The sequence below is a fragment of the Alexandromys fortis genome, unplaced genomic scaffold, assembly GCF_014885135.2.
Source record: "Alexandromys fortis isolate MF-2015 unplaced genomic scaffold, M_Fortis_MF-2015_v1.1 scaffold_1, whole genome shotgun sequence".
NCBI classification, from domain to species: Eukaryota; Metazoa; Chordata; class Mammalia; order Rodentia; family Cricetidae; genus Alexandromys; species Alexandromys fortis.
Window position 1 is genome coordinate 2589999 of NW_026067927.1, and position 144179 is coordinate 2734177.

Here is a 144179-nt window from a genome sequence, read left to right on the forward strand (position 1 = left end):
CTGGGGCGTGGCTATCTCTATATAATCCGCCCCTGAACACAATAAAGGGGGCATTCTTGGGGAATTCGAGGATGACCCGTGTCGTTGTCTCTCTGTCTGTGTGTGTTTGTGTATTTTAACCTCCAGCTCCCTTGCCTGAAGCTCGCGAACTGGGTGCCAGTGCACAGAGCGCAGACACAGGGGTGCGGTGCGCAGCAGTGGGCAGCATCATCCGATAGGCTGGAAGCCCAGAAGGAATAAAGGAGAAAGAGCAGAGAATCCCCTGGAACAGGCATCTTCTCCTTCAGTGTCCAGCTCCACCATGCCCTTCCCATCATGATGAAATGACACTGAGCCAAAATGAGTCCTTCACCTTCTCTTGTCTGTGTGTCACAATGACATGAATTCTGACTAAAATGGATACTGGGCTGTGGGGTTGTTGCCATGACTATTCTTAAGCATGGGGTCCAGAAATCTCTGGAACCAGTTTGCAGAAAAAGTTTGGAAAAGATGTAGCTATAGGCTCTGGTGTTCATAGGTTTGTGGGTTAAAGTCAGGGTCTTCTATTCGATTCCAGATCTGTGAAGAATTTTTCAAAAAGTGTAAAGTATTACCTCGTATCTTTGATGCTATTTTTGTTCTGTATTTTGCCTGCTGTTTCTACCTCCCTCCAGGGTGAGTTGCTTTCTCTTCCCAGCCAGTTTCTAGTATTTGACAATTCATGTCTACTGACTCAGGAGTAGCACCCAGAAGTGATTTCTCTCATTTGGGTCTAGTCTCAATTTTAGGAGGACTCTGTGTTCCTCAGTCTTGGAAATGGAGCCTTCTCAATGATTCTGTGCTTCTCAACTGTGTTGGTTGTATTTGGGGTTTTTTAGTTTTTGTTTTTTGAGGTTTATTTTTGGCAGCGTGACACAAACTACTCGTATCTGGGAAGATGGAATCTTAACCAAGAAAATGCCTTCATAAGATTGGCCTGCAAACAGGTCTGCTTAACATTTCTTAATTAGTAATTGATAGGGCAGAGCTCATTCCATGTGGGTGGTGCCACCCCTAGGAAGGTGGTCCTGGGTTTTATAAGAAAACAGACTGAGCAAACCACAAGGAGCAAGCCAGTGGCAGCGCTCCTCCACGGCCTCTGCACCAGCTCCTGCCTCCCCGTCTCTCCCTGCCTTGAGTTCCTGCCCTGACTTCCCTCAGTGATGAACTGTAATGTAGAACTGTAAGACAAAATAAACCCTTTTTTTCCCCCAAGTTCTTTTGATCCTGGTGTTTAATCACAGCAGTAGAAGCCCTAAGACATCAACACTTAAAGATCTATGGTGATCTCCAACCATGACAGCTTCCCCTCCCCTGCTAAGAATGTGAATTGTCACCATTTTCCTTTTTGTGTTCTTAATAAGTCTTCACCAAAACCAAAGGGGAGATCACCTTGCTATTTTCCCTCCAATTGCCATGGGATTTGTTCCTATGTGATCTGCTGTGTTTGTGTGTCTGCTTGTTGTATATGTATGAGAGTTTATGCCTACATTTATGCCTGTGTGCCAGGTACATGCCTGGTTTTCACAGGAGTCATAAAAAGGCATCAGAACCCTTGAAACTGGAATTATAGATGGTTGTGAGCCACTATGTGGGTTCTGGGAATTGAGCCCAGGTCCTCTGGAGGAGCAACAAGTGCTGCTAATTGCCAGATCATCTCTCCAGTCACTGTGAAGTGTTTTGAACCTGAACCCAAGGGACAATCTTTATTCGATCATTCTACTGTCCCCAGTTAATCATGGACACCTGCCAGCCCCTCATGGAGAAGAGTCTCTGATGGATGGAATCTCCCCCTTGGGTCTTTGGTTCCCAGGAATTCTATACCCTTGGTGTAGCCCGTGTGCAGCTTTGAGCACTTTCGTAAACTCTAGCATCTAGTCATTCTCCAAACGTTCAGGAGAGTGTTTCCATCCGGAGAGGGAGGGTGAGCTAGTTAATACTCACACTTCCCTCCTCCCAAGTCCCTGCCTGCCTCTATATTTCAGGAAAACTCTTTCTTCACACCCCCCATGGTGTTGTCTTCCTGTGTTGGTTTTTATCATTTTCCCTTTTCAGTTCCTTCATCCTCCTCTGCCAGAGAAGGGGACCTTCATTTGGAGCCAAAGACATGACACAGACAGTGGTTTGTTCTCTAAAAGAGCTAGAGTTTTCTGCAAATTGGGGCCATGAGATAAGCATCCCATCTTTCTTGCCTTCCCATGTCCCATCACACACAGTTCTGAAGTCCCCACAATAAGAAGCCTTTTCATCTATAAACACCACATGGTCTAACTCTGCCTTTGCTGCATTGCCCTCCCCACAAGGCTAGCTGGGCTTCCCACTTTTGAAAGTTCAATTTTTTTCCTGGAGGAGCTTCTCCACCGCCTCCTTGGTCCAGACTTTAGTCCAAAATGCCACTTCCTTATCCTTCAGGCCTTGGGCTGCCTGAGTGGTTGCACCAATCTTCAAGTATCCTTCGTTCTGATCGTATTCTGGCCATGCAGACAATGTCTTCTCATTGGGGTTCCTGGAATCAAAATCAAAGTTTCTCAAATCTGCTATGTGGTTCCCGTGTTTCTCTCTAAATTGGATGGATCTTCGGTGTATGGATATATATTGCTGCCATGGGACTTACCGTTCTGAGGATGAGGAGCGCTCCATCTACTTGGACAGCCTGACCACTGTTAGAGAGCTCTCATTGTCAAAGTACTATGGTCATATGCTCAGGCCTTTGTCCACTCAAACTTTAAAATCCACCTCTTCCCCATTCGTCTCCCCATAACATCCTACTTCTCCCACTAACCCTGTCCACCAGTCTCACCCATTCCAAGCAAAATTGCCCCAAAACTTCATCACCATCTTGCTGACATTGATCTCTTCACTTGAGGCACCCCCTGTGAGGAAGAGGATAAAAGCCCTTAGTTGCTCCTACTGGTCCATAGGCCAACAGCATCTCTGCCATATAAGCCTTTACCGTGGTAGGTTCTGTACTCTTATTCCATATCAACTGGGTGAAAATCTGCATTTGAATAAAATCCTGACCAATTTCACACATTCAGCGATGTGCATGTGGTTCATTAGTAAGCTGGATGCTTTTGCTTTCTAGGATGCATCTTCAGATTTTCCCATAGAATGAGATGCCAGCAGGCTTTCTCTACCTTGTAGGACTGCTATTGACTGTTGGGTCTTTCTTTAAGACTCCTCTCTCTCTCTCTCTCTCTCTCTCTCTCTCTCACACACACACACACACACACACACACACACACACACACCTTTAATAGTCTGAAATATATGAGAAATGTAAAGATCCTCATGAGTAATTCAGCTTGGAGACACAGGTGTGCCATGGAGACACTGGTGTGCCATGAGAGAGGTCATGAGTCACATGCAACTGCTGAGGGTTAAGGTATGGGAGACATTTGTGAAAATATTCAAATAGTGCATAAGCTAAAAATAGGTGAGTTTTAAATAAATCGTGACATATGGAGAAACACTTTATACCTAACTCAAAGTTAATGCAAATTCCAGCCTTCCCCATACGCCTAGGAGTAGGAAACTACCGGCACTCTCTTTTTCAAGCGATGCCCTGCAGATGAAGTTACAGGTCAGGATTCTAAGAGACTGTATACTGGAGACTCTTACATGTCCATTGGGCAGGGAAAGACTAGGGACTGCTCAAGCTACCTCAGGTCCATTCTGTTGAATCATGAAACTAAGATCAAAGAGGAGAAACTCTCTCAAGGATACCCAAAAAAAAAAAAAAAAAAAAGACTGGCGCTCAGGCCTTCTAATTCCAGACTCCATAACTAAGAAGGAACCATTACCTTTTGTAAATGGGGCACCAAATACTGAGAAGAGTTCATCCCCATGGTCTCCCGTCACCATCTCGGGTTTCAGATCCGACGAGAAGCTTGGGTGATACTGAAATTCATACATGTAGACGGGGGCTCCAGCATCTGAAAAGACACCGGTCCACGTTCAATTCATGTGGAGGCATAAATCTGGATGGTCTCAAGGTTCCCAGCTCCAAAAGGAGCTCCTGACTGTTCCCTGGCACTCTCCAGCTTCCACCATCTATGCTGAACACATGTGTGGCCGTGTGGCACCATGAGCCTCCTGATCTTCCTGGGTCACTTCCTCATCTCCTGACTGCTACTTTCCAAAATCACCTTCTGAATTAACTGCGTGCATTTGGGTCTTTTCCTCAGCATGAGCAGATAACCCAGCAGGACAGTACACATCCCCGATCATGTAGAACCAAGACTCAGGGCCTAACTCTCAGCAGTGTCCACATCTCTCCGTGCTCAGAGATAAATGGGTCAGAAACTAATATTGATGCCAGCGACCCTCTGCAACATAACCCCTGGGTCTCACCTCTGTGATGACGAGCCACAATGACAGAGGGCACGGCAAATAACACATCTCCGATCAAGTCTACGAACCGGTCTCTATTTTGGACAAGGTCTTCGGCCCCTCCTAAGTATTCCTTAATGGCTGCAGGAATCACATCCTCGGGGACATTCTGAAATGGATCAAGGAAGTAACCCCTGTCCTAAATGGTAAGCAATGTGACTTTGGCCAGTTTATTGATCATGAACCTTTTTTTAACCCTTTAGTCTCTGCTAGGTTGATGAAGGGTTCAAGGCATGAAAATGAGGCAGAACTCCAAGCCTACATATGTTTGTGCCATTGGTGTTTCTGTCCTTTGAGATGAGCCCCCAGCCCTTCTGTGCTCTTTCATCAATTCTTACAATCCCCCATCAGCCTCTTACGAGAAAGGGACTCGATTTCCTCAGAAGAGATGTGGCTGTCTTCTGGTCCAGTTTGCCTGAAGAGAGTGGATACCCCATAATCTGTTGAAAAAAAAATATTGAGAACTTGAGAATCTTCAAGAATTAAGAGAAAGAACCCAATAAGAAAACCAATGAACTCAATTAAAAGCATGAAATTTCTTTGTTGGGTCTCAATGAACATAGATCTTCCAAGAGTTAAAAAAAAATCAGTGAGACAAAAGGACTTACATCTCGAAGCTCAAAACATACTAAAGCATGTGCACACAGACATGTGTGTGCCTGTGTGCATGTGTGTGTGGTGTGGTGTGTTGTATGTGTGTGTGTATGTGTGTGTGTGTGTGTGTGTGTTTGACATGTTAATCTATGGGGTATGCTGGTCCTCCAGTTGATGAGAAAAAATTTAAACAATGGTGATGTATACAGAAGCAGAGAGCTCAGGGACAGAGGCCATAGAACATACATCCCTCAGACTCAGGTGACAGAGGAAACCAATTATCAGTCATAATGCTTGTGTTCTTGATGACCTCTGAAATCCTCATGCAGTGCGAGTTGAAGAACTCTACGCACGCTCTGGTCATATCTGAACCTCTACACTCAGAGACAGGACTATCACATGGCCAAGTAGCACAGCAGCCAAAGGAACACCCTGGAATAAGCAGAATCTCCTACAACGCCTGCCTGAGAAAAGGTGATGCTTTCAGATGCAGTCATTCTAAAAAGCTTCAATTGTCGACCATTTTCCTGCTTGGGATATGACTCCTAGACTCAAAATATTTTCTCAAGAATGTGAAAGTAATCTCTAAACAATAAAAATAACTCAAAACATGTTTGAATAACATATTGGGGGAGACAAGTCTTGGCCAGACTGCCAGTCTCCATGGAGAGGTATTTGAATTCCATGAGCACTGCACTTCACAATCCTGAGTCCTATCATGAAGAAGGCTTGACAGTTGTCCTGCAGGTGACTGTTAGTTCACAAAGCCTGGGTATAGCCATTGGACTCAACTGCAGTGCCCTCTTTGTTCTCAGCTCATCCTGGAGTCATCTATATCTTTAGTGTCAGAGATGTTCGTTCCAGTCATGATTGATTGTTTAACTTACTGCAGTCATGTTACTGCATAAAGCCTATCCTATTGCTTTAGCTAGCATCTGGCTTAGCTGTCCACCGAGGGGCCTTAGATCACGTGTGGAGATCCACAGGACCTGGAACTCCACATGCAAACTGGAAACAGTTATGCCAGGCCCAGCTCTCTTGAACCTCTAGTTCCTTCCCATATCTGACATCCTTCTGAGAAAGGCACAATTAGTATCTCTATGGGTCAATTCAGGACTCTTTAATAGGAAGACAGAGTATTCATGAGATACATGACAAGGTCTTTGAGGACTGAACCCTCAGGAGACATTTGAACCATCTTGGAGAAGATTTTCGTGCCAATATCTACTCAGGACAATCAGTTCAGCTTCTCTGGACTCAGAGAAGAGGTAGTAAAGACTTGAATGACTTAGGGTGGAAGAGTGTGTCCGCGTGATGTCTTTACTTTCTTACCAGTGGAAGAAGCCAACCAAACTCTTGCTTGTTGATGCCCACCATGTAGGGGACAGTACTGAAGTTCTTCTCAGCCAGGATCTCTTCTGGAGTCTTTGGCAGGAACACTCCATCAACTGCAGTCGGCAGGAAGGGGCAGCTCTGGGGAAGAGAACAATGCAATATCTGTGATTGTTTCTTCACAGAGAATGCTTATGTCCCTACCTTTGTGAATGCAAGGCCAGTACCCAGACTCTGGCAGCTATGAGCCATAGTCACAGAGACTTGGAATCCTGACAAGGGGGCTGAGACACGAGGACAGAGCTCCAACTGGGAGCTAGCAGTAATGATGCAGAGGGGTGCGCATAGCATCCTCATTTAAATTAAAATATACTTGATATGAGAATAATTGACATTTATTTACACGTAAATACATATGTATACATATAGATATTACCCAAATATAGTGATATTGCTCTTCGTAGTAACTATGTCTTCAAAGTTGCAGTAAATATAAAATTAGCAAATACTGTGTCACTGTTCCAAGGAGGAATCTAGAGTTGGAATTCTCAAACCCTAGGAGCCTCTGGTTACAAAGTTTCCATTAGTTCTTATTTGTGAGGGAGTTCCTGTTTATAAGTGCATTATGCTGTTTAGGTTTATTAATGCATGCAGCATTTATAAATACAATGGCGAGGAAAAGTTTAACATTTTTCTGATCCGAGTAACTCAACTGTAAACTCCTTTTGGTTTCAGTCTCACAAGCATGCTTTCCATCATGTTTTTTAAAAGAATTCATCATCATGAGCTGGGCTTAGTGGCCCATGCCTGAAATTCTAACACTCAGGAGCCTGTGGCAGGAGGAGCGCTACGATTTTGAAGTGAGCCTGAGCTACATTCTGAATTCCAGATTAGCCCGGGCTAGAGACAGAGACATCATCTCCAAAAAGAGGTAAAGAAGGAAGGGAGGAGAAAGAAAGAAAAACCAAACCTTCAGAACAAAAGAAAAGGTTAACCAGCTCCCGTGTCTGCAGACAGCTGCCTTTCCATCCCACCCAGCTTTATCCCATACTGCCCACACAGCAGTTCTTCCCCCCCAGCAAGACAAACAGATACACTTCCTTCCTCTTCGGGATACGCTGTGCTGTTAACTAAGGCTCCCACCACCTGCCAGTTTCATTTCTCTCTTAAATCTGAACACATAGCATCTTTTTTCCCCCCTGGTCACACATTTCAAAACTGAAATGGAGATGCCATAGACAGTGGAAGGTTCGAACGGAGCCTCCTCCCAGCAGTGCCATTTTGGAAGAATGAATGTAAACAAGAATGGGGAATCTAGGGGGGATATATACTGTTGACAGGGAGCACTGCAGTAGGAGTCAGGCAGGACTGAACTCTTGTCCTCATGTTACCCTGAAAAATGATTTTCCCTCGTAGGGCATCAGAAGTATACACACAAGGAATTTACACAGGAAAATTCTCCATTCGTAGTTCAACATAAAATAATACTAAGAAGATTAAGAACTGATAATTTAGAGGGCAAAGGTCCTTACCTCTCTGAGGTCTCCAAGCAAATTGACCTTAAAGGGTTTCTGTGAAGACAGAGGTAGAGACTTTGGTGAGATGGTCGCCATGTGTAAGAGCTGATCCATTGGCCATCATCCCTAAGGTATCAGATTCTCCCTCCTGGCTCCTCCTTATGTGAGCCCAAGGTAACAGAAGACTGCACAGAATTCTCTGAATATTGGCATGGGCTAGGATGAGAGAAGATAGCATCAAACGGGCAGAGTCTCAGACTCAGAGCCAAGATTGCTGGAGCTCTGGGAAAGACACTAATACCTATGCCTAGGGTATTCTTTATCTTTTCTACCTACCCATTACCCCTGGTAACAACACCCCCAATTCTCCTTTGAGGGAAAAAGAAATAATAAAATGACTTTGGTAGCAGGGATATAATGGTGAGATAGAGCAGGAGGTAGAACGGGCCATCAAAGAGAACTGGTTTGTTCCTCTCCCACCCTTCCCCGCTCTCTTTTTCAACTCAGACATCTGTATGTGAGTTGAGTCACCATAGCCCTGAACTTAAGAGACTAGTCCAAAGACAGATACATACACTGTCAATCCAACAGAATTCAAATCAGATGTCTGAACTAGACAGTTTATAAGGAAATAGCACATAACTGTGAAGTACTCTGTCTTTAACGTGACAAGAAGATAAATGTGCTTCAGAAAGATGCCAGTAAAGAAACATGGAAAGCTGTGGTGTAGACTCTCAATAACACCTCCAGAGTGCCACATCCCAAGACATGAGTCACCTGAAGATTCTGTTGCTCTTTCCTTTCTGTGTCTGAAGCCTTTTGCCTCTTGTTCTCTTACAATTAGCAAACCCTAACCCTAACAATCTCAATGACCTGTCTAAACCATGCTTTTCTGTAGTGTGTTCATCAAGACTGCAGTGTTCACAATTCTATGGCTTAGCTTTCAGGTCTGGCCTCTATATGAGAATCAGTCCTAGGATCTAGCCACTGTAGTGGATAGGGTAACACCTATAATGCCTTGATCCTACACAAAGAACTAAAGGCAATAGGGAAAGTTGGGAGCTAAGGGAGGTGGTACCGTCCCCAGGAAGAGCACACCCATTGGTTGTCCAGTACCAAATGATCAGCCCTGAGAACATAAATACAAGTAACATTTTATGGCCTGAACAGGTTATATTTAGGAATATGTTTGAATAGACAAATACATATATTTATGCAATAACTACTAGTGAGAAAACAGGTCACAAATTTGAAGGAGAGTGGGGAAGGACATATGAGAGCATTTGGATGGATGAAAAGGAAAGAAGAGATTTTGTAGTTGTATAACCTTAGAAATAAAAAAATAGCTATACTGGATGGATGGATGGATGGATGGATGGATGGATGGATGGATGGATGGATATGGATGGATGGATGGATGACAGATAAAGAAATAGTGTGGGGAAAAGCCTAGCATGTTGGCACTCACCTTTAATCCCAGGCTCAAGAGGCAGAGGCAGGCAGATCTGTGCATTTGAGCCCAGCCTGGTCTGTAGAGGGAGTTCTGAGACAGCCAGGACTATACAGAGAACCCCTGTCTAGAAAAACAAAAGAGAGAGGGAGAAAGAAAGGAAAAGAAGGGAAGAGAGAAGGAAGGAGGGAGGGAGAGAAGGAAGGAAGAATAGGAAGTCTATTCCCAAAATTGGGAAATAATCTCATAAAATCTAAATTATTGGAATAATTATTATTGGAATAATAATAAAATAGTTTATTACTTATTAAACATTTTAAGAAGTGAAGATAAATTGTGCCACAATCCTTTTTAAAAATGTGCTTAATAACCCCATCTTAAAATTCATAATAGTAATTATTTGTGGAATGGGGAATTTTAATTTTTAAATAGATATGAAACATTAATAGGATGATTTGTTTCTTTAGGATAGAAATGGTTGAAGAGCTGAGGGCTTTGCCCTGGCTGTGCCAGTGCTATAGTACGGGTCACATCCCCAGCCCTCTCACACAATTTTCATTTGTAGTGTAATGTAATACCTGCTGCTTTGGGGCTTTCTTATAGTCATGACATTTCATAAGAACATAGGATGGTAAATTTCCAAGTTTGGATCAAAAGGCTTCTAATAGATGAGAACTTTCCCAGCCAGACCACTCACTCAAAGCAAGGTACAGCTGAATAGGTAAGTCCTGAGATAAGGACACAGGTGGGGCCACTCAGAAGAGAATACCTACCAATTTCAGGTTGATCTCCATGAGTTCGTCCTCTGTCTTCTGGCGAAGGCAGTTAACCATGGCTGCTGATGTGGTGGTTTTACACCCAGCAGCAATGGCGACTTGCTATACAAAATCAAAAGTAACAGCAGAGGTCAAGGTCAGTGGCCCTTCCCTCCATCCGTGTAGACGGAAGGGTTTGCTGCCGTCTTCGATTTCTGAAGAAGGCATAAAGTCCTTGAAAATTCTCTGGACCCACAGGCATGTGACTAGCAGAGGTTGACATCGGCTTCTAACTGAGATAATGGCGTTATATCCATATCTCTGTTACTTGAACTTTAAAAAATGGGCACATTGTCAAAGCAGAGGACTTAGCACGAGCTGTGTTCAATTCAGTGAAGAGCAAGGGATCTTAAATTTCACTGTATGCTTCACAACAGCCTCTTGCACTCTCTGGTCATTTCCTGTCCATTTTTCTACCAGTAAATAAGAGTGATTATTGCACCTGCCTCATAAGGAAAGCTAGTGCCAGGGATATAGTGAAGGAAGGTTTCATATCTCTATATGTCACAATTTATAGGAAGCCTAGACCGCACAAATTATATGAAGATATATCCAAACTTAGAGAACGTGGTTTGAGTGGAGCCCTGCAGGCTTTCTGGCTCAGCCGTTCTCATGTCTGGTATTCCTTGAGCATCTTTAATTTTGTCATACGATATATTCCAATTCCAGTTTCCCCTCCCCCAACTCCTCCCAGATCCTCCTACCTCCACACCTACCCAAATTCACACTCTTCCCATCTCTCTCTCATGATAATATATAATAATATATCTCATGATAATAATAGTAGCAATAATAATGAGGAGGAGGAGGGTTATAACAACAAATAGGAAAAAGGTCAAAGAAAAAGCAGTAGAAACTTATAGAAGCAGTGACACACGTGTTCACAAACAGAAACCTCATAGAATCACAAAACTGGAAATCAAATGCCCAGACTAAGTATTATCACACACACACACACACACACACACACACACACACACACACACCTCCAAAAATGTTACTGGGTTCATTTTGTGTTGGCCCTGTATGGGGCCTGCCCTTACTAGTAGATTGTATATTCAGTGAGATTCAGTCAGAGAACACTATTTTTTTCCTTTTGTGAACAGTACTTTTGAGGGCTCATGTCCACTTCCTCTCTCTGCACTGGGACCTTGTGTGGTTTAGACCCAAATCTCTAGGCAAGAAAGACTGCCAAGGACTCCAGAAGAGCAGGAGAAAGGGCATGGGAGCTGCCCAAGGTAGGTCTTACCTCAGCGACAGGTTTGACATCTTTCCTGACCATACCAGGGGTGAGGGCCACACCACTCTCAGAAATGGCCCTGTGGAAGAGGTTCTTGGCCAGAGGAGACAACACCTGACAGGAAGAAGCAGAGCTCGTATTCACAGGAGTGGTCAGTGACTCTCTTGCCTTTGAAGTCTCCCTCCCTCTATCTGCTTCTTGGCCCTGGCTGTTCAACCGGGGACTTTGGTACGCTATAGACACAACCGTGTATCCCAGAAAGCATCTCAGGCTGCCTGTATGGCCGAGTTCCTGAGAGAAACTGGTGTAGAACCAGAGTTTGGAAGGAAGCCGAACAGAAAGTTAAGTACTCAATCATAATGACAAAAACTATTGGAAAGAGAGTTAACAATCCCTGACATCAAATCCATTTAAGCACTTCTATTTCTTAGAATTAACCCTATAAAAAGCAATTTTGACCCCCCCCACGCCCAAAAAAAGAGCCTAGCTAAAGTTTTACCTCATATGCCTGAGGTTCTGGGTTTGAGCCAAAGTAGAGAAAGGAAACAAAAATAAAAATGTATATGATAAAGGAGCTACAAAAGAGAAATCTAAGACTCCCCATGATATTTATAATGGAAAATTTGTGTTTTTTTATTTTTTAAGAATTTTATACAATGAGTTTTTATCATATTCACCTCTCCTCTCCCAGTTCCCCACTGGCCCATCCCTCTTCCCTACCTGCCCAACTTGTGTCCTTGTCTTTTTAAACCCACAAAGTCCATATGGTCTTGAAGTTTTGGCCACTGGAGCTTATTCTACCTACCAGGAGATAACCCCTTAAAATAGTGGTTCTTGACCTTCCTAATGCTGCAACCCTTTAATACAGTTCCTCATGCTGTGGTGACCCCCCCCAACCATAAAATTATTTTTGTTGCTACTTCAGAACTGTAATTTTGTTACTGCTACGGAACCTAATATAAACATCTGTGTTTTCTGATGGCCGTAGGTGACACCTGTGAAAGGGTCATTCACTCTTCACCGGGGTCACAACCTATAGGCTGAGAACTGCTGCCTTAAGGAAAACTAGCACTTCTTGTCCCAGTAATTATCCATTGCAATAGCTCCTCAGATGGAGGTAGAACTCCATGCCACCCTTCCCTTTGCGTGCTGAGATTTGTCTGCCTTGAGCTCTCACAGGCCTTGTGCCTGTTGTCATGACTACTGTGAGTTAATATGTGCAGCTGCCCTGTCACGCCATCCGTGTGTTGTCGTCATCCACCACCTCTAGCTCATACAATCCTCCCGCCGCTTCTGCAATGATCCTTGAGTCTTAGGGAAAGAAGTATGATATAGATACCCATTTAGGGCTACTGCACATCCTGTAGTCTCTTATTCTCTGCACCCTAACCAGTTTCAAGTCTTTGCATTCATCACCATCTACTGAAGAAAAAAAAAAGATGCTTCTCTGGTGAGCGTTGAGAGAATGCACTAACCTGTAGGTATAAGGATAAATTCTTAGAGGTTGCTTTAGTACTATGCTCATTTAGCAAAATAATAGCAGTATGTTTGATGTGGGATGATGTGAATATGTTTTATTATCATTGGTTAATAAACAAGCTAATTTGCCCAATAGCTAGACAGAATAAAGCCAGGTGGAAAATCCAAGCGAGATATGGAGAGAAAGAAGGCGGAGTCAGGGAGACCCCAGCAACTGTCAGAGAAACAAGACGTGAGGTAATAAACCATGAAGCTTGAGGTAAAATATACAGTAATAGAAATAGGTTGGTTTAAGTTGTAAGGGCTAGTTAATAATAAGCCTGAGCTAATAGACCAAACAGTTTGCAATTATTATAAGCTTCTAAGTGGTTATTTGGGAACTGGTAAGTGAGAGAGAAACATCCAGTTACATATGTTCTCCCCTAAAGCCTGTGACTCATCTAGCTGCAGGCTCTTGCTAGAAAACTGTGCCAAGATAACTTGAAATTTCATTATTAGGAGATTGAATTGGTAAAAAATTCATCCTAACCATGGAATATCAATCAATTATAAAAGATAATTTACATAAGAGAATTAATGCTTTGGGAGAATTAATACGCTATATTACAATATTAAAAGGAAGTGCTTAAAAATTGTAGATAGATGAGGCCATAGGGATAACCCTGTGCTCCGCCCTGAGGCAGCCGAAGAGTTCCTTACCTCTCCCAACACCTTCTGTGTCCTCAGTATCCATAGCCTACTTCCACACCAACATGACACATCACTGTCCCCTGGACTGTGTTTGTGTCCCACATTCTCTGTTCTACTCTCCACTTGTCACTTGGCTCATTCTTCCCCTCAGCCACCTTTATCAACCTCTCGTTCCTCAAACCCAGGTGCTCTGCCTCTAAGGATAGAAAAATCCTCATATCACCTAGAGGAAACCCTTGTCTGTTATCAAGTCCCCTCAACACATAGACCTATCTTGTAGCCATTGAATGACATTCTGTCTAACTCATTTTTTTTTTTACTTCTCCCTATTTGTATTCTATCAACCCCTAGTTCCCTAAACTGGTAAAGTCCTAATGCTAAGTGATTAGCAAAGAAGAAGAGCCTCTACAATAAAAGATGGGTATGTCACTGATCCAGACAGAATTGGATGATACTGCATAAACCTCAGTTCTAAGCTTTCTGGGGTCAAGGAAAAGTTGACCCTTTGCTCAACACTATCTGATATTGTACAATTAGTAAATTGAACTCAAGGAGAGCAAAAATACCATGGCTGAATTGACTGGCCTCCAAGAGATCCTATTAATGGCCACATAAAGTCTAGGCATGAGGCCTGGTGCCGGGGACACTTACAAGAACAGAGACACTTTCACCTCCTGCTGACTCTCCAAAGATGGTCACAGAGTCTGGGTCTCCTCCAAAGTTGACAATGTTGTCCTGAACCCAGCGTAATGCAGCCAGCTGATCCAGGTGGCCCCAGTTCCCCCGGCTGTGTTCATCTCCGGTGCTGCAAGACAATAGGGTGCAAGTATGGGCAGAGATGTCCCAGCAGGTTCTAAAGAGCACAGATTGACCAGGAGCTCAGCGTGAGCTTTCAGGGATACGTCTTCTTCTGCATTCTTGACACAGGGACCTTCTTTGCCCCTAATCCTGATAGCACTGTTCTAAGTGGGGCTTTCCTCTCCCAGGAAGTGTTGCTGAGGTATCATTATGTACCCCAGAGTGGTTTAAGACTTAGAGCACACCTGAGAACTAAACAAAAACTTCCAAAAATCAGAACGAGATGAAAAGAGAGCATAATGCCATCTAGTGGGGACATTAAAATGAGCCAAGGAGCTAGCAGGAGGCCTGGAGGAAAGAATGAAAGATTTCACGACCATGGAGGGATCCTTTGAGACACCAGCATTTAATAGAGGACTGAACAGAATGAACACATCTATCTCAGAAGTTATCATAGGAAGGAAGTAGAGCCAAGTACAAAGGCCTCAGGGCCATGAGAACAAAGCTGTGTATGAAACTAGTGTGTAATGTGCGAAGAGTATGCATTATGAGCCTTGGCCAGGACTTGTATGTCCTTGTAGACCAAGTGGGGACCCTCTCCAGTGGTAAGACATAACTCACTCTGAGATACACATAATCAAATCCTGATATTAGCAATATTTTAATAATAAATGGTTAAGATATCATTCAGGACAAAGACATAGGGCTTTGATTAGTAGGAAGAAATAGATTCAAGGTAACTAGATTCTGAGCATATTTCAAAGGAAACCATGAAAATTTGATATGGAACTGAATGTAGAGAGGGCAAGAAAGAAGAATCCAGGTTTCTAGGAAGCCTTTCTCCTGATCAAAGGGGAAGGTGGAGCTGACAGCAGCTATTCAGGGAACCTTGGAGGAAAGAGATATATTTTTTAGGGAGATACATGGAGTCTACAGTTCCATGAACACTGTAAAGGCATTCTGTAGACATCCCAGGGAAACAAGACAAGGGAGCTAAAGGCAAGTGCCTGAGGTTCAAAGGAGAGCTGAGGACTACAGATGGGGAGCAGCAAATGGACAGCTGGAATCACTTGGGGCTTCACCGGGGAGGGAGATGGAGCATCAAACAAGATGGTGCATAACCAAAGCCAGGAGAAGGATTCTCTCAAAGAGGCAGTAGCAACTGATTGTTGTGGCTGATGTCGTGAGTCCCATGTGGTTAGGAGTACCATTGAAGGTCTTAATTTTCCTCTGTGGCAGCCTGGAGAGCATGGGCAGATGAAAACATGCCTGCAGGAGCACTCACTAAGTTCATTCAGAAGACGGTCCTTCCTTTCCTTTCCTGTGAGAAGATGTATAGCATTTGAAAACTATTCAACCACTGTGCTATGCAATGACCACAAGTACAGAGGAATGTAGTGCATTGCCAGCACAAGTCAAGAGAGGTAAGTGTTTCAGAAGGGACAACACTAAGAGTGGGCCATAGAGAACACATCAGGGCATCACAGGGTAGCGATCGAAGCAATGAGAAACAGTACAAACATTCAAAAGTAGATCCACAGGCATTACTTGGGAAGGAGGAAGTGGGTGAGGCTAATAATGAAGGGAGCAGACATTTTTTGAAAGAGTTGAGCAAATGGCTCTGATAGAGATTACATCACTATAGCTTGGTCCTAAAGTCTTTGAATCGGCAGCTGTTATGACTTAGATGTGGTTTGTGCTACCTAGGCTTATTGCTCCCCAATGCAGCAAGAATATACAGTAAAGGATCCTGTAATAGACAAGACCCAATGGAAGGTGTGATGGTGGAGGGTCATCTGTCTATATGTTACTTTCATTGGTTAATAAAGAGACTGCCTTGGCCTTCTAATAGGGCAGAAAATTAGGTGGGTGGAGTAGACAGAAAAGAATGCTGGGAAGAAGGCAATGAGGCAGACGCCATGAAGCTCTGGCCCAAGATGGACGTAGGTTAGAATCTTCCCAGTAAGCCACCACCTCGTAGTGCTACATACATTAATAGAAATGGGTTAATCCAAGATGTGAGAGTTAGCCAGTAAGAGGCTAGAGCTAATGGGCCAGGCAGTGTTTAAATGAATACAATCTGTGTATTGTTATTTCGGGTGTAAAGCTAGCTGGGCAGGAGCCAGGCGGGATGAAAAGCAGGCCTGCTTGCCTCATCGCTACAAAGATGATTAGGTCTTCAGGTGCTGCACTTGGAAGGTATCTGTGAGAAAGCTCTTATAGTAAGAACAAGGATCCTCTTTTTTTTTCTACATTACCATGAAATATATCTATGTGTCTAAGTCATACATCCCTGGAAATTTTGGATGTGCTATATACTATAGTTCATAATAGTTAGACTTTCGACTCCCACCATTGGCTTCAGGAATGGCACGTGTGTCAGGAACGGCACGTGTGTCAGGAACGACAAGCGTGCCAGAAAGCGGCATGTGTGTCAGAAGAGTCACGCATGCCAGAAAGGACACGCGTGGGGGCACGTGTGTTGGAAGCGACACATGTGCCAGGAACGGCGAGTGTGTTGGAAAGGACACACGTGCCAGGAACGGCATGTGTGCCAGAAAGCACACGCGTGTCAGAACTGACACGCGTGTCAGGACCGGCACACATGGCAGGAACGGCATATGTGCCGGAAAGCACACGTGTGTCAGAACCGACATGTGTCAGGGACGGCACGCGTGTCAGAAAGGTCACGTGTGCCAGGAGCGGCACGTGTGTCGGAAAGGACACGCATGCCAGAAAAGTACATTGTGTCGGGGCCGACACACATGTCAGGAATGGCATGTGTGTTGGAAAGCACATGCGTGTCGGCAGAAAGGACACACGTGTCGGAATCGGCGCGCGTGTCAGGGGCGGCACGTGTGTTGGAAAGGACATGTGTGCCAGAAAGCACATGTGTGTCAGAGCCGACACGTGTGTCAGAAAGGGCACGGCACATGTGTCAGCAAGGGCACGCGTGTCAAGAACGGCACACGTGTCAGGAAAGGACAGGACACGCGTGTCAGGTGTCCCTGTTGATGCATTGACAATGTGGCAGTGCTAATAAAGGGCCTCACCAGATGCCACCATGAGGTCACTTGATCTTGGACTTTGACTCTCAAAGAAAATAAGCTAAATTCATCTTTTTGTTATTGTGCACCATCAGTATGCAACTGACGATTATGGGAGTTAATGTGCAGTCTCTAGTGACCTACCTGAAGAATCCCCAGATGCCCAGGCGATACTGAATGGTCACCACCACCACGTTCTCATGGGCAGAGAGGGCCAGTCCATCATAGGTGGATGCCCCACCCACCACCAGAGAACCTCCATGGATCCACACCATCACCTGCAGGACACAGCAGCAAGGACCATAAGAAACAGCACTAGGAAGGCCATTAGAAACTGTCTATGTTGGTTTTCTTTTCCTCACCCTGCCTGAAGGAGATCAGTGCCCAAAGTCTGTCAGTGCCTAGCAAGGATTATACCTAGGCTGCTCTGAGGATCATATTCTCTCTCTAGTAACTAAGACCAGCCCCTGCCTTTCTGTTGGTGTCAGGGAACTTGAAAGAGCAAGGTGTGCACGGCAATCTCCACTACAGTCTGGTTTACATCTCTGAGACAGCGTGAGGGAAGGAATACTTGCAGTCCCAATAGTTACAGAATGCTATGGATCTCTGAACTAATCCTGGCCCATGGAGCCCCTAGACCCAGCTTCCTTCCTCCCCCTCCAGTTGTACAGAAAAACCAGATGCTGGAAATCACAAATCCAGATCAGTGGTCCCCATGCTCACCGGCAGCCTCATACTCTTTGTCAAGTTGGCAGGAGTGTAAATATTTAGGTAGAGACAGTCTTCAGAAAACTGGAGAGGAATGTTCTCCTTTCTGTTGGTGAAGAGATCGGAGAGCATTTTCCCTACCGTAGCATCTTGGGAGCACCTGAGAGGGAGAGAGAATATCTGAGGTCCACCAGACAGATACTAGGCATGTCACCTGGGGCTCAGCTTTGCCCTGAGGAGCTTGAACCTGGAAATGTGGTAGGTATCAAGGGTAAGAGGGTCTTTGAGGTTCCTGAGGAACCCTGGGATGCTGTAGAGTCTCCTGAATCTGCAGAGAATGCAGACCTGGTATCATTTCTGTTCCTGGAGTGTTCGGGCTGCCTTACTCCACGAAAGGAGCTGCTCACACACCAACTTGCCCTGGGAGATGGCACTCCCTGCTCTGTCCGATGGCCTTTCTTCTGCTGGGCTTTGTATGAACTATAGGGTGGCCTACTTCTCTACCACATAAATATGATACAGTTCATGAGAGTCTTCCATCAACCAGAAGAGCTAGCTCCAATGTCTCACAGCCCATAGCAGGTCAGGGGTCATTTCTCTGTGGGGCAAATAGATGCATTCTAGTCCTGCCTCAGTGACTAAGGTGCTAGGTGACATTGGGTGAATTTCTTTCCTGCTCTGGTCCCTAATCTTTCAGGTGCAGATAAGAATGCTATCTTGAGGGACCTTGCAGCCCTGGCCTGCTAAGTCTCTAATTATTCACCTGCCCCAATAACCATCGGTTACTTCCCTGATGAAAGGTCTTGGAGATTATTCCCAGATGGTAACTTTTAATGAGAACTGAGTTCTCCTAGTTGGTTTGAATTGGCATTCATTTAGAACCTCTTTATGCGATAACTCGTTTGAGCTCCAGATTAGCCACAAGTGTGTTCTTTCATGTCCTTGATTTATAAATGAGAAAGATGGGGCACAGGTTGATTAGAGAAACTGCCCAAGATATCATGAGCAGGAGGGAAGCATATTTACATCCCATGTAAAGGATAACCAACATCCCCGGAGCCCAGTAGTCAAGTGGTAAAATCTGAGATACTAGAGAGGAATTTCCAGTTTCCATCTTGGAGAGTGTGCCCTATGTCAACAATAGCAATGTGTTTTAATTTTCAAATATCAAAGAGGAAAAAGAGTTCAACACCACCAGTAATTTAGATAACTATAACACAAAGATTTGATACTATAAATTATTACTGTGGTTTTATATTGTTATTTTTCTTATTCAGTAACCACAAAACAAGCATTCTTTGATTAAGTCCAAACATTGGCAAGCATCTGCTAAATACTTTTTCATATATCAATGAAAGAAATGTGTATATTTAGAATATTTATGAAGGGAAATTGAGCCAAAAGCACATATTATTTGACTCAGTAATGTCATTGCTGGGGCTGAAATATTCATGAAAGTGTATAATTATGTTGCTAAAACATATCCACAATATTCTTATTCATTTCGTCAAGCATGTCAAAGACAACTCAATAACCTCCCCAAAGAAATTGAGTAAATAAACTATATTTCAATAGCAAAATTTAGACAGCTCCTTAACATCAGGCTGTGATAATTATGCTATGGAAGATGTTGATACTGATGATATTCTTATAAATGAATAAAGAATCCGCCACAGTGCCTCTATGTATAATCAGGAAGAAATTGTACCACAAAGACAAGGACAAGAAAGTATGACAGAAAAGCCCTCAGTTCTCTCTGGGTGACGAAACAAGTGCGGTTTCAGTTTTTCTGTCTCTGCTTCCTGTATTTCCCAACAATTTTTTGCAAACTGCTTGCTTTATACTTGTAATCAAGAAATGAAAAGACTAAGTGTTGTCTTAAAGGGAAAGACATTTTAGAAGACCAAAAGAAGTGGGGTTCTGGAACCCTCCGGAAGGACCTGAGAAGACGGACAGTGTCTGAACTGACTTTGGCAGGTGTCCAGACTTCTTGGGGAGTGGCGGTTGGACCACCTGGAGTACCCAGCTTTCTTCACCCACGGGCCACAGTGACACCGACCACCAGTCAGCCTGGGACTAGTTAGCAAGACTGGATTTGCAGTGAACCTCCATCACCTCTCACCCACATCCATTCTTACCCACCCCACCCCACCCCACCAACATTTAAGACAGAAGAGACAGAATCTTACTGTTCAACTTCTTTTTCTCATCAAAGCGCTTAGCATTTCTATCATATTCGCTAAATAATTTATTACTTTACTTGTTGTCTCCTATCAGCAAGAATCATGAAGATCACTGTTTTCTTTGCTCATGGATTCAAACTTCCAGGGCATGCCCGACTCACAAGAAGCACATGGTGGATACGGGCTCTAAGAAGCTGTGACAGTTTTACACTGGTTTAATTGCTACAGTGCTCTTAGGGACTCCAATTTTTTACAGAACTGCCTGACTTCTTTCTGTGTCCCTGAGAGAGATGTCCCTGTTGGATGAGACCCAGGCCCACTCCAGAGGCTTACATAGGAGGGTAGGAGGTAGCGTCCTTCACGAAGCTCCAGGGCTCTGCAGGCTGTGGTGGAGCAAACCTCAGGGAGCCAAGAGGAGGCTTGGCAAAGGGAACTCCCAGGAAGACGGCCACAGGCTGTTCGAATCCTTCTAAGCTGGCGTACTTCCCCAGGACTTTGCCATGAACAGTGTCCACCACGGGTGGTGAGGATGAGTGTCCTGCTGGACAAGAAAACATGAGGACACATCAGAGGGGAAAAGACCAGACCTGGATTCCAGGAGTTTTTCCATTATCTATGCATGTGACCTTGAGTAAGTCACCTCAACTCTTTTCACATAAAATAAAGAAGATAATTCTTAACAACTCATAAGAATGATGGAATAAATAAATCAGAACTGGAGGTATAAAACTATGCAAGCAAAGTGGTTGTAAACAGAGGACTTCTACTGAACAAGACCTTCAGTTTCTCTCTCAAAAGCCTCCAGGAGCATTCATCTATCGTGGTCCCAGGGCATGATGTGTGAGAGGATGGGCAGGAAGGATAGCCCCTTGTCTCTGGAGGAATGCCCAGTACGGAAAGAGCCACAGACACATTTGCCCTGGCTCTGGAGTGAAAGAGGTTTTATCCTGGGAAAGAACAGGAAGGGTTTTAGGAGTCAGAAGAAGTGAGACCTCCTAACTGGTGTGATCGTGGAGGAACTGGATTTACAGATGGGGAGAGAGGGTGTAAGGTAAGATAGGAAGAGAGTGTATAAAACAGAGAAAAGAGACCGTGTGATGACCCAGAGAGTCCAGAGCAGAGGGCCTGGCTGGGAATGGTGGCAGGTGACTATGAAGCCACCAAGTAGAGTTCCATGAGGAGAGGGAGATGGAGAAGATGGCCCGGGATGAGCAGGTAGAATCTAGCATTGGATTGAGATTATTTTGTGGTCAATAATCTGCGACAAGCATGCTGGAGGACAAAATATTTAGTTCTAGAACTTTCCGCTGTTAGCTCTGAGCTGGGCCATACAGAGAGTAAAGACTGGGTATCGGGCTTCTGTGTGCTCATGACAAGATTCTCTCGGAGAAAACAATGCTTCTCCGCTGCCCTGCTTCTGCCTGCGGGGAACACTGACTCAACCCCATCCTCTTTCAACACTCCATTATGGTCAGTCTCGACACATCCTTGTCTGGGCTTCAGTAATCTATGCACCAGGGTACCATCTGCAGGGAATGATATCCTGACTCCTGCCCTCCCAGTTGCTGTGGAGACAGGTAGATTGTTAGCATCTCTCCCAAAATGTGTGGGCAGAGAGGAAAACAATCCAGATTTGGCCTAAGAGAAGAATAGTCCAAGTATTAGACATGCTTTATGGGGGAGGTTTAAAGAATAATATCTGTGCTTCTAATTCTCCTGTTCATTCTGGACTTTTCTCGTGTAATTATTGATAATTAGTAATCACTTGTGGTGATGAATATAGTAATGATATACATTCCTGATGAAGAAAGTATTATGTAATATATGTGCAGCGCACCGAGCCCCCGTGTCTGCACTCTGTGCGCTAGAACCCAGTTCTCGAGCTTCGGGCAAGGGACTGGAGGTTGAGAATACAGACGCAGACAGACAGAGAGACAGTGACACAGGTCATCCTTGAATTCCCCAAGAATGCCTCCTTTATTGTGTTCAGGAGCAGATTATATAGAGATAGCCACGCTCCAGCCAAACCCACCAGAAACCACTCTCCTGCCATCAGGAACTCCTGAAGGTCTCGTGCTCAGAGCAGCTGTAGGCACTCAGATCAGGGGATTACAAGAAATTCAGGATCTGGGGTCTCACTGCTCCCAACATATATGGACTGGTAGCATATAATGAGTAAATTATTTAAGATAAATTGAAAAAAAATAGTATTCATGTCTCATAGTACCCAGGGTCAGTTACATGCTAAGGATATTCACGTTTTTATGGTGACTGCTAATTATTACAAATATCTCTCTTATGAACTTTCACGGAGACATGCCCTGTTAGTCCCCAATTTCTGGTATTCTGACTTATAATGCTTTCAGTCTAAGATGGAGAATATAGCCCCACCAATAGTCTAAGAACACAATCATTAATACCAGAAACTCTAAAGTGAAGCAGCAAACTCATATGTCTGCTCCATGGTTACCACCAACAGTCCTGTATGTCTATGGTCAGCAGCCTTGAGGGGGGAATAAATTCCCCGAGGAGGAGAAGAGAAAGGACCATGAGCAGTTGTGGCTTATATAATAGGGAGTGTACAGGTTCACATATCAGACACTTGCTGTGTGCCACGTGTGCATTCTAGTCCCTGGTACAGTTTCTCAAAGATGCCTTGTTGGGTGCTTGTCAATATGCCCACTTAAATGGTGAATGAGTGGGATTTGGAAGCAGCCTGAAGCGAGCTCCTAAAGACGAAAATATATTGGTATTGCCAGAGTAACATCCCGCTCCAAATTTGGGTCCTTCCCAGCTCTGCCTTGCACTCAGTTCCCAGCCTCTCCTGGTGCCATATGTCCAGAAAGAAGATTAAAATCCGGAAGAGGCTTGGGTTGCCAGGACTCTGATAGCTCACTAGCTCATCACCAGCTTCATGTGGGTCTCAAAGCCTGGACCATCCTCAAGCTGTCCTGGTCACCCAAAACTGAACACCAGAAAATGGAAACAGCCTATGTGCCCCCAAAGTCCTCTGAGATAACTCTATATAGCCTGTCCTATACACCAATTTTTTTTGCCTTTCTCCCTCCTTTCAGGGGAAACACAAAGGCCATTGCCCACCATCTCTCCACCCCACACCTCCTGAATGACCTGATGCCCATTGGCAACACTCATGTCCTGTGTGGGTATCCTTCTCTAGCATAATCTAAGTGTTCTAGGAAAAAAAGCACCACTTTCCTCCTCACTACAGCCTAATAAGATAAGCATTATATTTTAGAAACAGGGTCACCCAGACACAGAAAAATAAACACTGGCTAAAGGATGTGCAGCTTAAAGCCTGAGCTACATTTAGACCCACATTCCAGCTCCTGGTCCATACTTTAACATCCTGCTAAAAAGAAAAATTTAAAGATCTATCTTAGAGATTTCATGATCCAGCTAGAAATAGACTGAGAATCAAGGGGGAAATAATCTGATCTCTTTGAACATCCCTATGTGAAGCCTGCCATCAGCATAGTGGCCTCCTGAGCCTGCCGCCTGCCACAGGGTCTTAGGGACTATATGGTCGTCTGTATCATCTCTCATGGCCAAGGCTGGTGGTACGTGACTGCCCCAAATTCAAGCATGTGCTACAGAACCAACCCTGTCAACCCTTGCAGTTCTGCCCGCCTCTTCCCTGGAACAGGGTTTCTGTGTATCTGTATTTCAGGGGACTTACCATAAGTCATGCAAACAGGAAGTAAAATCAGGACCAGAACGTGGAAACTCATCATGGAATGACAACGGTTCTTCCAGCTCTGACTTCTCTGTGCTCCTCTTAAAGGATGTTCTGTCTCCTCCCCAAACCTCAAACTCCGCCCCGCAGAAGTAGACCAACTACATCATCTAATGTAGCAGAAACACCTCCCTCTTCCAAAGAGCTTCCCCGAAGTCCTTTAGTGCCACCAAGCCATGTCTACCCTCTTTCATCTGAGCAGTCTGTAACAAGTAGTAGACGGGCATAAATATATCCAACTTTGAATGTAAGAGTCAGAGAGCATCAAGCAAACTAGGTTCTAAGAAGAAGGAGCAACACTATAGAGTAACTTGAAGCCCCAACGTTGCTCAACTGGGGTATTAGGACACATCCCTTAGCTTCTGTGGTCTGGTATCTCCGAGGGTTCTAGGCGTTCAAGTTTGGACTTGGTCATACACTTTGGTCAGGCCTCTGCTGCTATGGTTTCATCATGATGTGTCTACCTAAGTCTTTCGTGTATTGAATCGTTGGCCCCAGCTCATGGTAGGAGTGAGGTAAGTGGGTCATGGGGCCACTGAGTTTTGTAACTTAGTGATCCTTTGATGAGTCCATAGCCAAATGACTGAGCTGTCAGAAGGAGGGACTTAGGGAGAGGAAGTGAGCTGCCAGGGCATGCTTTTCAGGCGGATATCTTTTCCTTGGACTCAACCCTCTCCTCCACTCCCTCCCTTTTCAGCTTTATATTTGGAGGTTTACACCATATAAGCATACCATCTATGCCCTTGGGTTTTCTTTACATTTCTTTAAATGCATTATTTATTTCTTATTTATGTATTTATTTTTAAGCATTCATTTCTATAAATGGAAGACCAGCATTACAAGCAATAAAATTAAAGGAACGTATGGAAAATATATTAATTTACTTAAAAACTAAATGATGATAAGATAAAAATAGTAAATGAGGAAACACAAACAATGAAATACTATATTTACAAAACAATTTATACCTGAAAGCAAGCTACTTAATGCAGAAAGCAAACCATTGACCGTTACTTAGTAACATACAGATCCTATCTGTCTTGACCACCGTCACCAGCTAGGTGACAGGCGGTAGATTGGTCAAGGATGACAGTCACTGCAGTCATCTCCTGGGGCTTCGGCGAACGTGTGCTGCCAGCGCCTTGGCCAGATGCTCTATTTTATGCACACTTCCCAGGTTCTAGATTCTGTGCTGTACACTCTGGAACTGGGATTGATGTGATAAACACCATGACTCAAAGCAGCTTGGGGAGGAAAGGGTTTATTTCCGCTCATAGCCCCCAGGGCACAGTCCTTCACTAAGGGAAGTCAAGCCAGGAACTCAAGGCACAAATCTAGAGGCAGGAACTAAAGCAGGGAACGTGGAGGAACACTGCTCAGAATGACCATCAAGAAGGGGGAGCCTAGGCTGTTTGGATGCTCACCTTACTAGACCTGGAAGGAGGTGGGAGGTCCTTGGACTGCCCACAGGGCAGGGAACCCAGTCTGCTCTTCAGGCCGATGAGAGAGGGGAATTGATTGGGGGAGGGGGAGGGATATGGGAGGCAGTGGCGGGGAAGAGACAGAAATCTTTAATAAATAAATAAATATAAAAATAAACAACCAACCCCCCCCCCAAAAAAAAGAAGGGAATGATGGTCACAGCTTATGCAAAGCAAGGCTCCTCTCTGGAACATCTTCCATACTGGACAAGCGTGTTCCACTCTCTGATTCATTCAGCAGTGGTGTTTACCAGATGTTGAGGGACAGAATGGGTGATTGTTGCTGTTTGCAGGTGGCCCAACTCTCCTGGCACTCTCTTCTAACTATGCCCTACCATTGCAGCGCCATCTTTGCTGAAATCCTCCCCAAAGCCAGGCAGATAACAACACTGTGCTTTTGAACCCATGACTGTGGATTCGATAAGCTGTTTATCTTTGCAAACCTCTCAACCTCAAGTATGTTTTTACAGCAGCAGAGGATGGACGAACATGACTCTCTGGGTTTTGGTTTGTTGTTTTTGTGTTTTGTTTCTTTGTTTGACGTATTTCCTGCAGATCAGGCCACGAACGCTGTCCCCACAGGTCCTCGTGAGTACTGTATCAACTTCACCATCAAAAGGACGTTCTCTCTTGGTCAGGCCCTACACCACCCTGCGTGCTTGCCACAGAGCTCCCACAATGCCTTTCCTGGCAGTTCCCCTTCCTGGACACCCTTTATACTCGAGTTCCAATCCATTCAAGCCAGCACTCAAATGGCAAAGTAGATTGGGTTTGGGGTTTTGTTGTCGTTGTTGTTTTATTTTGTTTTGGTCTGGTTTTTTTGTTTGTTTGTTTGTTTTTCCTGCCCTTTCCATCCCAGGGAACAAATGAGGCACACTTAAATCAACTTTAGCTGAGGACAAAGGTTATAAACAAACGGCCTCCCCCTCAACCATAGGAGAGATGTCTGGGGAAGGACTGGGTCAAGTGCTTTCCCCCGACCTCTGAGAAAGATCGAAAGTGACATGCATCTCAGGCCAGAGGCTGAGAGAGGAGAACTGGGCTTCTGAGTTGAGCAAATAATCCACACAGTCTGAAGGCCCTTCAGAGAACAGAAGGAAAGTCCAGTCTGGAAGGGAGGTTGCCCTCACCTGAGGCTCTGTCTTTTGGAGGTTCTGTCTTTAGGAAGATCTCAGGAAAGCGCAAACACAAGAACACTTCAGACCTTGTTCAACCTCTGTTCTGCCCGTGAGTCTAGCATTTCGGGTCATGGATTACACCACTTCCCATGCTAAACACTACAGAGAAAACGAAAGACGTTAGTGTTGTTCTTTCTAGTTCTCTGTTCAGGATGCTTGTGTTCCGTCCTAGAATTGCAACCACCGCCAGGAGCCGCCCGCGGGAGAAAGCGCCTTTCCCTTGTTGTTGTGCTGCCATCTCGTGGACACTGCGAAATTCACACGCAAAGACTGGCGTTCCGGTCCTAAATTTGATGCTGATTTGGTTTAGTGAAAGGGGTCCGAGATTGGGAGTGGAGGAGCTAAAAATACTTCCGAGTAAAAAGAAAACAAATTATTTGTTTCAAAATAAGAAAGTTAGTACATATTTGAGACTTGTATGATGGTAGAAAAGCATAGATGGTGGGTATATACTACGTTCTTGTATCGCTTATGAGGAGGAAGTGGTGTGGCTCTTGAGGACAGCGGACTTCCGTGGCTCCCAAAGAGTAAGCTGAAAACGTCTGGCTTACGCCCACCCATGTTCTTAAAATCCTGACTCCATAAACAACGTTTTAAAATAAAAACAGCCATTACCAAAATAGATCCTGAAGAGATGTTTCTAAAGCCAGGTGTGGAGGCCCGGACCTACAGCCCCAGCGCTTGCGTAGTAGAGGCAGGAAGGGTGGGAATCCAGCGTCACTCTCAGCTACGCGTTGAGTTCATGGCCAGACTAGGCTACATGAAACATGTCTCAAAACACCAAAAACTTTAAAACGGACCTACATTCATCCACGTGAGGACGTTAAGATAGACTTCTGGGGAGGTGATAGCAACTGAGAAAGTCTACATAGACTGAGGACGGACTCAGTGCTTCTTAATCACAGTGAGCATCGGATGTCTGTGAACTGAAAATACAGATGGCCAGGCCCGTGCAAACTTGTCCTTCATGTGACTGGAGACTGGCCAGCCACTGGATACCAGAATATTCACCCGAATGATCCCTCTACACTCCCAAGAGGGGAGCCACAGTCAATAGGAAACAAACAACCCCAACTTTCACTGATATATCAGCTTCCACTCCGCAATACATAAGATCGCATGTGAACAGGACGGGATAGGGCTCTGCATCCGGGTGACATGGAAATGTGACTAGAAAGACACCTGCCAGAATTCGACCCCTATTTGAGGATGTTGGCCCTGGGCCATGTAAATGAAGCATGCTTGCCATTTAATGTAATAGTGGTTTAATGCATGAGTTCTGCACGTGGTGTATTCGCATGTGTACGTGTGTGGAATGCAAAGGACAATGTCAGGTGTCATCCTCAGAAATGAAGCCCACCTCCTCTAAGACAGGGTCTCTCACTTCCCTGAAGCTCCTCAGGGAGGATGGATTGGTTGGCCAGTGAGCCAGGGATCCGCCAGGCTCCGCTTCCCCAGCACAGGGATAGGGTGCTCACCACCACACCCAGCACCTGTGTGTCGATCCTGCTGCTCACGCTTGGAAGCCAAGCATCCTATGGACTTAACCACCCCCCCCCCAACCCTGTCACATTCTTGCTTTGAATAAGCATTTTCAAACTGATAGCTCTTCCAAATATCAACACAGGAAAGAGCTCTCTACAGATGCAGTGGCTATGGAATTCTCCAACTTTGGGGCCTCTTTCTAGAACCAGAAAGTGGCCCAGGCATATCTTTTTCAAAATCACCTGAGCTAGAGCTAGCCTACAATGTTGGATGTTATGGTCAGAGAGTACACACCTCGGCGGAAAGGGCCTTACTGTGGAGAAACCTGGTAGTTTTCTGGAAGATGTCTCCAGACAGTCTCGGGGAAGGTGTATCTTTCAGCATGAACTAAAGAGGTCCATGGGTTCCCAAAAAATGAGGACAGAACCCCGTTGATTCCAGAGTTTGTTTTTATTTTCTAGGGAAGTTGGGAATATGGCTTTTAATATTAAGTTCCTCTGATAAAATTAGCCCACTACTAATTGCAAATCATTGTGTGTGTGTGTGTGTGTGTGTGTGTGTGTGTGCTGAAGAAAACACTTCTGGGCCATCAGAGTCAGACTGTCAGTGGGAGATGTCTGAGCCAAATAAGCTCGAATTCCTGGCATCTCAGAAACCCACTTCCTCTTTGCACCTCGTGTGTAATCCTGAAACAGTCACAACCGTAACTGTGGCACGTTACACAGGTACAGGATGGATATAAAAAGTAAGACTGTCATCTTCCTTTTCTGAATAGTGGGGAGTAGAACACACACCCACCTACCAGGTGGCTAAGCTGACTCCATCCTTTCTAGTGTAAATATAAGCTCTTCGGAGAAAGCCTACGGCTTCGCTCTAAATCAAGTTCCCTCTCTCTAAATCTTAAAACACCTTGCCACTCCCAAGTAGCACTCAACAAACTTACACCGTAAGATATTCAGAGGTGTGGCTCTTTCCCAATACCTTCTTGCGTGCCATTTGTTCACTACAGGATCCCTTGGAGACATGTCTGGTATATGTGATACACTTGGAGACATGTCTGGTATATGTGATACACTTGGAGACATGTCTGGTATATGTGATACACTTGGCATAGCTTGGTGAATCATGAAATCATCTTAACTCCATCTGCAAAGCCTCATTTCTCCTCATTCCTGCCTGACCTTTGCTCTCTGGTTTTAGACCTCTAATTCCCTGGACCTTGGATGACATCTTTCGACCATGACCCCCTCCCACACATCTCACTAAGACTTAGCTCAAAGCCAGACTTGCCCAGGACTTGGCGCACACTAAAAGCTCTGCTGCAGTGAGGTTAAGAGACTCCCATTTTGTTCAGCATCTGTATCTTGAGTGGTGTGAGAGGGCGGAGATTAATCTGCACAAATTAAATTCTGTTATATATTTTGCATATATTTTGCATTCTGATTTTATTTCATGTGAGTAACAGGATCATTATATGGCGAGGGATGGGCCAGGCCTCCTTCAGACTCATTGAGAAAATCTCATTACCTTCTAAGACAAATTGAATTTTTAGACATTGAAAAGAATTTCATGAGGTTCAGCCCTAAGCCCATAAAACAGCAGCTAAAGCAGATTAGTGAACAGAGATTCCCACAGAAAGCAGCTCAACTGGGAATGAGGATAATGGTTAAGGGGAAACTTAGAAGGAGGAAAAAAATTCAGAACCACACAGTGATGACTTCTAAAGAGCGACAGAGAAAAGGAAAGGCAGAGGTAGAGAAAAGAGGATTAAGGGGGAAGCGGGACTGGGCAGTGCTTCTGAAGCAGACATGATAAGGGGGAGGGTATCCGTCCAAAAATCCACTCTCTGATCTTTCAGTCTCTGTCCGACACTCATGTTCAAATCCAACTTCAGGTACTGCTCGTCCTGGTCGTAGATTGGCCACGGAGGCAGGCCGGCCCCGTTAGGATCCCTGAAATGAGAGCAGACTCCGATGAGGTGGTCAGCCTCAGACGCCTGACTGCAAGGAGGCCAGCTGGTTCACTTACCCGCTCCTGGCGAAGTTAGCCCAGTATTTCATCATCTTCCTGCTTAGCGACTTCTCTTCCTCAGTGGCTTCCTCTGCAGATGAACACAAATCCAGCTGCTCACCACCTTCACCTGGGCCTGAGGCTCCTTCCATTTGGTGAGGCTGTTCCTAACTTGGCCCCTCTCTGAATCCTTACAAATAAGTCCTAGCTCCCATATGCAGCTGAGGCATCACCCAAGAAATCCTGGCTTCCAAACAATGCAAGCTGAACATACCTTCCTCATTGGACCTCACTCTAGCTATTCCCATTTGAATGCAGGATTCTTGGGATATTCATTTCTCTCTCTCTCTCTCTCTCTCTCTCTCTCTCTCTCTCTCTCTCTCTCTCTCTCTCCCTCCCTCCCTCCCTCCCTCCCTCCCTGCCTCCCTCTCTTCTTCCCTCCCTCCCTCCTTCTCCCCTCCCTTCGCTCCCTCAAGCCTTCTTTCTCTGTGTGTGTCTATCAGACTATTACTCTCTTATTAACTGCAGTCAAACAATGCTATCAGATAAGATTGAATCCAAGATGCCCCTAACAAAAACCAATTCCAGAGATGCTACAGTCTTTCTATAAAACAATGTCATTTGCTTATAGCATCAGCAAACCCTCAAATCACTTTGACCTCACTTGCAAACCTAGCATAGGACAAAGGCCAAGGAAATCTCATCGCTTCTCTGCAGGTACTTAGTCGCCTACCCAAAAGCAAGCATCATTTCTGATGTCTTTGATACATCCAGGAGGACGGGCTCCACCTGTGCTGTGTGCAGGCCGGCCCTTCTCTACACATTTGCTCGTGGGTGGGTACATACTTGTATCTTGTTCTTTCTATAGAGGTTGTATCTGGGAATAGTATCTACTAGTTACTATAGTTCTACATGGTCATTTGTAAATCTGACAAGTGTTGTTCTATAAAATCATATGCATTCAAACATACATATATGCAATTGGATTTAAGGTTGCATTAAACCTAGTATGAGTATCCAATATTCTACTGAAATTGTTTCCCATCCCTGCTCTAATACACCACTTCGATGTACCGTTCTTCCCAACACAGATTGACTTAAGAAAGAATGACTCAGCGGTCAAGGGTAGTCTCCTGTTCTTCTGTAACTAAAATCGAGACGGTTGCCTACATCAAAGGCCACCTACGCATCCACTTTTCCATAAGCTGTTTAAGTTTCTATTAGCTTGCTCTTTTCTATAGACTTTCGAGACTCTAGCTTTCAAGGCATTCACCTCCCCAGCCCTAAGGCTGTTCCTTGGTTCCTAGCTGGAGAGGCCTTTCATTACCAGGCAGGTGTGTGAGCTTCCTGTATTAAGCACTCCTGGTTTGCTCTATGGCGATTAGTTTCAATCTTACAAAAAGCTTAGCAGTATCTACCTTGTTATCTCTAAGATAAGGATGGCTAGAGAAATAAAAGACTAAACCCCAGCCCACAAACTCAGTAACAGTTCTATTCTGTGTCACAGGCCAGGTTGAATTAGTGAAGAACCTCCATTACATGGTGATTTAACCTAAATGTTTTACTGGTATTTCCCATGTGTGATTTGCTTGTAAGTTTTCAGTGTGTGTGTGTGTGTGTGTGTGTGTGTGTGTGTGTGTGTGTGTGTGTGTAATGCGTGTGCTTGTAAACTCCTCAGGTGATTAAATTCCAGCCAGCAAGTCCTTACTGACTCGGCCGAGCAGTTTTATGTACGCAGTGGGAAATTGACTCCTCTCACCTGACCCCACATTCCATGTGCCTGCAGGAGGAGCCTGCAGCTAGTTACTTACCAAACATGGCTATGTCACCCTTCAGAAAAGGACCTCCAAAGACAAAGCGAACTTCGTCTGTGTGGTCGGCCTTCACAAAGGCTGGCCTTGTGTTTTCAAAGCACTGGGGTCGGTGCTGGAACTCATAAAAATAAACAGGTGCACCAGCATCTGAGAAAAAAATAGAAAACATCAGGCATGTACCCAAGTAAGTGTGGTCCCGCATAAACCAGCCTGCCTGCCCACCAGCCTTCCCTCCCTCCCTCCCTCCCTCCCTCCCTCCCTCCCTCTCTCCCTCCCTCCCTCCCTCCTTCCTTCGCTCCCTCCCTCTTTCCCTCCCTCCCTCTCCTCTTTCCTTTCTTATTTGAGTCTGAAACTCCCCTCCATAACAATCTTCTTATTCCTAGTGACAAAGATGTTACAACCCATACACACCCTGAGAAAAAAAGGATTCTACTCATTAAAAAAAAAAAAAAAAAACACTTTCATACTGAGCCCCAATACACCTTGTAACTTCCTCTTATTGACCCTGGTCAGGTGTCTGGAGGCACACAGAGAAATCCCCTCCTTCCAGAATAATCCACACACATGCAACCCTTCCTCTGTTCTACAAAGGTCCTCTCTCTGTAACAATGCACACACATACTTGGGCACACATACCTGAGCACACACACACACACAGGAACTCACGTGCACACACACAAACACACATACCCTTGGTCTCCATTTTCCTTCAGTTATTGGCTCATTTCTCAGCATCTCTTGTAGCAAGACACCACGAAACATCTGCCTTCTGCTTATTCCACTCCCTCTCTTTCTATTACCTTTCTACAGATAATAAAAAGTACCTATTTCAAATGTAGAATTTGAGGAGTTTTTGCAAATCTGTGTATAATCATGAACTCACCACACAGAACATGCCCATCAACACAATACATATACACACTTAAAAACAACAAAAATAAATCTTTCTTTGGAAATGGTTTCTAACATATGACAGAAAATACACAATTAACATTGGTAATGTAACTGAAGGGTTATGCATGAAAATTTAAAATCAGTTTCCAGTTATTGAATGTTATCAACAGAGCAAGACATCAACCCACAGAATGTCTTGCAAATCATCTCAGAAAAGAATTAATTTGTATCATATATGGAGAATCCCTGAAAGAAAATTAGTAATTCTCAGATCAAAGAAAAAAGAAGCAAAGGATTTGCACAAACATTTTGCTCAGAGATGTGACAATATTGGGGAAATATTTCACATTTTCTCTTACATGTGGTATTTATGCAAATTTGTATAGACATATATACACATACATATGGAGGGAGATCAAAAGAGAGAGAGGAAGAGGGGACAGAGGAGGCAGAAGGAAAGTTGTTTAAGGGCAGGAAGGGGACAAGCAACTGATGGGGTAGGGGTGGGAGACCAATATCTGGAAGGGAGAATCAATGACATATATGTATGAAATCTCATCATAAGATCCATTATTTTGTGTTAGATTTAAAAGTTCATTTTAAAATTTCAGCGAAGAGCCTGGAAACACCCTAACTTGTCTAATCAGTGGGGAAACACAAACCAACACTGTAACTGGATGACACTTCACCCCTATCTACACATATGTGACAGTTAACCCTTCCAGTGCTGGTGCATCGGGGGAACTGCTGTTCTTGTGCATTGGTGGAGGGACGGAAAAATAGCACAGCTGCTGCAGAAAGTAAAATGCAGTTCTTCAAAACATAGAATGATTGTGTGGTTAGGTAATCCAGCCTCTGATGGGCATAGAATGGTTATCTGTACATGTGTATCCAAACAGCATAATTCACCACAGGTAGAACCACTCAAATGATCACAACTAAATGTGGTATATACAGGCAAAGAATATTCCTCAGCGCAAGATAGGAATCCTGATATATACTAGGAAGTAGATAAACCTTCAGGCATTGTGCTAATAAGCTAGACAACAAAAAGGACAAATACTATATTATTTCACGTACAGGAGTTACATAAAAATGGTTAAAGCACTAAATGTTTTGTCATACAGACTTTGCCATAAAATTTTAAGTGTGAAAATTATGTCGTTTAATTTTTCCATGCTTGCGTTTCATATTTCCTCCTATTGATTTCTGATTGCACTCCTCTGGGGTCATACTCCACTCTCTCAGGTGTGCTGAGGTTCATTCTGCGGACAAATGTGGGGTTTATCCTGGAGGACATCACACGTACACAAGAAAAATGAGGACTCCGATGGCTGCTGGGTGCGATGCTCTCTGTGCACTGTTAGGGCTGTTTGATTTATGGTATTATTCTCATCTTCTATTTCCCTCTTCATATTTTGCACAATTGTCCCGTCATTGAAAATGTGGTGTTAAGGTCTCAAACTATTATAATAAAACTATCCCTTCGAGCTTTTTCTGTGACCTTTACTTCATGGATTTTGTGGCTCTATCATAAAGTGCACACAGGCCTTTAATTCTGGTGCTTTTCAGGTGCAGACGCCCTTGTATAACTCCTTCCCCGTGTCTTGTCGCACTTTCTGTCTCCAGATTTATTGTGTCTGGCTTATGCAGCAGGCCCAGGTCTCTTCTGGTGGCTGCTTGCACTGAATATCTTTGCCATTCTTTCTCTCTCAGCCGACGTGCACCCTTGGTTCTCAGGCGAATCTCTGCTTATAGCATGTGCCAGAGTTCTTCAATCCCTCTACAACAGCTGCCTACTGAGAGATGAGTCCATTTACATTTAATATAAGAGGGAAGGCTGACTTCCACTGTTTTGTTATTTTCTATGTCTCTTACAGCAGCTTTGCTTTTCAGTTGCTCCAGTACTGCCTTCTTTTGTACCAGAATTTTCTGGTGCATCATCCCGACCCGCCTCTTACTCCTTTTACCCATATTTTTAGTTATTTTCTAAATTAATGTTTAATATTTGTAACTTACATCTTAACTTATGATAAAGTTCAAATTAATTTTAATTTACTTTTGATAGCACAAAAACTGTTAAGACTAAAATTTATGTCTCTATACATTGTATGTTACTGGAAGATTTATAATTGTCTTATGAAATTGTCTTTAAAATCATTTAGGAAAGGGGGTGTTATAAACAAAAATGAATTAATAGAGTTCCATATTTCCTTACACGGTTAGTCTCACTGTGTTTTTTTACCTGTTTTGGAATATTTTCGCAGCCTTTCTTTCAGCTTATAATCTTTGAAAGACTCCTTTTCTTCCCTGACAAGGTTGTCAACTGTGAGCTCAAGGTCTGTGTACCAGGAAATATCATAATTTCTCCTTCTTTTCTGAGGGGCGGTTTTACCAGAGACTTAATTCTCGGTTAGCAGCCTTGGCTGCTCCATCTTACAGCACTATGTCTCTGTCATCCCCATGCTTTCTGATCAGCATCATTTCTTTAGCATGATAATCTCATTTCTAGATGACAAGTTCCACTCTCTCACAGTGTCCTTGAAGCTCTCTCATTTCTCTTCGGCTTTAGCTATGATGTTTCTCTTTGTGGTCTCTAAGTTTTTCTGGATGGGGGTTGTTGAAATTCTTAGATGCCGGACCTTCACCAACGTTGGGACATTTTGTATCTTACTTAGTCTTCCTGCCTCTGTGTTCTCCCCTGTCTTTTGTGCGATCCTATTATACATAAACTCAATTGATCAAATTGTCCCCCAGGATCTCTTTCTGCTCTGTCCATCTTCCTTCACTCTTTTCTCTTTGGGATTAAGTGTCTCAAGTGTTATAACTCAGTTCCTCGTTCTTTCTTTCATGCGTTCACATCTGTAATGGATCCCTTGAGTAACTTATTCATTTCAGTTAGTGTGCCTTTCCATGCTGTTCAGCTTCTTCTCATGTGTCTCTTCTTCTTTTTTATTATTTTTTTTTGTTTTTTTTCAAGACAGGGTTTCTCTGTACAACATCCCTGGTTGTCCTGGATCTAGCTCTTGTAGACCAGGCTGGCCTCGAACTCATGGAAATCTGCTTGCCTCTGCCTTCTGACTGTTGGTATTAAAGGCGTGTGTCACCACCGCCCAGTCTCATGGTTTTTTCTAATAAAGCATATCTCTTTATAGCCACTACTTAGTGATCATTTATTCTCATGGCTTCCTTTAAACATCTGAACATATTTAAAATAACAGATTTTCACTGAGGCGGTGGTGATATAGTGGTTGGTATTCCCACCATTTTGTTTATTTAAAATAGTTTTTAAATTTTAAGTTTTTAAAGTTTAAAGCTTTTGTTCAACAATTCCAATGTTTGGAGTTCCTCAAAAACAGTTTCTCTTAATTTCTTTTTCCTGTGTGTAAGAGAAGCATTCTTGATTTTTTATCTAATGTAATTTAAAAAACAAAACAAAACAGAAAAACAACAACAATAGTTCTTGTGTGGACGTGATGGATTCTGATCCTACCAACATCTGAGTTTTGTGTTTCACTGATTGTCCGGGTGCTGTTGAGAAACTTTTTTTACTGATGCTCTGTACTAACTTTATAAAGCTTATATTATTTGTTCTAAGTTGCCATTGAAGCCTGTTTTCTGGTACCTTAGTGATCAGTTTACGGTGTAATATGTTACTGAGGTTTCCATAAACCTCTGGAACCACCAATCACACAAACAAAGCAGAAAAACAAAAACAGAGGCACTCACAAGTGTTTTCAGTTAGACCCTGTGTGTATGGGTGAGCTCACATGTGGGAAGTGTGTGTGTGTGTGTGTGTGTGTGTGTGTGTGTGTGTGTGTGTGGTGTTCACACACCTGCATGCCATAGCACTTGTGTGCAAACCAGAGGATAACGTATTAGCTTTTTTCTTCTCTCCTTCCACTCTGTGGGCTCTGAGAATTGAACTCAGGTCCTCAGGCAGCAAGCGCCTTACCCACTGAGTTATCTCATGGAGCTCCAGCCCCACTTCTTAGCTGTAGAGAGTGTGTTCTTCACTATATTCTACTTCTCAACTTGTCTACCCCCAGCCAACACAGCTATTAGTGTGTGTGTGTGTGTGTGTGTGCGTGCGTGCGCGTGTGTCAGACAGTGTTTCTCTGTCTAGCCCTGGCTGTCCTGGAACTCTCTCTGTAGACCATGCTGGCCTCAAACTCAGAGATCTGCCTGCCTCTCCCTCTGGAGTGCTGGAATTAAAGGAGTGTATTTTCCTTTGTAAGTTTTTCTTTATTGTTGAGAATTGTATCGATGTATATAATGAAAAATGATTATATCTACCTTACCTTTTCCAACTTGATGTCTTTTAATTTTCTAACCTACTAAACCCAGTGAGTGCTGCCCGTATGTCCATGACTGAGATAACCCCCTAAAGCATGGGAAACAGGCCAGTGGTGACACCCACAAAAAGTGATTCCCTCTAACCCTGCCACCATCCACTGCCCGTAGCTCCACAGTGAGGGGTGGGGCCTGCTCAGTTACCATAGCTCAATGATAAGTTCTGAAACCGAGTGAATTCTTTCTCCTCTAATTTTGCTGCACTTTCTTAGGATTGATTTGGCCATAGCTGCATTTTCATGTAAATTGTAACTTCTACAAAACGGTTACAAAAGAATTGAAGCTGTTTTGAATTGAGTCTCCAGATCAATTCCCCCCCCCCATTTTCTTAGAACCATTTAAATTAGACTTCCACTCTTTTATCATTGCATTAAAGTGGTTGCCAAGGTCACCAGATTCAACAGTCCTCATCTTGCCTGTCATTAGCAGACCTAACGCAACAGCGATCTCCCATGGCAACCTACCCCACAGCCTCTGTCCTTCGGTGCCTCTGCACTTATCACCATTAAACACAGTCTGCGTTAATGTGTTTGCTCCTTTCTTCCAGTCCTCCTCACTAGAACAGTGGCAGGGCATTTATTCTGCTCACTGCCGAATTTCCAGGAAATAGAACAAAATCGGGCTTAACGGAGGTCACGGCTAAGTGTTTGTTACAAGAAAAGCAAAGGGAAGGAAAATGAGGGGGGGAGAAGGGAGAGGGGAATGGATAAAAGGAGAAGACTAGCTTTATATCCCCTCCCAAGAATGCTTTCTTCTCTCCCACTCCCCCCCCCCCACTCCTACAGCTAAGATGTTTAGAAAAACAACCAACTCCAGGGAGAAAGGCGGAGAAAAGGAAAGGAAATAAGTCGTCCGTGATCTGGAACTGCAAAGATGGATACAGCATTCTGCCATCACGGACTCACCAAAAAGATCCTCATGGTGAAGCAACCAGGGGGCGGAGGGGGCAGGGAGGTGGATCCACAGTGGGCAGCACAAACCCCCACAGCCTCCTACCTCACTGTCTGTAGCCCCGAGAGGAATTCTTCAGACTCACCTCGGTGGTATCGAGCTGTGACCAGCCCAGGAACCACAAAGAACACATCTCCAAGCAAGTCCAGTAAAGCATCTCGGATATCAGTTAGGGAGTGCTTGTCATGGAAGTACTCTTTAGCTACAACGTGCAAATACTGGGTAGGGATGTGCTGTAAGAAGAAAGCAAAGAAAGTGGGGGAGGGATGGGAGAAGAGAGGGAGGGAGGGATGGGATGGGAGAGGGAGGGAAAGGAAAAGAAAATATCACGGTCATGGGAAATGCAAGTCAATAACAATGGCCAACCTGTTAATAAGGATTAGCCTGGACAGGCAGACTTGTAAATGCTGTCTATGTTTGGCTCATTTCGTACACACAGAAATCCTAGGATGCATTAAAAATAGTGCACAGATTTGGAAACTAAGACACGCAGAGAGTGAATGGTTGCTCCAAACTGACAGACCTATGAATTTTTCACAAGTCTGTATCTAAACCCCATGCTCTGAGCACATACAGTACACACACTGATGGTGCTAAGTACAAGGGAAAATCTGGCGTCCTGGATTCCAAAGTTATTAAGAATTTCCAGATGGTGACAGCAGAACACGGAGCTAAAGAGAGGGACCTTCAGAGAGGGAAGTGCTGTATGACGCGCTGGCCACACTTCCACAAAGCTGTCCCTGTTTCTGGAACAAGCTCTGCCTCTAAGCCATTTGGCTTCTTGTAGCCTCAGTTTTCCCAGCTATAATTTTTAAAATGGGTCGTTCTAGGAGTACAGGAGACAACCAGGAGAGCGTGCTTCCCGGAGGAGAGCAGGCCTTGGCTCGGTTGCTTGGTGAAGCCCATTGCCGAGTGCCTCCATCTGATGGGCATTTGATGCATTCTTTGAGCCAACTCCAGCTGCCTCCGAGTCTCCTAACCTTGATTTTACCCTGAGTACCAATGACAGGCTGTGGAAAGTCAACTTCCTGAGGATGGAAGGGCCTGCACCATGGTGACTGTTGAAAAGGGTTCAATTTTCTAGGTGATACTGGGACATTTGTTGTTCTGTCGGCCTTTATTTTGGAGGCACATGCCTGTGGAATTTGGCAGCAAAGCCACGTCTGGGAGAGTCAGCTGAGACCCACTCTTCAGGAGCTCAGAAGGCTCAGGGCGCCTTAATCGGGCCCAGAGTAAGAGGACTACAGCTGTGCAGGCTTTGGTACGAGAGCCTGTCCACATGGATCACGAGATGACAGACCTTACAGGCCTAGAAGTGTCCAGAGGGGCGGAGAGGCTACCAGTCACGGGCAAGCCACCAGATGCCACAGTCACAAGGCAGACTCTGGGCTTCTGGATCAAGGCCAGAGAAATGGCTGCCACTTATGAAGCAGCTCCTGCATGCTACCAGGTCTTTGTTAGAGACCCTGCAGCTCAGCCCTCACTCTTGTGCCATCCCAGAAAACCTACTTACTCCCACCCCCTGAGATTTGGCTCAAGACACATTCAGCATTTGAAATGTCCTTCTTCTTCTCCAGTACCCCTTCCCCTATGACCCAGAGCAATGGAAATCTCCTCCAAGGAGCATCTACCAAACAGGCAGAGGGATCCCACTGCTTTGTTTATATCATGAATATCCTTCAGTCTTCAGGCTCAGTTCACTTCCTTGGCTAGTCAAGACTCACCAAACATTCTTCTTCAAGGCCCAGAGACTAAAGAGTCCCCTGACTGACCCAGTCAGGCCACTGTACTCTTTAGCTAGAAGAAACCTTCCAATGGAAGCCCAATCACTTCCCCTTCCCTGTTTCTCTGGGTTATCACCATCTCATGGGTCCCCGCCTTCGGGAGTCACCCCTCAGCTGATCTCTTCCCATTCCTCAGCTCCCTGTTGGTTCCTCTAGTTCTTCCTATGTTCCGCTCACTCCTGACTCCCTGAAATTCTTTCTTCCTGCAGGGAGCTACCTTGATCCTCCTGTGGACACCACTGGCCATGGGCTCTCATCTGCTCTGCTTTATGAGACACAGTATGTTCACCCCACACTGTATCTCATTGCCTGGGGAAGTTTTAGAGCATTTAGTTTCAGTAAACAGATGTTCTATGAGTCAATAAAAGCAATGAATGTGGCTTTGAGATTATGCTATATCCATGTTTATGGGAAGAAAGAAGATGGAAGGAACAGGAGGGAAAAAATAAATTTATCTTCATACCTCAGTGTCTACCTGATGCTACTATGCTTGTTTCTGAAATATGAAATGTTTCACAATTTAATAGATAAACACATGACTGTTAATGCTGGAACTTAACACAATGCCTGATGACCTCATAGTAAATATAGAATTCTAGCCCCCTGTATATTTCATAATTCATAACTTTTCAAATCATACTTAGATAATTCAGTATATGTGCTGGCTTGCAACATTCTTGAGGGGGGAAAGTACCCCCAAATCCACATTAATATGTGCCAGAAACAGATTAATAATGGTGTAAATAAAGAAAATGAATGCATAGAAGTTAAAAGGTCTAGTGGCCACAGATCGCATTTGGCTAATATGGGGGTTACAGAAAGCCTTCGGGTTTTTAGAGCTCTTTGACCTTAAGATTGTGAATAAGGGATTGTGAACCAATAAAAAGTCTACTGAATTAATTAGTTGATTAATTAATCAGAGCGGAATGTCTTTACTCTAACCTCTATCCATGTGTAGAGCAGGGATTTCTGCCAAGTGGATGACTCTCTGGAGAGCCACACCACCCACTGTCACTTACCAGGAAAACGTGTATCAAGTTTAGAGCAACAGACTTGTTGGAGCCGAGGAGGATCTCAGGGGTGTCCCTCTGTGGAAAGAAGAAGGGTATTCCCTGTAAACCATCTGGGCTCGTTGCTCGGAAAGCAGAGGCTAAATGAGTGAGTTACACACCGCTGTCTCCTTATTGGTGAGGAGACAGGAGCACCGCTCGCTCCCTCTCAGAGTTAGCTTCTTTAGAACTATATAGTAGAAGAGATGGCGCCTGCTTGTTAGTTCCCGTTTAGGTCTGTGCCTGGCATGGGAAAGGCACTCCAGGGACTGGTCACGATGATTATGGTCCCTGATTCCTTTATCTCTCGCCCCCCTTCCCCTGCCAGTTTAAAATAAAGAGGCTGGTCTAGGTAAATGAGTTTTGACATCATAATTTGATCTCTCCCCCAAACTTCTAAGTCAGATGAGAAGCTTCTTAAAGCCCAGAGTCCAGGAAGCTTCCCTCCATGTTCACCCGGGCTGTTGTTCAATCAGCCCTCCTCAGAGAAGGCTTAGCCTCGCCATCCTGACACCCCCTAGAGAAGACTTCTTCCCAGTGTGTTCTGCATGCTTTGAGCATGCTCCTAAAAGCATCTCTTAACTAAGCGCACTCTCTGGAGAGTGTGACCCAATGGGAAGCAGGAACCTCTGCGTGCCTCCTACTGAAGGTTTGGCATTTCTAAGTGTACAACTTCCCGGCATTCCCTAATTCCACTGTAGACACGAACTCTTCTCAGAAGTCAGAATGTCATGGCCAAGACTGAATATAAAACATTTGAAGGAGTGAAATTTCCAAAACCTATTTGAAGTAGTAAACTTTAAACAATCATTCATAGTTCTTTTGTTTGTTTTTAGTAAAGACAAATGGGTCCAACTCTCTCCTCTTCACACAGTTACTTCTTTTGCAATAAATCTGTCTACGGAACAAGACAGACATATAGTTGATCCTCCAGACCCTGGTTCTTCTGGCCTATAGTTTAGATGTGTTTGAGTACATCTAACCAAAGGTTCGTGGGCTGGAAGTGTTGTACCCATTGCAAATGCGTGATGGTAAATCTCTAAGAGGTGGGACCTCAGCGGAAGTGACTAGGTCAAAGGTGTGCCATCTTTTGAAGAGATTTCTGTAGTTCTCCTAGGACTTAGCTAGTTTTCCAGATAATGAGTTGATACCCAGGAGGGTCACCTCTTTATGTTGAGCCCCTTCTGCATGCAGCCCTTCCCCTTTCTGCTTCTCCACCACGCTGCGACAGCCTGTGACGTCATCTTCAAATGCTGTCACCACACTGTTTTTACTTTCTATTGGCCAGAATCATAAGCCAAATAAACCTGGTCTAAGTTAAAATTCCCAGCACCAAGGATTGCATTTTAATGACCTCAAACAGATTAAGACACCCTCTTCCAGTCAGCGGGAAGATTCTGTTGCCGAAGAGCAACAGGTTCCGACTTTTATCACACGGGGAGTCACCAGTGGAAGCAAGTGGTTGCCTTGCTGTTGAGGGAGAAGCAGGAGGAAATACAGAATTCTTACCATGGGCAATATGTAACCACATTCTTGGTTATTGACTCCAATGATAGAAGGAACGGCTTTAAATGCCTTTTGAGACAACAGTTCTAGCGGTTCATCGGGAAAGAAAGAACCATCGACCACGCGAGTGAATGACTTTGTTTTCTGCAACCAAGAGAGGAAAAAGCAATAGTTACCTCTGTTAATAAAAACTATTGTCCCCAGATGGTCCAAAGGCATCGGGAAAGAGGAAAAACAAAACACTAGAGGCTTTAATTTCTTTCTTAATTTCTTAACCCTGATTGCTCTTTGGGCTGACGAGGGAGGGGGGCTTGATTGGGGGGGGGGGAGGGAAAGGGGAGGCGGCGGTGGGGAAGAGACAGAAATCTTTAATTAATTAATTAATAAAGAAATAAATAAATTAAAAAAAAACACTAGAGGCCCAGTCAAATGCATTAGTTTCTGACCTGCCCTGTCATTTACTTAAAAAGGAAAAATATCTAAATTTTTCTGTGCCATAGTTTCTCACCTACTGAATAATAAAACAACAATAATAATATCAACTAAAGAAAAATTCTAGCCTAGCACAGTAGCTAAATATAGAACACTGAGAGCCGTCGCCTCCAGGTGGTACTGATGCCTGCTCAAGTTTAAGAACACCTGGCCAAATGGGGAGGGGAAGAGTAGCCAGGATGAAGGAAGGAGGTACGAACCTTTTCCTCTGCTTTTTTTTATCCTGGGGGGGGAGGTGGCATGCACATCCCATAGTGTCTGTGAGTGTCTGTGTGGAAGCCGGAGGACACCTGTGTTGTGTTTGTCAGTTTTCTCTCCTCTCACCTTTAGGTGGATTCTGGGCATTGAACTGGGGTCATTCAGCTTATGCAGTAAACGCTTTTTTTTTTTTTTTTTTTTTTTTTTTTTTTTTTTTTTGATGAGCTATCTCGACAGCCCTGATCATGTTTCCTCTTTTTAGGTTCCTGTGTAGGGAACTGGGTAGAAGGGACCATGAAGAGCTTACAATGGTGGGTGGCCATTATCCACTTTATAGACTCCAGAATGCAGATATTCTATACATGCCAAGTAGCTACAAACATTTGAGTCTGAGAAGTAACAATCTTAATCATTCAAGGGCTAGCAGAGAGTCTCAAACCGGAAGATCCATTAAAACCCATCCAGTCCAATTGGCCATCTAATCTTGAAGATTCTCTAGTGCCAGCCAGACTTTGATTGAATACCTACAGCAGTGGCATCTCTGCCAGTTCCTTCACAGGCAGCAGATAGCTCAGAATATTCTGCTACAGCGACAACAACAGAAAAAAAAATGATTCTCAATTGGAATTCCCAGCCCTTGATCTTGATTTTAGCTTCTGGGGTCATGGGGCACAAGCATGGTCCTCTTCCCAGATGCCTTCAACATCTAAGCAACAACCTGGGCTGAGCAATGTTCTCTCCCACCTTAAGTCACTAGTAGGAGTCCTAAACCCCACATCATTCAGAGGTTGCCCTGAACCGCCAACCCCTCTCTTGTCAAAGTTTCCAATCAAAGCAAATAAAACAGATACAGTGTTTGGCCACTACCATCTTCTGAGTTACCCACACAAATTTCCCATCTCTCCTCACCTTGCCAAGGCTCAGCAACTCCAAGGAAGACTTCTCCCTGAGGCACTTCAGCATAGCCTGTGAATCTAACACACTGCAACCACAGACATCCGCAACCACCTGCAGCTGTTCACAGAAAAGGGAAAAGACAGTAGTCGGTATCCCGCCCAGGGGAATGAAAGCCTGGAAAGTGGCCTCTGCCAGACCCAGAGTTCTTCCTTGCATGTGAAGTCCAGTATGCCACCTGCCTCTCTGTTGGCCCGTGCTGCTACACTGAGGTTAGATCACCATTGTCCTGACTCCAGTGACTGCCAGAGCTAAGGGGATCGAGTTGTCAGTCTGTGACCGTGGACTGGAGTCAGAGTTCCTTCCTCGTCTCAGACATGCCAGTCCTGTGGACGTAGCTACAAGGTCACGAGGTTCTGATATTGGAGTGAAGCTGGAACCTCAAGAGTGAGGGAGAGCTTTGCAAGCTCCAGACATCAGCTGAGGCCTTGGGACCAACGCTGACTTTATCTGTACTGGTCAAACTTCAGTCCTAGACGTGGCCAGGAATCTCTAGGGGTCTTTTCTCTACTTTAAAGATATTAACCTTGCTTTTGTTTTCATTCCACAATTATAATTTACTTTTTTCTTTAATTTCAGGCCCAAGGGCTGCCTTCTCCAGGACATCCCTTCCAACCACTGCAGTCCCACTTCTTCCCCTGATCTCACAGAACGCCAGTGTCTCACACCTTTGCTACCCAGACTGTTGCTAGGCAACTGTTTGCTTTACCATCAAGTTCTCCATATTTGTAAAACTACAATTGCCCTTAAGCCTCTGGGGGTCATTGGTGCTTTGAGGATTCAACATTAGCTGCATACATAGCCAACATATCGAGTCTACATGTGACAGTCGGTCACTTAAGAACACCTTCCACACCAGTCCTCAGACTCCAGCTAAAGTCCTTGTAACAAGAAGACCTTGTCTTCTCTAGTTGAGGGTATGCTTTGTCCTCTGATAAAGCTATGCATCCTAACAGCACTGGGAACCTAGGTGCACTCAATGAATACTTTGGGGGGGGGGTGAATAAATCAATGCACAAGCTGAAATTAGCTTTGTATTTAACACTACCAAATCAGAATTCACCTACACTGAAGCTAGTCCACAATTTTATGACCCTGTTTAGACTTTGGAGTGGATACTATTGTCTACATTGTGTTTAAGAACATAAATCATACAAGCCCAAGGACATGGTGCACGAGTGTAGTCCCACAAACTCTAGAGGCTGAGATAGGAGGGTCTCTTCGGGTCAGAAATTTGAGACCACCCTGAGCAAAATAGTGAGATATTCACCTCACAAAAAACAGAATGAAGAAGGTAGGGAGGAAAGGAGAAGGAAGAGAGGGAGGGAGGGAGGAAGGGATAAATAAAAGGGAGAACCACTAGAATGAATCATTCCCAGGGCAAGGGCCTGGGACATGCATCCTACCACATCCCCTAAACCCTGACAGTCACTCCATCTGCCCCAAAGAGCTGGGAATAGCCCCAGAGTCTTTCCCAGAATTCCCTCTAGGATAGCATCAAATATGGCAGGCACAGAAGACTAACTACACAGAATATTGAGAATAACTGGGACTGGTTTGTGCCCCCACAAAAATTATTTAAGAACTACAACACACATGTGCACACCCAGGCACACCAGTAATGCTGCATTGTGCACCTGGACTCCTGTCCTCTATGACAGTGATCCTCAACCTGTGACCCTTTAATACAGTTCCTCATATTGTGGTGACCCCCCAACCATAAAATTATTTTCATTGCTACTTCATAACTGTAATTTTGCTACTGTTATAAATCATAACGGGACTATCTATGTTACCTGGTGGTCTTAGGTAACTCCTGGGAAAGGGTCATTTGACCCCCAGGGGTCACAACCCACAGGTTGAGAACCGTTGCTCTATGACTGACATGCTTACGCACACCCTTGGGCACGACAGTACAGCTGTCCTGTGTAGTTAAACCCTTTCCTGTTGAACAAGCCTTCCATACAGGCCCAAGACTGCTCCTGGACTAGCATGAGGCTTTCTGGACATGGACAGTGAGGAAAGTCTAAGCGGAGGAGAGACTGGCAGCCCCTGAGCTTCCAGGGCCTAGGGGAAGATGTGAGAAGTGACCTACGTCATTTCTTCGCTCATCATCGAGGCCCTTCAGGTTCGGAATGATGGCCACTCCGCTCTCCATGATGGCCCTGTGGAATAAGCCCGTGCTCAAAGGAGACAGAATCTACAAAGAAAATGTAGGAGACCCAGCATCAGTCATCATACATGCCACCAACTCCTTCCTTAAAGACACCGTCCCAGGAGGCCCCCTTCAGAATTCTGCTTTGGCCTAGAAAGTCCTACTTGGGTGTTTGAGGACTAGATATAGAGGCTTAAATGAGTTATTTCGCCTCTGTAAGTCCCCATTTCTTTATTAATTATTTCTGCTTTTTAGACCAGCCCTAACTCCATAGCCCACCATAGCCCAGGCTTCCCCCATCCTCCTGCCTCAGCCTCCAGGTGCCAGGGTTACAGGTGTGCACCTCCGTGATTGGCTTCAGGAACATTGACTCAGCTATTCTGTCATGGTTTCTAGTGTCTTTACGCCCTTGCTATGGACAAGTGACTTCATATTTCCAAGCATCAATTTAGTTCTCTGAAACACTGTAGCAAAAATTGCATCAGGTCATAAATATTTTTGTTTATAGTAGAAGTAATGAACATGAGTGTTCACTCAGTATCTGGTCAGTTTCACTCATGAAGGGTGACCTTTGTGACAGATAGATAGATAGATAGATAGATAGATAGATAGATAGATAGATAGATAGATAATGGATTAACACAGTCCTTCTCAGAGATGACTACTGAGAACATAAAGTTACTTTGACTAGTGTCGGACACTGTAGAGCAGAAGCCCTCTTAACCCACGTCTATGTAACTGACCTCTGATTAACATGCTAATTTATGTCAGGGAATTCCCCACTTGGGGACAGTCATTCTCTAGTATATTCAAGCATTTCTATTCCTGCCAGTCTTGCGCCAAGAGTTGCGCTTGTTATTCCCAAAGTTGTATTGTCAACCGCACTTGTTGCTGTGGTAACACCATCAAGGGAATATAATGCAAATCAGTGGGCTTCGTATGTAAAAAACTGTCTCGGGAAAAACTGATAGAGATGGGTGGCTAAAAGATATTGCTGTCAAATTTGGTGTGCAGAAGAGTGAAATGTTTGAGAGAAGACCCTAAGAACCTGCTGTACTGTTGTGACCGCATAAGAGTGGTTTTCTACAAGCTACTTAGACTACATGAGACTTTGTACAGACGTTTAAATATGGGTGTCGCCTGTAATGAGTCTCAAAAACCTGTGCTCAAAGGCAATGAGTTCTGCAGCTGATCTATGCCAAAAGACCTGCGTCCAAACTCTGGGCAGCAGACCAGCTCTCAAAGGACAATGCCTGTATCCAGCTGCCAGTAGGCGCGCACACTGGATGTGTGTGCTTCTGTGCATCTTTCATTATTCATGCTTTAGCTGGGGCTCTCTAGCGAACAATGCTATGGTTTGTGTGACAGCCCCCGCAGAAGGTTCAAATGTTAGATGTTTGCTTTCCAGGGTGGCAGTATTAGGAAATAGTGTGACATCTCTAAGAGGGAGAGCCAAAGAGGGGATGCTAGCCTTGGAAAGGTCTAAGGTAATAAAATAAATAAATGGTAATAAAATAAATAGATGGCGGTAATAAAACGAGCCATCCCAACTTCATGCATCTCTCTGGTTGTTGGTTCAAGATGTGATGCCACCTACTACCGTGTGTGTGTGTGTGTGTGTGTGTGTGTGTGTGTGTGTGTGTGTGTTTGTGACTACTGCAAACAAGGGCTTATCAGTCCTGATGACTAGATTGTAGGGATTCAGCTTTACAAACAGAGGGATTTTTCCCCCTCAAATTATCACTGATTGTGTGACCTTAGGAATTCATCTAAACTCTCCTGGTGACTACTGTCTTGTTCACGAAATGAGACTGTGCCCCAGACTTACAATTTATCTAAGAAGCAATAGGTAGTTTTTAAGTGTGTACTCCACTCCAGTCGACTACTCCACACCCATGTGGATATGGGCAGCCAAATCGAACTCAGTGGGTTATTAAAAATAAAAAAGGATATGAAGTTAGTGGAGGTAGATCCTGGAGGAATTCAAGGGAAGAGAAAGGGGATATATATGATCAAAACACATTGTGTGCATGTAAGAAGTACTCAAAGAATTGATAAAACTTTCTTTTGTTAACCCCAAGGAAATAAAAATGTTACGTGTCTTCAGGACAACAGCAGCAATGTTCTTGTCTTGTGATGTCTTGTCTCTATGCGTATAACCTCCCTAGCCAAGGGTCTTCCAAGTCATAAAACAGAAAACTCACGAGACTAGAAATGCTTATGGCTCCTGCTGAGCCACCAAAGAGTGTCACGGAGTCAGGGTTTCCACCGAAGAACTTGATGTTCTCCTTGACCCATAGCAGGGCTGCCAGCTGGTCCTGGAAGGCCCAGTTCCCAGGGGCATGCTGGTCCCGTGTGCTAAGGGTAGAAGGCAAAGTGAGAGCGTTCTTAGGTGACTGCCACATGTCCTTCAGTCCCGCAGCTCTCCGTCTGGTGTGAGCTGGCAGGACACTGAGCACCAGAGCCCTACAAGAGCTGAGGACAACAGGCTTAGTCCAGAGAAGCACACAAGCAATATAGTATGTTCAGTGTTAGGGTGTTCTTGACTCCCCCCTTAACCCATGGATCCTGAAAAAAATCCTGCTGCTGAGAGTTACCTCTGCCACTTGGGCCAAGCCATCCTGGCATTCCAGTGAATGACAAAGTCCTTAATTGTCTAGTTACTAAACATAAAAGCAGTGCCCACATCAGCAGATGTGCCCAACATGTCCCCAAGAAGTATACAGGTACTACTTCTATCACCTCCATAGCCTTTGAGATGGATGGTTCCGGACATTGCCTTCTTTGCCTCTCTAGGTTCTCTCTGCCCTGTTAACTCTAGAAACTGTCTCTTGGGCTTCAGCATGTGCCATTGGCAAAAGGTACTGAGAGGTGAGAGGAGAGAAAGACTGGGCTATACACCCCACCACCCCGTGCTCGCTCCACACTAGACAGAGAGGATAGGGAAGTGGCAAACTACCACCATGGCCAAAGTTTGTGCCAGCTCTTTTCAGTTAAATCAGTGAGCATGCCACCACAATACATATCTTAAAGAGACTAGAAAATTCAGGCACAGAGATCTCCTTGCCAGAAAGATCTAGAAGGAACTAGAATTCAATGATTCTGGCCTCAGAACCCACACTCCATGCAACTGCCTCAAAAAGTTGCAGGTTTCCCACAATTACTGAGCAATTTATTGGAAACACATGAAAATAACAGAAAACAAAACAAACAAACAAAAAACACTAGAACCCACATTCTGAGTGAGGAATTTCAGGATCCTACCATCCTCTAGTCCCCAACCTGCTCCTCCCTCCACATCCCTTTGTCAGTGTGTAACCGTTCTGGCTAAGACTAACTTCTCGTTTCTAGTTCTCTCCAAGTCCTGCCTATTTAACCTTCATTCTATGGTAGGTCCATGATGGCCCCCATTCCTCCCTCAAGGTGCAGAAGCATCTCACCACAATCCTTAAGATCACAAAGTGCCGCACAGAATTCATTGCCTGGCCATCCATTACCTGGGTGATGCTGGGCCAGTCATTTAACCAACTAGACCTCAGATCCCTCATGTTGAAACAAAGGACAATAAAAATGCCTGTCCCATGGGACTGCTAGAAAAATAGATACCAGGCACAGTGTGTTGCATTTGCTACCTCTTGCTTCTATGACTCAACCCTGTATAGAGTCAATAAGATGGCAATGGCCTCCTTACTGGCCTCCCATTTGTTAATGGACAGACATCAAGCATGGTCTAACCTCCAGTCTCTTCCAAAGTACACTTCCTGGTACATATCTCTCAACAGGGTAAGAGTAGGACCCTCAGTCTTTAAAGGATAAAATTCCAAATTCCATGAACACCATGGCATTCATCCTGCTGCCCAACCAGGCCTTTCAGAGTCACACAATTCCAGGTCACACCACTGGGCAACATTTCTGTTTGTCTCCTTTGCCCAGCAGTATGTGAACAGAAGTGATGAGTGCCATCCTCAGGCTGACCCGTGTGGCCCTCTATACTTCCTTTGCTGCAGACCAAAGTCAGGTCTAGACAGTGGGCATCAGAGCCACAAGATGGAAGGGTCCCAGAGCACTGGTTAACTATGTGCAAGGATGCCTGTCCACTGGGGGTACAAACTTGGACAGTCCTTGGTGAGAAAGAGTCTTTTTAAACTGCTAGGGTTTGAGGGGCTTTGTGTTCATGTGTGAAATTGCCTAATTAGTTAGGACCTAATTTACTCAGTGGTACCAAAGGTTCGTCCCTCCTAAGGTAGATGGCCACTGGCCACAGCTACAGTACAGCTTCCCTTTGTGGTCTTGAGTATCATTCACAAGAAGAGACTCACGTGAAGAAGCCAAATATTCCTAGGCGGTACTGGATGGTCACAACCAGCACATCTTCGTAGGCAGCCAGGGCAGACCCATCAAAGATGGAGGCTGAGCCAGTCTCAAAGCCACCTCCTGGTATCCACACCATGACCTGAGGAGATAGAACCCTTCCAGTCAATCCCTTCCCATGCTTTTTGAATTATTTTTTATTGAGGAGACTATAAATGCCTCACCCTTCTTTGTAAGAAGACTTTAAGGACTTATTTTTTGAACAAGGCCCATGTAGACTCTGACCTCTTAGCAAGCAGATGAGTCCATTAGCTGAGTGAACACTGACAGGCTACTCAACCTCTCTGGGGATTGCTTTTGTTTTCGGTTTTGTTTCCCCTCACATAAGAACTGTGCTGCGGAGAGTATAAATATCTCACTTAGGAGGTTTTGTGGGGTCCAAATAAAAGTCTGCAGTTAGAACTTTTAGAAGAGTGTTTGCTCAGTCCAAGTGCTTGGAGGCTGGTAACTGATGCCCACTGAGCCTGTGGCCCACAGGGAGATGGAAACCACTGTAATGCTCACGCAAGAACAAAAGCTGGGATGTTAAAACTATCAACTTCTCAGGCTCTAGAGTAGTCTTTCCCAACCTATGGGTCTCAACCATCTTAGGGTCGAACGGCCCTCTCACAGGGATCACCTATGACCATTGGAAGACACAGATAATTACATTATGATTCACAACAGTGGCAAAATTACAGTTATGAAGTAACAACAAAATTAATTTTATGGTTGGAGTCACCACAACATGAGGAACTGTATTAAAGGGTTGCAGCATTGGGAAGACTGAGAACCATCGCTCTAGAGTCACCTAGGAGATTTGCTTTTAGGAGAGCATGAGAGGGATCGTCTAGGCTAGCCTCTGGGTGTACCTGTGGAAGACTAGCTACATTAGGATACTTGAAGTGGAATACAGGCCCATCCATATGTGGGCCTAGAGTCCTAGGCTGAGCTAAAAGAAACGAGCAAGGTGAGCATCAGCATTCCTGTCTCTGGTTCCTGGCTGTGGATTCACGTGAGCACTTGTTCCAGTCTGCTGAGGCTGTAACTTCTGCCATTATAGACTGAACCCCGGAACTGTGAGCTGAACCAGCCCTTTCTCCCTAAAGTTGCTTTTGTCTGGGCATTCTATCACCATGATAAGGCAAATTACTAAGACATCAACTGAAGATGTTTCTCTTTTTTTAATCCTCAGTGTAAAAATGGACAAAGTGGGGAGTACAAAAACTTTATCTTGTTTCGGAAAGATTAGGACCAATGAACTCAAAAATATCGTTCAAATGGTATTGTCACTGCTTTCGTAGATCTTAACCCCTTCTATTCTTCTAGCTCCATATTTTGGGATATTGCCCTTAGGTCACAAAAAGAGAAGAGAGGAAAAGCTCTGACTCTGTACAACATAGAGCAAGGACATGAGTAGTCCTTGTGTCTTAACTTCCTCATCTGCAAAATGAGTTCAACCATTCTTACGCACTGCGTTAAGGGATACAATGCCCGATGCCTGGCACAGAGTAAGTGTTTGAAAATTGTTGCTGCCAGAAACCACAGGAAGACTCTCCCATTATAGAGGCATGGGGAGAGAGGGTGCTGAGAGAGAGGGTGCTGAGAGAGAGGGTGCAGCTAAGATGCAGGTCACAGAAAGCCTTCCTTCATCTACAGGGTTCCTTATGTTCTTAAATGAAGTACTTGACATCAGTACTTGACTGTCTTAATTAGGAAAGAACAGTTTAATTATTCAATTACACTCTTTTAAAAGGGGCTTCTCAAACTTGAAAAAACATTCAGAATCCTTTTTAAGCCTATCTTTTCTAAGTTGCACAGACAATTTTAATACTTATCAGAGAGGGGAGAACAAAATGAAACAAAAATTGAAAGTTAAATCATGATCATTGAAATATCCAACAGAGACAATGACAGAGGACAGCTACTGTTTATGATTTAAAAAAAAAACAAGTTACTTATGCAATAAAATTTCCCTTATTCAATAAGAGCTAGGTCTCATTCTAGATGCCCCACCCCCAGCTGGTGCCCAGGCCTGCTGGTGGATGCCCAGTGCAACAGGCAGCCTTACCGGGAGACTGGAGTCATAGTTGGCATGGGCTGGCGCATGAATGTTGAGGTACAGACAGTCTTCTGAGACTTCAAACTTAGGGTAATGCACTTGGAGCACTTTCTGATATATGGGGAGCCACTCTGGGTTCTGAAAGCACCTGAGAGAGAGAGAGAGAGAGAGAGAGAGAGAGAGAGAGAGAGAGAATCTTCACAATCTATGTCAGCATGACTTCCTTGGGACAGAGGCAAGACGCAGTCATCTTTTCTGAGCCGAGAGGCATGTCAGGACTATTAGCATAAAATCTGATTGTGCCCCCAGGCCCCTCCTTTCAGAAATAGGCAGACTAGCTAAAAATTGATGATTTCCTTTTATCCAGTTCCTGGATAAGAAAGCTCATTTTCCAAAATAGTTGTATCATTAACTGCAAAGACACCCCTGCCTATACCCACCACTGAGTTCTCTCCCATCAGTCTCTCTTTTACATCCAGAAGGGCAAAGGCATCTTCCTGCAGCCTCCATACCAGGAATCCAGAGAGACCCAGGAAGGCTCTAGCACCCAGGCTTTGCTCCTTCTGCCTGGATAGCTTCTCCCAATATGTTCTGGCTCAAAGTCATCCATCCCTCTCTTTCAGATTCAGTCCAAATACCGCTCCTCCAGGAAGCCTTCCGAGATTTCTCTGCGTGACCATAGCTCTTCTTTAGAAACACCCACAGAGTGTGCATTGTGCCCTACAGCTTGCCCAGGTTTGTGCATCACATTCTGATCTCCTCCAACTCATCTGTGAGCAGCTGAAAAGCCTGTGAGTCTGGATCAATCACAGTCTCTAGCACAGAGTCCTACGCACGCCAACAATGAGAATTACTACATTTGATCTTAGCCAGAGGGCTAAAGGGCGACCAGAGACACTGAGTGTGTGGGTGTTTCTGCCGTACCTACGTGCTCGGTTATTGTTAGTTGTTTTCTTTAAAGATAAGTGGACACTAGTGAAGAGTGAGAAACCACCCCTGGAATATATTCCTTTTGGGGTGTTTATGCTCCTGGCTCCATTGTATGTTGTCCTTCATAAATTCGGGTCCCATTGCTTTCCACAAAGGCAACCCAACCTTTCCTAAAAGCTGGGCTGGGTGGTTCTCGGCTCTCTTAGTTGCTTTTTCTGCCCCCTGGTGGTTGCCTTGGCTCCCTACATTTTAATTATAAATTATTTTTCTCTGTCCTCCACCATGACTGGTCTACATGCTCCTTGAGTCCCCAACACACAATGATCCTATGTTTTCCTCAACTTTATAATGTGAAAAATCTATATGTAGTCCACAGACACCAGGCTTCCAATGAGGAGTTTTGACCTTTATCTTCATGTGGGCCAGGACCCAAGATGCTCAGTTTGTAGGTCAATGGCCATAATGTCACAGGGGCGCATACCCATGTATTACATGGTTGGGGATGGTATAGGGTAGGATAGGTAAGGTAGATGAAGTGAACATAGTTTCCATTTATAATGTCTTAGAATGTAATCTCTTTGTAAACTAAGAATCTCATTAGTCCACTGTGGCAATCCCCAAGTCCTAATGATATCCAACTCTGGAGTTGGTTCTGAATAGGCTGAATGAATAAATAAACAAACAAATAATCAACTAATAATTTTTTCATGTTATTTTCAGTCCACACGTGAACCACATGAAGTCATCTTGTGGGGTGTTGTGAATGTCCTGGTACCAAGGTCTTCCTTTAGGCCCATATGACTCCAACCTAAGAACTTCACAAAACCAGAATTGGACATCCCTGGGATCTTTGCTCCATACAGTGCTCTATCGCTCTTCCACAGCTAACGTGGGAACTGCTTAGCTAGCTAGCCTTGAAACTCTTCACTGGCTGGAAGCTACCTACCTCCCAGGCCCCTTGTGTTGCAGAGACATTAGTGATGACTAATCTTCGTTGTAGCTGGATTTGGGATCACCTAGAAGGTGCTCCTCTGGGAGGATCTACCCCAATATGACCTATGGGCTGAGGGCTCATGGTAAAGAAAAAAAGGAGAAAATAGCAGAAGCATAGCCTACTCTCTGCTTTCTTATCCGCCCAGGTGTGTGGAGTCCCAGCTGCAGCTTCCTGCCACTGCAGACGCTGCTATACTAGTGGCACCTGCTCAAACTATGGACCTCCCTTAAATCGTTTTCAGTCAGAATTTGGTCACAGAGACTAGAAAAGTAACTAATACAGCAGCCATGGTGTCATTGCACAAGCATTTATGGAGTTCCCACTGTGGTCTTGGCCTTGCATTAAGCCCAGCTGAGACTACGGGAATTAAACACACACACACACACACACACACACACACACACGAACACGCTGCGGTTCTGCTCTCTGAATCCCTCATCCATACTGACCACAAAGGCCGGCCCAGAGTGAAGGTCACACAGAAACACTAAGAAAGTCTTTCATTGAACGATTCGGGAAGCTCATCACAGCACTTCCTACACCTGCTCGGGGGTTCAGAATCCCACAAAGCTTTCAGAGCTTCCAGACTCTTGGGCCCAGCTTACAGGATTCTGATTCATGAAGCTTAGGAGAGGCCAAAAAACACATACAATTCTAACAAGCCTCCAGCAGTTCTCCTGAGCAGCCGGCATGGGAGCCCCGACCGAAGCACTCACCGAGGTCTGTGGTCCTCCCACTTCCGTGGCCATCTTTCCTCTCCTCTGCCCCTGAACTTCACGACCTATATTCCCTCTCAGCAATCTCTCCCAGTCCCCAAAACCACAGGCCACAGTGACTTACAGACTGGGATAGGCGGTGGCTTCTCTCAAGTCAACCCAGGGGATCGCAGGCTGTGGACTGGAAAATCGCAGGGCTCCAAGAGGGGGTGCAGCGAAAGGGATCCCCAGGAACACGTTCACAGGTTCGAGGCTTCCCAGCACAGTGACTTGCTTCCCCTTGACCCATCCTAGCTTGGTGTACCTTTGTGGCTCTTCAGCCCCAGACCCTGAGGAAACACACAAGGGAGAACTGAGAAGCAGGCTAGAAAGAAGGAGACAATCGGCTACCCCGGGGTTCCCTTCTGGGTGGGCATCCACTCAGAGGCCACGGTAGCTGGGACTTTCTCTTTGGCTAAAGGTCCTCTGCTTTTGAGATCACTTGAGAAGCCACCACCACGGGGTCCTGCCTCAGTTGCTTCTGAGCACCCACCACCACCTCAAAGACCTTGGGGAGAAGCTTTTCTTCTACACCAAAGTTGTCCCTTTCCTTGAAGCTCTGTAGATGCCCCGATCCTGCCAAAGTGATTGCTGGATCTACCACCCTCTAGTCATTCCCATGCTCACCAGAGACCACCACGTGTCAATCATCGCCTGCAGTTACTAGACGGCATTTTTTTTTTAACAAACTAAATAAATTACCTTTAACTTTTGGTTTAGAGGACTCCTGAGCAATAGTATCGATTGACTTGTTGTTTGGATAAGTTAGGTAGCTGCTTAGGTTACATATGAAAACGAAAATAGATTAGTGAGGGCGGCAAAAAGTTTTCATGTTGATGACCGCTGGAATCAGCTCTTGTACTTCCAATAGCTTGAAGATGGTGCTTTGGGTGACTAAGCAGGCAAGCATCTTGGATTTTGCACAGAAGATGAAGCCTTGAATTACTTACTTAGCAGGACCCAGGAGTCTCGGCACTATCTGCTCTGTCCCTTGTGCAAGTCCTGTCTCCACAGCCAACTCCACAGAGCACGGACTCCAGTCCACATGCCCCCTGCCCCCCCCCCTCCAGTGCCCAGGATGGTGCCTTTCCTTACTGGGTGTGAGGAACCGCAAGGACAGAGGCAATCCCTTCTGTCTGCCTCTGAGAAGGAGGCTCTGGCCCCAAACTTTCAATAGCACTGGACACTGAAGCCCACAATGGGTCCCCCAAAGACCTCTGGGAAATATGTCCATTTCCCCTAGTAGAGAGTGCTACTCCTTTCCCACATCCTGAGAACCCTTGTCTCCCGCTGGCCATCTCACCCCTGATGATGACTGCAAAGATCCCAATGACCCAGATTAGGGCCTGTCCAGGGTGCACCCAATCCCCACACATCTGGTTGGCCTGCCTGAACCGTCTGGATATCCACAGCGGCTGCTGGCCTCAGAGAACTTCAGTCAGGAATCACAAAGTGCCTCCTGTGAGCATACAGGTGCTGAACAGGTAAGACACTGGATGCAAAAGAAATCATGAACAGCATCAACGCAAGAGTTTCAGAGAATTGGCCAAGCGAGACATTCCTGTTCTGATTTATATACAGAGTGGGTAATGATTAACACCTGTGCTGAGAAAAAGCGTATTATTGACTTGGGACTCAAAGGATGACAGAAGTTGAAAAGACTCTCAGGAACCACTAAGCCAGGGTTCTCAAACACAGGTGCTGTGTGGGTCAGACATACTCCCTTTGCTGTAGCAGAACACCCAACTTACAGAAAGTAAAGGAAGGTTTGTTTGTGCTTATGACTTAAAAGGTTCATGGCAGCTGACCCGTGTGGTGGTGGGAGGTTTCATCATGATAAGCTGAAAGCAGAGAAAGGGACACAGGAAGGGACCACACACAAGATATCCTCAAGGGCCTTCCCTAAGTGAACCACTTCCTCCAGCTGTTCCATCTCCGAAAGTTCAGTTTCTCAACATAGCACCACCAGCTGGAAACGCCTGATCCTGAGGGAGATATTTGATATATTCAAACTATGACCAATGCCTCCAGAAACCAGCAAGGCAACAAATTAGCAGAGAATGGGGATTACTAGGAGAGAGGCAAGGACAGTGGCAAACCTAACAAAATGTATGTTTGCTCAAGTTATACTGTGGAATCCATGTTTGGTTCCAGATTCAGGAAAAAAAAAAAAAACTCTTATGTTTTAAGCTAACATTAAGAAGCACTTGGGACTGGAGTGCTGGCTTAGCAGTCGTGGTGGTTTGAAAGAAAATGGGCACTCTTAGGAGATATGGCATCACTGAAGTATGTGTGGCCTTGTTGGAGGAAATGTGTCACTGTGTGTTGACTCTGAGGTCTCCTATGTTCAAGCTACTCCCGGTAATACAGACCACTTCCTTTTGCCTATAAGATGTAGGACTCTCAGCTACTCCTCCAGCACCATGTCTGCCTACACACCACCATACTCCCAGCCACCATGCTCACCTCCATGACAGTAATGGACTAAACCTCTGAGCTGTAAGTGAGCCACCGTAATTAAATGCTTTCCTTTATAAGAGTTGCCGTGGTCATGTTGTCTCTTCACCGCAATAGAAACCTCAACTAAGACAGCAGTTTAGAGTACCTATTGCTCTTGCAGAGGACGAGTTCAGTTCTCAGCACCCTTATCAGGCCACTCACAACTACCTATTATTCCATTTCCAAGAAATTCCACACCCTCTGACCTTCGCAGGCACATGTACATACGTGGTATACATAAACTCATGCAGGCATGCACACATGCACATAAATAAAAGTACTAAATAATGATGTGTGTGTGTGTGTGTGTGTGTACCGTGTGTGCATGTGTGTAGGCTCCAGGGTGCCTTGCTCAGCCATCATCAGAGAAGCTTCCTCCTGCAGCAGCAGACATTATGCAGAGAGGGAGAGACCTTGGAACACTCATCCCCAAATGAGATGTCTCCAGGGCTCAGAGAACCCCAGAGTATAAGAACCAGAGGTGATGATAGAGGACACCAAGAAAACAGGGCCCTCTAAATCATTAAGACTGAAACACATATTAACTCACAGAGTCTGAGGTACCATGCCCAGGGCCTGCTTGGGTCTTCACTAAATGGTCTTAGAGCTAAAAAAAGTAGACACATGTTCCCGTTCCTAACCCAGAAGCTATGTCTAATTGATAATCACTTGCAAATGAAAATTTAATTTCCTCCAAGGGAGTCTCACTGGGTAATAAACTACTCTTAGGGGTAGGCTGTACGCCAGCAGTAGATGGCCGAGAGAAAACAAACTCAGTGACATCTTGTGCAGTTCCTTGTCTCATAATGTCATGTCAGGGCTCTTCTTCTTTTTAATTTTATCTTGTAATTTTTATTTTAATTTTGTTTTATTTATAATTTTTCTTCTTTCTTATTGCCCTACAGGTTCTTTGTATATATATTATGAGTCAAATGATTGGGTCTCTGTTTCTTGTGTCTTCTCTTGGCTTCTTTCCTTTCTGTTTGTTTGTTTTGTTCAATTCCAATGTGTTAGTTTTTGTTTTATTTTATTATATTATACTTTATTATTATCCCTTTAAAGCCTGTTTGGTTCCTAGTGAGAGACAGAAAGGGGGTGAATCCAGATGGGGAGGTGGGGAGGATCTGGGAGAAGTAGAGGGAGGGGAAAAACTGTAATCAAGATAAAAAAATCTATTTTCAATAAAAGTTATATTTTCAATAAGATAATATATTTTAATATTAAAAAATAAAATATCTTCTTGAATTTCCCTTGCAACCCAGAGACCAACGGTGGACACAACTGAGGGTTAAGAACCATAAACTGCAGCTAAGAAAGAAAAGAGATGTTTGTATTAAAGTCTACTATTCAAACTACCCATCTTTGAGGTGATCATAACCTCTGGGGATGTGTAGGTGGAAGAATGGGGATTTCTAAAGCACCCAGGCTTGCCTGAGATGGGGTTGGAGGACTCATTTGTTTACACATAACACTGAGCATGCAAACAATCTAATGAATGTTTACACACATGTTTGCTGCTGAGAGAATTCACAAAACGTTTTCAAGGGCTTTATTTTTGATTAATTTTTCTCATCTGAGTGGGGTTCACTGGACGCTTCAACAACACGCGTACACGGTACACTGACTGCAGTCAGACTACCCTTATGGCTTTGTAGACTTCAAAGCGTTTGCTCAGACCCTGGTTCTACAGTAGGCGGATGAGAGTGTTTATTCCATTAGACTCTAACTCTGAGTCCTACCCACATACTAGTCTTCAAAAGGCAATAAAGAATGTGACTCTTGCCCCTGCTAGATGTTCCTGCTCATGGCCTCACAACCCTTAGTGGAGACCTGGGTTCTACTTTGATTCCCCCTCGGAATGGAAGGCGTCTTGGAACAAATCCTTCCTCTCCTTTGGGCCTCAGTTTCCCAATGTTACAAATGATGACAGCTCTGCAGATGTTTAGTGATTATGTGTTCCAGGGTCACAAGCGTGAGCGTGGTTTCCAGACCTGCCTGTGAGGCCACAGGAACCTGACAAAGAGTAGAGAAATTTCTAAGAAGACATAAGCTGCCAACAGGCGGGTGACTGGTTCTAAAGGCACAAATGTTGCCACCTCAAAAGTCATGTGAGCCACGATGAAGGCCAATGAGGGTCTCTGGGGTTCATATGCACCTTGCCAGCTCCTTTAACCATCTTCTTTTCTGGTCCTTATGAATGGGCACCGTGAGGATTCTCCCTGGCTGGGTATCTGTTTCCACCCTTCTCCAATTAGAAATCAATCATTCACTCTTAAAATGTTTAAGGTTACTTCCCATATTCTGTTTTGCTATCACATGGGATACCATGACTACCTCAGGAGCCCCTCACTGTATGTCAGGAAACAAGGACTCTACATCAATTTATAGGAAACCCTGTAGGTACCAGGCCCCAGGACAAAAGGCTTCTTATGTGTTATAAAATTCCCTTCTTGTACATGATGAAATTGAGGCTCTGTATGGCAGCATGATTTATCCAGTATCACACTACTGGGAAGAAACACATTTAGGCCTTGAAATGAACCTCCTTGCCTCTTAGCAGCAAATCTTACAGTCCCGAGGTGCATGCCGTAAGCAATGAGGAACAGTAAAATGAGGAAGGACAGACTGGCTTCCCATTCCACTTGGCCACACTCAATTAACGTTTCAGTTGATACCACGTTCTCAGTTCTAGGTGTTCTCAGCAGCAGCAGCACAGGCCTGCGGCCCTGAGAGGCACTGGCCTTTGATCATGCCTGCCTGTTTTCCAGGTGGCTCCACTAACACCCTGAGGGAGAAAGCCCAGATGAGAACTGAGATCTCAATCTCTCAATCGGGCTCTGTGAGACTGGAATTATAGACAGTTAGAGCCCAGAGAGTAACCCTCAGTGAAAGGACCACAGTGACAAGGAGGGCTCTGGAGGCATTCCATCCACTCCTCCTCAGCAACAGGACCCCCGGGGAAGTTGCATTCTCTGTGCTGACAGCGCCATTGTCTATAATCTTCCTCCCCTGTTTGGTCCTTTTTCTTCCTGCTTCTTTCTCCTCCCTAAGATCATCTCCTACATAACGATTTTTTTTAACCTTGAAGACTTGTCTCAGGTTCTGCTGTCAGAAACCAAAATTAAGTTTGTTGACAGTAAACGGAGTGGGAAAGAAGATCCCAGCATAACTGTAGGACTCGGTTATTTGCTAGTCCAACGGCGTCATATTGCTAAGACGCTGAGGAAGGCTCCCAGGGGTAAGGGCAGTGTGTGAGAGTGCAGGTGTTCTAACCCCACTAGATACAGAAGCAGTATATTCTGAAGTGTGATTTCGGCTGATTGTTAACTGCCTTGGAAACGTGAAGAAAATAGTGGGCCCAGGTAACTTTGTTGTCATTTCAGGGTATGCTGTGTAAGTCAGGGGACCTGTGGGCAGCTTTTAAAGACCGCCTTTAATTCTAAAACCATGCTGGAAATTAGACAAAGGGTTTAATCACAAGAAGAGCCTTGGAAGATCTCCTGAGCCAAAGCCAGGACCTGAAGTACTCAGTGTGGGATGAGGCATGGGATGACACATTTGGAAACCCTGAACACCCAGGTTCTGCACTAGCCAGTTCTCCCCTTTTCACCAAAGGAGAGGAGACACTCCAGTTCTGGGAAGACCCAGACGGTGACTGATGCCTCACAAAATAAAACCTTCCCTGACGAAGACGGTCTACAGCAGTGTTTCTCGGTCTTCCCGATGCTCTGAGCCTTTAACACAGTTCCTCAGGTTATGATGACTCCCAACCATAAAATTACTTTCATTGCTACTTCATAACTGTTATAAATCATAATGTAAATACCTACTATGTAGATGGTCTTAGGTGACCCTGTGAAAGGATCATTCAATCCCCAAAAAGGGGCCATGACCCTCAGGTTGAGAACCACTGGCCTATATGATCTAGGGGTATAAGATCTTGGAAAGCTGTACTTTTAGGTTTCAGTGGAGCTTGCGCGCGCGTGCGCGCGCGCACACACACACACACACACACACACACGCATTCTGTAGAAGAAAATAGATTTCTCACCAAATGAATAGCATGGTGTGGTTCACATGCACTAACAAGAAGGAAGTGGAAACGGTTCTGGATGGTGGTCATGAGGAGAGGGGCGGAAGATGAGGAAGGGTAGGAGAGGATTGAGTAGTAAAAAGGCACATTCTCGTAATGTCTGGTTGATTGTACTGAAAGAGTACCTGGTCTGCTTAGAGAGCGACAGGGAAATCTCGACAAAGCTGCAAGCTAAGACTTCACCATGGACACGGGAGCAGTGGGGTAAGGCGACCAGCATCAACAGGCAGGAGACCTAGAGAAATTGTGTTCTCTGGAGCCACAGCACCTTCCTACAGTAGAGTGGTAATGGTAGCAACCACCCCCCCTCTGAAAGATGGTGAAGCTTCATACACTAGGTGGTGACACTTCACTGTCAGAAGCCAGGAGGAAGACCCACAGCATCCAAAGGACCACATAGGGGCTTCACCTGCAGAAATGATGGAGTTGCTTAATAAGCAAAAGGGATGCTGCTTCTTATCTGCAATAAGTGGAGACAGACACAAGAATGGAGTAGCAACAGTATGCAGGGTAACTATGCCCATGCAGAGTAAAGGGGTCTTCCTTAAGCTCTCACCAGGACTCTGCTGTTCTCAAGCATAGCCATTATCTGTTTCTTAGCAACTTTGTCTCCAACATCCTCTGCAACACAGAACCTGTCTGCCTACTCTGTTGTCTGTGCTGACTTCTTTTCCCAATACTACTTTATTAGTAGCCTCTTATATTTGTTACATATAAATCACCCCCCAAAAGTTAGCAACTGAGTTACCATTTTGTGCCAAGGTCTCTGTGCAAACAGTCAAACAAGATGGCAGCTTCCATTCTTTCAAGGCACAGGGTCCCCTCATACCATAAGCCTTCTGAGACCAACTGATATTCCTTGCATTGAGTTAACTAAGAAACATGTGTCAAAAGATGATTTTACACAAAGATTTTATTGGGAGAGATATCTAGGGCTTCAAAATTGGGAGGCAGCGGGACAAGTCCAGAGGAGCTGCCAAGCCGTGATAGGATCTGAAATAAGAGTTTACATGGACAAAGTAGGACAAACGGTACCCATGAGGACCAAAAAAGGTCTAAAGCATGTTAGGATTCCTAGGAACTGAAACCAATCACCACAGGCGTCATCTATCAGAGATCCTACACACCAGATATTTACATTACAGTTTATAACAGTAGCAAAATTACAGATATGAAGTAGCAACAAAAGTAATTTTATGATTAAGGATCATCACAACATGAGGAACTGTATTAGGGGGTTGCAGCATTAGGGAGGTTTAGAACCACTGCACTAGGGGAATGTTAAGCACACAAGGTTGTTCCTTCAAGGGAAGGAATGCGAAACTGTTTTTCCTCAGAATGCTGGAACAGATAGGCTCTTCAACCTGGTGACCTCTATTCTCTCTGTGTGGTCAGAGACTTTCTGGCCCAGGACCTTCTCCAGGCCCTTCTCATAAACTTCTTTTTCTCCATCAATCTAGAACTATCTTTGCGATGTTGCATCTTTCATTACAAGGAGCTCCCATCTAGTCACAGCTGATCTGTATTTAGCTTGCTTTGTTCCTCAAAGAGACTTAGGTATGCTTTGTTGTGCATGAGGGATTGTCAGGGGCCCGAGATGGCTTTTACAGGGAAGGAAAAGGGGGGGAAAGAGGACAATGTGAAGGAAGACGGCCGAGTCATACGTCCAGGCTCAATAGCCATCTCTGACACTCAGAGAACATCTTTTTTTTCCCATTCTAGTGAGAAACCATTGCAACAAATCTGACTTTAAATCTTAGGCCAGTCTCTATAATTTCTGTTGACAAACATTTTATTTCTCTTACAGTCAAACATTAGTCTATGTTTAATAATAATGGTAGTAAGTTTGTCAAGCCTTAGCCCACATTTTGATGCTATCTGAAGACTATCAGACGTCCAAGTCTGATAAATCTAAAGGAAAACTACTAGCAGATAAGTTTATAACATGTGTCTTTATTAGGTTCCTTTCCCAGGGATGGCTAAGCTCTCAGTTAATCATTAAAATGCAAAAAAAAAAAAAAATCGTATGCCAGAGAATAAGGAAAGATAGCAAAAGATAACAGTTTTAATTTATTGGTCATCTTCAGTCAGAAGTGTCACCAATAGCCAAGTTGGTGGCAGATGGATAATAATTCTTCAGCTCTGTAACCTCAAAAATGGTTACTTTTAAAGCCAACTAGAAGTAAATGAAGCTCAAGGACTTACTTAGATTTCCCTTGGTCATAATAACTTACAAGTTTGGTTTAATATTAGAAAAATCAGTCACATATTGGGCTGCCCTGGCCTATTATGAAAACCTTGAGCAATCATCAGCTTGGCTTTTCAAAACCTTTTTTGAAACATAGCTCTGCTCGTAAAGTCAGTGAAAACACAAAGGTTATTACGGCTTCTAGTGTAGGAAGGAGTAAGTACTGGACCTATTTTTAAAATTATGTATTTTTCTCCAAGTCATCCTTTGAGGACATGATGGATGGTCACAGGGACGTCTCATTAAACCAAGGTACACAGAGAGAACAAAGTGTCCCTGATGCGTGCACATGAATACAGATGAGCAGAGCTGCGTCTCTGGAAGAGATTGCCCATGGGGGGTCACATGCAGGTGGAAGGAAGGGCTACTCAGGCAGCAAGTCTCTCGTGGACAGAAACAGAGCGTCCAGGCTCTCAGAGCTAACTATGGGTTAGTCCAGCAGACTGAAGTCTGGAAAAGATTCCTGAAGGGCTTTTGCTCTCTGGTTGACACTTCTCGAGCATAGTTTTGCAGAGTGAGCATGGCACTGGGGAGCTGAGAGAATGCTGGGAAACACGAATGGCGGATGTGCACAGTGCCGCAGGAAGAGGCTGGATTCCACCTGCAGGACGAGTGAAAACAGATCAGTACTAGCTAAGCTGACCACAGCAACCGTATTTGCAGTATCTGGTATATGATAGAAAACCATGTAAATCGTGAGGAAATGAGAAAATGTGACCTGAAATCAGAAGACAATGAAGGTCAAATAAAAGCAGTCCTCAGAAATGATCAAAATATTGCTGGTGGGTAACAACTTTAAAATGACCATCACAAACCAGCAATTGGAAGATTTTGAAGACAAGTGGGCAAAATGAGTGGGAAAGCGGGAAGTTGAAAAGCTCCGCGCAAAACCAAAAGCCCTACAATACTGACAATGACGATTCCAAAGTGCTAGAATGCAGCACGTAAGGCAAATGCTCTTCTGGATGGGCTTAGCAGTGAACTCGTGTGAGCTGGCAGATGGGTGGCAAACATGAAAACAGCCAAGAAGGTCTCCTAACTGAAGCACGAGTTGTAGATGGGAGGAAAGGAAAATCAAAGCATTACCGGAACAAGGCCATGTGTGTGATAGTCCAACCCTGTGAGACTGGGGGCTGGAAGAAGAAGCTGGGGTGATGGGCACAATCTCCGCATTTGCAAGGCAGAGGCAGGGCTGTGAGCTCGGCATTAGCCTGAGCTACACACTAAATTCTTATCTCAAAAAAAAAAAAAATTAGGGTCTGGAAGTGAAGAGAAAGAGAAAAAACTGGAAATTATTTTTTTAAAAAATCTATTGACTGAAAAACTGATTTAAAAAGACATTAGTTAGTTCATGTGTCTAAGAATCTCTCAACAAATTCTAAAACAGAAATGAATTCAAAGAAAATTATTGCTACTTTTAGAAATTGATCAATTTCTGAAAATCAAAGTTGTTTTTTTTTTTTTTTTTAAAGAGTCTTAAGAGCAGACAGAAAATGAGACTCATCAGAGCCCAGGGAGAAGAGAACAAGAAGAATAGGAACTATTCTTAGAAGAGACAATGGAAGATGCTCAGAAGACAGAAAAAGATAAAAAGGAAGGAACTGCCTGTCCAACACCTACGTCATGAGGTTAACCTCCACGAATGAAGAAAAGGAAAGGCAGGTTCAGGGAGAGGAAGCTGGGAGAACGCAGCTCCAGTGATCCACACTAGGAGAAAGAATGGGGGAACATCATCAGCAAACCCTCAGTCCACAAGTCGGCGTTATCTGAATGCTGACGCGATACCCCGGAGTCTAGAAATGTAGGGGGTAATCACTCACAAATAATCAGAGAAAACCACTGGGTAAGGGAGGACGCCCAGGGCCCGTTCTGCCGCAAATCAATGGATGCCAACAGAACTGTCAGAATAAATTTTATCTGAGCTCTGGGAACCAGCCAAAGCAATACAAACAAAGCAAAACAAAACAGGTAAACATTTAACTCAGAAAGGATTAGCTGAGTCATGGCAGGAGAGATCTGTGACGTTTTTGGCACCTTCTCCCACCCCCCAGTCCTCTGGCAAGCTCAAAGGTGTCAATTCAAACTCCCAGTAGAGGGGCCTTGTGTAGATGGAACAGTTCAGACTTCATTATCAACAAACTGTGATCATACTCTATTTCCCTGGCTCAAAACAAATGAGGTTCCAGCCCTGAGATGGGGAAGTAGACCCAGGGTCCCAGGGTACCATTCCTAACCAAAGAAGCTTCCTACAACAGAATGCAGAAAACAGGTCTACCAGCTGGACTCCAAGCCCAGGAGCAGTTTGTCAACACAGAACAAATTCGATGGTGTTTTATTTTGTGGGTTTTTGTTTCATTTTGTTTTGTTTCATCATTTTTTTGTCTTATTGGATTTGTGTTTGTTTTGATTTTCATTTTGGTGTTTTGGGAGTTTGTGTGTGTGTGTGTGTGTGTGTGAGAGAGAGAGAGAGAGAGAGAGAGAGAGAGAGAGAGAGAGAGAGAGAGACAGGGGCACATAAAAATGGGTGCATAGGAAAGTGGGTAGGATCTTGGCAGGAGTTCAAGGAGGAGAACATGATCAAAACATTTTAATTTTAAAAATGGAAAGAATAATTGTGGTCATGTAGGCCAAGGGTTTCCAGTCCAGGAAAGCAACCATCATAGGAAAGCTTGGGAGAACAACCTGGAAGTGTGAAATTTGGAAATGGGAAAGCAAGCTTGATTTCTAAATCACACCCGTGGGTGTTCTTCCACAGCATTCCCAAAGAGGGTTAGCCAAGGACAGAAACCCCAGGTTGGTGACTCTGTCCATATGCTGGGGGCTAAACCAAAATAAGAGCGTCAGAACCTCCCAATACAAGCATTCTCGCTCTGCTTACTCGCCTAGGCCTCAGTCATGCTATCCATAGTGCGACAGACTGAAAATCTCGGAGACAACGAACCAAAATAATTTACCCTTCCTCTCAAGTTGTTTGTGCGGGGCATTCTGTAACAACAAGAAGCTGATTAATACATGATAAAGACTTGAGATGCTCGCACGCAGTCCTGTGGCTACGCGCATCTCAAAGGTAGGGAGCACACTCAACGAGTGTCTGTGAGGCACAAGTCTCTCCTTTCTGACTGACCGCCATGAACTGAAGGCGGAGTTAGCTATGAATTGTACAGCAGAATTCCGAAGGCACGTTAGCACACACAGAGAATATTTCCAGACTGGGAGATTTTGTTTACGGCTTTTGTTGTTCCAGACACTCAGTATTTGTGTGACATAGCTAGATGAGGTCTTAAACATGCACCTGAAGGTAATGACAGAGCTGAATGGATCTTCACAGCGGAAGCAGGTCCTGCTCTGTATTGGACAGCCATTTCACATGGATCTTCACAGCAGAAGCAGGTCCTGCTCTGGATTGAACAGCCGTTTCACAGACCTGCTGACTTCTTCTTTGTCTTAGATTAGGCTTAAGAACCATTTCAAAAAAATAGAATCTTGCTTAAAGTGTAGAATACATAGATTACTGGCATCTAACACATATTGATAGGCCTGAAAGCAGTAATTTTCTTTTTAAGAAAAACAATTTTCAAAATTATTGTAAGCCCACAGTGCAATCATTTTTAAAGTCTATTTTTCTCAGAAGGTATGTTTTACTGTAAACATTTGCCAGTGTAAACGTAGATTCTTCGCCAGTAGACTACGTGCTTTTATACATGAAGGAGACTTCCTACAGCCAACGAGCTGTTCTCGAAGCCCACTGACTCTCAGGCAGTTACAGAAGTGTTAACTTATGGGACAGAATTAAAGCCACTTGTAATGCCTGCTTTTAACACGTCCTGGAGCTAACATTTTAGCTTCTCTCAGTATCGTTAGAAGTCAGATGTTTTTCCATTTGTCACTTCATACCCGTTACCTGTCCCCGTGAGGACTGTCTGGCATCACCCTCCAGTGAAGTCTCTGCATAACCATTCACCACATGTGGCTGCTGTGACTCCTGAAGGCGCCTTCTGTCCTGTGGCACCTCGTTGTCCCACTGCTTAACAAATACGTTGTGAGGAATTAGAACTTGTATGCTGACAGTACCTCTGTGTAACAAGATGTCAAATTAAAAAGAGAGGAATGTTTAACTGATTTGTGCCTTCTTCCTCTCGGGATTGTTCAGTCCTTAAGCTAAAGCTTCCACGGTCCTTGCGCTTCAATTTTCACTTCAAACTCTACAGAATAAATTAAAGTGAAACAAAAACAGGAAATCTCTGCCCAATCACTCACTGACCACTAAGCTAACCAAACAGTGACATCAGTCGCCATACAGGGCGAAGCATATAAACTTTACAAAATTCGTTTATAAATCGTTAAACAAACAAGAGCTGCAAGTGCTCTTAACCGCTGAGCCATCTTTCCAGCCCATATAAGAACCACTTTAGCTGGGTGCAGCCGAGCATGTCTTTAGTCCAAGCAAAGGCAGGTGGGTCTCTGTGTGTCCGACGTCAATTTGGTCTACACGGGCACAACAAACTCAGTGAAGCAAGTGTTTTGGTTTGGATCTTAAATGTCCCCCAAAGGCCCATGTGCTCAAGTCGCGGTCAGCCTGCTGGTCCTATTGAGAGAGGCTAAGACCTCTGGGAGATGGGGTACAGTGAGAGAAACGAGGGGGTGCTTGAAGGGTTGTTGGAATCCTAGTCCTTTCTCCTTGCCAGCTGCAATGAGGCAAGCTGTACCCTCTGCTATGATGTCATGAGCTCCTACCATGATGGTCTGCCTTGCCACAGGTCCAAAGCAATGGCCGCAAGGGGCTGGAGTCTGAACCCTCTAAATCATCAGGAAATTGATCCTCTATTTACTTCCAGGGATGCTTTGTCACAGTGACAGAAAGTTGACTAAAATAGAGAGAATGAGATTTTCAGACCGTCTGCCTTATGATATTCAAAATCTCGACTTTTCAGCAAAAAATGTCAAGAACATGTGAAAGTAGTTCACACAAAAGTAGAATGAAAGAAATCAATTAAAAATAAAGCAGACTATTCCTAAAGTGTCTGCCACACAAACATGAAGAGCTGGGTTTGGGTCCCCAGCACCCCCACAAAAGCTGGTGAGCCCACTGCAGGCTTCAGAAACAGAGAACCCTGGAGCCTATGGCACCAGTCTAGTCAGCGGGTGAGCTGTGTGCTGAATCGCTCATCCAATGCCCATCTCTGCTGTTCAGGGAGTGTTTTCCTTTTCCTTTTCTTATAAGACATCCTCACAATAATATTGACTTTGTGTATTAGGCAACACATGTACACCATCATCCACATATATATACCCCCCCACACGTAGGCAACCACAAGAATACCCTCAAAAAGACCTAGAGAAGGGTATATGTAATGATGAAAGGCCAACCATCCCGCCAGAAGTTATAAGAATTAAAAATATGTATATAACTAACATCAGAGCTCCAAAATATACAAAGTAGAAATTCACAGGTTTTGAAAGGACGGTTCTACCATGATGAGTAAAGTTTTAAATATACTGCTTTCAAGAAGGGATAGATCATTTAAATATAAGCTGCTCACAGAAATCAAAGACTTTAAAAATAGTATAAACCAACTAGACCTAAGGACTGTGTGCAACATGTTCCAACAAACAACAGAAACAGGGCATGTTGACACATATCTGCAAACTCACTATATCAAGTGAAGACATTACTGCTCCAAAGGATGGTTGAAGTGGTTTTTATTGTAGTCTTGAGGGAGAGTACAGCCAGAGGCATCGGGAAGAGTCCAGAGCAGGGAAGTAGTAGACTAAACATGACTACAAGACTGAATCAGATCATGAGAGGAGTCGGGGAGAATGAAAGAGGAGGACCAAGAGAGAGGGACAAACACAAGGGGGCAAAGAGAGGGGACCAAGAGCCAAGAGAGAGCATGGCCAAAACAGCAACATTATAGAGAAATGAGAAGTTGGGGGAAGGGAAGCCCATGTGCTGAAGAGGTTTGGGGGGGGCGGGATACCAGGTGATAAGAGCTGAGAAGAGCCAGGATGTTCATGTTCACCCTGAAAGTTTCTTATCTTATGTGGGTAGTAAACTAAATAGTAGAACTCTCCAAAAATCCTAAGAAATAGTTAATTTCGATGAGGAAAGTAGGAATAAAAAAGACAAGACATAAGAAAAATACAGAACCAGTAACAAAAAAATGAAGGCTTGAGCCTCTCCGTATCTGTTCATATTGATAAACACATTTAGTGAAAATCACCTACACACAGCAATTGAAGACTGTGATCTTGCAGTACACTTGGGAGAGTAAATTTTAAGAGAAGAAATATTACCAAAATATAAATTTCTACCTTTGTGTCTGGGGACTTGGTTTCATGAGAGAATGACAGAAGGAGGGAGAAAGGGAGGGAAGGAGGGAGGAAGAGAGGGAAGAAGGGAGGGATAGAAGGAGACTTTCAAGTCCGTCAGATAAAATGGTATAGTATCTACACAGAATCTATGTACACTCTTCTATTTAAGTCATCTCTAAGTTATATATAATGCTCAACACCATAAAAATTTCTTATAAGTAATTGGGCTACTTTATTTTTAGGGGAAATGACAGGAAGAAGAAAGTCTATGCAATTAAAATAGGTATTATCTACCCTTACTTGTCGGAATCCATACAAGCACACTCGTGGATCTGAGTAGGACCGGACCCCATAGCAATCCTAACAGCACAGCCTCCGTATTGTGAAGCAAACACTTCTGATCTTGGGCAAAGACAGAACACAGGCACAAAGTTTAAACAAAACCATCCACATAATCAAATAAGCAAAGGAAGTCACTAAAGATAAAGATCTGAACAGAACTGAATAATTCAATCTAATTAAATACATGAAATAATATTAATGACTCTGGATCATACAGTTTTCAAGAGTACATAAAACACCATACAAGATCCTCTGCCCTAGAATGAGCTGGAGTTTTCTCAAACAATCTTGCTTATTATTTATCAAGTAGACATGAGAGGCTAAGTCCTGTTCAGTACTGTTCACCTTTACAAGATCCCTCATGGGTAACTCTCTTATTGTGATACTTTCCTCCTAAAAAGAAATAATCTAAAAGTCAGAAAAGGTATATAAAACTTATTCAAGGTCATACTCAGTGCTAATAACCAACCCTTGAGCTTGACTTTTCCATTTCCTGGAGTTAATTAAATTTCAATAACCTACCGAAGGATGACTTAATTGTCCTGTTTCTAACTAGTTCTGGTGACTACTTATTGGTATAGATGAAAAATAGTCAAGTCCTTGCCCATATATTCAGGTTGATGGACGTCAGGGCCATGTCTGCCTTCGTTCACTGTCAATCACAGATCAACAGGGCTCCCGCTTGTCCTACCTATGCTTGCCTGGACATTTCCCGAACATTGGCTAATAGGTTTGGTTAGCCCTTTGTAGTCATTGAATAGCCAAAATCCCACTCAGGACAAAGTCCTGAAAGCACTCTCAGCTGGCAATGCAAGCGCTCCATCAGTCCAGGTGAACCCTCTGATTTTCACTGAGAAAAAACCAGTCAAAAGGGGATTGGTCTAAGATAACAGCTGTGTGACACAGGCTTAGCATAGGCCTGTGTGGGAATTCTGGTCCACAAACTCAGGAACCCCACAAACAGGGCCCTATTCTTCTCCAACTCAAAACAATTTTTCCATCAGGCACATGACACCACACCATGGGGTTGAATTTCCTGACACGGCCACTTGGTTTCAGCTCCAAGCCTATGACGCCATCCCTACTTGCTGCTCTGTGCTTCTTTGTTTCTGGTCTTGACTTTGGGCAGAGGTCCTCGTAGGGAACTCTATGTGCTGCTTTCACTACAATGGATCTGGTGCAAGGGAGCTGTCAAGACACACATAAAAACAGCATTGGGCAACCCAGAATCACAAACTTGTTAACGTTCATGAGCATAAGACTTTTCTAATCAGCCAGGGAGGTGGGTGAGCATGCCTTTAATCCTAGCACTCCGGAGGCAGGGGCAGGTGATCTCTGTGAGTTTGAGGCCAGCCTGGTCTACAGAGCAAATTTCTGGACAGCCAGGGATACACAGAGAAGAAACCCTGTCTCGAAACAACCCACCCAAAAGAGACTTCTCTAGTCTTCTGGAGTCTAAGGCTTTGAGACCTCAGAAATTCTAGAACTGACTCTCAGTTTTGCTCTTTTATGCTGAGCCATTCTTCTCTGAAGCAATGACTACAAGATGACAGCGAGCTGGATGAGAAATGGCCATGTATAGAAGGAATAATAGGGAATGAATTATCATATAGCAACATATTGTTTGTCTGTCCATTCCTAGAAAGGACTGACACCCCATTAACTTCACTGAATGGTTAATATGTAGAACTAGGTGGAGGTAGGAAGGATACAAAGAAAGCGAGACATAAAGATTACCTGATCTAAATTCAGAACAGGGGGTTCATGCATGAGCAGGTAACTTTAACAGGTGACATGTTGTGATAAACAAATGAAATTTGGCCAGGTTCAGGGCACACAAAGAAAAGGCAGCTAAGCTGAGGTGAATGTGTAGTTGACTATTTATTACTGTAACAATATGCTTGAGACAACTGACTTTAGGAGAGGGAACGTTTGCGTTGAGTTGCAGTTTGGGAGGTTTTCCAGCTCCCTGTGAGTTGGTCTGGTTGCTTTGCAGCCTGTAACAAGTGGATACATCATGGTGGGAGCATGAGTTAAAGCAAGAGGCCTGTGATATAGCCATTGAGTCAAAAAGGAAGAGGGACTGTTAGATTCCAAAGAAACTCAGAACAATGGCCTTTTAGCATGTCTAGGCATGTGCCCACCTCCAGCCTCTCTCAGCAAGTGCCTGTTACAGAGTCATCCCAGCTGCCATACCCTGACCCCCACCAGCCCAGGGCCTTCCCTTCCCTTCCCCCAGCTCAGGATTTTTATAAAACCCAGCTTGGCCATGAGCTCTCTCTTTCTTCCTGTCTTCTCTTCTCTTTGTTCGCTGGATTCTCAGTTCCTCTTGGTCTGCTTGCCCTCTCTCCTCTCTTGCTCTTCCTCCCTCTCTCTTCTCATGGCCCAGTTCGGTCTGCAGGCCATGTTTCTTCCTCCCCCTGCCCTGGACTCTTCCAGATGCCTCTGACTGTTCTCTCCCTCATATATACAACAAAACCCTTGTCCACACCCATTCCATGGCGTAGTCATGTCCTCATTTTCATGCAGAGGCCATCGTCCAACAGTCTCCTTGGAGGACACACCCCCGGTGGTTTAAAGATATCCTACTATGCCCCACTTCTTAAAGGTTCCACCACCCACAGGTTGGAGGAAACCAAGCCTTGAAGTAGCGTTCCAGATTCAATCTAGGGCAGAAACCCAGAAAATCCGAGCTTACGTTGCACCTTCTTACTAGTAGCTACTGGAGCAATAGCATCAGGCCTCTTTAGTAGGAAGCTCCCAACAGGTAGATTCATCTTACCACAGCCTTGAGGATACAGATCATTTTCTTTGACCTCTTCCACTTCAAAACACAGAGGTCTCAGGGCCACAGAAAGCAAGAAAGTGTGTTTCAATCCCTATCTAATGGGAGGCATTATGTATACTAAAGGCTGGTGTGTTGAAGGCTGTGGCCAATGCTGCAATATTCAGAGGTGGGGGTATTAGGAACTTATTGCATTGCACCATGGACAATCTAGCTTCATCAGTGTAATGGATTCATAAATTGATGGACTATTGGGTGGTAATGGACATTCAGAAGGTAAGACCTAGTTGAATGGAATAAATATCTGGGGATGTTCCCCTAAAAGGACTCTCTCCCTCTCCCTCTCTCTCTCTCCCTCTCTCTTTCTCTTCTCTCTCTCCCTCCCTCTCCTTCTCCCTCTCTCCCTCCCTTTCCCTTTCCCCTCTTCCCCTCTCCCCTCCTCTCCCCCTACCCCTTCTAGCTCCCTTGCTTCATCACCACCGTGATTCCCCACCTTATTACAGATCTGAAGACAGGAACAACAGAGCCAAACAACCATGGACTAAAACCTTTGCCACATGAGCCCAGCCTTTCATCTTTAGGTTGACTTTTTCAAGCATTTTATCCCAGCAGCCGAGAGCTGAGGAACACATAGGATCCTGGGACCACAGGGAAGTTTCAAGCTGAGAAGAACTGAAACTCTGAATATACCAGTTTTTAAACTCTGTCTTCCGAAACCCTGGTTCAGCAGAAGGCCCCAGAGAGTGAGCCAAGAAAAAGTCCATTGCTCCTTGAACCCTCATCTTTTAACAGTTTGATTAGCTTGGAGTTCCAGTGCTCTGCAGAGGTTATGTTGCCCACTATAGGGTGTCTGTCAATATCTGAATATTTCTCAGGTCCCCATCAGTCACTGTGAGCACTGTTCCCCATCCTTCCATAACTATCAGGAACCATAGTGCTAAAGCCGAGAAACTTTGAGCTGGGTGTATGCTAGTGGCTGTTTTAATCCACAAAATCAGCAATCACACCTGATTTATCTTAATTTCAGTGAGGGCTTCAATGTTTTGTTTTTAACTGCAAACCCTTAATCAAGCTCAATCCTCCCCTTGCGGATAGTAAAAATGTGGCCCAGAGAAGGTAAGAGATTTCCCAAGATCACACAGCAGATAACGGGGATTCAGACTCAAATGCAGCCCCCTTTACCCTACTAAGTCTTCCTGGGTGGCAGTCTCTTTCCCCAGCCACAGGCAATGGCTTCTTCTCTGCCAGCAGCTACAGTGTCTGACCCAGAAGTTTTCGAGAGGGGGCTGTTTCTCCCTCTCTGTTTCTGCAGATGATGCTCGTCCAGAACTCAAAAGAAAAATGTTTACTTAAAAAGAAAAACAAGGGAACAAAAGAACCATATACCCGCAAACAGCCATGCAGACTGAGGCCAGCTGCCAGGAATTATGGGCAATTCAGACCGTCTCACGTCAACAGAGAGAAAAGACAGCTGCGTTGCTCAGTGGAAAGCACAGAACTCCCCTCTCCAGGGATAATAGCTGTGCCCCAGCTAGACAAGAAGCCTTGCAGTCTGGAAGAACGAGCTCAAGGCCGTCCCACAATGAGGCCTGGGAAAAAGTCTGATGGGGAAAAGGGGAACTCAAGTCCAGGAAAAAATTAGTGTGTGATGCTCTAGCTGCTTCCGAGGGCTGAAGCCCATAACCCAGGGCAAAGCCTGCTTCCCAGAGTTGGGAAGGACCTCGGTGACAACCCACAGGAAATGACGCAAGCAGAATGGTGGGACCAGGATGAGGTGCAAAATACAAGCTCACCCTGCTTCAACCAAATGCCAGGAGGAGTTGGGTGGCCGTTCACCCACTAGTTTGTCCCCAACCTCCATGCCTTGTGCTGGCACCAGGGTTGAGTCCCAAGGACAGAGTCTCTGTCCAAGAGCATACACGCTGTGCTCAGAAGTGGACTTGGTTGGGTACAACTCATTCTAAACACTTGTGAAGCAAGGAAACCTGGGAAATAAAGAGGGAAAAGGGGGGACAAGGAAAAGCTGCCCCCATCACCCAGGCTGACTGAGGGTCCTTCCTCAGACAGAGATAGCATCAAGTAAATATTTTGCTGAGAACACTATTAGAAGTTTACTTTGCGCACATGCTTATGCATGTGCATGCATGTGCATGTGTGCGTGCGTGCATGCGTGTGTGTGTTTGTGTGTATGTGTGTGTTTGTGTGTGATGTTCCTGAAGGTCAGTGTTCCACATAAGGTGTCATCTTTAGTATTTTTCCACCTTACTTTTGGGACAGGACCTCTCCCCAAGCCCGAACCTGGAGCTCACTGATTGACTAGGCTAACTACCAAGCTCCAATGATTTCCTTGTCACCGCCTGTTCCCCAAGCACTGAGGTCATGCTTGGCTTTGATGTGGATACTCGGGATTCAAACTCAAGTCCCTAGGCTTGGGCAGCAAGCACTTTACTGACAGAGACAGCGCTTAAGCTCCTCCTCACTTGGTGTTTTAAAGCTTCATGGAAAGCTAAAATAAACCCCATGCGCCCAAAATATACTAAGCTGCCCCCAACCTTGCAGTTTGGAGAACAGATCCCCCGTCACTGGTGAAAAGGATTCTTTCTTATGCACCTGCTCCTGGGATCTGGCTCCTCCAGACTTCTTAGTGATGTAGGTGTCGCTCATTTTCCCCTGTGCACTGGGTGCCAGCAATACTATAGACTAGAATCACCTGCCAAGTTCTAAATCCTCCCAGTTTCCCTCTGGCTGTTTCCATGGCTAACACCGACACCGCTCCTGTTCTATGAGGGATACAGGCCAAGCCAAGAGATCTGCAAACAGTGTGCTGACCCCACTGGAGTCGTCCCTCTTTCCCTCTTCTTTAGCAATGGGTTGTATTTTAGTGCTGAAGCTGACGAGTGGGTCCTAGCTGTTCTGGGACTATCTCTCTGCTAGCACAAGGAGCCAGCTGCAGCCAAAATTCCCCCGTCCTGGTTCCTGTAAATGACAGAAGTGCTGAAATGATGACCTGAGAGCTGACTTCAGACAAAATTCCTTCCCTTTGATTCTGAGGCTTTGGACGCTGTTGCATTTGGATGCTGAGCACAGCTCTGATCGTTCACCTGCCACAAGCTACTAAAGATGCCCTATGCTTTATGTTCCACTTATAACAAAGCAGAAGACCCATCACCTCAGATGCGGGGACAGGCTATGAAAGCATGTAAACCCACTCTTTAAAGGACTGTAGATTGGGAGAGGATACAATCAGGGGACATGAAATGAGCAATATTTCAGGTTAGGAATTTGCTAATTATGTGACATTTGACAAGTCCTAAAGATGCTGTCCCCATCCTCAGGTAGGAGAAATGACATGATGGTGCCACTGTCTACCACTTTCCTCCCACATCAGGACCAGTATCCTAAGAAGCTGCCCATGGAAGACATGGAGACTCTGAGGGGAGAGGAGACCGTTCTGACTTTTTCCTCCTAATTCTGATGCTATGTTTAGATCTTAAGTACCCCTTCCCCACATCAAAGGCTGGGGGAAAGATGGGGTTATTAGGAAGTGGTTGAGACTTTCAGAAGTTGTGACGTCGTAGGAGGCCCTTGAGTCTTTGGACCTCACCCAGGTCCCTTCCACATTCTTGAAGAAGTCCCCAACGACCTCAAATTATGGTCCCTATCAGGTACAATCTTACATCCCTGAACTTATAGGAACAATGAAAGGCATCTCCTACCTTCTCCTGAGATGCCAACATTGGCTGCTCCTTTTTTACAATGCAAGCTCCCAGAGGAGGGTTGTGGGTGGTGGAGTCCAAGGCAAGGGCATGGGTGTACCAGCACAGATCATTATCAAAGCCCTGGGATGGAGGGAGAGGTGACAGTGTAGAGACTAAAGAATAGAAAGGAAGTAGAGGCAATAAAGAGACTTGCCTCCATCTGGATTCTGGCAGTTGTCCAGCCTGGGGACAGGCCATTCCTCTTCTGTCTAGGGAGTTTGAACTCTGAGTCCTTGACCACAGAACCCCGGGCCAGCACTTGTTTTACAAAAAGAGGAGGAAGCCAAGGCAGAGCTACCGAACTCAAGAATAACTGCCTTTAGGTGAGGGGAAAACCAAGCTACTGCCTAGGATGAAACCCCCCTGGGAACTTGCAAGCCCCTCTGTCAGCAGGTATCAGTCAGCTTTGTACAGGGGCAGTCTCAGGGGACATCTGCCCAACTCAGGGCATGGAATCAGAACAGCGGCTCAACCAACATTTGTTTAATTAGGAGTGCAGAGTACTCAGGGGAAGGAAGACCCTTGCCTAACATGTTCCAGACCCTGAGTTAATGCCCAGCATTGCACTGCAATTGTAATTAAGATTAATTTTAAAAATTAAAAAAGGAAGGAAGGAAGAAGTTGCCAATTAGCAAAAGAGTTAGCCAAAGGTGAGTCCCAGTGATATGGGGGCCAGGAGAGTCTTGTTCCTTATCCAGGTTCTGCTATTCTAAGAGCTTTGAGCTGAGAGACCCAGGCTAGTCACATCCAGTCTCTCTAGTCTTTGCCTTGTTCATTTGTAAAGGAGGATTTAGAATTTTCATGATTTCCTTGGAGACAAGGGCAGCCCATCTGCATTGTAATCTCTCGGGACTAGTGAGGAAGAAATCCAAGAGAAGGGGAAAGGCAGCCATGGTGAACTTCTCAGCAATCTCGCTCTGGCTTCCAATCTCTGACCCTCTCTTTTACATAGGAAATTGTATAGGTGAGGTAATTTATTGACTTCAAGCAGAACATCCACAGGTCATCAAGGAAACTGTATGCACCAGAGAAAGCAGGGAACTACTCACAAGCGAGTGAGAAAAGTTGCTGTAACTGCTAACTTGAAGGTTCTCAACCAACAGCATAGCTTGAAGACTCAGAAAATGAAAACCTGCCAGAAAAATGAGGAGGAACAGAACAGGCTACACTCACCAAGAAACATGGCAATGCAACACCTGCTAAGTAGAAATCCCGGGCCATACTTGACTCCCAACAAGGTGTCTCTCAGGTCTGAGGCTAAAACAAACAAAAAGTAATGAAGGAAAAGGAGTTTCGGGGCACTGAATTCTCCACGGACAGGGCTGTCTTAATCACAGAGGGAAGTCTCATCTGGTAGGAGTTTTATTAGGAGTTAAACTGATACCCAAGATAGCAGTTGAGTTAAAGTGAGGTTTGTGTTTCTCTAGTTTTCTGTCTTTCATGAAAGAGCACCGAGGTGAGGGCAGAGCCAGCTAGTACCTGGTGCTGGAGAAGAAGGGAATCCCTGAACTCCATGAGGAGTCTGAGATGAGCAAAAGGAAGCAGCTCATTGGTTATGTCTTCCCTGAGAGTCTGCCTCCTCCCTGGACCACGGGTGAAATCATGACTAAAATCCCCACATCACCTGGGTCACACAGGCATTGTGTCCGTGCCTCACACACCTGCTCTCCTCGACTTCAAAACGGATGTTCCCAGAGAGCATCTTATCTCTGTTCCCATTACTCAGAAAAGAAAATAGGAGCTTAGTGACTTGCCCCTGATAGCAGCTTGCTGGTGACATACAAAACCACTTCTCCAGCACAGTGTAATGGCAACACTCTCGTCCTTTACTTCTCAGGTCAAACCTCCCTTTCCTGCTTCCCACCAGGAGTCAACACCCTGTGTTTTTAATGCCTACCACCTATGCTGGTCAGTTTTGTTTGGGGGGAGGGTTGTTTGTTTTGTCAATTTGACATAAACCTAGACATACCTGGGAAGAGAAAATCTCACCTGAAAATTTCCTTCCATCAGATTGGCCTTTGGGCATGTCAGTGAGGCATTTTCTTGATGGGAGGGCCCAGCCCACTGTGGGTGGCGCCTCCTCTGAGCTGGTGGTCCTGGGAGGTATAAGAAAGGTAGCTAAGAGGCTAGAGAGATGGCTCAGGAGCTAAAACCACTGAAAGCTCTTCCAAAGGACCCAGTTTTGATTTCTAGCACCCACATGGCTACTCCCAACCTTCGTTAACTCCAGTTTCAAGGGATCCAATATCATCTTGTGGCCTCTGAGGAGACTAGAAACACATGTGGTACACAGGAACACTTGCAGGCAAAGCACCTATATAATAAAAAACAAAATAAAAAAATCTGTAAAACAAAACAAACCAAAATAGGTAACTGGAAGTAAGCCTGGGAAGAAACCAACAAGCAGGGTTCCTCCATGATTCCTGCCTCTGCTCCTGCTTGAGTGTTTACCCTCACTGCCCTCAAAGATGGGCTGTGATGTAAAACTGTAAGCCAAATAAAATCCCCCCCTCCAAGGTGCTTCTGGTCATTTTACAACAGCAGAAAGCTAAACTAGCCTAGCGTTTCACGTATCATCAAGCAGAAGAGTGGCCAACTTGACTTTATGTTCCCTGGATCCCCAACTGCCTGGATCCCTGTGCTCTCTCTCACCCGAAGAAGATTTGAAAATACTTTATTGAGTTGAATGGAGCAAATTTACAAAACTGATTCAAGGTCCATGCCCGTGCTTCATGCATGCAAATAGGGCTGCCTGACTGATTGTGCCTCCATTTTTAGAAGCATTTTTTTATTAGTGATTTTTTAGTTAGTGTGCCCAAAATGCTGACAGAAACAATTTAAAGGGTGAAAGAATTCTTTGGACTCATGGTCTCAGGGAATTTCATTATGGCCAGGATAGCTTGGCATGGTGGTTCAGGCCATGGCAGTAGGAATATGCAGTAGGAACGTGTACTGGGAGCTGTTCACATCTTGCGGACCAGGAGTAGGAAGTAGGAGGAGTCAGGAACTAGGGACCCTCCCATAGAGACCTATCTACCAGCTAGACCCATACCTCCTCAAATAAGCTCCACCAGCTGGGAGCCCAAACAGGAGCCTACAGTGGGCATTTCAGATTGAAATCATAGCACTGTTGTTTCTAACCAGGTCTCCAGGGGCCCATGCAAGAACCTCTCCTCCCCCAGACTCCCACAGGAGCAAAGTCTTTCCCTCACTTCCTGTGAGAGTTTCCAAGGTAGTGTTACACAGTTGGGGGAACTGCATGATTGTGGGGGGGGGTCTTCCAATTCCCACTGTTCTTACTCTTTTCCCTAGGACACCACCCCACACCCTACAGAAGAGTTGCCAATGTGCTGTGCAGTGCGGTTCTTCCTCCCCTCCAGGGCAAGTTCCAGCTTCTCCAGGAAAGTCTCCCTGTACAAATTGCTTTGTGTTCCTAAGGCAGCCTAAAAGGTAGACGAGCTTGGGCCTCGGCATCCAGCTGTTGAAGCAAAGCCTTCATGATTACAGAACCAGGAGATGGAAAGATGTTAAGGCCAGGTGTAAGTTCACAGAGAGAGGAAATGACGTATGGGATTTGAAGTCAGACCTGCCTAACTCCGGGAACCTGCCGTCTCACACCATAAAAGTTCTACTCTGTACACTTGGCTACAGGTGATCAGTAGCTTTCCCTCCAGATGATGCACATGCCCGAGTCACCAGAAAGACACTTGGGCTAAACCAGACAGCATCTGAGAGTGTCCTGCTTCCTCATGAGAGCATTCGAGGAGAAGGCTACTGATTGACGTGGGTTGTAATAATAGTCATTTGAGTGTAATTGCTCCTTGAATTCCAGCCAACGCGGGACACACTGAGATGCAGCTGTACAATGTGTCTGGGTTCTCCCACACGGCGCAGTCGGGAACAGGGTGGTCAGCAGTGAAGCCAAGTGGGGGCTGAAAGAAGCCTGTCAGTTGCATCTTGATCTGCTCAAGATCATGGAGGGAGGGAGAAGAAAGTTTGGGGTTGAAAATGTAGTTCCTTTATGTCTACTGTTTCTATTAAAGGGGATAAAAATAAGAAAAAGGTTATTTCTTCCTTAGAAGGAAGCCACAGGCACAGGAATAAAAACCAGCAAGAGGGTGTGATAGTCACCGTAATCTGGCTGTGCTGCAGGAGCTAGGAAAACTCCCCAAGCCAGGCCTTACAAGGGCGGTGACGTAAACTGCTCATTGAGTAGAACAACATTGGGGTAGTAGGGCAGACCTGGGCAGAGGAGCAGCCTGACGGAGGTTAAGAGCAGAGCCAGCGTGCTATGCTGAAAGCCACGCAAAGGGTGCTGGGTCAGGTATATCTACTGTTCTGCCACAGGCTGACAGGTGACCTCAGGTAAGTTAGTGTGTCTTTGTACCACTCTGGTTTCTCCCAGATGAGACCCCATGGCTCATGGAAAGGCCAAGCACTCATCCCAGGGCCTCCTAGGAGAGGAAGTGGAAAGATGTTTGGATTGGAAACAAGCCAAAAAGGGTCATTTTCACTTGCCTAGGTTTATGCTAAAGCTACACTGTCCTCTCGCCTATGAGAACCACTGCCCTCTGCCTCTACTCCGTGATGGAGATGACAGGGAACTGGGAAGCCTCTCTGAACTGCCTGCACACTTTCCTATGTGCCTCAGCCTGCTGGGGAAGTGGGCAAAGTTGGAAGTGGTGACTAACAAGAGTCTTCCCTTCACACCTTCTCCTATGAAACAGGGCAGAGAAGAAGGAGGGACATCCCCTGACTAAGTCCAGTCATCTCCCCATTTTCAGCACCACACCCAAACAGTGCCTGGAAATTAAACTAAATCAAACAAAAACAAAGCAGTTAGATACCGGGACAAACTGGAAGACCACGGGGGTAGACCAGAGAGCAGCTGCTAAGGGTATCTCAAAGAAAGGGAAAGGCATCATGGGTATCAATAACCACGAGTTGAGGGTGTACCACAGTTGAAGACAGAGGAGCCAATCATCTATCGCATTGCAATTTAGTTGTGAGCTTCCAAGAATAAATCAAAGGGACCAAAAGGTGAAACAATTGCCCACAGGTAGACAGCAAACTTGAGGCATGTGGCCCCATTTAGCTCTGTGTTGACTGCACTGGTCACCTGGGAAGGCCAGGAAATATGGGGTCTGTTATGTCTTCTAACGTTTGAGCAAGATGATTCTTTCTCTGTGCTCCATGTCACCATACTAAAAATGTCAAATAAAATATATTTGACAGAATATTTATTGCCTTAGGTCTATTGGCATTCACTCTGTCCACAGCACACAGAAGACTGGAAGTGCCAGGGAACCGGTACTCTCAGGAACTGATGAGTGTCAGGGAAACATTGTCTCAGTTCCCTCACCCCTTGGCCAGCAATCAGAGTAAGATGCTCCCCTATTCCCAGAGATTCCCCATAGACCATCACACCTCTGCCCATCCACTGTGGTACCTACTTGATAACACACTTTCCGCATTCACCCACCAGTGCTCAGGGCCCCTCAAATAACACTTCCACTCCATCCTCTTGGATTGAGGGAGCTACACTAAGCTAACTGGTGCAGCCCAGGTTCCTGCCATCTTCTTGCTCTGCCATCTCCTCCTCATCCCTAGTACTGTCTCCCATTCTGATTTGTCTTTTTTGTTACAGGCATAGCTGTGCCCTGGATTACAAGGAACTCTCAGAGAAGCAATTTTCCTTCCCATTCTTTTCAAGCATCTTGGGTGAGACTTTGTTTGCAAGGAAGCCTGGAGTCACACTCGGGTTCGAGTCTGTTAATAAAGAAGGAGAATAGGTATTCGTAGTGGGAGACTTAAATTCTCGGCTTTAAAATTGATGGGTATCTACTTATTTTCTGTTTGGCAATACACACCTACGTCAAGGTACTGTTTTCTGAAGTACCAGAGCACAGCAAGAGCAATTCTGTCTTTCATAGAAGAGACTGTGTCTCTGAGATGCAAGGCTTCCCTGAGTTCACAGCTAAGCCACAATAGGCACAGTGAAGCTCCGATGCCGGGTCCTGTTCTGTAATTATTTTGCCTTCCTTTATACGGAAGAATTTTACCTGGTTTGACATCCTAGCTTTGAAGGAGCTAGGACTGGGATCCAGGGAAAGCCAGACAACACACAGAGAAAAATAATCCATATTGGGTGAGTGCCCAGGAGCCCCAGCCATCTGCCTGCTGCTTCCTTCCATGGCGCCTGCCCTGGACTGACCACTTGCAAATAGTCTGTGCCCAGCCCAGGCCCATGCCTATGGCACCATGAGAGCTGTGGCTGTGCTATCTGGCTCAGAGAGTGCAGCAGCACCTGACCTTTCTAAATAAAACATCTACCCCCCAAAGAGACAGCAGCTCCCATTGTCCTTGTTGCCTGGGCAGCCCCTTCTGGGCTCAGCTCATGAACCTTGAATTGAATTGAATTGTACTCTCCCAGGATAGGAGCGTTTATTCTCTTGGGCCTGGCTGTTGTCATCTAAGAACTAGACAGTACAGAGGGACTGAGCCACTAGGGTCCCCAGATCCTCCATAAAGCCATCCCCTTGCTGTCGTCAGTGTCGGTTGCCTAGCAACTGCCTTTGGCAGATGGTGGTACAGAGAGCATGCCAATCTCTCACAGGGCTAAAAATACATTCCGACAACAACAGGTCTATTTTAAAAGATACAAGGCGCTCCCAACGTCTTCCCTTGTCTGTGAGGAACCATACTATACCAGCTTGCTCTGGGCTTCTGATTCCATCTGACAGTGTGGAAGGGAGCATTCAAGGGGAAAAAAACAAAAACCAACCAAACAAACAAAAACCACAGGCCAAGCACAAACGAAGTGCTCCAGACATTGACATGGAATAAGAGAGATGGGAGGAAGAAAGGAGAAAAGAACTAGCAAAGTGGGAAGAAATATCTAGGGCCTGACTGTTGTCATGTGAGACCTAGACAGCACAGAGGGACTGAGCCAGTAGGGTCCCCAGATCCTCCATGAAGCCATTAGCAAGCCTCATCTAGTCCTATTTTTAAGCTAGTCAGGAGGGTGGGGTTAAGGAAACAAGATCATAAATCAGAGACGCCTAGGGATGGAAGAAACAAGCTCCCATTTCACAGCTGGGGAACAGAGGCATGAAGATGGGCGCTGGCTCACTGTCCTGCTCATAGGGTACAATCCCTGGAGACTGTCAGCCTCTGGCCAGCTCAGCCTATCCAATCACCACCAGTGCAGGAGCAAGTCCGTCTGAGCATGAGCATACCATTTGCATATTAACTCATTTATACAGCTACGCAAGGAGCCTCATGTACGCACTCACTTGTACACTCATGTCTGTAGCCACCCACTGATATACTCACACTTATACTAACACATGTGGTTGCTCACTTACTCATGTGCTACTTTCTGTGGCTATTCGTTATATGCACACATGCCTGTGGACATACATATATATATACATGCATGAGATTATTTGTACCCTCATATACACATCCAGGCCGTGGTCATTCATTTATGTTTTCTTGTGTATGCACTCATGCACGTCATCATTCATTTATGCAGAAGGTATTTATTAAGTCCCTGCTGCCCTATTGTACCACACCCTGGAGGGCAACTACACATGATCCTCACATCCTGTTACTTGTAGCCTCCTAAGTAAGATAGGTACTGGACAGACAAGAACAAGGTGACCCCTTGCTGCAGCCACTAGTATCTCATCCAAGTCTGGCCCTATTTACAGTCTCTACAGCCTCCAGCCATTACTTAATTGAGACTGTAAGAAAAAAATACGGGCGGCTCAGTCACATTTGAATTTCCAGTGAACAGAATATTAAATAAGTATATGCCAGGACGGCACTGCTCAGAGTCGAGATTTAATCACACCTTCTGAGATTTCCTAGTTCTGCTTTATCAAATGAAAAAACAAAACAAAACCTTGTTTCCTTGCAGGGTTATTCTATGAATTAAAGGACAACATGGAGACTCCCGTGCAGGCAAGTAGGTCCCAGTTGCTGCCCTCTCCAAATAGGACCTGTGTCTCTGGGCAGTTATTGACCGGGATAACCCAGTTATGGAAAGGGGAGAAATGCTTGGATCCAAGTCCCTTCTCTACAGATCTGACGGCGGGGTGTGGGGGGGGGATGGGTGGAAGGGACACAGCTTTATCCTGAGGCTAAGCCAAGAGGTGAGGGACACCACATGGTGATGGTGACAAGTGAATTGGCAAAGGAACTAAGAACCAAGAGACCAGAGGGGGCAGTGTGGGGCCAGCAGCTCTCTGTTGGTCGCTTGTTGCAAGTGAAGATGCCAAAGCTGGAGCAGACACTTCCCGAATCAGAATGTCTACTGAAGGATATGCCCCTTAAGCAAAATCCCTGCTGAGATTATGATGTTTGAGAGCCACTGGCTTGGGCCTTAGAGAGGAACTCCCTGGGGAGTCATGATCACAAAGTGCCGCTTTGGAATGTGAGGTCCTGGCCTGGATCCTGGAGCAGGAGAAAAGGACCTTAGTGAGAAACTGGGCGAAACCCAAAACACGTCAGTAGCTTCGTTAATGGGACTGTGCCCATGTTAATTTCTTCGCTTTGATCGTTGTTCCGTGGTTACATAAGACATGAGCACCAGTGAACGCTCAGGGAAGGATCTATGGGGACTTTCTGTGCTGTGATTGCTACTCTTGTGCAAATCTCAAATTATTTCCAAATTCAAAGTCTAGAGGGAACAAGGGGGAGTGGGGAGGAGTCTGTTTTGGCTCAGAGCCCATCATGGGCCTTGCCCAGTCCACCACCAACACGGTGTGGAAGCTGACTGCTCCAAGCTGGCATTAACTAAACCAGCACAGGTCGTTGAGAGCCCCCTCTCAAAACGTACACAAGGTACTCAGGCGTGTTGTTTCTCTTCCCTGCCGCTCACACTGGGGCCTAAATGTCAAGCCCAATGAATTACATTTTAATCTGTCTGTGTTATCAACCTGGCCAAGGACTTAATTGGATGTCAGGCACACCCGCTGGAGAGTTTGCATAATTCATCAGGATGGAGGCTGGGGAGGCCTTTCATCATAGGCCAGGGAGGAGGAAGAGAAGAGGGAGAGGGAAGAAAAGAGCAGGAGATGAGGAGAGGATGGAGGGGAGAGGACCAAGGAGAGACAGGAGTTGGTGAGGGAAAGGTCTAGGAGGAGAAAGGAGAGAAGTTAAGAAAGAGCAGAGCTGGAGAAGGAGTCAGGTCAGGGAAGGGGAGGGTGGAAGAACCAGAAAAGAAAGGGAGCTGGTGGGGTTGGGAAATGGACCCAAAACAACTCTCTCATCAGGCAGCCAGCCACTCTGCATTGAGGTCTCCATTCACCCTGCCAGGAAAACTTCCCAGGGTCTCCTCTAGAATGCTGGGCTGATTGCTAATATCTTACTGACAATGTTAACCAAAACATCTGCCTTTGCAACCTTGAATCCTCTCCTTTAGAAGATAACATCTGCCTGGGAGGAGTCTTGGTTGAATGGCCAAAGGGGGGGGGGGCTTCCAACTCAGGCTATACAAAGAAGCTATCTTCATCAACTAAGCCCATCAGAACTTGAAAGCCTTCCAGCTGAGCTCTCTGCCATCACACTTGCCCCAGCTATGCCCTGTTCCCCACTGACCCTGCATATTGTCCATCTTTCTTTACATGATGCCCATTTACAAACCTACATGTGTAGAAGCCTTGGGAGGTCCTTGTGTTCACAGACATGCACTAGAGGAACCTGGAATGTTAAACCCACAAGGTTCCTTCAAGGGAAGGAATGTGTAACCTGTTATCCACTCAGAAGGCTGGGAGTGTCCATGGTTAACAGCCTGGTGGGTGGCCTTTGCTTTATCTGTGACCAAGACCACACAGGAGCCTCCCTTAGACCCTTATCTTGAGCTTGTTTTTCTCAGTCAATCTATAGAAACCCTCTCTAAGGGAGACTTCAAGCATTCTTTACAAAGAGTCTCGATGTAGTCACATCTGATCTTTATTTAACTTACTTTGTGATTTATTGTAAACCCAGGATTAATTATCACCAAGAAAGTTTTCAACAAATTGTGCTATGCCTAAATATTCCTAAAACAATACCAGCTATTTGCTATATTGAACCAAACTATCTTCCAGCCTCCTGTGGGTCATTACTCTGCTGTCCCTGGTGGTCTCAGAGACCCCCACATATATTAATTAACAGTTACAGAAAATTTCTCCTAAAATATAATATTTCGTAACAATAATTGTTTGTTGTATCACATTTTCTGTGAATTCAGAATCCAGATGCAGCATCTGGGAGCCTGTGGCTCTAGCTGTTTCTTGAGAATGGAGACAAGTTGTTGACTTGGGCTGTGGTCTCAATTCAAGGTACACAGAGGGAAATTTTGCCTCCAAACAGGCTTGCATGGCAGTCGGTGGGTTCAGTTCCCAGATGGTCCCTGGACGATAGATTCCAGGTCCTCACTCAGATCCACCCCCAGTCACAGGTCTCCTTCAATTCCTTGTCACGTGGGCCCCAAAAGAAGCTAACAGATGGGGAACTGAGTGGACTCAGAGGAATGAACTAATAAGCAGGAAAGACTACTGAGCACAGAAGCCACAATCCTTTCATACCTGCTCACAGAAGTGATGGAATGTTGTCACATTTCTGTTTCTTGAAGTGAATCCCTATCCCAAGCCCACACTTGAGGGTAGAGTCAAGGGCTGAGCAGCGGACCCATGTGCCTTCTTCAATGCTTCATGGCAATTCTCATTCTAGAGCCCTGGCCATGCCCTGATAGCTCTACCCACCTACCAGTACCTCACAGACAGTCTCCAATAGACTGAGACCCAACCCACAATCACACCTCAGAAATGATCCTAGAAGGCCCAGGCTGTGTCACCAGCCTCCTACTTGACAGTGCTTCCCTACCAAGGCTGAGTCACTCTGAGGCACAGGCTTCTCCTCTCCTGCCCTGTGCTCCCCCTATGCTGAGGACAGGTTAGATCAGACCTCCAAGCCAGAGTTCTCCTAAGGTCCATACAATATGTCACAATACTCGTGTGTGTGTGTGTGTGTGTGTGTGTGTGTGTGTGTGTGTGTGTGTGCATGTGTGGGGTGTGTGGAGGCCAGAGGCCAAAATCAGGTGTCTTCCTCAATTGTTTCTCTACCTTAATTTTTAAGACAGGGTCTCTCACACCAAGCCTGGAGTTCATCAGTTGGCTAGACTGACTGCTCAGGAAGCCCCAAGGACTTTCCTGTTTCCGCTTCCTGAGCACTGGGATTACAGGCCTGAGTCACTGCACCTGGCTTTTTATATAGATGCTAAGAATCAGAATTCAGGCCCTCAAGCTTGCATGGTAAGCTTTACCCACTGAACCATCTCCCCAGCCCCTGAGCCATTTCTTAAGACAGAAGCAGATTAGGAAACTATGGGATAAAGAGCATCTGACATTCCAGTGTCACTTGACTGCCCCTGTGATTAGTTCTATCTCACTCCCAGCCCAAATGTCATGAGTCAGGCTCTCCCAGGAGATCCATGTCCTTTCCCCCACTTTACCCTACAATTCAGAGCTCTGTGCCCGCAGCAGGAGGTGACCTATCCTCACCCCTTTACCCAGATCCTTCCTGTCCAAAGGTCCATGCCAAAGGCAACCAACAGCTAATCACACAGATGAAACCACTTTTATGAATGATTTTCTCTTAAGATTTAAAAAGCACTCCATTTTTCATCCATTTACACATTCCAAAAATGTTTCCCATCTGTTGTCTCATTTAATCTATCAAAAGTTATTGGGTGGGTTGAAGATAATGCAACCATTGCAGAGCTGCAGGAGGAAAACATTTCTGGCATATTCTGAGATCTCTCTGCCTAAGCTTGACAGCGTGCCAAGCCCTTTCCACCAGTAAAATGCTCCTTACTCTTATTAAATCACAGGAGATTATCTATAGTTACTACCTTCATTCCCAAAAGGAGAAAACTGACAAAGATATTTTTAAATAAGTATATCCATTGTCCTTGAACTAATAAATAATCAAAGTCATGATTTAATCCCTGATCCCAGAGTTCAATTAACCATAAAACTTTCCAATCACAGAACCTCAGGGAGTTAAAGAGATTTGTTCTGGTCCTTCACAGAAATGATTTTGTATTTTCTATAACAAAATCCCTGGGGCTGGGTACTTTTAAATAAAAAAGAGGTTCTTGGTTCTTGTAGTTTGGAGGCTGAATATTAAAGATAAACCCCATTGGCTCAGCCTTTGATGATGGTCTCTTGATGGCTAGAATTTGTACAAAACAATCACATAATAATGCAAGAAGCCTGTATTAGGAGTCAGAATTCTTCTTTTTCCCTGTTATTGCAAGGACTAATCAGGACCCTGTCTACAATAACTGCATGAATCCCTTCCAGGACTACAGCCCTATAACCTACTCATATCCACCAGGCTCCACCTCTTTTGCCTCAACACTATCACACTGGGGACCAAGCTTCCAGAGTACTCACTGATCTTTGGGGAACACATTCACACTACACCCAGACTGTAGGGCTCCATAGATCTGAGTAAGTACATAATCACTACTTGATCTCTGTTTTAAAATAAAGTAATAAATATTTTGATTCTACAATCTGAGGAATGGCCTGAGCTCATTAACAATTCCCTAAGTGATGCTAATGCAGCTAAGCCAATGAGCGCACACTGAGTAGTCAAGGCTCTACATTGCATTGGTCCTCAAAGTACCTGCCCCCTTCTCCCATGTGGGGTCCTCACAGGTATCCAGGCTACAGCACTGGATAGAAAACTCAGATAAATTTTTTGCTCATGGCAAAGAAGAAAAGAGAAGAGAAAAGAACAAGAGAGAGAGAGAAAGAGAGAGAGAGAGAGAGAGAGAGAGAGAGAGAGAGAGAGAGAAGAGAAGAGAGAAGAGGAGAGAAGAGAAGAGAAGAGAAGAGAAGAGAAGAGAAGAGAAGAGAAGAGAAGAGAAGAGAAGAGAAGAGAAGAGAAGAGAAGAGAAGGGCATTACCCCTCCCTCAAGGAGTCCTGTATCCAGATCCCCTTCCTCTTTACTGCTCAGCTTTGTGTTTCACATTGGCTTCACTTCCAGGTCAGTGCAATAATGAAAGGCTGCTTGAAGGATGAAGACACAGTGGGATGTCCTGAAAAAAAAAAAAAAAAAAAACAGTAGTTTGCACTGGTGCACCAAAGTCGTAGCAAGAAAAGATTATGATAAAGTCAGCTAAATGCAGCCCCTGAGTGCCTTCAAGTACTTTCTCCAACACAGGGAGATTCCAGGTGCTCCACTTCCCCTAAACCTGACTAGGGTGTCTTTGACATCCAAACTAAATAGCAATGTCAAGGCTGTGGGGCAGGTAGAAGACATTGAACAAAAAAATGGGAAGATGGAAGTCAGGTCTGCTAGGTTATTCACACACTGGAAGCAGAGATCTCCTGGGTTATAACTGGGGTGAGTGGATCAAAGCAGATGAGGTTCAACACCTTAGACCCATCCAAGGCATAGCTGAGACAACTGGAGGTACTTCTCACCCTCCTGAGAAAGCATTTCCTCAGCTTTGCTGAGGAATGAGGTGCTTGCCTCACAAGCCTGCTGGCAGACACACTATGCAGATGGAAAATTGAGAGCATCCCCCACATCCAGCCCCCTCCTCAGAATCCTCAGAATGAAGAGCAAGCAGCAGGCCTACCTGTACACCCCTAATGCCTAAAGGACACACTGTCTGGTTGCACCCCACACCTCAAGTGATCTTATAAGTTTTGGTGTGTGTGTGTGTGTGTGTGTGTGTGTGTGTGTGTGTGTGTGTGTTATATGTGGGGGTATAAACAACTAGGTTAGTGTATATAGAGGTCATAGGAAGAAACATTGGGCATCCTCTTGTGGTGCTGTGGGATAATGCTTTCATATCAAATCTTGTAAAGATTTGATGTGGGATTTCCCTCTGTATACTGTGAATATGTTTTATTACTATTGGTTAATAAGGAAATCACTTTGAACTATGGCAGGGCAGAATATAGCAAGGCAGGAAATCCAATAGAGATAGAGGAGGAAAGAAGGCCGAATCAGGAAGGTACCATGTAGCTGCTGAAGAAAAAAGATGCTGCCAGAATCTTACCAGTAAGCCACAGCCTCGTGGTGATACATAGATTAATAGAAATGGGTTAATTTAAGATTTAAGAGCTAGCTAGAAATATGCCTGAGCCATCAACCAAACAATGTTGTAATTAATATAGTTTCTATGTGATTATTCAGGTCTGGGCAGCTGGGAAATGAAAGTATAGTCATTGTTTACAAAGATTTTTCACTCAAATTGATTTAATAAAATGCTGATTGGCCAGTAGCCAGGCAGGAAGTAAGTATAGGTGGGACAACCGGACTAAGAGAATTCTGGGAAGAGGAAAGGCAGTGACATAGTCATCAGCTAGATGCAGAGGAAGCAAGATGAGAATACCTTACTGAGAAAAGGTACCAAGCCACGTCAATAAACATAGATAAGAATTATGGGTCAACTTAAGCTGTAAGAGCTAGTTAGTAATAACCCTGAGCTAATAGACCAAACAGTTTATAATTAATATAAGCCTCTGTATATTTCTTTGGGACTGAATGGCTGCAGAACTGGGTGGGACAGAAACTTCCATCTACACTTTTGCATCAATCCCAGCCTTATTCTCTTTAACAGGGTCTCTCACTGAATATAGATCTAAGATCAGGTGTCCAACAAGCCTCAGACATCCTCTTGTCTCTCCCACTTGACTATACCCCCAAGTACTAGAGTTACAAATACATATGAGATCACATCCAACTTTCTGAGTGCAGGGATCCAAACTTGGTTCCTCATTCATGTGCAACAAGCTCTCTCACTCACTGTGCCACCTCCACAGCCCCTTTTTTATATTGATGGTTCAAATCCAACCTTATCTTATCCTAGACTCTTCCTTGCACACATTGCTCCAAACCTACTGGATTTCTCCCTGTCACTTTTAATGTGTTGATCCATCTGCCTGGCACTGCCCTGGCTCCAGCCACCAGCATCTTTTACTTGGATTACTGAAAAGTAGGAGCCAGGGGGACTACTGCTAAAATAAGACCCATTTCATCACCCCTCTGTAAGAAAGCTGCAAGGACTCCTGTCTAGACTAAAGCCACATCTTTTTATCTTGTAACTTTCTTGCTGGTATGTTTTATATATTGAGTGTGTCCCTCCCCCTCTGTGTCCTACCCATCCTACACTCTCCCCGCTTCTTTCCTCCTACTAAGCCCCTTCTTTTCCCTAGATAATTTTCTACCTGCTTTATATATGCACACATGATTTTATGTATAGGAATCACAAATGAAAGAAAACATACTCGTCATTCTGAGGCTGGCTTCATTCTCCTCTTATGACTATCTCCAGTCCTATCCAATTTCCTGCCACTGACAGAACTCCATTCATCTTAAAGCTACAACCTTCCCAATGGTCTCCACAGCCTGACATGCTTACCGCTCTCTCGTTTGTTCTTGGCCTCACTGCCTTCTCTTTTCTTATTCACTCCCATCCAGCCACACTAGCTTGTCCCTTCCCCTTCCTCAAAAGCATTAACCTTTACATGTGATATTTCCTCTTCCAGGCCTGCTCCCGCCTTCACATGCTTCTTAATTCCCTGTTCACATTTCATCTTGATAGTGAGGGCTCCCTGAGTAACCTATTTAAAGTTGCAACCCAGCCCCAATGCTCAATGCCCTTTACTTAATATTTGTATAACAATAAATTACCTTCTAACCTGCTGCGTGCTTGACATGCATGCTATGTCTATTGTTCATTGTTCTCCATTGCCTCAGCTACAAAGTGAACTTGAAGAGCATATGGATTCTTATCTTGTTCAATGATACATTCCAGACATTCAATAGATGCCCAGTAAGTATTTATCGATTAAATAAATGAGCATGTGAAATACATCATCACTGCAGACAAGACTAAATACACAGTAAATATTTGTTATTTAAATATCAGTGCAGTATTGATCCATGGGTTAGATGCAGAAATGTGGCTCAGCCTGAGCCTGAGGACTCATAAGGATGTGCAGAAAGTGCCAAGTCCTCTGCTCGCGTCAACCATTATGGTCGCCATCGATTAGACAGGCTTCTGCAGAGAAATGAATAGAAATCCATTAAGTGTGGGGGGAGGGAGAGAGAGTAAGAGATTGAATCCACACAGCACAGTGGAAGCTGAGAAGTCCCTGGATCTGCTATTGGAAAGTAGGAGACACTATATGCAATCGGTGTAGTCCGAAAGCCTGAGGAAGGTAAGAGCTGTCAAAAAGCTCTGTCTGACACTGGCAGGCTAGAGACCCAAGAACTGATGCTTGAGCTTGTCCCGGGACAAAACAGTCAGGAGAGGAGGCTCTCCCTGCTATTCTTGCTCTATTTAGACTTTCAGCTAAATGGATGAGGGCTATCCACAAAGGATAGGACTACCTCTAATCCTCACCTAAAAACACCTTCACAGACGCATCCAGAATGATAGTTGACTGAACATCTGAGCACCAAGCTGCCCAAAGTTGGTACATAAAAGTAATTACACAGGCCCCTTGGGCTTGCCATGTCTTCTGTTGTCACACACCAACGTGCAGCTAACCAACAAGGCCCTGCCTGCCAAGAACCACTTCTCCATAGCTCATTAGTCTCGACTCTGAACTCTGCACCATTGTAAAAATGGCAGCCTCAGGTTCCCTCTGGACAAATGCCTGAGTGTTACCTTCTCTGCCTTTCCCCTGAGCTGTCCTGATAACCTGCTTTATTAATTGGCGTCTCTCCTCTCCCAGAACACTGTCCTTCTCAGACACACTCCGCCCACTCCTCCTGGGACTCTCGAAGACATGAGACAGCCATGCTGCCTGACAACCACTTTACCACTAAGTTATCAGGGACAGAATTTAGTAAACAGGAAGCCACAGAGAAAAAACACTGAGTCAGAGATGACACACAAAAACTAAGGTTGCCAGAGCTGCCTGAATTCCAGTCTGCATGGAGGTCCTTCACCACCACGGAGGACAGAGCCCCTGTTCTCGGGTTCCATGTCCTCCTGACTGCGGACAGTGTTTGCTACTGTGCACTTTACCCCACCACCTGCTCTAGGCCTCTGTCATTTCTATTCTTCCCAAGGCCATCTTTGGAAGGCTGATTGGATCCTTGCAATGTTTAAAAAGGCAAGGAGAGTGTTCTGTTTGCTTTGCATGATGCTGCCATAGCCGCTTTGCAGGCCAGACTCTTTCCTTCCTCGGTGTGGTGCTGGCCTCTGGGTTAGCTATGCCAAGAGATAACTCCCCTGGAACAGCCTCCTGGTGATGATGCTCAAAGGCAAAGCATCTGTTAGCCAGCTAGAAGTGTCATCCTGGTATCTCTTTTTAATTGGGTCCAATCACACACTGTGTCCCTAGCTAGCCCTGATACTATCTACCAGCACTGAATCACCTTCTTTGATGCTTCTGAGTTTTGGCAGTAAGTGCTCCTTTAAGTCTTGTTATTCTCTATGTGATACCAGCATAGTTCATACTAACTAGCTCACTCCCATCTAAGTAGACATGTGCTCTAAGTAGACGCTGCTACATTATGGGTATTTGTTCCCTCTAAATTTCACATTGCAATGTAATCCCTAAAGTATACATTAGTGGATATGTAAGCAGGGCATTTGGGATGTAATTAGGATTAGATGAGATCATAAGGATGGAGCCTTGGTGATGATGTCAGTGGCTTTATAAGAAGATTCAAGTTAGGCACTTGCTGTCTCTCTGTGAGAACCCCAGAACCACCTGGGAACTCTGTCCCCTCCAGCGGGTGTTCTCCCTGGATGTGCTGTCTCCATTTTAGACCACCCAGCCTCCAGAACCATGAACCAAATAAACCTTTCTGCTTTATTAATTACTCAGTGTGTGATATTCAGCCATAGCAGTAGAAGAAGAACCAAGAGAGATGCTCTCAGAGAGTGGAGAATGAAGCTGCTAGAGGTTTCCAGCAGGCAAAATAAAGACTTTATTTTAGACAATAAATGTCTTGAAGATAAGGAGCATTTTAATAAAGAGAAAGGGGTTTGACCCCTTGTTACATATTAATTATTGTAGTTTGTCTATTGGGTGCTTATTGTGCACAGGACATTGCTCTGTGTGCTTTATCTATATCTCCACATATTGAATAATTACCAAGAAGGAATGTTGTGATTGCTCTCTCTTGACAGACGAGGAAAACGAGACACACAGATGTTCCGTACAGCCTCAAAGAGGCTTTGGGAGACCAGACAGATCTACATTTTTGACACAAAGGCCAGAATGAGAGAAATGTCACACGAGAAGGAAGGAGAGCATAAGCTTTTCTCCCATGGAATACACTTGCATGCCTCACTAACATGGAGAATTCGGTATGACCTTCAAGACATAACTTTAGATCTTGTTCTTCTGGAGATGTCTCCCTAACCAATCCCTGTCCCTAGCAAAGCTAGGTATTCCCTTATTTGATTTGTCCAGCCACACCAGCCCTAAGTAGCGTATGCCTCCATATTTCACTCTCACTGGGCAGGGAACTCCCGGAAGGGAAGGTCCATTTGGGATTCCAAGGTCTTCCCAAAGCTGTGGAGGGCACATAAGTGCTCAATAAAGCCTCCTGACAAAGCCGCTGCCTCCTTCACACCTCAGACTTGCCTGACAAAACTCACTCAGTCCGCAGAGACTGCCAGAGGGATGAGTGACAGAGGAAGGTGGCTAAACCACAGGGGAATATTCATGGCAGGAGAATCCACTACAGGATGTAGCTGCTACTCTGCATTAATTCTCCATGTGACCTTGAGAAGAACCCTTTTCCAAAGACCCTCCTCTCCATCAACAAAACTATCTCCATGGTCCCGAGACTCCTAATATCTGTGCTGAGCACATGATTCACCTAAACTTGTTAAACATGCCACTTTTCCCATAATTCAGGATTTTGATTTAATTTTAACAAATGTAGCAAAATCTGATGGAGAAACAATATTCTTTTTCCCTTTCCTAAAAGGCCTATCATTCTTTCCACTTCTAATCCTTCTCCCCTTTTGGAATATTGAGTTCCAAGAGTGAATAAATTATATCATCTCTGAGTTGCCAGCAATGTAGATCTCATAGGGGCCAGCAAAAGAGGGAGCAGTGGTCCTTTCTACCTACCCCAGTAAACAGCTTTACCTTTCAAAGTAAGACAGGTTTCTGACCATTGAAAGTAGCCCTGGAGAATGCCTGCCTTCACACCAACCTTGCCTGTTTCTCTGCTCGGTATTCATGTTGAGATTCTCTGAGGACAACCATTTCTGTCTGGAGAACCCTGAGATAAGATATTTGCCCTCTCAGGGAAGGGGTGTTACTCTATGGCTTAATGGAGCAAAGGGTCCTTTGAATCCTGGCTAGGGAACTAATGGAGTTGACCAGAAACTTAAAACATAGAGATACAAGAGAGGCAATTGAGACTCCTATATAGTAAGAGACAGAAACATCAACTATTTCTGGCTAATGCTGAGAAAATTGTCTTGCTGCTGGCTCTGGTTTGCTTTGCTTAAAGAGTCCAGACTGTAAGCGATACCTGCTGATGTCAGAAATGGCTGGATCTAGGTGTGTAAACTCCAGACTGTAAGCGATGCCTGCTGATGTCAGGAACGGCTGGATCTGGGTGTGTAAAGGAAGCTCATTAGGAGTGCACCTCTCTCCTTTTCTGCACAGATCATTTCCATCATGTGTCAATCTACTCTCATGTAAAACCAAGCTGTGAATTCACTCCGGCAGATAATTCCATGGAAAAGGCTCTGTTTCCTTCTGGGTCACACAAAAGTCTCAGCAATGACTCTTGCTGTGTAACCTGAGCTGTGTGTCCATTCTGCAGCCATCCTTTGGGCCTTGGAGTAGAAACCATTAGCTGGCCAGGATAGGGAGTGAGGAGCTGTGTCTGATGCTTCCCTTCATGCTTCCCCATTAACTGAGGATGAGGAGGTAGCTTCCCAGTGGAAATGTTAACTCCAGGATCTGAGGTCATACAGGGGAGGCTGCAAAGTGAGCGGTAGCAGGCTGATAAAGGGCTGAGGCCAGGTGTAAAGCACTACCGAATGGGCTATGAATCAGTGGCATCCTCTCTGACCCCTCTAGACCTGAACCCGGCAGAGCCAGAAACCAGGAAGCGGGTGTATGATGGACCGAGTACTGGAATTGCTTTACAGTTCGGACTCAAGAAGTAAGAAAAGGTTGGGGGAGGCAATGTTGGGTGGGTAAGAGGTGTGGAGGACTGGAGAAAAATCGGTGAAGGGAAACATGATTAAGATATATCGTGTGAAAAATTCTTTTCAATAAATAAAATCAGAAGGCTTTTCCAAAAGGAAGAGTAGGACAGGAAAGTCTGTTTTAAGATATGAGTGAACCAAATACCATCAACAAATAGATAGCTCCCGTGAGTAGTTATAGGAATCCCCTCCCCAACAACAGGAAGCACGCATTCCTTTTAAGGGTGCATTAAGAACATGCCAATGGAAGCCAAAGCCATGGATCCTGGAACACACACAAACCAATTCAGAATAACAACCACAAAAAATTCATTCCAAACTGTAATAGAGTTTAGTTGGATATCAGTAAGAAATACAAGAGGAGAATCTCCAAACACTAACATATCAAAAAGCCTATCTCTAGGTAATTTAAAACTTTAAAAAAAAAGCTCTCAAATGAAATTATGGAATACTTGAAGTGAATTTAAATCAGGATGTAACATTCCCAAATTAATAGGATGCATCTAAAACCTGGAGGGAGGCTATCACCTTAGACGTGTATATTAGGAAGAAGAAGAAACGTCATTCTTCGGAAAGTCTACAAGAAATTAGAAAACAACAAAATTAACACAAAGACATCAGGAAGAAAAGAACACAGTATGGGGCTGGAGAGGTGGCTCTGCAGTCAGGAGCTCTTCCAGAGGACCTGAGTTCGCTTCCCAGCACCCACATGGAGTGCTCACCACCACCTGTATCTCCAGTTCCCAGGGATCGCTGGTCTCCATGAACACCCACACAGCAGCAGACACAGACATATAAGTGAAGATGAAGATAACCTAAAAGAGCACAATAAAGCTAATATAAAAAATAAAATAAGTTTAAAAAGAAAGACAGGAGAAAAATCAGCCAGGCTGTGTGCTCTTTAGCTGATACCTTCACGCCTTTGATCTTAGGAGCTATTGTAGTGTTCAATAATCCAGGTGGTGTGTGTCAGTCAAAGGACAGACATGTAGACAACGTGATGGAGGGTCAGGGGCATCAGACACTTTTGTATCTCATTATGACCGTGGCTATACAGATCTATACAAGCGTTAAAACCTATAGGGCTGTGCAGCTCCTAACTACTCAATACTGTGTGGTCTGTGGGACTTTGCTTTTTATTTATTTTGCACAAGCATTTGTAACAAATTTACTTGAAGAAGATTTTATCTTAAAAATTAACTTCCAAAGTTCTAAGCTAATTCAGGAGGGAAAGGAAAACGTTTTTGACAAATGGTCCTTGAAGGGTTCTCATGTATGTGGAACTGAGCCTTGAATCCTCTTCTCCATCCACAAAAATAGCTGCAGGCAGCACCATTGGCGTATGCACAAAACTGAAAACCATGGAACAACTCGAAGAAAACACAAGGGAACTATCTGCAGCCTTAGAAAGGACAAAGCTAACCTGAGAACATTAAAAGAACATGAAAAAGAAATCAAAGCGGTAGACCGCTAAGATTCATTTTTAAATCCCTGCTCTTAAGAAAACACCAACAAGAAAATGAAGTTGAAAATCTCAAATTAGGAGAACGAGTTGTAAAAATGTGGGCCTGACAAACTTGTGTCAAATACATAAAGAGCTCCAACAAATCAATAAGTGTCGAGACAGTTTTTAAAAAATAGGTAAAATAGCATGAAAGCCGCTTCACAGAGAAAGGTTATTCATATGATTAATTAGCCGTGAACTGGGCCCATGACATTCACGCAAATTTGAACTATGGGTATGATTCCATGCCCACCAGAACGACTGTCACAGAAAAGATTGGCAACACAAATGTGGAGTCTGCGGGTCAAGAGGCACTGCCATGAATTGCTTCTAGAATGTAAAATCACACAGCCTTCTAGGACATCTGTTTGGGTTTCTTCTAAATGTAGGCATCTAGACATCAGGGGCCCATGGTGGAGCAGGATCTGGAAACCGTAGGAAGGAAGTCATGGCTCTGTCTCTAGTTAAGAATGCTTGACTTCAGGTTTTGGTTTGAACCAATTGCAATCAGCTAAACTCACAGAATCAAACACTTGTGAGTCACAGGCTCCGTTGAATTTTCATTAAACTCAATCGTGAAAAAGCAAAGAAGCCATTTATAAATAGAGTAATTTACACAAATCACTTTTTACACCTATTCTCCGATTATTTCCATTGGTTCTTCCTAACAATTTATTTTACAAATACAGAAACTGGGAAAATCCCAACGCCAGGTGATTCCCACGACCACACCCCAAGCTTTGTCTTTAGAAGGCAGGAAGGCAGGAGCTGGAACTCTACATCTGGAGTTCCTCAAATTGCCTTGGTTTCTAAGCTGTGTCTCCTTTGCCCTCCGGTGTTACAGGCTTGCCTAAGAACACAGTAAATGTTGCTCTCCGCAGTTTCCGTTACTTGATCACATCAAATTTGAAATTGGCATCTGCTGATGAGCATCCGTGGCTTCCCCCCTCATTCACAAATTCCATGGGGTTCTGTTGCAAGGTCTTTACTCTTGTCAAGCAGTTAGAGCTGCCTGGAATGTAGTGACAAAAGCTACTGTGACTGAGTGTGCGAGAGAGGAAGACGGCTGGGAAAGAGCAGGCTAAAGCCGTAATTAGCCCTGAGTGATGTCAGCCTAGGCATTCCTCCTCTGTGATGTCAGCTTCCTCACCTGTAATGCAAGGAGCTCGGAGTTAACTTAGAAGGAGTTTTCTAAGGATTTGTGGCTGGAAAATTAGTATTCTGCTACAGTCTCTAACTCGAGCATTTCTCAGTCCAAAACAAAAATTAAGTGCCATTGGGCCAAAGAGATAAACCTCTATACAGAGAAAATCCCAAGACCTGGAATAAATCATCTTCCATTCCCTTGTCCAAGGAACAATAAGGAACTAGGGTGTTTCATTGTGCCAGTTCTGAGTTGATTTGCGGGTGTGCACATGCTGTGTGTGTGTGTGTGTGTGTGTGTGTGTGTGTGTGTGTATGGTGGAGAGAGAGAGAGAGAGAGAGAGAGAGAGAGAGAGAGAGAGAGAGAGAGAGAGAGAGAGAGAGATCGCGTTCACAGGACCCACTCCTAGTTTCATTGAGAGCAAACGTTATCCCTTTGGAACAAGGCCCCTCCCAGGAATAGAGACGTCTTCCCAGATCTTGAGCAGCCTTTCCCCATGCCGATGCAGTGCAGTCCTCGCCACTGGGTGGCAGTAGCTGTCACTTGACAATTCAGAAAAGGGTGTGGGAAGAGCCAGGGGACCTGCCTGCTTTGAGAAAACTAGGCCAAAGCCTGCTTGTTACATCACTTCTAATCGAAGCAGCCAGTTCAGTCTGGATTTTTCTGTATCACAGGCAACAATGCTAGGAAGCTTTCAGGCTCTCCTGTGCGTTTCAACACTAATTGTTCGACCTGAAATCAGACTTCAGTTTCCAGAACCTGGGCCTGGAGGCCCTGCCTACCTTCACTTTGTGCAGGCCTCCACTTCTGAGGCTTATTGCTGGCCATCCAGAGCTAGAGTCTCACCCACCGTCACTCTTCAAACGTGCTTCTTGCCTTATATTTAAAGCCATTTCCTTCACCGAGTATTTCCTAGCTGATACCGCCTAGAATGGGGGCTGGGACTTCATAAGCAATCATTATTTACTTACTGAGCACGGGAATGATTTGAATATAAAATATCTCCCATAGGCTCACAGGTCACATGCTTGGACCCCAGTTGGTGGCGCTATTTAGGGAGGCTTCAGCCCAGCCTGCCCCCTACTCCCAGTCTCTTCCCTTCTCTCTACTTCCTGTCCACCGTGAGGTGTGCAGCCTCCTCCTCATATTCGTGTGCCTTTGTGATGCTCAGTACGCACACTTGGGACCACACAATCATGGGCTGAACCTTCTAGAACTATGGGCTAAAATAAATCATTCCCTGTCAGCAGTGTCCTCTCGAGTAGCTGGTCAGAATGGCACAAAGCTGTCTAATAAATCTTCCTACTGGGTGCAGAAGCTTCATGTGATCTAGGACTCATATCAATGACTCGGAGATCAATAGATTCCCTGCGGCCCTGAACTGAGTCCAAAACCGAGGCCAAGCGTTTGAGCCTGACTCCAGAGGTTCTGCCTTCGGCTTTTCCTACAGAGAGAATATGAGCTGCCCAAAGCACGGGAGCAGCAAAGACACAGGCAGGGGACAGTGTCATTTCCAGTGTGGGTACAAACTGGCCGTCTCAGACAGTGTCATTAGGGCCTTGGTGGGTTTGTCCTGTAGATCCGGTACTAACCTGAGCTCTGTGATTTAAAATGAGACAGTTCTCCTTGACCCTGAATGAACCTCCTGCACGCCTAGAGCGAGGTAGCAGGACTGGTCAGCATTTGCCATGTGTGGCTAGTTACCAAAGTGAGCTCGGGTCTTCCTGGGACGTGTGGGTCTTTGGACCCCACTCCAGATCTGCTGAAACCACTTCTACAAGGGAAGGCCTAGAGATCTATTTTTAGCAAGTGAGTCAGATGATTCTCAGGACCAGGGAAGTCAGGCAAACACTCTGGATGATCATGATGGCTCCCAGCTCTGTCCTTGTTGATCCTACCACCACACCACAGGCTTTCTGGCCCACCTCTGCATGCTGGCATTGCAAACCTGACTCCCCCCCTGGAATCCGGCCCCTCGCGCCTCCCCAGTCCGTGTGGATATGAAAACGCCTCCCTTCTTGCAGGGCACTTAGGTCCTCAGGGGAGCTGCAATTGTTTAAATAATGAATGGAATTTTCAGCAGCATTTGGAATTCTCTTAGGCAACAGAAACACGATTGTAGAAACGCTCCTTGCAATCTGCCCTTTCTGTGGGGGCAAGGAAGACTAGTGAGACTTTTCCCAGACTCTCCTACCATACACAACAGGCCATTTGGGGAAAGACTTGACTCCCAACTTCCACACTATTCACCTGCAAGGTATCATTTTCTCCATTGCCCTGGAGGAGATTCCAAAGATCCCTGAGTCAGAAGGTATTTCAGGAGCCAAACAGGATGGCTGGCCCCTGCCCTTAGTAGGAAACTTCACAGGAAAAATAAAAGATATGAAAAAAAAAAAAAATGGAGAAGCCCCTAGGCACAAAGCCAGCCAGCCCTAGTCTACTGACTCCTGGCCGAAATTCCTTGCTGCTCTAATCACAGTCGTCTGAAAAAAAAATAGAGTGAGCATAATTGGCCGTTTGGTGTGTTTGGGTCTGGGGGGTTCGGGTTGTTTATTTGTCCCCTTTCTGCTACAGTCCCCGAAAATAACTGCCCTCACTCACATGAAACAAACCTGACCTTCTTACTGCTAGGCTGTACCTTTGGGTTAACAAAGTGCTGTGTTAAGATTTAGGATCCTAGTCTGGGCTGGAAGACCAATGAATCAGTCAGCAGCTGATGTAATAGCGCTACATAACAACCACCCCAATACTTGGTGACTCCGAGGGTGACACAAACCAGCTCCAGTCCACGCCACCGTTTCCTGCTAGACATCTTTCCAGTCCTTTCTCCTCCTGTTTGTAGAGACTCATCAAATGGTTACCTGTGCAACCTTGCCAGCCCGGTGCTTCTCTTTCTGTTTTCAAGTAATGCAACAACGAATTCTAAGACCCAGTGAAACTGTATGCAATGAGAAGGAGGCTGGAGGGGGAAGATGTGAACTGAAATCATTCAAACACATCCAGAGAAAGCAAGGAAGTTGGTGGACTGGAATACACAGGAGCCGCTGCAGGGAGAAAAGGGAAAGGGGAAAATGCTAAAAGTAGATCTTAGTTAAAATATAAAAAAATGTAAAAAATAAAGGCATTACTATTTTCTTACTGGAGTCCAAAGGCATGTCAGCATGCACGTGCTCATGTGGAAAGGATGAGAAGCAGGAAGAAGCAGCAGGTTTCCGTGTTTTCACTGGAGGGACTCGGGACATGAGTCAGCACAGGTGCCAGCCTTCCATAATGAGTTGAAGTGCAAGAATACAACTTAGTATATATAAAATGTGCTCTGTCGATAATCACAGTCAGTGTGAAGGAGCAAAAATCCCTACCGAAGGACAAGATTCTTAAATTAGAATTTTCACATAATATACAGCAACCTGTGACTTGTCAGACATATGTAAACCAAAATGGCAAAGGACACTGAAAGGATGTGTAGACAGTGTATGTTATGTCTGTTCTAATAAGAACAGCATGTTCTGAGAAGTAATAATACAGGCTGAGGTAGAGTGGTGAAAGGGAAGGAGGGGAAAGCTATTTCAGCCTGATGAGTATAGCATCTAGTGACTCGGTGGCAAAGGGCTTGCCCAGCATGAACAAAGCCCTGAGTTCAATCCCCAACACCACAAAAACAGGCGTGCAAAGGACATGCAATATCCTTAAAGATGTCTAACTTCTGTGCAACTGAAAACATGCCTTAATATATAAAGTAAAACTCAAAGATGCATGAGGACAAGGTGATGGGTTTTTTTTGTTTTTTTTGGGTTTTTTGTTGTTGTTGTTGTTTGTTTTGTTTTGTTTTATCATGGCTGTGCTTCATTCTCTAGGTCTCAGAATCACCACGTCAAACAGCTGTAGGTAAGAAAGAGAAGACCTGAATAGTAAACTGTCTTAGTTAGGGTTGCTGTTGCTGCGATGAAACACCACGACCAAAAAGCAAGTTGGGGAGGCAAGGATTTAGCTGGCTTACACTTTAGCACTGCTGTTCATCCTGAAGAAATCAGGACAGGAACTCTAACAGGGCAGGGTCATGGAATCAGGAGCTGATACAGAGGCCGGGGGGGGGGGGGGAGCTGCTTACTGACTTGCTTCCCGTTACATGCTCAACCCATTTTCTTGTAGAACCCAGGACCAGCAGCCCAGAGATGGCACCACCCACCATGGGCTGGACCTTCTCCATTGATCACTAAGTGAGAAAGGCCTTACAGCTGGATCTCACTGAGACATTTCCTCAGCTGAGGCTCCTTCCTCTCTGATGACTCTAGCTTGTATCAAGTTGACACACAAAAACACCCAGTACATATGCAAATCATAACTCATTAAGTGTAACCAAGAGCCCAGGGTGTAGCTCAGTGGCAGAGAGGCCTGCCTGGCGTGTGCAAGGCCCTGGGTTCGATTGCCATTGCTGCCGGAGGAAGAATCCCCTCATATACTAAGTGGCAAAGGAAATGTCAAATTGCATAAGGAAGCTTCAGATACATTGCCTTCTGTGATGGAAAGTAAAAAAATATAAGAAAAAGATAGCCAGTTTATGTATCTTAGACTGTTCAATACCTTTTAGAGTAATTCTTGGTTAACAAAATATATAATGCTTCTTTCTAGAAATAAACGATAAGGAGAGGTCATCTACCCAAAGCATGAAGTATACTAAACCAAGAGAACTTGCCTTCAATTTCTTGGGGAAAAGATAACTGAAAACAATGACAGTAAACTCCCTTTTTTTAATTCAAAAAACTAGAGGAAAATAAATAAACCTAGTGAAATTGGAGGGAAAGAATAGTAAATGTAAAAAGCAGAAATTAGCTAGCTATAAAACAAAAAAATCAATAACAGATCAATAAAACTAAAAGCTGCTTCTTTGAAAATATCAATAAACTCAACATATGGCTTATGAAAGACTGAGAATCGGAATAGGGTGGAGGATAATGAAGTAAATAGCATTAAGATGAGGTAAAGGGGTATAATGGACATGTTTTTAACTTTAGGTTCATTTTTATTTAAAAATTCATATAGTATACAACTTGCCCATCTACACAATTCAATGTGTAGTTTAGATTGTATATATGTGTGTATATAGTAGATGCACATTCATATGTGTGGGTTGCACATGTATGTAGGTACACGTGTACATATGTGAGTATGCATGTGGAGATCCAAAACTGATAAGAGCATCTTCCTCAATGAGTTACCACCAAATTTAATTAGCTTTGGTCTCCTAATGGGCCTGGAGCTTGCATTCTCTGCTAGTTGGACTGGCCAGATTGCCCTAGGGCAGCAGGTCTCAACCTGTGGGTCATAACCCCTTTGGGAGTCACACAATCCTTTGTGACTAGAATTGCATATTTACATTATGACTTTTTACTTCAGGTATTTACATTGTGATTCATAACAGTAGCCAATTATGAAGTAGCAACGAAAATAATTTTATAGTTGGGGGTCACCACAACCTGAGGAACTACATTAAAGGGTTGCAGCATTGAGAAGGTTGAGGACTACTGTGGCCTGGGGAGTCCCTGTCTCTGCCTTCCACATGCTAAGAACACAGACAGACCGTCAAGCTCACTGGCTTTTCCATGAATTCTAGAGACCTAAATTCCAATTGTCATACTTGCTAGGCAGGCATCTTACTTCACAGCCATTTTCCCATTTCCTCATGTGTTAAGCTATTGCCACTGCCACTTTTAGAACTTTTTGACAAGCTCATCCATGTATATAACAAATCGTAAGCATAGTGACCATAACCCCACCCCCTTACCCTCGTATTCCTTCCCACACCTGCTGACTTCCTCCTCCTTCCCAATTAGTCCCCTTCCACTTCTATGTCACTCAAACATGTAAGTGTGCATGCGTATATATGCATGCATGTGTGTGCATGTGTGCTGTGTGTGTGCATGTGCGTGCTTGTGTGTGTGCATGCATGCATACTTGTGTGAGTGCGTGTGTGCATGCTTGTATGTATGCATGCATGCATGCATGCATGAGTGTGTGCATGTGTGTGTGTGTGTGTGTGCGTGCATGAGTGCATGTGTGTGTGTATGTATGTTAGGTCATGTACTGATAGCCAAAGCTGCCTGTGTGTGTTGATGTTGCAATGGCCACATCATATTCAGGAGGCAGTGTTTCAGAATTCTCCTTTTCATCTTCCAACTCTGACAGTCTTTCTGTTGTGACATTCCCTGGTCCTTGAAGGATTTGATACATCAAATCTCTGTCCTAAGCACCCCACTTAGGACAGAGCACCCAACAATCACTTAGTCTCGACACTTTGTCCAGCTACAGGTCTCTGCATAAAGTGTGTGGTGTCTTCAGTAATGGGATCATGCCATTGTTTTGATTGGCACCCAACAGCAGCGGCAATAGCCTATAGTATTCTAGGGGCCCCTGAGACTCCAGAATATTTTTTAATTGAAACGTAAATACATACCAATTTATACAGAATCATTTCAAATGTAGGTAAATTGAAATCTTTCTGGGAAACAGTAAACCAAGAAAAGACCACCATGAAATAACAACTAATCCAGAGAGGTGGAAAAGATAAGATCTACCCATGCCCAGGCTGTGCTAAAGCACACAGATCTGAAGAGGTTAGCGAACACATTCTACCATACATTCAAGGAAACTGTAATTCCGCGCACTGCACTCCACCTAGGAGATAGAGGCCATTTGGTTCATTTTATAAGACTAGCAAAAACCCAGTATGAAAACTGGACAAGAAAAACACGGTGGAAATGGGATGGGAGGGACCATTTCACTTAGGAATAAACATACAAAACTCCTACAGAAAGCATCGGAAAGTCAAACCCATCAGTTTATTGGTGACAGAACTGTAAGGCAAGTTCAAAATTAAGAAAAAAAATCCATGTGACTCAATAGACTGAAATCATCGCCATGATGATTTTAACATGCTGAAATTTGATAAAATTTTAATGCTTTTTTTAAATTAAAACAGACAACAAACTTGCTGCTTGTTTGCCATAGACTCACAGCACACATCATAGCTACAGTTGGAATCAAAGTGGACCCTGCTACTTTTTAATATTGTTCTCAACGTTTGCCCCGGCACAGACTAAAGAAGGAAAGGCACTGAACAGCAAGAGCCAGAACTCTGAATATTTGCAGCCAATACAATGGCCCACATCAAAAATACACAAGAACCAAACACTCGTGTAATTAAACACACGTTCATCGGAAGAAGTGTGCATCCAATCAGCACGCAGCATTGATAGTCTTGGTGTAACACAGAAATAACTAATTAGAATGTGTGTTCTTATAATCTTTTAATGAAAAGAAAACAGAACTGAAAAATAGCAGCGATGAATTTAATAAGTAACACCAGCAGAATAACGCGGGGTGCTTTAAGATGTGGAAGAAAATACAGAGTAAAGTCTGACCACCTCTCTATTTTCCACTCCTAGGATTTGAACCCACGGCTTTGTGTACACCGCGAGTGCTCTGCCACTGAGCTCTCTCCTCAGCTATGACGCAGGCTTCCTGAGTCCTCTTCCTGTGACAGTGTTCCTGCTTACACAACCAACACCAAAAACAAAAGCCCACCTTTTAGCCAATCCACTGTGCTTTACCGATTCGGTACCTCGTGAGCAGATGAGGAAGTTGAGAACCTGTCTCTGCAGAAAACAAGATGAGGAGCGTGGGGAGCAGAGAGAGCGGCTGGGAGAAGTAGAAGACAGAACTTGCAGTCTTGGAAGAGTTTCTTGTTGCTGGCCCTGACCGAGGTGAGACCTAGAAGGGGGGAGCTGAGGCCTCTCCCCCCACGCATGCCCCACAAAACCTCCCTGGCCAAACAGATGGCACGGCACATTTTTAAACCACTTTTAACACAGTAACTGTTTTCTGCTGCTTGCTCTTTATGCCTTTAGTCAAAAGTCTCACCAGCTGTCACTATCTCAAAGAAAATGTCAAGAGCTGTGTCTGCCTATGCCTGTGCTCAAGTCAGTGGGGGACAGGGACCCAGGAACCTCAGCTAGTGGTAGGCACAGCTGGGAAAGTGGTAAAGGACGTGGGCTCCTCGCAGAATGAGCGTAGAGTTCACAGCCAATCCTTCCCCACCTATCCAGGGCCTAAATGTGTATCCTTCCCATCCCTGGCACATCTCAGTGAGGCCAATGTTAGTATTTCCACTTCACAGAAAGAATGGTGGAGAAGCCCGGCTTCGAGTCCTGCAATTGATCCCCCACTCTCCTATCCTCCTATAACCCCCCATCCTTTACTTATCTGAATCTCAGAGGCACAGCGAAGTCCGCCAGATGTCCTCTGAAGGCCCTCCCAGCTGTGAGGCCTAACTCCTCCCCAAAAGGACAACACATTAAACACTAAGAAATCCAACCCTGGGGACAGCGCGAGGCCACCAAACTCACGTCCCTGACCCGTGTTTTCCCACACCCATCACTAGTCTATTGAATGGCTGCCAGACAGAGAAGGGGCAAAGAACCTTGATAGTAATTCACTGAGCCAAATCCCCACAACCTTTCAAAATACACAGCTAAACCGATAGAGAACTCGGAAGATATGTGTAAACTTTCTTGTTTAACCATGTAATTGTTTTCACTTGCAGTCATGTCTTAGAGGCTTATGCTTGACCTGCTGGATAACTCTCCACATTTGAAATCATCCATTAGCAATAAGTAGCTAACACTCCATTGCGCACAATGAATTTCACTGCCACTAAGTTGCCACGTGCTACGTGGAGAAGGAGAGGCGGCAGCGTGGTCTCTCCCAGTCAAGGCACGGTCAGAGCTCAGCCCGGGAGCCTGCCTCAAATCTGTTAATCTCTGCTCTTTATTCTAGCTCCGAATTCTTCCAGCACCGAGGTGGCCATCCGGCCTTCCGTAGAGCTGACCCCAAGAGACAGTCTTTAAAGACATATTTTCCTGTTCCAGGCTTGGAACTGGGGTCCAGGCAATAACCCCCTCTGGCTAGTACCTACCTTTGGGTCAACACACACAGCAAACAGCAGGAATCGGACTTGCCCTTGGGCTCGAAGGCAAAGCCACAGTGGCTCTGCTGTCTCGGCTCAGAGACCCAGTCTTCTTGAACGTCATGTATGTGGCACTGCCAATAGAGAAAGGTCCAATGTGTTTACTGCTTTCGGTACTGTTGCCAGCTGGCTCCTCTCGGGGGACACTGAAGCCGAGCTTACAAATGGTGACGTCTCTTGAGTCTCTTGAGCTTACCGTCAACAAGTGGTTCCAACATGGGGAGGAGGAACCGAATCATTGCCCCGGGGGCCCTCGGGATGGGAGCTGAAAGACCTCAGAGGCCAGGTTCTAGGGTTTCCCAGGCTGCTCTTCTTGTATCATGTATGACGCCTATTGAACACACGCATGCTCAGCCCCACGACACTGGGAAACCGCTGACTTCCAAATCCCACGTTTAAACTGATAGAGAACCTTGAAGGAGCATTTACATTTTCTTCTCTCCTTGTTTAACTATAGCATTGTTTGCAGTCATCATCATCTCTTGGGGGCGGATGCTTGACTCACTGAATAAATCCAAAACTATAGCTGCGCCCACGCTTCTCAATCTCCGATGATCACACAGCCAAGGGCTGATGTGTCCTTAGGTCTGAGAACTGTGATATGGCGTCCTGGCTCTCAGCACTGCCTACAGGATAGAGAGGCTAATGATGTTAGAGCTAGATGAACTGTTGTAAACTCAAGTATATCCCATACATGCCGTCTACCAGACATGCCTGCTTAGCCGCAAAGGCTACTCCAGAATATTCCTCATTTCCTTCGGTTGACACCATGGCAAGAGAGTGCCATATCATATATCACTGACCTGGAGAAAGATCAAAATCGAAGAAGGTGTGCTTTTTACTGAATATATATATCACTTTCATACCATCATAAAGTCAAAACTGCATGCACAATCTTTAGAAGACAGGGACCAATTACAATGACGTGGGAAATTTATCGTTTGACACAGATTTTCTGGCTGTGGGCGCTGAGATAGCAGAACAACTTAAAACCTCTCCAGACAGTAACAATGGGCAGTTAAGACTGAAAATGACCAATCTGGCCGTTTTTACAGAAGGAAAAATGGCACAGCAAAGAATCAGAAACTTATCCCAAACCACAGAGGAACTGGGTGGGAGTGTTGGAGAGACCCCAGACCTCCATCAGCATGATGTAAGTTCCCTGGGTATTCTGAGATGCACGTGAGTTAGGATCTGATTCAACTCCAGATGGTTCGTGCCATCCAAAGTCTAGCACAGGCCCTAGAAACAACTGTCACTCTGCAGGAGACCAGCAGCTGGGTGGAGTCTGTGCGAGTGATCCGATGACCATATTTGAAGTAAAAAAGAATCCAGATCCTTTCTATTTTGCCTCCTGCTTTTAAAACCCTAATATTCACCTGGCCAGGTTTTGCTAGAAATATTCTGAGAGCAGGGCTAAGGCCCTTTCTCATAGAGCTCTTGCTTTGGAGCTAAGTATAGATAAGCAGATGTAGAAAGAAATTGGTCAAGGTTCCACCTAGCCTCAGGCAAGTTGTTTCCTTGCAGAAATCTTATCTGTAAACTTGGGGTACCACAGGCTCACTTTATGCACCTGCAGCCTCCAGGCCCTAGAGCTCATGGCTGGAGCTCATGGGGCAGACAGAACATTGCCATTTGACTTTCCTTGATCTTTATCGTCATATGAGATCTGTGTTCTCCACCAAACTGCACTATTGAGCCACTCATTGTCCCTCTCCCCCAACAGGCTGCATAAGATCTATTTCAGAGTGTCTCTGCACTGTGCAGACAGGGGAAGCCCTGCAGTGCTCAGTGTTGAGTTGGGATGTAAACTGCTGGAGAAGGAGTTTTGGAGCATCCTATAAATCAAAAACCTGTTGTTCTTCAAAAACAGGTTAATGATCTTAGTAAGAGAATGTTTTGTCTACTTCCTGTGTTCAAATAAAACTTTATCTATGGTTGGCCTGTGGTAGCACGCACCTTTAATCCCAGCACTTGGGAGGCAGAGGCAGGCAGATCTCTGTGAGTTTGTGGCCAGCCTGGCCTGCAGAGCTAGTTCCAAGATAGCTAGGGCTGTTGCACAGAGAAATCCTGTCTCAAAAAACAAAAGCAAAACAAAAAAAAAAACTTTATCTAAGGACAATGAAATTTGAATACCTTATCATTTTTGCCTGCAATAAGATAGTCTTCCTCTGATGCTCCACCTACTTAATATGGCAAAAACCACTGGGCTATACACAAAGGATGAGGATTATAGTTTGATTGCCCTTGGATCTCCTTCCTCAAGACAGTCTCCACATGATTGACATTCCACTGTCATGGCCACTCATCAAACAAGTACTGAGCTCCCATAAACTCCAGAAGAACAGAAGATCACGAGACAAAAAAAGAGACTCAAAAAATCCAAAGGCCAGCAGGCAATCAGAATGTGCTGAGCTGGGTCTTCAGTCCCACTGTGCACTGAGCATGTAACAGGAACAAAATACTCAAAAGATGTTTAGATGGAAGCATACATCTAAATGACTAGAGGTTGCCAGGGATTAATGAAAAAGAGGAGCCCTGGAATTAGCTCCAACTCTGCCCAGCCTCATGACCAAAGGCCATATCTTTTTCAAAGAATATCACGGCATCGGAGACAAGCTTGCTCCCTGGCCAACATGGGTGCTCAATGGCTGTTTGATGGATGACCACAATGGAATATAATTATGCAAAGACTAAAGAAGAGGGAAAATGTTTCCCAGAAGATAGCAAAATACAGTCCCATAAACTCAGTGGGGTTTTGCCTCATTGGAACATCAGAGGAAGACTATTTCATTGCAGGCAAAAATGGTACAGTATTCAAATTTCAGTGTCTATTGATAACTTTTTATCAGAATATAGACACACCCATTTGTTCAAATATTATCAATGACAGCTATCTCAAGAGATAGCAGTCATAGCCCACAAAATCTAAAATCTTTACTGTTAAATCTTTCACATAAAAAAGTTTACCAATTAAAAACTTTTAAAATATGGGAATGGCTAGGAGGGAGAATGGGAGTGGGTGGGTTGAACTGATAGGAAAACAGCTCAGGCTACTATAGTAAATTACCATAGACTGGGGGAACATAAACATAGGAGTTTATGTTCTTGCAGATCTAGAGGCTGGAAGGTGAAGATCAATGAACCAGGAGACCCACAGCTTTCAAGCTTTAGAGAGAAGGATAACTGGAAATAATATAAGCATTTAAAACCTCATAGCCCACTCCCAGTGACACGCCTCCTCCAACAAAGTCACACCTGATTCTTACCAAACAGTTCCACAAACCGGGACCAAGCATTCAAACATATGAGTCCATGGGGGCCATTCTCATTCAAATCACCACAACTTTGGGGGAGCAGAGCATTCACTAGGGACCAGAGAGCTCTTTAAGGTCTGTGTGAATGAACCACAGACCTGCAAGAATAAGTGTAAAATGGAGCACAGAAGGGAGCAGGCAAGACATGCAAATCCAAGGGGCTGGAAGAGGCCCAGTGATGGCCTTTCTTCTATGCAACACGGACTTTAAGCTATTGTTTTGTTTTACATTATTTTTGAGGATTTCATGGGTGAGTACAATATTTATGTCATTTGTGTCATCTTCTCTTTCAATTCCTGCCATGTCCCCACTCCCTCTCAAACTTATCACCTCTTCTTAATTATTGTTATATATACGTGTGTATATGTATATACACACATATATGTATACACAAATACATAATGATGAGTCCATTTAGTATTGCTTGTATGTTATGTGTATAGAGCTGACCACTTAGGATTAAGTAATCTATCAGAAAGTTTCTCCAAGCAGGCAACTGGCTCTTCCTCTCTCGGCAGCTCTGAATTGCCTGTAGCTCTTCTTCTAGGGGTGAGGCCCTATTAGATTTCCCCCCTTAATGTTGGGATGTCAACTGATGTGGTCGTTGTGCATGCAAGTCTTGTTTGGGCAACCATAATGTTCAGATTTCGTGGGTGCACCCTGCACAGGGACTTTTGAATAGAGATTTATATCTGGGGCAGGGCTGCTGGTGAAACCAACCAGGGGTCAGCACTGTGTGGGCGAAGCACACCACACACTGTAGGGAACAGTCAGAGAAGATCCCACCACTTGACCTTCGTCTTCATTTCCGAGGACCACCATCAAAACACCACTAACTGGCTGTCTTAAAACACAAAACCTATTCTCTCTGCTAACCTGGAATCTGCAACTCTGAAGGTCAAGAGGGCAACAGTGCTGCCCTCCCTCCAAAAGATTTAGGGACAAATTTTTCCTTGGACTTGTGCAATTTATGATGGCTGCCATCAACCATGGCATGCCTCAGTTTGTGGGTACATCATCTTAGTTACAGTCTGTCTTCATACAGCCATCTTCCATGTGTACCTTCTCCTCTACCTAAATATTCCTCTTCCTATTGGGATGTCCATCATGAGGACAGGGTCCACCTCAACCTACTGCAACTTCATCCGTACTAAACTAATTTCATTTGTGAAAACCCTATTACAAAAGAAAGCCACATTCTGAGGATCTGAGTAAACACGAAGGAGTAGGGCACATAATGAACTTGAACTTGAAACGGCCGCCAAGGATTTCAATGGGACGCTGTCTACTTCATACGAGAAGCTGCTGGATCTCATAAAATCAGGCCCTCCATCTGACATGTTTACTCTCCCAGTGCTCCTGGATACGTTTTGTCACTAATACATCACATCATAGAGTTCTCCCTCTCTCTCTCTCTTTCTCTCTCGGTGTGTGTGTGTCCCTCCTTCCCTCCTTCCCTCCCTCCCTCTCCCTCTCATCATGGTTACAGGTAAGCAGTACAACGGTTTTTCTGATTTATTCTGAGGGAGAACTTCCTTGCTCTTGTCCATCTCTTCAGAGTCAGCATCGCTTGAAGCTTCTACACCCCAGAGAAACTACAAGGGTTTGAAGCTGTCTGAGGCCATATGAACCCAAGAGAAGAAGTGCATTGATGTCAGCAACCCTGGTTGCCACTGCCTTGTTGTTCTACCAAGTCCCTGACAAGGGTATCCCTGGCCACCCTTACAAAGAGGAACAGTCATATTCTTCCTTATCTCTATAGACACAATTAACGTTAGGAGAGATTTAGCAGCCCGCCCCCCCCCCATGTGTGTGTGTACACATCTATATGTATATATCTGTGTGTCACTTTCACAAAGTCCTATTTGATGCAGGTGAAAGGGGAGAGAGTTAGTAGAATCAACATGGGAGGACCCAGCCATCTCCAGTAGCCAGTGGAAAATGGCTCTGTGGGTTCCATGTGATTAATCTGAATTGCCTCTTCACTGTGAGATGAACAGACCTTAAAAAGCCAGCTAATGTAAGATAATGGCTCCAACAAAACACAGCCTATGAAAAGGGCCATAAAAGAAAGTGAGGTTAATGGTTAATGATTGTGCTGCTGAACATACTAGGAAGCAGCTTCCAAGCCCAATATATTTCAACTAAAGAAAACCTCCACACCTTTCCCAACAACCTTGGGAGACAAAGTAGCGGCAATCACTCTCCCCACTTCACAGATGGAGACAAAAATCCTTGAGGATTATAATTCAAGCTAGCAGGAAATAATGCCTTCAAGGGCATCCAAAGGGCCCTATGGGTTTGGAGATAAATAAACATGACACACTGTAATAAGGTCACGCAGCAGGTGTGGTGCCAAGTCAGGATTCTGGCTCTTAAGTCTGGGTTTCTCGCCATGGTAACCTCTAACGATATAGTCCCATGGTTCTCCCAGGTTCCTAACACTAGTTGGGCTGAAATACATGCACCAGGGTCTTTCTAGTTCTGTTCTACGTTCCTTCCCACTACATCCCCTTGGCCTTGAAAGGACTGTCACTTCTCTTTGAGTCACTTCAGGCACTTGGCAAACCTATGTAGGAAGGATGGGAGAACCCCTACTGAGCACTCACTGGGAAAAAAAAAAAAAAAGCCCTGACATGGTCCATAGGACCAGGCTGTGTTCTCAAACTGGGCCAGGCATTTGTTGTTCTGAATCCACTCTGAGTGTTAAAGAGCAAGAGAAAATGGGACACTTTGGAAGTAGCTTGCCTCTGTGCCAACAGGGCATCAGAATTTTCACTTCATCTGTATGGTACAAATGAGAAGGAGATAAATGTCATGGTCTAGCAAGAGTCTATTAGAGTCTATCAGCTACATCATGGGAGCACTGCACATCCTAACCACATTCGAGGCAGGTTGGAAGAGCTACACCCAAACTCTGAGCCTGTGTTTTTCTGGCAGGATTCCTGCATTGTGCGTCCACTAAATTAGACACCTACAGCCAACTGGACTATTTCTATTTTGTTGATGTGTGCTTATGTTTGTGTGTGTACTGTTAACCACCATCCAATCCTTCTGCCTCGGATTAGTATTTGTTTTAATTAGTAGAATTTTTACAAAGCAAATTTACTCATAGCTCTAGAAATCCAGATAGTAATATAGAATAGATTACCAGCCCCCTCATTCCCCTTCCTATTCATTACTATGCCTTTAGCTCTGAAAGAAACCATGGTCCTCACCTATAACAAATGAAATTTCAGTGCTTGAACTTTTAGAGTAACAGAAATATATANCTTAGAGTAACAGGATATACATATATCCTGTACATGTCTGTAGATCAATCATATAGACTTTTATCCAATATATAATTGAGAATAGAATGCTGGGTCATAGAGCAATTTTATCTGATATTGACATGCCATTTCCTAAGTCATTGTTTTAATTATCACTCAAGCTAAAATGTGTGGGTGTCTGATCCGTATCCTCACTTAACTTCATAAGTTGTGTTTTTAATGCCATCCCTGTTGAAGATCAGTAATCATTTTTAAGTATTATATATGTGTGTGTGTGTGTATGTATTCAAGTGAAATCATACACTAAGTCTCAGATTGCAGCAATTGCCTTATTGCTGCCGTCAAAAGCTGCCATTGCTTCTGTTAGTTCTCTTAATTCTTTATTTTAATTCACTTCCCAACTTTCTGTTTTAGACTATGTACAATCCACAGAAAACTGAAAGAATCCGATAATGAACACTTGCACATCTTTTATCTGCTTGAGATTCACTGATTGTTAACTGGTGACTTTTACTTTTTATTTGTGTGTTAAGACAGGTGACAAACATCACTTTAGTCCCTAACATATAAGTGTATTTTTACTAAAAAACAGGAGCGTTTCCCATATACAAATAATATTATCTTACTTAAGCTTAAATATTGGTAAGTCCATGCTTACATTTCCTTCATTTTTCTGACTGTGCCATTATTACTTCTTTTTTCTTAATTATAAAAACTTTTGGCTACCTTGCTATATTTACATCAGTTCCGACCATCTCTTTTTCTTTCCAACTCCTTCCCTGCTTTCTCTTTCAAATTGGTGGCCTCTTTTCCTTTAAATAGTATTACATACATATGCAAACGAATCTTTACATAAGTGAATAAATACATAAACATCACCCGTTGGGTCCATTTAGTGTTGTTCAAGTATACGTTTTTAGAACTAAATATTCGGTACTGAATAGCCAACTAGGTGACCTGTCCCTGGAAAAGACAAATTTCCCTCCCCTAGAAGCCATCAGTTGCCCGTAGCTCTCCATCTAGGGGTCTTATGAGAGTTCCTCCACCCACATTAGCATATCGACTGTTTTGTCAAAAGCATCTTCAACAAACAGTGCTGGGGAAATGAGATATCGGCATGTAGAAGAATGAAATTAGATCCGTATCTATCACCCTACACCAAGATTAGCACCAAATGGATCAAAGACCTCAATGTGAAATCTGAAACACTAAAACTGATGGAAAAGTAGGGAGGTCATACTCTACGAGATAAAGGTATAGAAGAGGACTTTCTGAATAGGCTCCCTTGTTTTTAACATTTAGGATTCACTCAACAATTATACTTTGAATTTAGTTGACCCATCCATTTCTTTTCTTTCAATCTAAACAGTAGTCGGGGATTCCCCTTGAAGGATACCCACTATCACTTTGTCCCATAGAAATGACAGTTTCTTGCTTTTTCACAATTAGCCTTACTTAAAATAGTTTTGCTAAGTATATCCATACATTGTTTCTACTTAGACTGTTTTTGTTTTCTGGGGTATAATCACTAACGATGGTTTTATTTCACCAGGAAGATTTCAGGTGTCGGTATAAATATGGATTATTTTGTAATATAAAAGCTTTAGGTTTTGATATATATAATTCAAAACCATGAAATTTCCCGATTTAAATATGCAATACAATGTATTTTAGTGTGCTCAGAGTTGTGCAGGTATGACCATAATCAATTTCAGAACATTGTATTCACCCCTGAAAATAAATCCACACACTCTTTACCCATCAAGTCCTAACTCTCCACCATTCTTCTAGATCTCTTCACCTATTCCTTTGCCCATTCCCAGATTTAGGCATTAATCCACTCTCTACCTTGATACCCTTATATAATTGAGGCATTTAATAATTTCATCAGTGCTATATGAATCTTCTAATTTCTCCAAACAGCCATCAAACCAACTTTGTTTGTTTGACTGATGGCTTTTGTCTGCTATATTCAAGTCATCCTCCATGGTATGAAGTGGTCTCTCACTGTGGCATCCATCTGTACTTCCTGATACCTGGTGATAATGGGCATTGTTTTATGTGCTTAGCTGGTCCTTTAGATATGCTATTTGGAGAAAAGTTTTCATAGCTTTAGTCCAAAGTTTAATTCATTATTGAATTGTTGCTGGATACTTGATTGCACTGTGACACCCCAAGACTGTGTTAATAAAGTTAACCTTGAATCAGAGGGCAGAGCCAGCAACTAGTTGACAAGAATCAGTCAAAGAGTATACGGAGAACCCAGGATACAGATAGAGAGGCACAGAAGGAAAATGGAGGGCCTTGGAGATTCTCAGGCTTTTTGGACTTTCTCTTTTATTTTGAAAGTGGGGAGAGAAGGTCAACAGGTCGCTCCTCCACCACTTCTTTGACCTATCAGGTTTTCACCCCAATATTTGACTCCCGAGTCTTTATTAGTAATAGAACAGCTTAGATAAACACATCATGAGTCATAAAAGAGAAAAAGTGTACTTGCTATTTTTTTGTTGGGAGCTGAAAATACTTGGCCCCACTTCATTCTTTCCTTATTTCTCCCTACCCAGAGATTTTATTATGGGTTCACTTATGGATGACTTTTGTTACCTTGTTTTGAGGTATGCCTTCGTTACTGTTCTATTGATGTGTAGAGACACCATGACCAAGGCAACTCTTATTTTTACTTTTTATTTATTTATTTATTTGGTTTTTTGAGACAGGGTTTCTCTGTAGCTTTGGTGCCTGTCCCGGAACTAGCTCTTGTAGACCAGGCTGGCCTCGAACTCCCAGAGATCCGCCTGCCTCTGCCTCCCAAGTGCTAAGATTAAAGGCGTGCACTACCACTGCCCGGCTGCAACTCTTATTTTTTAAAAAGCATTTAATTGGGTCTTGTTTATAGTTTCAGAGGCAGGAAGCAGACAGAAATGGTGCTGGAGCAGCGACAGCCGAGAGCATAACATCTTGATCCACAGGCAACATGCAGGGAGAAAGACTGGACTTGTGTGGGCTTTAGAAGTCTCAAGGCCCACTCCCAGTGACAGGCCTCTTCCAACAAGGCCACACTTACTCCAACAAGGCCACACCTCCTCATCCTTCCAAAAAAGGAGTCCCCAGTGACTAAGCATTCAAATGTGTGAGTCTATAGAAGCCATTCTCTTCAAATTACTGTGGGGAGCTGTTTTGTTGTTTTTGTCTTGGTAAGTTCTTTTTAGAGCTGTACATTAACAGAGAGGTTGAGAGAAAGGTACAAAGATTCCCCTTTCCATGCATCTCTGCCCTCAAATGCACACAGCCTCCTCCAGTAACAGTATTACTACACCAGTATGGTTCATTTGTTACCACTAGTGACTTCATTTTGGCTCATCATTCACCACTGGAACCCCACAGTATACAGTCAGGGTTTTCCCTCATACTTTTGCCAAGCCTGTGTCAGTGGGCTGTGGCACACCAGAGTGGTACAGATCAGGTAGAGTGGGCTGAGGGTGACTATTTACTGTTTCTAGGCAGCTAGGTTCTGAATAAAACCCAGGAGGTCAGGCTGTGCTCACAAGCTCCTCTGACTGAACAACTATCAGACTCTTGGACTTCCTATCAGGAGACAGCCATTGTTGGACTTGCTGGACCACAGTCTGTAAGTCACTCCAATATCTAATATATATTCCCCACTGGGCAACATGTAACAAAGACCTGCCTATATATGACTTCAAGAGAAGGTGGGTATCATTCAAACCACCCATAAGGGTCACAAGCCTCCTGGCTAATGCCTTTGAGCATATATCTTTCCCCAGCTCACTCACCCACTCGCAAACCCAGGAGTACCTTTCCTTTTCCTAATCAAGTGTCTCTGTTAGAACCACCGTGAGTGCCTGGTTCAACTCTTGGTCCTGGGACATAACAACCTGGGGTCCTCAGCTCAGATCCACACAGTTCTTCCTGGGATCTCTGCTGTCGATCTTTTCTTGTACGGCTTCTCGAAAATTCTTCCATGTCTCCTTTTTATATTTTCACATCCTTAGTTAACACCCAGATCTGTCTTAGTTTGCTTTCTCTCACTGCGGTAATCACCATAATGAAGAGCGACTTAGGATGGAAAGAGTTTATTTTGCTTAGATATCCCCATCACCGTCAGTCATTGAGGTAAAGTCAGGACAGGAACCTGGGAGGAACTGGAGCAGGAGCCACGGAGAAACGCTGTTTATTGGCTTGCTTTTTCATGGCCTGCTCAGCCTATTTTCTTATACAACTCAGACCTGCTCACCTAAGGGTGGCACCACCCACAGTGGGCCCTCCCACATCTTTAGGTGGAGTTTTCCCATTCCAGGAGCTTCTTCCAAATTACCACACAGAGGCTTATATTAATTGTAAGTGCTCGGTCAATAGCTCTGACTTATTACTAATTAGCTCCTACATTTAAAATTAGCCCATATTCCTTATATATGCTCTGTCACATGGTGGTAGCTTTATTAGCATGGCACATTCATCTTGCTTCTCGAGTCTCCTCTGGACACTGTGACTCTGCCCTTCTTCCTCTCTGGACCCTCCATTTGATCGCCCTGACTATACTTTTTGCCTGGCTATCAGCCAGTCAGCTTTTATTATCCACGGCACATACCAATCATTAATCAAAGAAATGAACCGCAGGCCTCCCTATAGGCAATGTGATGGAGACAACCCCGCGGTTAAGGTCTTCTCCTCTCAGATGACTCTACTTCATGTCAAGTTGACACAACACCAGCCAGCACAAGAACTTGATAGCTCTGGAATATTTCCAAATGGCGACTCAGGTTTGCCAGCTTCACTTTCTGGGTTGTCCTCTAATGTGGGATGTCATTTCTATCGCGTTTTGAATCGCCACAGAATTTTGTCTAATTTTCATATTGTTTCCTGAGCTATTTTTTTAATGTGGCTATCTTGCCTTTTTAGGCTTTCATATGTTCTTAGATCTGATAAGACTAACTGTTAGTATTGTATTTTCTCACTATTCTAATGTATTTGTTTTTTCCGAGTGAGCTCTGCCGTCAGCTCGAAAGATGGCTAGCCAGGGCATGTCACCTGCAGACAGGGACACTTTCACTCTCACAGTCGAACTGATACTGGCAGTTTCTCTTGTTAGTTTGATTTCAGGAGTCCACCTGGTAAAATTTCCGGTAATAAGAGAGAACAATGAACACTCCTAATCTGCCCTTACCTGTACTTGTCAGTGTCCCCAATAAAGGTGCCCTTGGCTTTTAGGATAAACCTCACCGCATTAAGAAAGCATTTTAGCATTTTAACCAGTGCTGGGGCTTGGAACTTTCTGCTCTTTGAAAGCTGCAAAGCTTTTTTTTTTCTTCTGGTACCATCCTTGGAAGGAAGACCATTTTGGGTTCACATTCCTAATTTCCAATATGGAAATCAGTTTATTTAGACAATGTGCCCCCTCTAAAGGCTATTGTTGACCAAAAAGTCCTACCATTTAGATTTTCACATCTGCCTAAAACTGATTTCCCAAAGATTTCTAATTGTCTTTACCATGCGGGCTCTCCCTTTCCCCCGGTGTGCAGGCTTTTCATCTGTCTTTGCTGGGTTATCTCATGAGATCAGACTTCTGATTAGCACTGTCAATCTGTTTTATAATTCGTTCCCACTTTTGTCCTTACTAATGATTTCCTTCTGGTATCTTTCGATTTATTTTGGTAGGCTTTGTTTTCTTCCAGTTTTGTAAATGTATTAGGTAACTTACTTTCCCCAATTCTTGCTTTGTTATTTAAGGTGGTAGTTTTGATGGGAACAAGAGAGAAATTGGCTGTGCAGTGTGGCAATCCCAAAAGGAATGAGTCCTTGTGCTTGTCAGAAGCAGGAAACATCCCTGGTCCTTCAGAGAGACCAGGACTGTCACTGGGGGGCTCTGGTTCTCACCTCTCCTCTTTACCCCTACGGCAGTGCCTTCCTGAAGGGCAGTGTATGACAGCGTGACCTGAACTTGAAGCTAGACACTCAGCCCTTCCCCCAGCTTTGGAATTGAACATCAGGGTCTTCAGGGTAGAAGTGGGTTTTATCTATTCCCAGGCTCAGTTCATCTTCTGGATGATTTTAGGATCTCAGCTCGTAATGGTTAATGTCACAGTAGCCTCAGAGGCTGTGGAGGATGGCCATCAAGGCTCTGGTGAGGACATTAAAGGAAATCTACGGCCTCCTAATCAAAAGAATAAAATCTACCTCTGGCCCCAGGCGAAAACACAACATTCTTATCTGCTCCAAGACTAGAACATTATATTCTATGGTCTCCTCAAGAGTTAATCCAGCTTGGATTGTCTATTACCTGGCCAGGAATACATCTCTGCTACCACCCCCTACCTCCCACCCATCACCACTCCTGCCAAAAACCTATTCACCTAAAACCATGCTAAAGAGATGGGAGGAATAATTACCCCTTCCTGCCTGAGATAATGTACTTGTCCTTCCTGGAAGCCCTGCTCTCAATACAGCCACCTGAAAAGCCTCCATGGTGCAGCACTATGGTCTGATGGCTTTTGCACTTTACTCCGACAGTATAGCCTTTTTCTTCAAAGCCTGGTTGTAGTGCTCTCTCTTTCCTCCCTCTCTCTCTCTCTCTCTCTCTCTCTCTCTCTCTCTCTCTCTCTCTCCCTCCCTCTTCCCTTTCTCTCCCTTTCACCCTCCCCCTCTCTCTTCCTCCCTCCCTCCTTTTCTCTCCCCTCCCTTCCCCTTCCCCCATCTCTCTACATCCCCAACATCTTCCCTATGACTGCTTACAAATAATGTGGGTTTCTTTTCCTTCCCCATCTTCCTCTCCTGAGCAGCTTGGATGCCCTGTTGTTTTTCTTTCAAACCAGAAACACTTGACCTCAAGCTTCCTTTCAAGTCCATTTTTGAATTATTTTATCAATGAAACTAAAAACCCACAAAGGGGAAACTGGTAACAGTTTTATTTTTCTCTGCATTTGATTTTAATTGGGCATTTGTTTCTTAAAGTTTCTATCATGAAATATCACAGACTAGGCGAGTTAAGCAACAGAAATATATTGCTGGACACTTCCAGAAGCTAGACGTTCACGATCAAGTTGTGTCATTTCCTTTTGAACATTCCTCTACTTAGAGAAACAATCTTTGTTCTTATGTTATCATAGTTACTATGTAGCTCATTGCTTCTCAACCTGTGGGTCGTGATCCCAGTGGGGTCAATGACCCTTTCACAAAGGTCTCCTAAGACTATTGGAAAACACAGATGATTATATGACAATTCATAACAGTAGCAAAATTATAGTTATGAAGTAGCAACAGAAATAATTTTATGCTTGGGGTCATCACAACACAAGCATCTGTATTAAAGAGTTGCAGCATTAGGAAGGTTGTGGCCATTTCCTCTGAATGAAAACATTGGCACCTGAAGAGAAGAGAGAAACTCAGGAAACTCAGAAGACCTGTGAGCCTTCCAAGGCATCTATGGGGTGTTCAAGACTCCTGGTGCTGACATAAGGGTAGACCAGTTGGCTGCTAGGATGATAGTCCTTTTGCTCAAGGTGACCCCAGCAGCAAGGAATTTAAACTGCCACCCAGGAAGGCCTGATACCCAACTGTAGGCAACACCCACAGGTCTGAATCTATTTTTCCTAGTCACAAAATATTCTTTAACAATTTTCTTTTTGCCATTTGAAAATGGAAAAAATTAATTTCTTAGATTCCAGTTCAGACAAAAATATCAGCAGGCCAAGATGTTGAACCAGCCCCTCAACCCGATCAACCCGAGCGTGGGAATAAAGAAACACGGTCCTATTATACCTAAGATTCACTTCACTGTGGACACAAAGAGAGACAGACACCATGAGAGGGGCAGCATGTGCCCATCACAACAAACTATGTCCTGCGCAGTTCCAGCATGTGGAAGAGAGAATGTCTGAGAAGGGTTAGGTTGTTTCTTCTGATGACATTTCTGACACCAGTTATGTGGGGGAATTTTCTCTCTACTAATTTTCTCCAACTCTCTGATGCTTAGTGTCCAAAACCACAATTCAGTTCTGCACGTTAAAGGACTTAGTCTTGCAGGTGTCAGCTATACTTCTGACATTAGTTAGAAAGTGGGGGTCCCCACAGCCTCTTCCTCAGGTTCTGTGTCTGTCAAGTAAGCTAAAAGAACTCATAGAGGTATTCCACAAACAGTTACTAGTCTATTAGAAGGGTTATAAGTGAGTAGCCAGATGAAAAGGAAGGCAGTCTAGATGAGATCCAAGTGCAGGAGCCTTTGACCTTTGGAGTTGTGACTCTTCCCTCTTCCAGCATGTGATTATTGGTACCAACTCTAAAGTTCACTGAATGTCACCATTTGGGGATTTGTGGGGCTATTGAAGGGGTTTTCCTTTGCAGGTACAGTTAGTTAAATCATTAGTGATTTATAATTAATTCAATCTGTACACATTTTTCTTCTTGTCCAGAGAAGATGGGACAGCATAAAGGCGAATGTTCCAAACTTCTAATCAAGGCAAGGTACTTCTGATGCGTAGCCCCCATCCTGGTTTTAGTGACTCCCTGAAAAATAGCTTCATTAAAACAAAGCATGCTCCTACAACCTTACTGTAACTCAGAGAATTCCAGGAGTCAGCAACTCCATGCCAAGAATCAGGGACAAGGACAAAATATCTTTCTTATTATCTATCACAAGTTGCTAATAACATCCCTTTGAATAACTCGGGTGAAAATCCCAGGTTCACCATTTCTTTGCTTGGCCTCAGGCAAGAAACTGAACACCAAGGAACAAAAAACGAGAACTAGCAGTTGTCCAAAAATCTTACCACAGTGAGTCCACGGCTGGAGCAGTAACAGCATTGCAATGAGGTCACACCCCTCTCTGTCCCCGGATCCTGACATCTAGAACCATTTACTTTCTATCTTTATGCCTGTCATCTATGGTGGAAAATGGCTGCTGGAGTTTAGTTATGACACTCAGACATGGCTAAGCCAGAATCAGGCACAGAGGAGTACCAGCTGCATCTCTTACACTGGCTGTTCCTTCTCTCAGAGACATACACCCATACTTACACATATAAAAGCATACATATACACATACACAGAGAGATACAACTATACACACATACACACACACATCTCACCAGACACTCTCCCATACACGTTCTCATGGCCAGATCTGGGTTTTATGGTCACCCCTAATTACAAGGTCAGTCTTTATGTAAGGAAAGTGGGGAGAGAATTGAGAATGGCTTGGGAAGTGGTCCTTCACGGTGTCTGCCTTGCAGACTGCAGTGAGGACAAGTGGAGCAAGGTGCACGAGATACTGACACATAAGCACTCAGTCGCTGCAGCTACGACTAACAGTCAGACGAGCAAGGTTTGCAAAGCCGTCAAGTTCCTCCCCTGCCAGTGTGAAAGCAGTAATTTTCAGCAGAGTTAGAAAGCCTCACACGCTCCCTTCAAAGTACCGCATTTGATATACAGTTAAAGTAAATTCAGTGTGATGTGTACATGTACAGGGATATATGTGTGTATATATTTGTGTATTGACGTGTTTAACTGCAGTATGCATATATATTGTATGTGTGTATAGTTGTATCTCTCTATGTATGTGCATATGTGTATGTATGGGTGTACGTCTCTGTGTTTGTATGTATATGCATATGTATGCATGTGTGTTGCATTGTGTATGGATACTGTATGTATATTTGTATGGCATGTATAATATATATGTGCATATTTTGTCACTGATGTGTATTATTTAACATGTACATAAAGCTGAATATATGCCCATACATCTGATGAGGAGTAAATGAGTACATGTTAGTAGTGATTGATATGCTTATATCCTGTGGGTTAAATTAGCAAACTCATACACTTTCTTCATACTGCAGGCCTGAATCATCCTTCACTCTTCCTCCCCCTTCTCCTTGTCACTCGCCAGTCCCCCAGACTGAGTGCCACAATATGTCTGCCCTTTGTTCTCATTCTCAGGGCCCAAGTACAACTTTTATCACCTCTTTTCCGGATGAAAGCAATAAAACCCATAGGCATTCTCTTGTCCCCACTTGTTCTGTCCCCTCCCAAAGTCATCCATTCTCACCTTCTTGCCAGAGTTATCTTCCTGAAGTCAAGCTCCAAATACCTCATTTTCTTGTCCAGAAAATTTTAAAGGCTTCTTATTGCCCTGAAGGTAATATTTTTCAAAGAGTTCCTGCCACACGCCCTCTCTTGCCTTCCCTTCTCCTTACACGTTTGACTTAGGAATTGGTTCTAGGGGTGGTAAACATAGCTCAGTGATAGAGCATCTCCTGGGCTCAATCAGCGTTGGAAAACCATCTTCTGAACAAATCCACCCCCCATGGCTTTTCCTGCATTTGTCTTAATTCATCTCTGCTCCTCTGGATCCCACCTACAGAAATGGTGGTACTTTCCACTTTAAGCTACGCTGAAGTTCTGCTTGTTCAAGACTACAGGGATCCCATAATTTTGTGAACTATAATGTGTATAAAAGTATCTGATTAAATCAACAAAACAGTTAAGAATTCCCTCTGATATTTTCTTGGTTCTGGGATGTGCTGACAGCTGACAATTTAAACTGGAAGTGATCCACCAAGCATGCTGAGAAGAAAACCAGTTTCTTTGGGCCAGCGGGCTCTCCCTCTGGAGTGGGCACACAGGGGCCTAGCTGGAGTTCAGCTTGGTTCTTCCTTCCTCTCTGCAGCAATGTGAGCTGTGCTGCTCCGAAGGGAAAGGACCCATTAGGGCTGGCACCAGGCATTGGACTGGATATGCACATTTCCTTGGCCAGTTAAGCTCTTTGAGGTAGGCATTTGAGTTTTTTCTTTTCGTTTTTAGCATATATGATCCAGAGACGAATATGTTCTGAAGGTCACAGAACTGCAATCCTAAAACAAACCTGACTCTGAAATGCCAGTCTTGAGGTCATACACAGGGAACTGAATTTGGACTAGTTCCTGGGAAAATGCTACAGAATACATTTGTGCAGGGGCTACTCAACCTAAGGGCTCCTGTTACACAACGGCAGCCACCAAAGTTTCTATCTTCATTCTCCCCATTCAATCCTGGAAATAAGACTTAGAAAGGAAAGTTCAGCCACAATCCCTCACCTGACTTGAGGGGTTTTTCTTTTCATTATTAAAGCTATTCCCATCTCTTAGCAATACATTTTTGGTATTGTATTATCTCATGTTTACATACCTAGATCTTAAAACAAGATCACAAAACCTAGGTGATGGTACTCAGTTCTTTCCAAAAAACAGAATAATCTTGAGGCAATGAAAAAGCCTTGAGTATATACTAGAAGGTGCGAACTCTTGGACCCAAACTAATCCACACCATTCAAAAATAAAAAATAAAAAAAAGGGTGCATCTTCTGACTTCCCACTGGACTGTTTTCATCAGCAGCCAGAAACCCAGAGCCAGCCACACACTACCAGAGCATTTGAGAGGCCAAGATATTTCAGTCACGCTCTAGGTTTCCACAGTCTCCAGCAGAGGAGACACACATGGTTCTTTGAACAGTAGAAATATATTTATTGAATAGCTCCTAAGTTCTAGGCTCTGTGATAAGTAAATCTTGGCACTATTGACTGGGCTGAACTGAGACCTCCAACAACCTTGCGACTAGGCCCTCTGAACATTCTCATTTTTTCAGACTTACAGGTTAGAGTCCAAAAGAAATCCACACAGCAAACAGAAGAGCCAGAATTTGATCAAGATGTACCCCTCCCCAAAGCCATGTCCAGACAGAAGGAAAAGGTGCCGCACCACTGAAGCAGACACAGAGAAGCAAAGACGTATGAAATGTATCGGTGTTCCACACACAAGTACAATGAGCTGGTTCTGAAGCTTGTATAGAAGTCCACCAGGTGCCTAAGTGATGGAAAATGTATGTGTAGCTAGATTTAAAAAAAAGAAAGAAAGAAAGAAAGAAATGGGAGGGGAGGGTGCACTGTGTGGTAGAGAATGTAGCTGGAAAGAGAAAGTGAAGGAGGAGGAGGGGCCGTGTTTTGGAGATGATAAAAAGCCCTTGCCAGATAAGGGAACTTATGCGCCATGTGCCTTGCCTTTTGGGGTTGGAGAGCCCCTTGAGAGATGTAGTCTGATTGACCCTGAGCTCTGGAAAGAATGGTCTGGTGGGAGAGTGGAGAAGATTGACTTGAGTATGACAGTCAAAGGACTAGGTATGAATGTATCTAGGACATCAGTGATGCCAGGCTGAGAAGCAAGCCCTTCGGACCTTTACAAACTTAAGAGAGCATGCTAGGAGCAACCAGAGTCAATGGCCCCTGCTCAGGCCCAGCAGGCGTTGCCATACTGGAGAGTGCACCCAAAGGCTTGGGTGATTTTAAATTTTTAAAAGAAATCTTGACTTTTAAAATCTAGTATCCCTTTGATCTTTGCCATGCTCAGTACTGTCTAAACTCTAGAACTAAATACAGAATTGTCCTCCAGCTGCGTGTGGACTTGTGCATGAGATGGGGAAGATTCAGGTGGTGCAGCAACAGCTAGCAACCCAGCTGGGCATGTAAAAACTGCTTGTCCATATATGATGCAGATATATAGCACACAAATATGTATGTGTATTTACATGTATGTGCAAATTCATGTGTATACATGTTTGTGTGTGCATGCACACAAGTGTGCAAGAGGCAGCTGCTGCCACACTGTACCACAGATACACCACACCTCCTAGTTGCCAGGTCCCTCAGGAACACTGGGCTCCTGCATGTCCCTTACACTGTTCTTGGAAACAGAAAAGCTGCTTCTAGCTTGTGGTCAAATACAAGCTTCCTCTTCAAGACCGCTTCCCATTTATTGACAGACCTCAGAATCATCCCCAGGAAGGTGGCCAAGGAATTAAATGGCGCAGGTTTAGTATTATAGCTAAAACTTTTGACCCATCCTGCTATCTAGTTATTTCAAAGAAAGGCGCTCCCCTCTTCTCCTTCCCCTTCCTATCCCTCTCCCTTTCCCTCTCCCTCTTCCTCTCTGCCTCCCCCATTTTCTCTGACTAGTTCCTGAGTGCAGAGTGCACACTGCTGCTTCATGTGGTGTGGTTACGATTCCCTACCTACTGCTCCATTTCCCCCACCGGAAATGTTCCACTTCCTCCCACTAACCAGCTCTTCACAAGGGACGCTATGAACACTCCTGCTCCGTTTCTTAATTATTTAATGTGTTTGCAATCAATTTTCTGGACCTGGAGAGAATGCCTTTGCAGGGTCCCTGGACGCTCTACTCTCCTGGAAGCCAAAGCCTCTCAGCGGGCCCTCGGGTGAAGATAAAATACACTGCTTCTCTCACACCTGACTCTGAAGTTCACCACTCTGGTTTATTGTATTCTTTTTAATTAATTAATTAGCCTGACATTCCAGCAGCAGTGTCCTCCCCCCCCCCCACATCCCCTGAGTTCTCACCCCCCAGTTTACTCCTCCTCCAATTCTGTTTAGGAAAGGGCGGGTCTCCCATGAATATCAACAAAATAAAGTTGTAGTATAACTAAGCACCTTCCCATGTATTAAGGCTGGGCAAGGTGACCAGGGCAAGGATGAGGATTAGGGTCCCAAAAGTCAGCAAAAGAGTCAAAGACAGCCCCTGCTCCCAATGTTAGGAGTCCCATAAGAGGACCAAGCTACACAACTGTAAATTATATGCCAAATGTGTAGGTCAGTCCCATGCAGGCTCCCTGGTGGTTCAGTTCAGTCTCTGTGAGCCCCTATGAGCCCAGGTTAGTTAACGCTGTGGGCTTTCTTATGTTATTGACTCCTCTGTCTCCTGCAATCCTTTTTCCCCTTCTTCTGTAGGATTCCCAGAGCTCTACCTAATGTTAGGTTGTAGGTCTGTGTCTGTCTCCATGAGTTTCTGGATGAAGCCTGCATAATGACAATTGGTCTAGGCACCGCTCTATGAGTATAGCAGACTATTGTTAGGCATCATTACACTGACGTTTTCTCCCCCAGTGTGTTTGGTTCTATGCTAGGTCTCTGGGTCATCCAGCCTGTGGGGCCTGGTGCTCAGGCAGTGTCAGGGCTGGGCTCGCTCTCCAGGCATGGGTTTTAGGTTAGACCAGTCAGTCATTGGTTGGTCATTCCCACAATCTCTAGACCACCCTTGCCCTCGCAGGACAGACTGTAGGTTGAAGGTTATGTGACTATGTTGGTGTCCTCTACCTGAAGTCTTGCCTGGTCACAGGAAATGGCCAGTTCAGACCACGTACTGCTAGGAGTCTTAGCTGGGATCATCCTTAGATTCCTGGGAGACTCCCTGCGCCAGGTTTTTCCCTGGCCCTGAAAACCACCTCCCCACTTTCCAGTAGTCTTTCTCAGGACTCTCCTGCTCTTCCCTCACAACCTGATCACTCAGGTTCCCATCCACACCTGCCCACAGTCCACTCACGAAATCTCTCCTATTTACCCTTCCCAGGGAAATCCAGCTGTCTCCCCTTAAACTAATGGCCTAGGACCTGGTTTAGATAAAGTTTCTAGCTAGATCCTTTGTGGTTCTAGAGTGTATCTCTAACTTGTAGTACCTTGTTTTATATTATGGCAGTAGTATATAGTCCAATCACTCTTTCTCTGTTTCAAATAATTTGACAAAGGTGCTTGTAAAACCTGCATGAATGTGGAGTGTAGCTCTGTGGTAGAGTGCTTACCTAGCATTCACAAGGCCCTGGGTTCAAGCCCCAACAACAACAACAACAACAACACACACACACACACTTGCATTCCTGGAGCTAGTAAATCAGCCCAACAAACACAGTGTGGACCTACTGTGTGCTAAGCACAGCTCTGGAGCAAGGACAAGCAACTCCTTCACTTATTTTGTAAATAAAGTTTTACTAAAACAACAGCATCATTCATTTACCCACGGTCCATAGTTATTGTCAAACTAAAATGACAGAGAGTACTGACAGCAGAGACCTTATAGCCCCAAACCAACGGAACGTTTACTTCTGGGCTGTGCGCCAGGCACTTTACAGTAAGCTCTCTGTCTAAGGCTCTCCTGGTATAAAGCTCTACTTGGACTTCTTGCCAGAGCTCCAAAATGTTTTGACTATCTCTAAATGCCATCACACTATTCTTTAACATCCTCATAAAACCCCTTTCCCACAGTGTCTCTTGTTCTTTTAAGTTGTCTCTGGCCCCTAGATCCTGGATCTTGGCCGCCTTGGCCCTTCCTGAGCTGGGTATGAAACGATCATGAATTCCTTTTCTATATCCCTCAAATCCATCTCCTCTTTACGTCTCTGTTCTCACACTGGCCTTCATCCCCTGCATGGACCACTGAAGATGGTGTCCTTTCCACCTGTGGGGTCCTTTCCTAGCAAAGTGCCAAATGCTGCCCAGCTGAGGTGTGCAAGAAGCACAGCCTACAGACAGGTCTTACAACCCCGTAAAATGACAGTGGTGTCTGTGTTTCTCATGCAGGGCTGGGCAGAGTCCCAGGTGTCTGCTCCAGCTCTGTCCTGTGAGCCTCGTCATAAACTTAGGAGGTAGGTACACTATTGCTTCCAAGTTCCTGATGGAATTGAGTAATGTACCCAAGGTCACAGGCAAGCAGGGTGTGGAGCTGGAAGGCAAACCCAGGCAGGTGGCCCAAGTCAGAGCTCCTTACCATACGTTTGTGCTGACTCTGCTTTTCAAGGCTTTATCTGTCCTTAGAGGGTCACCACCACAGACGCCAAAGTCAGCTCATGACAGCTTCCTCGCAGGCTGGCCCACTTGTTAACAGAACAGAGAATCCACCTGAGCAGAGTTCACTTGGGTCATGGAGCCATTCCCTCTGCATCAGGAGAGACCAGGGCCCCTATCAAGGAGGAGGTCCTCACTGCAGAGGTGCCCTTGGGGAGGATTTCGGGATGGGAGTAGCTAGGGCAATTACAACCATAAGCAGGCTCTCTCCTGCATTTGTCTGAGCTGAAATCCATTATTGAGTTACCTTGCTGCTCCTAGATCTGTCACTCGACAAGCTTTTATCATGAATAGCAACACACTTAAATATTCAGCAAGCACCCTGCCGAGCACCAGCTACTGAAAGCACACGCAAAAGGTCATGCTTTCAATGGCCTCCCTCCTTCCAGAACCTGCAAGAAGACCCCAGCACCGCACGACTGGTAAGATAGAGCCTTAAATGGAAAATATAGGACGCTTTATCCTGGTTTTTGGCATGACTGGCTTTCTTTTGTCTTTGTTAGGTAAAATCAGAAGGAAAGGGCAAGTCATGTGATGTAGTCGATTCAACTCATTTGAACCAAACATGTGGACTTTGCTTTGCCAAAATCTCTGTCATTGACCTTGAAAGGAATAACCAGGATTGCCAAAAAAAAAACTTCTACCCTCAAGGAGCTATCAATTTAATAGGGTAAATTTCAAGCAGAGATAAATGATATGTTTACATAAATATAACACTGTTAATAGCATATCCTTCCATTTCTCTTACATAACAAAGTACCCAAGGCTGGGTATTTTATAGATAAAATAAATTGGTTCAGCTCACGGTTTTGGAAGCTGGAAGTAGACTGGCCCCATCAGTTTGGCCTCCAGTGAACACGTCTGTGGCTCACAACAATACTGCAGATGTCTTCATGGAAGGGCACAAAAAAGAGAACCGAGAGGGTGGGCACATGGTGAAGCAAGAAGCCATCGACCAAAGAGACATAAGTCTCACTCATTTATGATGACTTACTCTCAGAGGGACTAAGGCACTCTAGGAGACTAGCACTAACCCTGTTCCTCCCAGTGACCTCTTGATGACTCTGTCACCTCTCAGCATCTTCAGACTAGGGACCAGGAATCCAAAACGTTAACCCTTAGCGAACAAGCCATTTCCAAACCAAAGCCACTCTATCATTTCCTACGAAGAATAAAGATAAGGAAAGGAGCAGTAAATGCTGCTCCCTGGGCCCTGCGAATGCTAGGTATGTGTCTGGTGCTGCTAAGTCTCCTGCTGTCACCTGTGATTCCCACTGCAACCCTGTAAGGCTTCATATCACAAATAAGAAAATTAAGGGCATGCAGAGAGGTTAGATAACCTTCCTTAGAAGTAGAAAACTGGGATTTAATTCTAAATTATTCAGACTCCAAGGCCCCCTATTGTTTGGCCCCAAAGAGTGAAGAAAATGATAATGGTGGGTGATTATTTGGGACAATGCATCCCAAAGATGGGAAAGAACATGAAAGACTAGCCAGGAGCTGAGAGTGTAAGGTGGATGCCCGTGGTAGAAGGCGGAGGATATGGAGCATCCTGTGCAGCTGGGGGGCATGTGATGGCCACGGGAAAACCACGATGGTAGCTTCCCCCAAATATATGACTTCTTAGAACACAAAAATGGCCTAAGAAATCTCTTTTTCTGATTTTTAAACCAAATCATGCTCATCTCCCTCAAGACTGCTTCTGTAATCTTGGTAGTGCAGCAGAATCTTGCACAATGTTGAACTGAGCAAACATGGACTTCTAGGGCTGAGCATTTGTCCTTGTAGCTGTTCTTCAGCCTCTGGTGATAGAGCTAGCAGGGACTCTGCAGCCCTCCAGCTAATCACTCCTCCCTCTGAGAGGGCAGTTGCCTTACTTCTTCTCTGGCTCATCAAAGGAGAGCCAAATCAGTCTGGGGCCCTGCGTGGGATTGGGATGTTGCATGTTGCATTAATAGAGTGTTTGAAGTCCGGCCATCAGACGGTTGCTTCTGTTTGTTGTACTTTATCCTAAGAAGAGATTTGGAGCATCAACACCAAGGAAGAACAGTGTGAGCCTGCTTACCAGATGACGAAAGAGTGATAAGGGGCGGGACAGGGAAAGGAGGCCAATCCATGTTTTCAGTCACACCATACATTTCCACGTTGTCTAGAAACGGTATCTTATGAGCAAGAAGACTCAAGGTTATTGGGAGGGAATGAACATGAGTGGCCCGGCAAGCTTCCAGAACTCTATAGAACTGTGTCGAGTATGACCCTAAAGGTCAAAAGGACTCGGATTGCAAACTCACTGCTGGAAGAAACGACCTGGAAAAGCCGAAGCCAGGGGATTGCCAGATTTAACCAAGGTCAAAAAGATGGACAGTGGGACATATTCTGAAGTATCCTGACTTCCAGCCCACGCTCCATTCATAATGCATGTTGTCTCCCGAGAGAATTTGACAGAGCAAACAGCCAGGGTTTAAAGGGTCAGAAACTGACTGTGGAGGGGGGAGGCTGCTAGGAAGACAAAGGACAATGTGAGGTGGTCTCTGAAGAGGGGCAGACAGGATGCAGTGGGCAGACAGCAGAGGACACTGCAGAGTGTGGGGTGCCCTCTGCCTCTCCAGACTATGCCAAGTCTGGCATCTCAGTGTCTGAAAAAGAAGCAACCAGATTCCTGCCCTAAATATTGCCATGACAGTAAAATTAAATCCCCCTTCTCAGATGAAATGTAAGCCCTTACAGAGACAAGAAGAAGTCTAAAACTTTGTGTCTGAGTTAACCATTTTTTAAAACACAAGCATGCTCCTTGGAAGGTGGAAGAGAAAAAGAGGAAAACTTCTCCTCTTACCTCTTCCTTAAGGATGACTGTTTCCTCTGGCAGTCATGAGCATTCATGAGCACCCTAAGGGCTTCATCCCTGACAGGGTAGTCAGGCTAGAGGACAGAGTGGGAATTATCAAATCCAGCTTCCCTAGGGCCTTGTCCACGCACCAGTGAGGGTAACATCACGGGAGTCCTGAGTCACTTCCCTAATCAAGCTCGGTTCACTGGACCATCGCCAAGCTCCCTTGGCCTGAGTGGAACAAAGGCTCTAAAACCATGTGGGCAAAAAGCAGTAACTCACATTGGAACGTTTCTAAGATGAGTCCAGATGAAAGGCAGAGAGCCTGTGCTCAACGCAACATGAAGCCATAGACACAAAACATGCGTGAAAAGGCAAATGTGTGTTTAGGTCCAGTTGGTAGGATGGTAAGTGACTGTCTCATCCTTTAAACAATCTTCATTAGAATTATATGTAACTTCAATAACAGATAAAAACATTTGCAACAACTTCTTCCCCTGTGCTTGCCTTTCTAGTCAATCCACACCGACACACATGGAGCCAGTGAATGGATGGGTGAGATTTTCCACAGTATTCTCCCAACCCTCCATCTCCCTATCTCATTTTATATACTGCATTATCTCTGTCAACTCTAACTCCTTAACCATGGTCTCAGATACTACTGTTTTTCTCCTTCCTTGCTACCAACAACCTCCTCCAAATCCAGCTGATCTTGAGCTGTTCTCAGGGCTCAACAGTGCAGTAAATTCCCTGATAAAGGAAGGTCCTTGAGAGATAGGTTGTCTTCGAGGATATCACATTTGAAATATACATTTTTTTTTTCAATTCTGGGACTTCATACATGCTAGGCAAGCACTCTTCCAAGTCCCCAAGATAACATATTTGCCTGTAGCCAGACTGGCACCAAAGACTGTCACTGTCAATGCCTTTGAGGCCTCCCTGTGTCTGGGCTGGTCCTTGTGACCTACTCGGCCAATAAAATGTAGTAATATGCTATAGTTCCTAAGGCTAGGTAATAAGAAGCTTGCGGCTCATTATTGGCTCTCTCAGAAAGCTCACTGACGGATGTTCCCTTTGGGAAGCCAGCTGCCATTCTGTGGAAAACCCAACCCACGTGGAGAGGCCAAGTGTTATGAGCTGGTCCCATTCGGCACAAGCGTGGGTAATCTGGCAGCTGACATCAGCTGTCCTCAATGTGAGTGCATCTTGGATATCTGCCCAGTCGAGCCTTCTGATGACTCCATCCTGGAGTCAGCTACATAACTGTGGCTTCTACATAACTAAAACTACACAACAGACCTCAGGCCAAAAATCAACCAGCTGAGTTTAGTGTGTACACAAAACCAAGAGAGGCAATGGCCTGGTCATTTGAGACACTTAATTTGGAGTTTCTTTCTGATGTAATTGATTAGAACAGTGGGGTTTTTTTTTTATTGTTTTTACTGTGCTAAATTTTCTTCTCTGCTCCCCTCCCTAGGAAAAGCATTAGGTGGGGGAGCCCAGGCATAGCTCACAGCTAATGGATGAAAACCAAGTTGTAACTAGACAACGGTCATGGATTTGGTGCTCCCAACACTGACCTAGGTTCCTATCTTTGCTGGTAACCTGCAGTGTAAACTTCCTTGGTGAGCGGATGGAAGCAGGATCCGGTTTTCGAACCCGGATTATCACAGGCTTCAGATCACCATGCAGAGAACCTGGAAACGCAGTTTTCAAGTTTCTAACATATATCCAGTCTCTGAGATCAGGCTTTATTAGTGCATGCTAAAATGTAATACTTGTTGATTTAGCCTCACGAATAAAACACTGGAAAGGGGGGACACTCTTCAGATTTTCATCCTTTCTTTCTTCAGAATGCAATGTACCTTCGCTTCATAGCATCATAAATCCACTTCCATGAGTTGGAAAAACAGTGTTCAGCTTCTCATCAATATTTAAACAGCTCACTAAGAGCCTGCATTTTACTCCACACAAGAAGCCTCAAAACTCACGACAAAATGAATTACTGGTTGGCTAACTTACAAGTTGAGTGTTCTCAGCTTTTAATTTGAGGAGACACTCGCAGTTTTATTTAGGATAACATAAAATTTCTGAAGAATGAAGGTCCCATAGCCTAGGTTTGAGATGAGCTGTCCTATCCATCACCAGTATTTCCCTGACTCAGGGGTTGAGGTCTAGAAAGGACGTCATGTACTAGCATTAGGTGTGGTCAGCCAATCCGATTCAGCTTTCACACCCTCTCACTTTGTTCTTGATGTAGCTGAGACAGCCCCCATGAATCGCTTCTCTCTCTTCCTCTCCCCCCATCTCTCTTGCTGAGCTTCCATATAGGATTTAAAGAAGAAAATGCTGCCAGGGTACCCACTCTTTGTCATTTCTGACATGCAGCAAACGGTGGCAAAATAGAATATTGAGTAAGGTTTACTTTGGACCCTCTCCCAACATTATGATGTATATTCTAACACATGTGCAAAAACAGTTCCTTCCTTTCTCCTTTGAGCTGGTGAGTTTGGCTAATCAAGAGAAAGGCTTATTGGGGGGGGGGGGACAACTGTGAAGGACAGCCCAATGCCTCATTCCAAGGGTTAAGAAACAGGCATGAGAGTCGAAGTGTGATGGCCTAGCTTTGAGTTCCAATTCTTTCACTTACTGCCAGCGTGAAGGAGACTGACATCTCTTTCACAGGTTCCCTCATATGTAGGCAAGGAGAGTGACATCCACGGGGGACACTGGGATATTAAATGATGTCATACTTCTCAGAACATGTCTTAGGTCTGCTTTGCCACAATGGCAAAGTTTCCATAGCTACCAAAGTGACCATGAAACAGAGCCAATTTCACACCCACAGACCTCCTCGCAGCAGAGCGCACCCGGGCAAAAATAGTAAGTTTTTAGGTCCTTTCTGGGGAATTCCAAAAGTCATGGACAGCTCCTTGCCTTATTCCTGAATCAGGACATGGGAGTAGAAAATATGAGGACAGTGAGTAAGTCTACTGCGCACAGGCAGTAATGGCCGGCTCCAGTCTCATTCTGGCTTGCAACATGCTTGTGAGTCAGTCTACAGAGCTTGTCTGGAACGCCTCCATGATGCCTGTCCACCCTAACACTTAAGCCCCACCCATGAAAATAGGCACTGAACTCACGGCTGCCCTTTGAGAACAGGAGCGTGTGGCATTCCAACCTCTCTGCAGCTGGATCCGGAGCTGGGGAACCACTTGTCTCACACGTCTGGGTTCTGTTCAGGTCAGGGACACCTTGGCTCATGCTTCTGCCCTAAGATAAGATGACAGCACTGGACAGGCTGTTCCCTGTTGAAGGGAGCTGCGGGCTGTGTTCCTGCCACCCAGCTCCCAGCCACCTGGCTAGCTTATACCCCGAAATAACAACACACAAACTGTATTCATTTAAACACTGCCTGGCCCATTTCTATTAATGTGTGTAGCACCTAGGTGTGCTTACTGGGAAGATTCTAGCCTATGTCCATCCTGGGTCGGAGCTTCATCGTGTCTGCCCGGGAGAGGGGAGCATGGCGTCTGTCTGAGGTGTCTTACCTCACTTCCTCTTCCTCCCAGCATTCTGTTCTGTTTACTCCACCCACCTATGTTCCAACCTATGAGGGCCAAGCAGTTTTTTTTATTTTTTAACCAATGACCTTCTTCCATCAGTTCCCTGCTGTCCTCCTTGCTTCTGGAGCCCCCATCTTCCTTGGCACCTAGAACCTTCCAGGATACCACAGATCACAGCTCAAGGGTCACTCCCTTTTGCCTTTCTTGACCTTAGGTCTTTTCATGGGAACCTCTGACATAAAACTATACTTATTCTTCTACCCTTACCAAAATAACAGCGCATGTTTTCTGGGTTATGTCAGCTGCATGAGCTGTCAAAGACACTAGAGAGGAATCAAATGTTCCCCATGGATGGTGAGGCCATACACCTCACACTCGCTCATTCACTCTGCTCTTTAAATCATTGCACAGGAGAAGTCAGGAAATACAGAAGATGGGCATGCAGGAAGAGAATTTTATACACACTCACCATTTTATCATTTCTCCAGTGGAAACTTCAGCCTTTAACAATCCAGCAGAATCCCAGTTCTTATCCTCATCAAGCTGAATAAAGCATTTAGCCACCAAGGTTCAGTCAGCAGCTTTGCTGCCCCACTTCAGGCTTCCCCAGATCTCCTGTCCCCGTGATTGTTAGTGGGCCACAATTGGTGATAGATGGGGACACACAGAGTGACACGCAGCATTGGCACAGGAATGTGACAGTCTTATGCAGGGAGAACCCCTGAGTGTCAGGCAGGTAAGCAATCGTCTTTTCATGGCATAAGCTTTTGTCAGGCATTGCCCGGCTTACTGATTTCTCTTCACCTTTCAGGCTCCCCTAAGGAATAGAGTCAATGGAAAAGAACATCACCGTTTTTTTTTTTTTTTACTTAATTAAAAATATTTCCTACAAAGTTAGAATGCTTTGATAAAATGCGTAACACGACCATTAATTTGAATTCTCATTAATGACATATTAAAAGTGGCTATTTGTTTGTACCTCATAAACACAAATATGAGATATAATTGGATGCTTTTGGCTTTTACCTCAGAGACATTCCTAGACATTTTGGGACTCTTCTGAAAGCTGTCAACTGCTCTCTGTAAAAACACATCCATGAAATCATTTGCCTACAGTGTGCATGTCTGTACAGATTCCCCAGAGCCTCCTCAGGACCTTCCCTTCTCTCCTACACACAGTACAGAGCCAGGGTGACTACCAGTGTGCTGGTTCTCAACCCTGGTCTTAAACACTACACTGTTCTTTCCTTGCTTTGTTGTAACATTAAGGTTCCAGAAAAAAACTCTTTCCACCAAAGTGACAGTTTGGAACCTGAAATATGTCAAATCTTTGGTATCAAAAACCCACATGGGTTTTCCTTATTATAGCTTTAACTGCCCTAGGAAAGGTTTCTCCCGATTTAATGAAACACGGGTCTTTATTTTGCTCTCTCCCTTCAACACCTTGGAGTCTACTTGTTTTGCTCCTGTAACTAGGAAAAAGAAAAGAGAAAATTATTAGTAATTAGAAAGGTCGTATTAATGTTCACAAAAAATTATGGTTTGGTTTCCTCTGATTGAGAAGTTAATTTTCCTTCTCCTTTGACCAAAATATTTTGAAGTTTCTACAAGCCTTTCTAATTGGCTGTGTAAAATACGGGTATACACACTCGGCCTTTCTCATCAAAGACTCACGCCTGTAAGAGAGTTCTCTTACCTCCAGTATACACCTCCAGCACCTCCACCCTCAAAAGGGACAATGCACCTTTAACAGATCAGAGTAGGGGCATTAGGTTCTTCCCAGATGTGAGGATAGGACCTCACAGGCTCCATCCATCCTAACTACATCCCTTATCTACCCTTTGCTTCCCAGGGGACTATCTAGCCTTCTCTGTATCTTCCTTGGTCTGGCATGTGGATTTGGGGTACTCCCTTGCTACATTTGGGACAGCTAGCTCCCACGAATGAAAATGCCAGCCAAGGCACTATCTAAAAAAACATCAAGTAAATGTTAGCAGGCATCTTCGTCAGCCCGGGGCAAGAGCTGCAAGGGGGGCTGAACAACATGGAGATGTGATCTTTGATGACAGGCATCAGCTGCTCGAGTTTGTACCACATGCTCCGTGTGGCTACCCACGGAAGAGCAGGCATATGTAAACCCTGCACCCCACCCACCATCACCAAGACATGAATCCTGACACCTCTATGCCAGCACCACTAGTGGCAATACAGGTAGGCTCTGTAATTTTGCCCCTGGAAAAAAAATACATGTTAGAATCAGAATTTTACAACGGAGTTCTTGCTCTATAGCTGGTAGGTTCTAGGACTGAGTGCCTGCTTTACATTTCGGACTGAAGTCAAGCATGGCCATCTGATTTGAGTGGCTCAACTCATTTTCAGCTGAGCTACCTCTGCCAAGTGAGTTCTGTGTGACATTGCGAGCTGGATATATGTCAAGTTGTTCATCAGGCAGGTCTTATACCTGCCCCAAGGATAACGCATACAACCTTTTCCAGTTTTTCACTCCACTGTCAGCCAAGTTTATGGAAACTGCCGGGCAAGCAGAGCATGGTGCCTCATGCTTGTAATCCCAGCACTAGAGAGACTGAAGCTGGAGGGTCAATGCAGATTAAGGCTTGACTGAACTAGACTATGAATTCCTGGCCACTTGGGGCCATAGCATTCAAAACTGTCTCAAAATTAAATGAATGGATGAATGAATAAACTAAAAAATGAGGAAGGGAGAGAAACTTCTGGGTGAAAGTTTATTAAATTTTATCTAAAGAAACATAGTCCTAATTAAATAACCATACTTGTTTGTTTGCTTGTTTTTAAGATTTATTTATTTTTAAAGTGTGTGTGTGTGTGTGTGTGTGTGCACTTGGGTACAAGTTCTCTTAGAGGTCAGAAGAGAGCATCAGCTTCCCCTAGAGAAGGAGACCCCAATTGAACTTAGGGTCTCTGGAAGAACAGCAAGCATCCTGAACTGCTGAGCCATCTGTCTGGCCCCCTTGGGTTTGGGGCGGGGTGTTTTGCTTTATTTTGTTTTGAGGCAGAGTCTCACTATGTAGCCCTGACTGGCCTGGAATTCTTTATGTAGACCAGGCTGGCCTCAAACTGACAGAGTTCTGCCTACCTCAGCCTGCCAAGTGTTGGGTTTAAAGGCATTCCCCTACCACACCTGACTCTCCTTATTTTTTCAATATATATTTTTATGAATACTTTGGGAAGCATATGCATGAATACAATGTATTTTGATCATATTTTATAACACTCCTCTTCCTAATTCCTACCAGATCCACCTCCACTTTGTTCCTTCTCTCTCTCTCTCTCTCTCTCTCTCTCTCTCTCTCTCTCTCTCTCTTTGATTTTATTTATTTTGGGCCAGGTATGGTGGCACATGCCTTTAATTTCAGCACTTGGGAGGCAGAAGCAGGTGGATCTCTGTGAGTTCAAGGCCAGCCTGGTATACATAGTGAGTTCCAGCCGGGCGGTGGTGGCGCACGCCTTTAATCCCAGCATTCGGGAGGCAGAGGCAGGTGGATCTCTGTGAGTTCGAGACCAGCTTGGTCTACAAGAGCTCCAGGACAGGGTCCAAAATCACAGAGAAACCCTGCCTCGGGAAAAAAAAAAGAAAAAAAAGAAAAACATAGTGAGTTCCAGGACAGCTAGAGCTACATAGAAAGATTCTGATTCAAAACATTATTTATTTTATGTATATAGGTGTTTTGCCTGCATGTATGTCTGTGTGTCAAATGCATGCCTTGTACCCAAGGAGGCCAGAATAGAGCATTTGATTCCCTGAGACAGAAATTACAGACAGTTGCGAGCCACTTTGTGGGTGCTGGAAACAGAACCTGAATCCTCTGGACGAGTAGCCAGTACTCTTAGTGGTTGAGTCACCTCTCCAGCCACCTGCCCACAACCACACACACACACACACACACACACACACACACACACACACACCTTTTAATGGCTCTTCGATATCTATAAAATATCTACAAGCACATCACTTGGTATTAAGTGGCATGGCTCTTGGTATGACTTCTGCCAACTTTCCCTAATGTTTTTCCTTAAAAAAAAAAAAAGCCCCCTTGTAAATGCTAGGTTAATAGTTTCTATCATGCTTATTTTGAGCCTTTATCTATGTTTATGTGCATTCTAGAATCATGTACCTCTCCCTGTAAACTGGCCCCATTATTCAAAGCTGCCAAAATCCCCATTTCTTCATATAGTCTTTGCTAAATTACAAGTGAAGCAAGGGCCTGAATGTCCAGGCCTGTAATCTCATTTAATAAAATGGAAGGTGACAAGTTAGAGGCTTTTCTTGACTACACTGAGTTCAAGGCCAGCCTGGGCAATTTACTAAAAATGTACTAGTCACTTTTCTTGTTGGTGGGAGACAAAACCAAACTAACAAAAAGACAAAAGCACTGAAGGAGGGAAGGGTTCACTTTGGCTCAGCTGCAGATAATTTAGCTCATTCAGCATTGAGCCCGGAGCATGAGGTGGGTGGCCACAGTGAGTCCCCAGTCAAGAAGCAGAGAGAGGAGCTAGAGAGGTGGCTCAGAAGTTAAGCACACTAGCTCCTCTTCAGGAGGACCTGGGTTCAATTCCAGAACCCAGATGGTGGTTCACATAGTCTGTAACTCCAGTTCCAGGGCCTCATCAGACACCAGGCATGCACTGTGGGTGACAGACATACATGAAGACAAAATACCCATAAATAAAATAAATAAACATGTTTAGAAGCAGCATGGTACCCATCTCCCTTCTGTTTGTTGGTTCTAAGTCTCATCCCATGGCATGGTGCCACCCGACCTACGGTAAGGCTTCCCATCTCTGTTAACCAATCTCCAGACCTCCTCAAAAACATGCCCAGAGTTTGTCTCCTAAATGTCTCCTGCCTAAATGACAATCAAGTCTAATTGTTAGGGGCTGGGGAGATAGTTTACTCAGCAAAATGTCTGGCACACAAGCATGAGGACCTGAGTTCAGTTGAGGGAAACAGAGAAAGACAGATCCTTGGGGCTTGCGACCAGCCAGTCTACCCCAATCTGTATGCCACAGATCCTAGAGAGACCCTAGCTCAAGACAAGGTGGACAGCTGCTGAGGGATGATAGTCACGATTAATCTCTGATCTCTACGCTAGCACAGAGAGAGGGGGGGGGGAATCATCACAAAGAAAAGGAACCTATTTCAAAATAAAGAGGAAAAAGGCTCAGGGATATAGTTTGGTGCTATAGCACTTACTACCACGCATGAGACCTTTGATTAAATCCCCGAGACCTTTGATTAAATCCCCAAAGCTAGAATTAAGCTCTCAGGAGAGGCCAGGTACTGGACAAAGCCCATTACTGGCATTACATGTCATTTATTACTGACAAGACAACCTATTACTGCCTACGTTTTACAGCCGAGGAAACAAAAGTTCAAGAAATAGAGTGTCTCGCCTGACACAGCAGAGCTGCAAAGAACTGTGACTCAAAGCCAGGCTGCCTGAGGCCTGCTCTCTCGCCTTTAAATACCTTCCCATTCTGCCACCGAGGCTCTGCAGCTGACAGGCTCTTGCAGAGCCTTTTTCATTCACCCCTATCTCATGTTACATTATCATCCATGGAGCTGTCTCCCTCGCTCTCTCTGGATGTTGAATGCATTACCGACTTTGACACATGCATTGGTTTCCATCTGTATCAATACCCAGGGCTGTGTCTGAATCTTCTGTGGAACATCACTATAAGGGGCTAGCGATGTCAGTGTAGACATGCAGAGAAAGAAAGAAACCTGCTGTGCCCACAGAGGTCTGTGAACATGAGAAGAAACTGGCCAAAGCCATCCTTTCTTCTTTAAGTAAACGCCTGCTTGCTTGTACAGGTACTCAAAACACCATCATCTCTTTATCTGGGCAGTTACATTTCTGGTTACGGGGACCAAATACTCGACAAAAAGCAACTTAAAGGGGAAAAATCTGTGTTTGACTCACAGTTTAAAGGGACATAGCTATCATGGAGAGGAAGGCCCAAAGGCAGGTGGCTCCAGAGCAGTAGGAATGTGCAGCTGGTACCTCTTCAAATCCCAGTAGAACAGAAGCAGAGCTCAATAGGAAGAGGGCTGGGCTAGGCTACAATGGCCCAAGGCCCTTCACTTCCTTCAACAAGAAACCTACAAAGTTCTTCAACCTTACAGTGACACCAATGAA

General features: G+C 44.6%; 2 protein-coding genes across 4 annotated transcripts; both read right to left on the reverse strand.

The window, feature by feature from the left end:
* Positions 1 to 2141: 2141 nt before the first annotated feature.
* LOC126502579 (liver carboxylesterase 1-like) lies at positions 2142 to 24093 on the reverse strand. 2 transcript variants are annotated; one of them, XM_050143716.1, is made up of 14 exons: positions 23961 to 24093; positions 20597 to 20804; positions 18096 to 18240; positions 17517 to 17650; positions 14179 to 14332; positions 11368 to 11472; positions 10077 to 10181; positions 7869 to 7907; positions 6337 to 6477; positions 4770 to 4850; positions 4372 to 4519; positions 3822 to 3953; positions 2819 to 2891; positions 2142 to 2524 (listed from the first exon to the last, which is right to left on the reverse strand). In XM_050143716.1, exons 1-14 carry the CDS (start codon positions 24013 to 24015, stop codon positions 2350 to 2352), a joined length of 1695 nt encoding a protein of 564 aa, XP_049999673.1. In that variant the 5' UTR covers positions 24016 to 24093; the 3' UTR covers positions 2142 to 2349. The 2 variants fall into 2 exon arrangements, with proteins under 2 accessions (XP_049999673.1, XP_049999674.1); XM_050143717.1 differs by having other exon boundaries at positions 20597 to 20801; positions 23961 to 24069.
* Positions 24094 to 29604: 5511 nt separating this feature from the next.
* On the reverse strand, positions 29605 to 79764 carry Ces5a (carboxylesterase 5A). 2 transcript variants are annotated; one of them, XM_050144532.1, is made up of 15 exons: positions 79665 to 79764; positions 79439 to 79545; positions 78623 to 78706; positions 55498 to 55702; positions 52743 to 52881; positions 50641 to 50774; positions 48526 to 48679; positions 46262 to 46366; positions 44122 to 44226; positions 42526 to 42666; positions 40987 to 41055; positions 38269 to 38416; positions 31983 to 32132; positions 30190 to 30262; positions 29605 to 30113 (listed from the first exon to the last, which is right to left on the reverse strand). In XM_050144532.1, exons 2-15 carry the CDS (start codon positions 79473 to 79475, stop codon positions 29882 to 29884), a joined length of 1776 nt encoding a protein of 591 aa, XP_050000489.1. In that variant the 5' UTR covers positions 79476 to 79545; positions 79665 to 79764; the 3' UTR covers positions 29605 to 29881. The 2 variants fall into 2 exon arrangements, with proteins under 2 accessions (XP_050000489.1, XP_050000490.1); XM_050144533.1 differs by lacking the exons at positions 78623 to 78706; positions 79439 to 79545; positions 79665 to 79764 and adding an exon at positions 56716 to 56927.
* Between the last annotated feature and the right edge of the window lie 64415 nt (positions 79765 to 144179).

Bases quoted from the DNA above. Each gene is read 5' to 3' on its own strand.
- LOC126502579 (XM_050143716.1), bottom strand. From the start codon at position 24,015: ATGATGAGTTTCCACGTTCTGGTCCTGATTTTACTTCCTGTTTGCATG. The intron at 17,651-18,095 runs GTGAGCATGGGG...TGTGTCCTGCAG, and splicing joins CAAAGAGTATGAGGCTGCCG to GTGATGGTGTGGATCCATGG. The intron at 14,333-17,516 runs GTAGGTCACTAG...ATTGTCTTGCAG, and splicing joins GGCATCTGGGGATTCTTCAG to CACCGGAGATGAACACAGCC.
- Ces5a (XM_050144532.1), bottom strand. From the start codon at position 79,475: ATGCCCAAAGGCCAATCTGATGGAAGGAAATTTTCAG. The intron at 52,882-55,497 runs GTAAGTCACTGT...TCTCTCTCTCAG, and splicing joins GCCACCGCCTATCCCAGTCT to GTGCTTTCAGAACCCAGAGT. The intron at 46,367-48,525 runs GTGAGTTTTCTG...TTTTCTTTGTAG, and splicing joins CCATAAGCATTTCTAGTCTC to ATTCTGTCTCCTTTGAGCAC.